Genomic DNA, 144,179 nt, shown 5'->3' with positions numbered 1-144,179 from the left:
CAAATAGAATTCAAATAGATTCTATTTGAATAAGACCTTCTGATGATCCGTTAGGTGAAACAATTTGTAAAGGCTTCAGATAGTAATAACTACATTTGATTTAATTCGCTCTGCTTTGCCTTTTTGCTTGGCATTGAGCACTTTTTGTAGTATTAATAGTTTTCATTGTTTTTTTTATATATATTATTATATATATATCATATCGCTATATCTCATACTAGGCCTATAAACTTTAAAAGAAATTGGCCTTTCAGCAACAAAAGTGCCTTTTCTTCATAATCTCCCTTCCCCCAGTCAAAAATCGTTCCGGCGCCCCTCTGTCTCAGGTTTGTAAACTGCCTACAACGATTTTTAATGAGACACTGAAAATAAGCTTAAAGTGCCTCTGACAGGAAAATAAATTCGCTAAATTTACCTAAGATACCAAAGTGATGACACTAACAAACTTCCCTGACCAGCCAATCGTAAATATCAACAGGCTACTAAGTTACACGCTTGTAAACTTTCGTTCACTTTCGGCGAATCCGGTACTAATTCAATTGCAAAAATAAAAACGGAAACACCGCTGTGACGTCACCATGGGTGGGAAGGATACATTCTTTCTCTGTGGTGACTTGGATAGGTGTAGTACGAGTACGACTACTGCAAAACGTCAATGTGTGGGGCTCTGTTGGTCTACACCAACCTAACACCACCAACCCGATTTGGATCTTCCCAGCAATGAGTGGCGTGCTAGGAACTCTAGGTGGTGCGTTTGCCACAAGTGCGAGTCTATGCCCAAGCAATGTGTAGCCTATGTTTCCATGAAGTGCCACAGACGAAACAACTTTTGAAGAAAGACAAGAAAGACGCATCTAGCTGTGTTACCAATTTGACCGATTTTGAGGCACACTTACATCCTGCAGTTCTGGGTATTTTTTTATGAGGAGCAGGAAGAACTGGAGAAAAAGCAATAAACCGAAAGGAGAAAACGGAGACCTATCAAAACAGTAAGGATGTTACATTAGGCTAAAAATACCCTAAACGCTAAAGAATGCACACTAAAAGAAGTGATTTTATTTCCTTGCAGGCAGTATCAGTAATTAGTCGCTTACAGGCATGTATTGAAGTGGATACTACAAGATGATGCTCTCGGAAGCAACAATCGGATTGTGCTGCCGTCATGCATTGTTTGGCGAATCCGAAACAATTTTCCAAGTCCAGATGGCCGTTACACCGGATTTTAATGGCCAACTGAAGGCACATTATGAGAGAGAGAGAGAGAACTTTTATTTATTTATGAATAGTGATGAATGATGATGAATTAAATATGAATGATAATTCGTACGATTTCTTCATTTTTCACTTCAAGTATATTTTAGGTTTTGTAGGAACGTATCCAGTACAGTTTTATTAAACTGCAAAAAACAATAAATCTTTGAAAAAAGCAACCGCTTGTACCAACTCCGACCAAACTGTGATCCACCACTTACATCTAGAAAGCATTTGCTTTATCGGTCGCTAACGACGCCCACCCAGGATGACGTAACAACACCAAAGTCGTCCCAGAGCAGTGAAATATGGAGTTTCGCCAGTGGTGGCGCTGCGAAGCAGTCGTTTTGTATAAATTTCGCCCTAACCAGTCGAGCTTCGAGGTTAAGATTAAAAAGTTCGCTAAGCATAATTCTTCGCTAGGAAATGCTTAGAAAAGTTACTATACTTGGGTCCAACCTGTCAGGGGCACTTTAAATGATAGTTCCAACGATCATGAAACAGAAGTTGCATAGGCTACGTGAAGGAAGATTATTGTCTTGATTTTTCATAGTAGGCTATTCTGTGAAAACTTGAAATATAGCCAAGCCAAACAAAATATTCCAAAGGAGCTCAAAAACCGCCACTCGCCTCGCCAAACCCAAACCGTACAATAATAGCCTACCATAGATACGCTAGCCAAGCTGGCAACCTTGATTGTGTTCGTAAAGTTAGTCGAGCGTGACAATATTTCCACGATTGCTGAGTTGCATATCTATTAGTTAGTCATCTATGGTATCATCATGGACTGCCCAGAAGGATCTGTTTGGACTTAGAATTCATTTCTGAACTTCAAGTTTTTTTCACACGGGTTGGGGTGTTTTGATTTCAATTTAATTTTAAGAATTCGACGGGGAAATAGGTTAAAAATCGTTTTTTTTTTCAGGATTTTTGGGGCATTGTGACGTCATGTAACGTTAAATTACATCACAATTGCACGAGTTAATTCGTTTATGGCCCCAGAACTGTTAATTATTTAAATTTTGGGAAAAAGATTATTAATATGCAAATATGTTAAGAATTAAGATTAATGCGTTTTGGAAATACTCCAATGAATCACTTGTTTTTAATATTAACAAAATCATTACAACATTCTTTTAATGCAATTTAATCGCCAATCTCTTTATTACCGGAAGCATCAACTACATGTTGTCAAAACGTATCCTTTCGTATCAATTTCCATAAAGATTTATTTTGCATGAGGTAATTCTCTTAAGCTTTCTCATCTAGCAGAGAATGCGGTTGAAATAGCAAAATTAAATTAATGCAGCTGCACAATGCGTAAAAAATCTATTTTTTAATGACAGGCAACGACTCAAACTTTAACAAGACTTGTGTTAATTTTAAATTTCTTTTTTTTATATTCTTTTTTGGAATCTCCGAAAGACCAAGGGAAAGATCGTGCTGCAAGATTGTAAGGGGACAGCAAGAAAAACTCATTCATAATTCATAATCATGCCTTGTCTACTAATCAATCATACCTACAAACGAATAGGCTTTGCTTTGAATTATGGCAAATTTTGTGTTTGGTTAATTGGACAGTAGGGTGGGCCGTCAATGCACTTTTTTTGTCAAATCACTTAGCAACTCGGCTCAGATAGGAGGCTTAGGTCACAAACAATTAATCTAAAAATTTTTTTTAGATCGGGCGGCGGGAAGACGCCGCACAAAAAAATCAATATCACCTAAATACAATAAAAAACGTTTTTTTTTCCAAAAAAAAATAAAAAGTGCGGTAATTAAAAAAGTAAAAAATACACAAAACGACGTAAACACAGTCAAAAACAATCACAGAACGTAATCTTTCTTTGACTCAAAACGTGAACGCTGTGAGCGAGCAGCAGTTCGCGTCAGAATGAGTTCATGTCTGCGGTCATGGCCGATGACTTCATCGCTCACTTCGGTGACGAGTTTGATTGCGCGCTCAACTGCTTGTGTGCAGCACGGAAAACTGTCAATCGATGTAGGAAAATCGGTCTCGACGAAAAGCTTTGTGAGCTGTTGGATGCTGAAATCGCGTAAAATTGGTGGCTCAGTGAGCTTCTGCTCGCTCCACCGGAGCAACGAGTTTGTTGTCAAGTCTGTGTACTCAAAGTTTATTTTGGGAATTTCGAAACGACGTATCCCACCCGTGTAATCGTCCCTTGCTTTCTGGATCCGATGAACTGCGAGCTTACGCATTGGCTTAGACTCGTCATGCAGAAGAGCCAACACTACATTCTCCGGATGCGCAGCGAAGGCGTTTGTCTGTAGGCAACTGTCGACGACTTTTTTTAATTGGCCTGTCAGATAGCGAGTCAGCTTAACCAACCGAAGGAAAGACCGAGCAGCGAAGTGAATCTTATTGTTTCGCTTGATAGTAAACCACATGGGAGCGTAAACTTTAACGATGTACTTCGTCATTTCTATCAGCGCCTCTGTTGGTTCTGGCTCCGAGATATAAAGTCGGCATATCCTTGAAGCGAGAGTAAGCCATCGTGCATGACCCTGTTTTCCTGGATCACGGAATCGAATGCTTTCTGGAGGCAGACTTCCCTCGATGACCAACACGATATCGAGCAGATACTTTTGATCGCCGCTAATATCCATCACCTCATCGACTTCTGTCAGGTTGGATTTTATCTTCTCGAACTCGACGACTGCAAATTCTCCCATTTTGTACTTATCATTAGCGACGACACGGCCGATAAATCCTTTGAAGGTTTGCGGTCCTGATGATTTCCCGTCCAACTCGCCGAAGAGATGCCGAAGCGGGAGTTCGTTGAGGTGAAACTGGCAAATCGACCATTGTACCGCACTCCCGATATGTTGCTCAATGCTGGTGATGGCTCCTGTGTGCTTACCTGTATTGACGGCAGTTCCGTCGCAGCCAACGACCTGAATGCCTTTCACGTCAATTCCCTTGACTTCAAGAGCAGCCAACATCGTTTTGGCAATGTTGTTTCCAGTTGAACGCCCTTGAATGGAAACGTGGTCGATATATTCACCTCCTGGGTATTTCAGCATCACGTAGTGGTCTTCGATTGATTTTTGACGATAGCCAGTTATGCCATTCAATGTAAGGGCTTTATCCTTTCTGCCGTCAAAGTAAAGGCCTTCAACTATTGTGCCGAGCGAAATTGAAGCAAAGTGATTCATCTCTAAACGAAGCCGTTTTCGTGCACGAACGAGCTTGTTTTTATCCACTACCATCATCCGATTGAAATCATCTTTTGTGTCCAGTAATGTTGCGGTGGCGAGGGCAGCTGCTGCTCTACTCGAAATTCCATACCTTTCCGCCTCACGCGCAACTGTACGAAGATCGAAAGTACATCGCTCCTGCTCTTCTTCGATTTCTTCTCTGCCGATCGAGCACTCTGAAGAGAAGCGCCTTCTAGGAGTTTCTTCTGTATTGTCGTCATCCGAGTCTTGAGTACATTCTTCGCGTTCTTCCCGCTCTTTTTCTCGCTTCTCTCTCAAAAGCAATTGCTCCTTCCGCTCGTCCCTCTTCTTCTCAGATTTTTCCGCCTTCCAATCGACGTTTCCAATGAAACCAATGCGTGCTCCGCGTTGGTCTTTAACAAAATCAACCTCGCGTGAATGCAGCGATTTGTCGTCAACGACGTCGAAAAGAGTGTCGAGGCAAAGACTGGCCTTCATTGAAGCTTTCCATTCAGCCGTCTTTCTCGCCGTGGGGATTTTATTCTTCATCTTAACCATGGCCCATTGCTTCAGAATCTTCTTGATCACTCCCTCACGCGTAATGATCGCCACTGTGGCGAAATTGTAGATGCTTGTTATCTTAGTCGCCACTGCTTCCGCCATTTCGCGCAGCCCCATTTCCTTCTTGCAATCTCCGGTGTCCTTCTTCTTCATGATTTTGTATTGTTCTTTCACTTGGGCGCAATATCGGAGAACGTCACCACTGGTGGGAAGAACCAGTTCATTCATTTCTTTGGCAAAGCCGAACACCGGATCAGCAGATCGAGTATATGCGGCCATGTTATAACTATTGCAGACCAATTAACTGCAATTAATTGGTAAACTGCCACCGGTAGCCTACTGATTACTTGTATTCAATCAATCAATGTAAAATTCGACGTAGGCTACCGCCACCACTACGAATTACTGTACTGAATACCTGTAATAAATTGCGAATTTTGTTTTAAATTTCCCTCCACTATTGTGAATAAACTTTTCACTGAAACAGAACCCAATTATACTTGCTTCAGTCAGTAGGCCAATACCCTACCTGTTTGCCTTCTCTGAGCACTAATATATACCTGATACCTGAGTACTGTGAGTAGTCCATATTACCTTGCCTTCACTTTTATATCTACCTTACCTGCAATGCTCATACCATGCCTTCACCTTTTATATAGGCTACCAAGTAGCCTACTTACTTGCATACCCTGCCATCACCTTTTATGTAGGCTACCAAGTACTTAGGCTACTTGTATACGCCTTCATCATCTTAGGCTATCGTACTTGTATACGCCTTCATCATCACCAAGTAGCCTACTTACTTGCATACCAAACCTTCACCTTTTATATAGGCTACCAAGAAGCCTACTTACTTGTATACCCTGCCATCACCTTTTATATAGGCTACCAAGTACTTAGGCTACTTGTATACCCTGCCTTCACCATTTATATAGGCTACCAAGTAGCCTACTTGCATGTTTAACTGTATGATGATTGATGAATCAACCATGTTTGATGGGTGTGCGGCACACAAACTCTGAATATACGCCACTGCAATATCTAGGGTTGCCATCGACATGAACCCCAAAATAAGGACAACAGAAAAATTAAATTTTCATACAAAGTAAAACAAACGTTTTTGAACAAACCTCAGCATTTATACGAGCCATTATATATCACATGCCATATTGTTTGCCAGAAACAATGTGTTCCAGCAACTCATTGTTCGTAAAAAAATACTTTGTGCATCTCAAGACAACTCAGGTCTAGGTTTACTTTTACTGTAGTAGGGATTTGGCTGTCATTCCACTAAGTTTATTCACTAATTGTTGAAAATAAGACAAAATAAGGACTCAAGTCAAAAAGTAGGACATTTCCTAGCAATAAGGACAGTAATATTTTCTAAGATAGAGTTCTTCAAAATAAGGACAAATCTTAGAAATAAGGACGTTATGGCAACCCTGTCAATATCCCTGGAATGGGGTGATTTACCGATTAGGTCCTAGTTGTGCGCCGTCTTCCTGGCGTTCAATTAAAAAATGGTTTTCGATTTCGCCATTTACTCGACAAACCTCCTAAGAAACTCGAGTTGCTAAGCGATCTGTTTCCGACGTCCCACCCTATTGGACAGTCTCTTCTTGAAATGATGATGAGATGTCCGAGTAAAAACTTTGATTTCTGTCCTCTAGACTTTGGAAAAATACAGTCTAGCTTCATGAATCAAACTTTCATTATACAAAATTGTAGTGGCTACTGAAACCAAAAACACCTTACACTGAATCAAATTGCAAAAACACTTCAATAATAAAAAAAATTAACAGAGCTAAGAAAAAGTTAGTCAGCAATAAACTTACAAGTAAACGGTAGCATAACTTGCATTATTGTTCACAAACATCGGGCGGTTTAGGCCGCATTAATGAGAACCCTTTCTCATTCGTGCGATGATTAACTACTGTAACTTCCGGAGAAACAGAATTTCAAACAATAGACTTTGGTCAATTGATTTGTTTTATAGAAATGGCAAAAAAAAAGTTACTTTGGTCAAAACAGTTTCGGTCATGTGCCAGGACATTATAAATATTAGCAACATCTCAAATTCAATCAAAGGTTTAACTCTTCCTGAGTGAAAAGATTTTGAGAACGTAACGCGTAGTTGTATGACATTATTTTTATTGACTTAAAAAAAATTAAAATAGTTTGTAATAAATTGCTAGTCTAAACATTGAAAAATTTGTCTTCAAACGTTTCAACCAGAAAATTAATTTAGAACAACGCGTGGAAGCATATTGAAACTTAATCTTTTCTCGTTTTCTGTTTGTAGAATGCTTCAAAAAATTGTTAATTTTTTCTTAAATGCCTTCTCCTAACAGTAGTGCATGCTTGTGGATGATTTAAACTACAAAAGCAGGTTTGCTAATGGTAACGTTTCCACTTGCTTTTGCAGTGACATTATTAAACTTGTAAATTTACACAATAGCTTACTATACAGTACGTTTCGACTACGGTAAATGAAAACTTTACTTGACAGTGGACTGGTGTTATTAAAATTCGTAAAACAATATTTAAATTGTGGTTGCTTGATCTTGCTATATACCGAACTTGTTTACGGGGTCGACATTTTGTTGACAATGCTATCGCGATAAAAGGGCATCTAAACAATTTTGGGTAGATTGAAAAGTGATAACAATTTTTAAGTTTGATTCGATTGCTCTACGATCACGTTGAATTGATTAGTTGATCAAATGTAGAAATGTTTATATTCGGATTTGAAAATACCTTTGGGTGTTTAATGAAAGCAGTTTTGTGCAAGTGGAAGATTTAAACCACTGACGCTGAAGCAAGTAGCTATAAAGGAAGAGATTTCGACAAAACACATTTATGTGTAGGTCTACGTTAAATCGGACCTTGCAAATACACCATGAATACATTTACTTGTCTTTGAAAATTTAGTCGAAGCAGTTTTGTACTTCCAGAGGATTTAAGCCATTGACGCAGACGTGGTCAAGGAGGTTGACAGATTAAAGTCTCCGCATGGTGATATTTCTAATGAATCATAACGCATTTTGAAGCGTGTAAGTTTAAAAGTGGTCTTTATCCAAATGCCAACTTAACTCACGTACACAGCCAACATAAAAACTCACGCACAAGTATGACATTGGTCATGATTTTTTTACATTGTAAGAAATGATTGGTTATTCTACAAATAATGAACCAACTGTACCAATATATAGGCTCATTTTATAAGGAAGCTTCTGCAAAGAATTAATGCCGCGATAATATTCGCCAACTAAATAAAAAGCAGACCAAAGAAATTAACCTATGTAAAGCAATTTTATTTCACTTTAAACTTTGTTAATTCGTTTTGTATAAAATGTATAGCTTCTAACAAGCATTTTCCTTGAAGTATTTTTTGATAAAAAATAAAAATGTAGTTTATTTTGCATAGACACAACTAGGCACAGGTATATGATTTAGGACAAGGTTTTTTCAGCTAGCTTTTGTTTAGACAATTTTTGAAACAAACAAGCAAGCAACATGTCAAAGTTAACCTTCCTTTTGGTCATCGTTCTTTTGCTATGCTTGTTGTCTTCATCTACAGCTTGGTAAGTTAATCTATTTCAATAAAACTAAATATCAGATAAACTATACGGAATCTCTTGGTTGTCTACAATGAGTAAATTTTACAAGCTTTAATATGTGAAACTAATCTAAAAAATATTGTACAGTGTGCTTCAGTAACATGATTTACCAAAGACTTTGATAAATTTAAAATTTAAGCTATTAAGGAAATAAATTTGGAATTTATTTTCAATACAGTGTAATATATCTAGTTATATTTCATAATTTGCTAGACTATTCAACCTAAAAGCTCAAACCGGTAAGCCTACTTTAAGTCAATCCAACAAAGTTTTGAGCACGCAATTTATCTCTTTAAGAATAAATTATTTACACACGGCTACAGATTTGCAAACAAATGTTTTAATTTCAGAGCTATTTCTTTTAAAAAACATCAGCCACTTTTCGGCTAAACATATCACCAGTATTTTTGATATTGTCGTGCTTGAGTTACAACATAGAAAAGTGACGTAGACACAGAGACTTTGCTCAACAGATTCTATAACTTTGGATGAACATTTGCACCAGGTCTTTCATAATAATATAACTCACTTCAAAAGACACAAGACACCGAGACTATCAAACGTCAGTGCCTGTTCTGTATCTCATACGTGGGATATTATTACTTCAGACGACGTTTTGATTTAAGATTTGTTCAACAAAGACCAGGCAGCCCGGGCTGGTAAAGGGATAGAAGCAATGAACAAGCACATTGTTCGCTAAAAGTTATTTATTTTTCACGCAAATAATGCTACACATTGCTTTTAGAAACAATTATTTAGAAATTTTATTTTTTTTGTTCGATTCTACTTGAAGGAGGCGAAGAAGGAGACGTAGACGACGTGCGTGTTCAGCTTCCAACTGTCAATGGGCTGCTTGGGGAGGTTTCGGATCATGCACTGCTTCCTGCGGTCCGGGAACGCAAACCAGGAGTAGGGGGATTGCTAGACATGCAAGTTGTGGAGGCGCAGGTTGCTCCGGCCCATCAAGTTCTTCCCAAGCATGTAACCTACGTTGCTGTCCAGTCAATTGTCAGCTGGGATCTTGGGAAGCAATTGGTGGCTGTTCTCAAACTTGCGGTGGTGGAATGCAAAGCAGAATGAGAGAGGTTGTTGTTCCACATAAATGTGGAGGAACTCCCTGTTCTGATGACGACAGATTTGGTACAATTCCTTGTAACACAGATTGCTGCATTATCGACTGTCAATGGGGTTCATGGACTAACTACAATCCATGCCCGGTTACGTGCGGTGGAGGCAGTCAATTTAGAAAAAGACAAATTGAGCAGCAAGCGGTTTGCGGTGGCGCCCCTTGCATGGGCTCAACCACTGACGAGCAAAAATGCAACACAGAATGCTGTCCAGTAGATTGTCACTGGACAGCTTGGAATGAATATGATGAATGTTCTGTATCTTGTGGTGGAGGAACCCAGACTAGAGAGCGAATTGTGGATGTTGAACAAAGCTGCGGAGGTGCTGCATGCTCCGGAGTAGATAGTGAAACAAAACCATGCAATCCTGAATGTTGTAAAGTTGACTGTTCATGGGGTTCATGGAGTGAATATGGACCTTGTACTCGTACATGTGGAGCAGGAACCGAAAATCGGACACGATCTATTGCCGTCTACGAAGAATGTGGAGGAGATCCGTGTCCCGGATTTTCATTTGATTCACGTGATTGCAATGCTGGATGTTGTCCTGTCGATTGTCGCTGGGGATCTTGGAGTGACTTTACATCTTGCTCTGCATCTTGTGGAGGTGGAACAAAGGAAAGGACTAGGAGCATAAATTCCAATGCAGTTTGCGGCGGATCTGAATGCCTTGGAGAAAGCAAAGAAGCAGAAAAATGCAACGAACATAACTGTCCCATTGATTGTTTGTGGTCGGATTGGAACGAATGGGGAGAGTGTACTGTGACTTGCGGTGGAGGAACAGAAATGCGAACAAGAAGCATTGATGTTATGGAACAATACGGTGGAGAAAAGTGCCAAGGAGATGACATCCAAACAAGGTGATGCAAATATTTTGTTCTTATTATCTTGAATTTTTAAATATGCTGAGTAAAAATAGGTTTGCCGCTGTACCAGAAGGTTAGTTTTAATTTTAAATATCATTGAATGTTTCTGGAGTATAAACACTTTCGAAAGATATTTTAAAATTAGTTCAATGAAAAAAAAGCTTGATAAACGTTATATCTTTATGGAATTTGTACTGTAAATATTTTTTTTTATAATCTGAGCTGCTTTAAACTGTTGCAAAAACAATAGAGTAATTTTACAGAGTTTTCTACTCAAATTTTCTAATTTTCAGAAATTGCAATGAGAACTGCTGTGCCGTGGATTGTATTTGGGATGACTGGAGTTTGTGGACGGCTTGCACGAAATCCTGTGAGAAAGGTCCGATCATTTAAATAATTGAGTATTTTACTAAATAACCTAACTTTTTGTCACCTAACATTTTTAAATTTGCTGCGACAATTTTTCAACAAATCTTAAATAGAGCGTTTTTTAAACGATTACAAAACATTAGTATTTTATTGATACACATTTGATGCACTTCGCAAACAAATAAATTCCCGACTTAAAAACCTCAAATTTGATTTGTCACCAGGCTCACAAACTCGTGAAAGGGAAATTTTTACTCCTCAAACATGCGGTGGAAAATTATGCAGTGGCAACTTCGCAGAGGAAAGAATTTGCAATGATGTTTGTTGTCCTGTAGACTGTGGATATTCAGAATGGTCGGATTGGGAAAGGTAAGAACAAAGCCTTTTTATGGTATTCAATCTTTAATTCCACTGCATCATTTTTAACTGGATGTGTAAACTTGTAAGTTCAAACTTTGTCAAAGAGTATCTTGTGTACAAATTCCACTAAGGAACGACGAAACGTAGCTGACACTTGTTTTACAATTTTATTTGCATAGCTGTAGCGAAACATGCGGAATCGGAATTCAAAGCAAAAGCCGTACGGTTGTAAGAGAACCTTTGTGTGGAGGGAACAATTGTGGAGCAGACCTCGTAGAAGAACGGATATGCAATGATGGCTGCTGTCCAGGTTTGTCAACAACATAAATTGCAAATAAATGAAGAAAATATAAAATATAATTTCTAACACATGAGCCGATGGTATTTGGCCACTGACATTAGATTCTTATCTGCGTGCGATAGTTATTGCTATTTTTATTGCATGTTTATTTCATATTGAGTTATACTGAAAAAGAAAATATAAATGAAAGTTTTGGGTTTCATGTAGTCTACAAAAGGCACATGATCACTTCCTTCTAACATACTGTAAAAAGTTGGAAATACGGTATTGGTTTTTATTTTACAAATAAATTGAATAGAATTATAAACTATGGAGCAAGCAAGTTCTTTAATACCAAAATTTAAAAATAAAAAAATTGAAAAATACAAAAGATGTTCTAAATATAGCCTACAACGCTTTGAATGATTTATGCTTTTACATTTTAGCAAAAACGATTTTTGCTTTTCTGTCTAGTCTATCACAACACTTAGCTAAAATTTTTACAAGCAAATAGACTCAAAGCTTAAACGTGACTTTCATATCATTTCATATTTCAGTGAGCTGCGAAATGACCAAGTGGGGAGATTGGGCTAAATGTTCTTCAAGTTGTGGTTCTGATGGCGTTCAAAAGCGCACACGTTCTGTTGCTATTCGTCCACAATGCAACGGAACTCCATGTCCAGAAAACACTGAGGAAATACAACCCTGTAATAGAATTTGCTTAAATGGAGGCAAATTGGACAGAGACAAAGGTTGCATGTGTAGTTCCAGATGGTCAGGAACATGTTGTGAAGAAGGTAAACTTTTGCAAGAGAAAGATTCATAAAGTTAAAGCAATATTTACACAACAAAAAACGCGTCAATGGGACAGAAACCCAGATTATTATGTTGTTTTTGTCATCTATAAAGTGTATGATCAAATCCACGAATTGTGCTAAAACAACATAGGAACTTATCTAAACGTGAGTTTATTTACAGCCTTACAAATTTTAAAACGAATGCAGTATATTGCAATTGCACCCGGTTTTCCGCCAAATCACAAAAATCCAGTTTTGAAAAAAAAAAACGCATCGCTGTCTGCACTGTTGAACTAATTGTGACCCGACTAAAGTGCAAATTCACACTACGTACAGTTTCAGAAGTGTTTGATTTAAACAAGTTAGTTTCTTGCAGCATAACAGAACAAACGCGCGAAGAAATCTGATGCCAAATGCTGACTTGTTAATTTTTAGTGTAAACATGCTACATACAAGCGGAACTTCCGCGTTTAGTTTGAATCAGTCCTGCACTGTCTGTCACGATGAATGGGACACGAAAGTGACACATCGTATGATAGTATCACGAATAACATTATGAAAGCTAAACTGGAAAATCATCAACAATGCGAATGCACGTCCGCAGGATGTCCTTCCAATCAATTACGTATATTTCCATGCATTGAAACAGAATGGATTCTCTAACATCATGTTATTAACTACCTCACACGGGCTCAATGTTACTTGCAGCTAAATTTAATGGTGTATTTTTGTCACAAATTCTTTTCCGTGGCGTATTTTTCTCAAGTGAATCATTTAAAACAAAACGATCAACTTAAACTAAAGCAAAACTATCTCGACACGTGATATGAGATGCAAGACTAGATATATCCAACGGTAACGAATCTCTTACACACTTCCGAATTGACTTTATATATATTTTTGCAACAATTCACATTTCCTCGGTCTACTGTAGGCTATGCTTCTTCAAATAAATTGTGTAATATCAAAAGTGTAATCTTAACTAATACTTTATGTGTTTCATGAAATGAACAGGTGACCTCAGTGTATCCAAAGTAAATTGAAAAATCTTACAATGGATCAACTAACCGGATTCAAAACTTTGTTTTTATTTTTTTAGCAAACTCCCACCGACATAACGTTGATATGTATTTTTGCCTCAGATAAAGACGAATGCGAAAGTAACACACATGATTGCCACGAGTATTCTGACTGTGTTAACGAGTCTGGAGGTTACGGTTGCGTGTGTAAAGAAGGTTATTATGGAGATGGGTTCTTCTGTGAAGGTGCATTGCAATTTTTTTGTTGTATTTAAGTTTTGTTTAAACTGTCATTTATTCATAGCAAATTAAAAAATTATCAGGTTGCAAAAGCGGAAGAATTTTGTTGGTAAAAGCTGATGGATCTGCATTGCTACTGAATAGCTTTGTTTGTTGCTGAATGACAATCTTAAAAATCTTAGATCTTTTATCATACAGTATGATTAACAAATGAATGCAAAATCATACTGAAAACTTACTGTAATAACACAATGAAGTATTTTTTCCATTTAAAAACCTAAGTTGTATAAACACTTGCAGATATAAATGAATGTGAGGCTGATGATAATGTCTGCAGTGCTCCATTCATGGCTTGCGAAAATACTCCGGGAAGTTTTATTTGTTTCTGCCAAGAATCTCGTGTGCTGGTTGATGGAAGTTGCTTAGGTGCAGATGTGGTGCTTAGATTTATTAAATGTGGAATCTTATTTTAATATTTTTAAATAAGTTGCAACTTCTTTAATTTAAATCAGAATTGACGTTTTCATTTACTTAATTATTTTGACTTCTAGATTGACTGATTGAAACTTCATAATCGCAAATAAAAAAATAAATGGAGCCGAGATAGAAGTAAGGATTTATTAAAATAAATAAAAGGCCAATTGAGAATGTGTTTTCAATACAGTAATTCAGAAATAGCGACCAAAAGTAGCTGTATTAGTAAAATGTTGATTTGATACTAACGTAGAAAACGTGCATGGTTGCTTAAAAATATTATTCGCGTCGAGCGTGAGTGGATAAACCATGCAATTGTTAGAAATAGTGTTGTTTATACAGTAGATCAGAGTGTATGTTAATACTCTCTTGTTATTTCTACAGAAACCGACCTATGTGAAAAAGGAATGGATAATTGCCACGAAATGGCAAGTTGTAAAAGTACACTTGGAAGTTATCGTTGTACTTGCATGGAAGGTTTCACCGGTGATGGGGTTGCTTGCGAAGGTATACTTGCTGCAAAAAGATAATGCACTCCTGTGCTTATTTGTTATTGATTTTGTTTGCAAATAACACAATTATCAATACATCAAAAATACAATAGCAATTGTCAAGCAGAAACATTTACATTTTGGCCACATAGTGAGAAACAGATCACAGGAAAACGATATCATTCTTGGTTTGGTCAGTGGAGGAAATGGCCGTCACAAAACGATATTGCTCAACACTGTAATCACTGACAGAGGGGTGTTCATGGAAAACTGAAGAAGGTTGTGAAGAAAAGAGAGCTACGAAGAAGAGTGATTTGAGTGACAAAGAGTCGAGGAAAGAATAAAGAACAAGAGGAAACAATATAATTTGTGGAGTTTTTTACTCTGAAAAAGTGACAATGTATTACAGTTTAACAGAAACAACCTTAAAATGCTTAACTCTCGAATGACTGAAATATGGGTTGAAGTGACTTGGCGGACTCTTTCTGTTTTAATAACTTTGACCATGTAACAACTTTTTCATGGTGTATCGATTTACTAGCTATTTTACAACTAGCAACTTTTACAACTTACAACTACAACTTGAAATAATGTGTTATTTTAGTACCTCATGAATGAGTTTGTTTATAATATAAGTTTACGGTACCACTTTGGTTCTATTTATCGGTAAAAATATTGAAAAAAAAACTATTTTTTTACAGACATAGACGAGTGTGAGAGCGGACAGTATTGCAATGGACCGTTCATGGGCTGTGAAAACACTTACGGAGGCCATGTTTGCTATTGTCAACAGTCACTGACACTGGTTGATGGACAATGCATAGGCAAGTAACTATTGAACATGATTGGAGTTTTTCTGTATATCAGAAGATGACAATAGTGTACTTTTATTCTATACCTATATAGTTCACATCAGTCGTAAGATCGCAGATCACGAAAGTATGTAAAGAGCTGTTTTAATATCATTTCATCTTTAAGTGTGTGATGTTTTGTAAAGCAGAACTTGCAAGCGAGCAGTCAAAGTCAATGCATCATTGTTTAGGTAGCAAGGGTTTTTGTCTCATACTGTACGTTCAAGCAAAAGTTATGACTAATGTTTTAAAAATGCTGCAACTCACCAAAAAGCCTTACCTATTTATGCAGCGGAAAAAGTTTATTTGTGTAAAAATATAAAAACTGTATTATTGAAAACTGATCAGCTTTTATTCTGTACCTTAGGTTAAGATTTTTTAAATGAAAATAAAATTTTATAGCATGCTCTACTTTGTTTTGATAAAATAACAACTACGCCCTTACAGATCCAAATGAATGTGAGGAAGGTACTGACACTTGTCACGAGATGGCGCAGTGTATCAACGAGCCAGGACAGTACAGCTGCAAATGCAATGAAGGATACACCGGTGACGGCCACACATGCAAAGGTGAAACCAATTCTAGCAAGACCTTGGTCATATTTTTTTGGTTATGCTTGGTTGAATTCATTGTTAAAACAATTCTAACATAAGTGGATTTTATATACATTTGGTAAGGCACATGTTAACGCAGACGCTATTTTGCACCCAATTGGTGTAAAATAAATTATTATCAGTATTATCACGAAAAGGTATTACCTTAAGAAATAAATTGTCTTCACTGGTAAGTAAAAACGTAACTTACACTTATGAGTGATTTGAGCAACTGTTGACAATAAAGTCTACCACAGCGACAACGTAAGGCTACATTTGTTGAAAAAGAATCAGATTCTATTAAAGATAATTAAATCTATAAAAGTGCTATGTGTGGTATAATAACGTATTAGTGATGACTAATATTAATCGCAATGCAGATATTGACGAATGTGCTACTGGATTATACTGCACTGGTTTATTCATGGGCTGTGAGAATACTGAAGGAAGTTATGTATGCTATTGTATGCAGTCCCTAAAACTGGTAAATGGGCAATGCATTGGTAAGTATACAATATGCATGGAACAATAGAAGAGCAAATAATAAATGTGTTTTATGCCACAACCCGCCTGACAACTTTGTCTCGCATTACAGACGCAACCAAGTGCACATTATGATTTGCGTGGTAATGTAATTGTTTCATGCGCAATAGGCTAGACGGTGAAAAAGTTACTAAGCAAAAATATTTTTATTTGCAATATGTCTACCTGTACATTATGTACAATTTACCATTAATTAGATCTACATGTTTTTTAGTAATAATATCGATCTATAGCACCGCATCATCATATACAAGCTGTATGCTCACTTTTGTTGCACTTTTAATTTAATTTTTTTTGTGCCTAATAGTTTGTGGTTTATTTACGATTGTTCTATTTATCTTAGTTTTTAATTAATACCTAACAAAAACACATATTATTTAAACTTATTTGAATTTTTAAAATGCTATTTTTAAACAATCTTTTAGAACCCGTGGAACAAACTCCATGATCCCGTTTTCCCACATCATTATCGGAATAATCACAGAAGGATTGTTGTATAACATTATCGCATTGTTGTATAACAAAGCATTGCTGTACAGTATAATGTATTTCTCTAACATCAATTGTTGATTCTGCTTGATTGCATGGTATTTATTTCAAATCATCAATAAAAAGACTACACCATAATTATGAATTAATTATTGCTGCTTAAACTGAAGACTGGCTGCTCTCTAGCAGCCTTCCAGTGTAGTCCGGGAACATCGTGAATCTGGGGTGGTAAAAGGATAGACCCTCGGCCCCAGAAACTCAGACGACGACGACGACGAATTAATTATTGCTGCTTAACATAATATCTACAATAGCTAAACACGGAATAAAATTGTTCACCGGGCGTTTGATAAATAAAGTGACCTGCGTTCTTCTGGTGAGTATAGGTTGCTAGGTCACCTCCTGATATTTACGATGATGCCTAGTTTTTATTACCGACATTTCGTCAGCCAGCACGACTGACTTTATCAAGGGGTCTAAATCAGGTAAACACAACCAAGTACTGCAACAAATGGCACAACACCAAATCATACCGACGAAATGAAATAAGTAGCAAGAATCAGAGTCAACAAAACGCAGTAAGATTACCGCTTAGTTGAATGATGACGCAGTGATGCCTAAAAACAGTAGGCTATTATCCGCCAGCGTAAAATTATCTATCTTTTTAAGGCAACGTCAACAAGACGTTGCCCTTATAGGTAAACATCGTTGAAACGTCAACAGACGTTGAAACGTCAAAAAACGTTGAAAAATGGTGGAAAAATGTTGAAAAATGGTCAACAACCATTTATTATATGCAGAGAAGACTTTTTTCTCTCTACATTGAGAAATTCCAAGTCTGACTACTTAGATTGCTGGAAGATGGAGACTTCCGTTTCTTCGATTTGTTGTTTTTCTTTAGTCATTGCAAACAAACTGTATTTATTCCGAAATGTCTGCAAATAAGCAGGCACTAACCGATCAATGCAATAAACAAAGAAAAACGAAACACATGATCATACACTGCTTCAAAGCGTGACGAAACTTACCAGAAATTACCATCAGGCATTGGAGCGTGCAAAGCAATGTTGCAGAACGAGTTTTCGAATACTAAATTCTCATCAGTGCAACTACATTTATGAACACAATAACAACGGTTAAATTTAAACTCAATACAATACATTACAAAGATTATAAGAACATATTGTCAGCGTTCAATTGAATATTAATAAATCCATAGACATCAGAAAATCACTTCCAGCATGCAATTCCAGATCGACATTACACGCTTAAGGTTTTTTTTGTTGACAGACTTAATGTTCAAAGCAAAAAAAGCCATCACAATGAACATCTACCGAAGTATAACTAATTTACAGTACTTAGATAAGCAATGAAAATTAATAGACGGTATTGTTATTAGTATTCATTCAATATGATTTCAGTGATTATAATACAATGTAATATAGTAGGTTGAAATAAAATCTTTAAACAACATTTATTTCAGAGAATTGTAATACGTGCTATCCATTATGTAATATTATTTCACCGGAAATATAAAAATAAACATTTGGTGGCATGAAGCTTCTAACCAAATGCCAACGACGACAAATGCGACGTTGGCCCAGCATTCGCTCAACGTTGTGTCAACAACCAATATGTTTACAATACATATTTGGAGAAAAAAATTTATTATGTGGTTTATATCACTAAACTATAACATGTTTTACACTTTTTTATTAATTGTTTGTTCAGCTAAAGAAATAATGTTAGTTGACAAATAGTTGTTTTGCGACGAAATGCCGACCGCGACGTTCGCGACCGTTCTTCAACGATCAGCCGACATTCTTTGCTGTGAGGGAAGTCAGCAGCAAAACTATTTATTTAGTCAAGTGAAGTATTTTATTAATAATGTGGGTGTCAAAGAAAAACAAAGAATTTATTCTATTTAGGGGAAAAGGTATTTTTGCAAAAAAAAACATGGCAAATTACAATGTATGCTGTGCTTGCAGCTTACGTCCATTCCGAAGGAGTTCAATTTAAAAGAGTTTGCACCGAAAATGTGTTCCATGTTGGATTGTAGCCTACATAGGCTATATACAATTGCAAAAGCAATTTTCTCACTTATGAAGCGACTGAAAACCGAAACGCTGACACACAATGGATGATGAAATCCTAGATGCTTATACTTACGTTGGTCGACTAGAATACAGAATTTAGCAGAGAATGAGATCATAACTAAAAGCAAGAACCATAAACTTAGTTTGTGACTTAAAAATCACCATTTTTGAGTCACAGACAAGCTGAAAATCATTTTTTCATGCGTCCGTAAAATTTTCTTCAAACCTTAATGCGGCCCTTCATGATCCCAATCTTGGACCACTATGTTGTAGTTCAGGGATGGCGAACCTTTTTTAGTGCATGGGTCACAAAAGAGACTTTAATCCTTGAAAAAGCAAAAGTGGGTCATACATTTAATTACATGTTGATGCGAAACTTGCTGCTGCATCTTCTCTGCAAGTCTTATTATCCTTGGTTGGTAATCGGTAGTTTTTAGCTTCACACATGCAGCACTTATATCTGAGCTGAAACGATTCCGTGTGCTTGATTGTATAGAATTCATGTGCGAAAATAAAGTTTCGCACGAAGATGAAGAACCAAACAACATTAACAGAGCTACCGCAAATCTATTCATAGTTTCAAACGAATTTGGCAGGGAGTTCCACTTTGTAAGAATTATATTTTCAGCATGGTTTTCAACAGCAGGAAAGTCACAACCATCCATATCCGTTTTTCATTTCAATTTTTTGTAGGAGATGATTTAACCCTATCTTAATACGACACGGGGTCAAATGAGGACGCCCCACTCTAATAGTGAAATATTTCACAGAAGAAAATATGCTAGAAATGTGAAATTTCTTGACTTTTAGTTTTTATTCTTTGCGAATTTTTTAAACCTAACCTGGTCTTTTTTCTACCTTCCTGCCCTTCACAATAAGCATTTTGTCCCAGGTGGCTAGACATTTTCATGAAACTGCCTACATTACAGCAGTTAATTGTCGTGGGAAGTTTTTCTCCCGCTGTGTGATCCAATTATCCAATATTTCGTTTTAGGACATTCGTTCTAATCCTACCCCGAGGCGTTGCTTTGCCGCAAAAGCGTAAAATAGGATTGTGGAGTTTTAATTACAATGTTGTGTGTGTTCGAACAATGCCCTTAGAATTGCGACTGCTTTCCACATTTCGCTGCTTTCCAGATAGAATAAACAAGTTTTATTCCGTTACAGAAAGTCTGTCCCTGATATTTCGTCGATGCATTTCTACGTTGAATCAACGTAAAATGCTTGATGATTATTGTAACAATATGTTGCTTACTTTAATTGTAGCCTATCGCACAAACTACAAATCAAACATTACGATTTTTTCTTTTTATGTGTTCTACCCTTGTTCGACGACATTGCCAAATTCATAAATACGCTTGTTTCTTAGAAGATGCTGAAGCCCAAATTTAATTATTTTTGATTTGATGCTTTTTGATGCATGTTGTATTCCCATAATTATAACAAAATTGCTCGATTATTGATTTCACAACGCCTTATCGTACCTTAGATTCTTGTAAGTATATTCACTTATATTTATCTCGTAGAGCGTCGATACAATATAATGTAACACCTGTCATGCTACATACATAACGGGTTTTGTCAGCACCACGGTGTAATGAATTCTAGGTCATTGATTTTTGTTATGAGTTCATAGCGTCCCTACAATGAAGAATGAGAGGTACTTCAAGCGGTCCCACCATTGCTAAAAATCATTATACGTTTCACATATTTGTGTGATCGGTTGTAACCGTCAAATTATGCCAATTTACTGTCATTTAACCTATTAGACAAATATAGATGAGTTTATATCGGACAGAAAACAAAGTATCCTGGCTCATTTTATTTTCTTTGCGCAAAACGTATAAACTTTACAGCTATTCTACGTCATTTTGACGTCTCATGGCACTTTGTTGTTTATGAGATGAAGAATACTTTGAATAAGACACAAAGCATTCCTGATTATTGCGGCAAACTCTTGAATTATGTAAAATCGTAATGATGAATTCCTCTAAAGGTGCGATATAGATTATCTGCAACACGTTTGCAGTATATTTAGCTCTGGCAGTACTATGAGCAACTGTCCAAATAAAACGACATCTACTTTATGTTAGTATGCTAAATACCAACGTTGCGTACAGGAGTAATGTAGAAATACACATAATATCATGGCGATATTACAAGTCAGGTTACATCATTGGGCTATATGAAAAAAATATGTTTTATGGCCCAATTAATTTGATATTGAAAAGGCCAGAAGTAAAGTAATAAACTTCGGAGCATAACTGTAGAATTTAGAGGAAATTCGGACTATGAATATCAAAGCTAACACATTAGCGAACATTTTATTCAAACGTTTCGAAAACTTCTGTTTTCATCGTCAGTCAAAAGTAAGAATGAAGCTATGTTTTTACAATGGCAAAATCGAGCGAAAAATGCGATACAGTAGTTGAGTCACCTCGGTTATCAAAATCAGTCACTCAACAACGATTCAACATCTGTCAACGTTGAATCAATGCAAATGGCTGACTCTGCCAGCAAGGGATAGTATAGCATATGAATAATAATTGTAACGAATGTCTGCTCTTTCCTCCAATTATTGTATTATTAAATTTAACTTCTTAATTGCTCAAAACACGAACAGTTGAAGAAAAAAATCTTCTCACACTCTATGTTGGATTTATTTTTCTTGCAAAATGAAGTCATTTTGTTTCAGCAAGTGGCCCGTGTGTACCTTATACCACAGTTCAAAATCATGGTTTCGATTGTGTATTATGATGCAAGGCAAACGGCAGATTTATTAGCAACCGAAGATGAAAGAGATGCAAATTTTTCGGATAGTGATGTTGATTTGCCTTTGTCTGATGGTGAAGGTGGTCAGCTAACATCTGACAAGAGTAACGAAGATGAGGTCGTGACCGTCAGACATAGGCAGTCCCAATGTCGTAGGAGCCATGCCGTCAATTCATTAGATAGCGCCTTGGATGAGGAAAATTACCATACATTGCCTGACCAGGAAGAGGAGCGAATGTCGGTGGTTGTTGACCAAAGAAGTAGAGTGAAAGTTGTTTGGAGTACCAAGGAACCACCAATAAGAGGAAGACAAAACTCTGCTAATGTGGTGCACAGTTTACCAGGAGTAAAGCGCGATTATCAATATGCAACGACGTCGTATGATGCATGGCATTTCTTATTTACAGCAGAGATGATCTACATCATTGTTTCAAGCACCAGCACATGTATACGAGAGAGGCTATCGCGAATATCGGCGGCTCAACGAACATCTTGGCATGCTTCACATTTTCAGCAAACTGATGCCACGGAACTAGAAGCATTCATTGGATTGTAGTATATTAGAGGACTACTCAAGCAAACATTTCACCGAATTAACATTGCTTTTCCCATGTATATGGACATCCTATATTTAGTGCGACAATGTCGTTGAACCGATTCAAATTTCTGTCTGCAAATATTCGTTTTGATGATAAAAGCACAAGGGCCAATCGCTGACAAAGTGACCGATTTACAGCAATCAGAGAACTTTTCCAATATTTTACTGGAAATTGTGAAAAGATTTTAATACTGCAAGACTTCCTTTCACTGGATGAGACTTTGTTTCCATCCCGCGTTGGTGTGTCCTTCAGGCAATAAGCTTCAGGCAAAAAATAAGCCTGCTAAATATGATTTGTTACTAAGAAGCATAAATAGTGCACGTATGTCATTCACCTATACCACCATAGCTTATGCGGGTAAGCCAGTAGGTGTACCAGGACCACACTATCTGACTTCCACTATGGAGTATGTGGAAACGTTGGTACACAATTTGGACAGAGTTTCTTCGCTTCAATGACGAAACATATCCCTTGATCGCTTTTACACTTCACTTGATTAGGCAGAATGGCTTTGGAACAAAAACATAACTTTAGTTGGAAAATGGCAAAGCAATAGAAAAGGGGTTAGCGAGTTAAAATCTCTCACTGATTGGGAAGCCTTCAGTACCAAAATTTACTGAGAGGAGTCGAGAAACCACATTACCGTTACGTCGTACGCAGTCAAACCAAAATCTACCGGTAAACACAATGTTCTGGTCTTATCAACTATGCAGCCAATCCTTGGAGTAACCAAAGATGACGGAAAGAAAATACATGCAATAATCAAGCTCTACGAATTTACCAAGGGTGGGACTGATGTCGTCGACCAGAAGATGGCATATTATAGCGTCAAGCCGAAGTCGGCAAAATGGACTGTGTCTGCATTTTCTTACATTTTAGACGTTGCGCGGGTCAATGCGATGACCATTAGTTACTTGAACCGCGAGTTGTCCTTTTCACAAGCCAAGGGAGATGAAAGTTTTGTAGAGGGGTGGCAGCTAGCCATGTCATTAGTCAAACTACACATGTCTAGACGAGGATGATGTACCTATTCTAGGTGGGTCACTCCGCCATACAATGTCAACATTTTTGTGACGAAACCATAGATTAACAGCAAACTCAAATTTGCTATTACCAGTGATTTTCATAATGAAATAGCGGGCTATCACAAGATTTGTTCTTATCATGTTATCGTTGATTATGGGATTAGATATTTTAATCACAGTATTTGGTCATAACCGTTTTATTCAAAAGCGGGGTATTTTTCTATCTATAAATTGATCGAAATATTACTTATAAATCTGTGCGGTTCAATTTCATTGCCATTATACTTGACGATGCTAATTTACTACACTTGCAATACGGTCTGTTTTGTACAATATTTCGCACAAGTTATATTTTTTTTGTGACTGGAATTTCTTGTCTTCGAAGAATTTTGATAAGTCAGTTTTTCTCAATGCAATGACGAGCTGCATGTCTTCATTTTCAATAAACAGTGCCTGGATGACATTATGTGTTTCCATTTTCGCTGATAGGCATTACTTTCACAGATCAAATGTTTGTACTGTTTCAACGTCTGACGACGGTGAACCGCTGTAAAGCGGCCGATATTTCCTGCGAAAGTTTTGCGTAACAAAAAAGCATTCATTCAAGAGGAATGCAATTTGAAACAAACTCATGATTTTCTTAGGTTGTATCGCAGCACCGCTGAACGTTGTATCGACATAAGCAAAGTATCTATTAGCTGTTAGCACTCGCAATGACACGATAGGACATATCAAGCTGTGCTTATTTCTCTAGGATGAGAATTGGGTCAGGACAAGAGCGGTAAACCAGAGTTGACCTTTCGCTGCTTGATATTTGAGCAAACAAATTATATGGTAGATTATAAATATTAGTTCAATTTCTTTGTAACGTAAAAACGCCCAAAAATGCCTTGTATTTATGAAGAAAAGTAAATTTTTGTTTAGTTTAGCATTACTCCATGTTATAATTTAAAAATATGCGTTCGAACGGTCAATTTTGAAGCTATTTTCGGGAAATTAGAATAAAAACCGACTTTCTATCGTTTTTTCATCTCAAACACTTTATTTCAATAATGTTGTGGGGTAAAATTTTAATTTCTATACGCACAATACACATGGCTATTATCTTGCAAAATATTTTGGCTCTGTGATTTTCATAGCTCCCGTCATTAGCGATTAATTAGCACGGGGCTAAAATAGCCCGTGTCGAACTTTCCGCGTACGAAAACAGCTCGTATTAAGATAGGGTTAAGTCTACAAATTTTGTTTTCCAAACTGTGCTTTCTTGAAAAGTCTATCATTTCCATTTCCAAGTTGTAAAGACGAAGCCATTCGAAGTTTGATAATTCAAGATTTTCAAATTGAATTGCATGCGGGAAAAGAATGAACTGCAATGTAGTATCTAGCTTTCGGAACTGGGTAAACCTTTCCGACATTACATTTTTGGCCTCTTTCGTCAGTAAAATATACTTGTTGAGTGCAGTTTGCTTTTGTTCATAAGTTTAATTGGTGCTGGTAAAGTGCTTCAACAACTGAGGAAAATATTTCAGCTGACCTTGTTCAAGGTCTACAGAAAAAATAGAGAGTTTCTTCTCAAATGCTTTAATATGCCCAAACATGGATAATACAATATTTCCACAGCCTTGCAATTTAGTATTTAACTTATTGTAATGCATTGTGAAATCAGCGAAAAAATGTAAATCATTCAACCACGTACTTTCGCTTAACTCTGGATATTTTTGATTTTTTTCAGCTAAAAAAGTTGTAGGCTACTTCTTCCAACAATTCAACAAATCGCTGTAAAACATTACCACAACTTAAGTTGTGTCAGACTGCTATATGGCAATTCGGTACGGTACTAGATTAAAATAGGGTGGGGCCTTATTACAAATATTTAGTGAAACATTTATTCTTTGCTGAAATATTTGTTTAAATTTCATTATTTTAAAAAAGACAACTGGGTCACTGAAAATCTGTGATGGGTCACTTCGTGACCCGTGGGTCAGTGGTTCGCCATCCCTGTTGTAGTTGATTATTACAGATGCTTTTTGCATTAGAGTGTTACGTAGTACATCAAGTAGGCTGAACAAATTGATTTCCTTGTGGCGTCAATGAGAGTCACGATGTGGGGATGGGGATAGTACCATTACCATGTTATTGGATTGTCAGTGGTTACAAGAGTAGGTACTCACTGCTTTCCTACAATCCCTCCTCTGTCTGCCTCAACCATACTTGCAATTGTTTCCTGTTGTTTTTTGATTTATTGAGTTAATGAGTTTGGATATAAACCTGATTTTATATAAACTTATAATGGCTTTAACAAGGATAACTTAAATCCGTGATACACATGGGCATCCCTCTAGCTTGCTATTTCAACTGCTTTAAGAAAGGGTTGATAAGAGCTGGTTAGTGATTTTAAAGCGGCACATACAAGAAAATAAGTTCAAATATTGCTGTTTCAGAGGTATTGCACAACTTATGCAGTCCCGCTACCAGCATATGGCCGGCGTTTTGTCATTTTTGGATTAGTAAATTCCTTGAATATGACACACATTACAAAAAAAGCAGTTACGACTAAGTACGCGAGAAGCACGAAGCTTTCCCTCATTTTCATTACTGCAAGAAAAAATTCGTAGCCTGTTCACCATAAGCTACATTACAATTTTTTTTTCCTTTTATGTTTTTAGATTAAGCTTAGTTGCATGGTATATCAACTTTTAGACATCAATGCAATTTATGATGATTTATTATGGAATGATAAAAAGAAAATCAGTGCGGTGCAGAAAATAGCCTAAAGAAAAAACATGAAATTTAAATGTTTTTAGTCAATAATATCTTGCATTAAAACAAAGTTTGTTACCAAAAACACTGTTTCCATCAACGTATCAATTATGCACTATGAGCACATAAAAATATGGAATGGAGTAACTAAGAAACGTTTCTCAACGTTTTCTTAACAAACATAGCAAAGATGTCAACAAACGTAATGTTAACGTCACCACAGTTTATTTGGATTGACAACAGTTAGTCGTAAAACAACCCAGGTCTATTGACATATCTTCACGGCATCTTTATGTCATATATACAATGAGATTAATGTTATATTAATTAATATGAGCTTATTATCATTCGATTTTGGTATATCAAATATAGTTATTACTTTCCAAAACCTTTACAGCCTGTTTCACTGTAAAAAGGGAGCATCAGAAGGTCCTTATACAAATAGAAAACTGTTCTATTTGAATAAGGACCTTATCTCCTTTTAGTGTGAAACAGGCTGTAAAGGTTTTCATCATCATCATTATGGTCCTTCCTCGTATTGAGGGTTGGATACAATGCGCCATTGTTCTTGACCATGAGCTGTTCGTACTGCATTTTCATAACTTGATTTTGTCCATTTAGTGATGTTTGACGTTCAAATCATTCTTGGTCTGCCTTTGTTTCTTTTACCGTTTATCTTCCCTTCTGTTAATGATCTTTGTAACGAGTTTTGCTTTATTGTGTGTCCAAAATACTTTCATTTTCTTCTTTTGACTATTTGTAAGCGAATTTTGCTTGAATTAAATTTGGATAATACTTCATCTTTAGTGATTTTTTGTTTCCGTGAATTTTTAACATTTGCCTGTATGACCAGAGCTCGAAGGCATCCATCTGTGTTTCCATTTTTTTGACACAGTCCAAGTTTCAGAGTTGTATAAAAGGGTTGACCAGACATAGCATTTTAATATCCTTTGACGAATTTATAAATTTAAACTTTGATTGATTAAAATGTACCTTCTCAAGGTTTTAGAAGGTACAATAACAACTATATTATATGTAATTTGTTCTGCTTGACTTTTTACTGGGCATTGAACACTTTTTGTAGTATTAATAGTAATTGTTGTTTCAGTATATTAAGTACAGATACTGTATTTCTAACAAAAAGTTGAAAGACAGAAAAATTACAGTAAACTTTACGACTTTCCAAATCTATACTGAACCAATACGCATGATGAATGATTTGAATTTCTTTGAATTAGACAAATCATCAATGTCTTGTATATACAAATATACCGCCAGGATTTATTGGTGATCAAAGCAAAGTCACGAATATCTGTCAAATGATTATTGGTTTCAATGATTGCATGAATTTATAGCAAAACATCCCAGCTCTTTTTCTGAGAAAAATGTTCATAGTTTGTTCACTTCAGCTGAAAAAAAAGTGGAAGTAAAGTGGCATCCGATTACTTCAAATTATTTTCATTTCTGGCCATCAAAGCAAAAACATTCATTTTTCATTACATTCATAGTCTAGAAATGGTGAAAAATACAAAATGCAAAAGTAAAAGCGATCTTCAGACAGAAATGATATACCAAATAAAAGTTGCGTTACGTTGATATGACAATTGTTTTTTGAAAATCAGATAAATTCAAATATTGTATTGTTTAATTAACATTTCATAGCAAATAATAGAATAATTTATAATTCCTTATTAATATTAATTATTTATTTTGATTATCAACCTTGTGAGGATCCCCAATTAGGGTGAAACAGGCCGTAAACGCTGTTAGATGACTGATAACTAGGTTATATACAGTAAGATGATTAATTTCGCTCTGCTTGGCTTTTCTGTTTGGCATTGAGCACTTTTTGTAATATTGATAATATTTTTTGTTTAATTAAAAAATGCAGTTGATGGTTACTTTCTAATGGAAACAGAAAGAATGAGTTAAAAAGTATTTTATTTGATGCAGTAACTGGTATTTATTTTGTGTCAACCAATTACTGTAGTTGTAGTCCTGTAAAATAAAACTTTCACATATTTTCTTTGTGTCTTTTCGACTAATAGATAAAAATAAATTACCTTGTTTTACCCCTACACTGTTGTGTTGTATTATCCCAAGTTGTTTCCGCACCACAGGCACACTCGTAACTTCCAATAGTGTTTCTGCATATCATAAAAAATCCAGTACAGCTGTGTTGATTTTCACATTCGTCGATATCTGCGTATTTTTATAAGAAAGTAACATTTATTAGCGAACATTGTTTAGTTTATGTTTTGATAATAATTAAGACGATTTTTAAGTAAATGCAAATTAAATTTTCTTTACTGGATTCACTTCAATCTTACACAGCTAAAACCCTTTACGCTCCACATGACAGATCATTTTTGATTAAAGTGGCTACCGATCAAAGTCATGTTATAAATATCCTGTTCAGAGTTGCCAGTTCCACGGTTTTCCCGCAGAATTAGACTAGTTTTATTTTGGAGTCATGGTAAAATTTTAACAGTCGCGGAAAGCTTTGACAGTTGCTTTTTTTTGGTTTCGTTCCATTTTCACCAAAATGTCTTCGATTTTTACTATATTTTGCGTATATTTGTCGTATTTTAGGCTACTTTTGAGCTTGTTTCATCACTTCTGAGAATTGGGCTACTTTTGGACTACTTTTCATTCGCAATTTGGCTGAAAATGTTAAAAACATCTGGCATCCTTGATCATTTTATATGACAGCCGCTACTGATGAAAGATAATTATTTAATACTGATAAAAAAATATAAGCCGCCTCCGAATTTAAACCGCACGAATGATGAAAAATAAAAAGTACATAACGCACGGTTTACAATCGAGCAAATATTGTAGCCCACAGTATGTGTCATCAAACGAACACTAACATTGGTGTTAGTTGCTTAGGCTAGTTTCATTGGTCAAATTTCTTTCTTATAACTTTTCTGTAGCCTACACAAAATTGCATGATTTAAGTTTTTGTCAACGATTATATTCGACTTTAAAGCTTTCATAATAACCTATTGTGGTGAAACAAATTGTTGGAAAACGAAGGTAAGTTGGCTCGTCTTTATCAGGCATGCAAAATCATTATGACTGTGAAATATTTGTATCTTACTAGCAACATTGAACCAGTCAAAACTTTTCGAAAAAAGAGTTTGAGATAAAAAAAATCCTGTTTTTTATCAACGTTTCCTGAAATCAATATGACAGCTCAGAGCCATCCATTTGTAACTGAGCTTCTGTTTCTTCCTTGCTGAAATAAAAAGTCTCATTTGACTCATTGCAAAGCGCTTAGCTATAAAAATGTGAATCACACGTTAGATCACCAGAAAACATGATAATATTTTGCGAAAACACGATGTTTCACTGACTGTACGGTTCTGATATATGCCAACCAATCATGCCAAAATGGCTGCTAAATAAACATAATGGTTTGCTGGCAGTTAGGCTTATATGCAAATGTTCTTCCGGGTTTGTTGGGAATCTTAGAAAAAAGTTAATGAAGTTAACTAAATATATAACTTAATAAAACGTTTCATAATTACAGCTGTATAACATAATGCTATACATAGGCTATATAACATATAAAGCTGTTTGCTGTAAACGTTGATAAGTCACATTTTGGCATTTCGAGAAAAAGACGTTTGAAGTGTTCAAATATATGCTAAAAAATTAAAACATTAAAATATTTTATTGAGGGTATGTGCGTTTGACTGAGATTTTGGATACATTTTAGGCCTGGTAAGTTTGAGCTGACTTTTTCTATATTTTCGAATAAAATGTGGACTTATCAACTTTTCCCTCTAATTTGTGAATTATCAACTTTTTGGGCGAAATTCCACATCTCAACTTTGTACCTAATAGTTTTTGTGCAAAAGTTGGTATGCACACTGTTCAAAACAATTTTCTTTGAACCATTTAAAATGTACAGAAAACGGTATGAGAAGGATTTTTAGCTATTTTATTTTTCCCAAAAAACGAAAGTGTCTGTTTAAGATCATAATATTTGCTGATGACGTGTGGTTGTACGTTTTTGTCACAGATCATGGTGCAGCATAATCAGTTCAATGTTATTATCAGGTGTGACACGAAGCAACTGCAATGATTTGAAAGGCATGTTTTGCCTATTTCCAACGTATCCTTCTAAAATGTAAATATCTAATTGCCTCTCAAGCTAAGATTAAAATTTTATTTGTTTTTTGGCAGTTTTCACAACTTGTTTTCACTTATAACGTACGTATGACTATATACGTATATAATATATGACTATATTATATACGGAACGTAATTTAACAAATCACAACTTAGTGAAATTAGAATATAGGTCACGCCAATATAGATTTAAATAAGAAAGGGGGTAAAAACTTGTCAAATAAAGTAAACAATATCACACCAATTCAGAAGAATCCATTTATTAAAATATAGAGCTTTCGCCTCACATGTGTGGTTTCTTCAGTATAATCTTATTCAAATAGAATAATTCTATTGATTCTATTATGATTCTATTTGAATAAGATTTAAATAAAACCACTTTGACATTCATTGTTATCTACAAATTACTGTTTCAATCATGTTGCCATAGCCTGCACTGTGTATTTAATGCAGAAAAATAGAGAAAACATCGGCTGGTTTAGAAATTAACTGAAGCTTTCCATTTTTTAGACTATGTATAACAGTAGCCTTCTGTCATTAAACGAGCATTTTTATTAAAACGAACAATTAGCAACACTTTACCTTCTTCGCAGCATTCTCCAGACCATCCCGAATCACATTGACACTGAGTACCGTTTAACACTCCTTCATTGTGACAAATTCTGTTACAAGGTCTTTCTTCTTCAATATTATTTGGGCAAAGTGCTCCGTTACATTGGGGGGACACAACGATGGAGCGCGATCGTGTCTCGATGCCATTTGGTCCACAGCTTGATGAACAATTAGACCATTCCGTCCATTGAGTCATTTCGCAATCGACTAAATAAGATGTTTTTTTGTTATTATAATGTTAAATGTAGTGTTGTTGCTGGGTTATGTCTGTTTATGGTTTAAATATCTTACAATTATCTCAACAACAAACATTTGGTTTAGAAACACCAGTCGCTCTTCTGGTGAAAATTGAGCTAAACTATCACAGAGTGTTTCATGTGATACTTTATAACCTGCATTTATTCCGACGTATCGCCAATGATACAGGACTGAGTTCTTCAGGGGGCTAAATCAGATAATGGCTACCAGTCTAGCATGGCACCGATTCATTTATGCCTCGAACATCGAATTAAGTTGTTATAAATAAACTAAACATTCTGCATGGTCGTGTTTGCAGATTATCACCTGAAACACTTTATGATAGTTTAACTTAGTTTACACCAGAAGAGCGTTTCATGTTATTGAAATAAATGCTTGGTGAAAAGACTAATTGAACTTTTAACAAAATTTTTCTTTCTATTGATGTGAATCTTCGCAAACATCTAGTAGAACACTTTATTGGAGGAGCTAGTGATCATTTAACTAAAGCCTTTAAGCTAAAGCAAATAAAAAAAAAAAAAACTAATATTGTAAAAACAGAGAGAGACTGTTCACCAGGCATTTGGTAATAAAATTGATTTGCGTTCTTCTGGTGACTATTTACTAGGTTACCTCGTGATGTTCAAGATGATAACTAGCTTTTGTATTTCCGACGTTTCGTCAGTCAGCACGACTGACTTTTTCAAGGTTGCTAAAACAGGTTAACACAACCTGTTCAGCAACGATGGCACAACACAAAAACATACTGATAAAATGAATAGAGTAAAGCAGCAAGAATCAGAATTAAAACACGCCACAAGATACCTAGAGGTTAAACTTATTCACCGCAAATTCACCGCATTTAGTTTAACCTCTAGGTATCTTGTGGCGTGTTTTAATTCTGATTCTTGCTGCTTTACTCTATTCATTTTATCAGTATGTTTTTGTGTTGTGCCATCGTTGCTGAACAGGTTGTGTTAACCTGTTTTAGCCACCTTGATAAAGTCAGTCGTGCTGACTGACGAAACGTCGGAAATACAAAAGCTAGTTATCATCTTGAACATCACGAGGTAACCTAGTAAATAGTCACCAGAAGAACGCAAATCAATTTTATTAAACTAATATTGCTTAATGACCTGGACAGCATTGTGGGTTACAGGATCGAGATGACGTAGAAGAACCACTGCATCTTCCTCCACATCTTGGTGAAACGCGGTGACTTCGTGATCTAGTTTGCCGCCCCCCACCACAGGTAGTCGAACATGATCCATAGCTACTCCATGGATTCCAAACGCAATTTACAGGGCAGCAGTGATTGTTACATGACCGAGATGAACTAGAAGAACCACTGCATCTTCCTCCACATCTTGGTGAAACGCGGTGACTTCGTGATCTAGTTTGCCGCCCCCCACCACAGGTAGTCGAACATGATCCATAGCTACTCCATGGATTCCAAACGCAATTTACAGGGCAGCAGTGATTGTTACATGACCGAGATGAAGTAGATGGCCCGGAACATCCAGAACCAAAGCAACTTGCTTGTCTTGCTACTGATCGTGATCTTGATTGTGTTCCTCCTCCACATCTAGCTGAACAAGAACCGTAGCCGCTCCAACCACCCCACCGACAATCTACTGTAGATTGGAGACTGTAATTGTATAAATAAAAGCATTATTTTGCTGAGTTTACAAAGCTGAGAATTGCGAGAGTCTGAACGACGGTGGAGACGATGTTGCCATAACATCGTTTCAAATCACGCGTTTTGTACTGGCAAGAGACTTAATGGTATGCCAAAATTAATAGGACCTGCCGACGCTATGAATTTATCCATTTGCTGTTTCCGTTGTGTTGAATTTATAATTCGCAACATAATGTGTTATCACAATGACATCATAAAAAATGGCGATTGGTTTTTGTTGTTGCTCGAAAAATAGGTAGTCAAGTTATTTTGGTGCCCTAACGCATTGAATTTTTTCTTGTATTAAATGGTATATTAAAATGATTATATCGAATGTAGTTACTATTTTCTAAAACTGTTCTATAGTAGTTATTTTCTCTGTTTCATGAAACAGGCTGTAGAGATTTTAGTGAATAGTAACTACATTTGATGTAATTCGCTCTGCTTGGCTATTTTCTTGACATTGAACACTTTGTGTGATATTAATAGTATTTATTGTTTAAAATGATTATATAACTTATAATGTATCATAGTTTTCAAACTTATTGTTAAATCTGTTAATTACTGTTTGTTAGATACCGCTTGTGGCCTTTGCATAATAGAAAAATTGCGTTTAGAAGTGCAAACTAATGGGGTTGTGCGATCCACTCGGTGGCGCTACAACTGGGTTCTAGCAACACGCTCGCAGTGATTGCTTCAAGCTTTAGCACCCTTTGCGTAACGCGCGTAGGCCTACAGCTGATATGGGTGGGATGGGAGTGCAGTTTTGTGTTGATGTGAGGGTAAGAAGGTGCATATTACAAAGCTTGATACATTGTAGGCTTGATTTAACGTTGCTGTGGCTATAAAAGCAAATAAGTAAACAGGCGTTTTCGAACACATTGCATGACAACACATTGCTTGAAAGCAAACAGTGTGCCATCAGTGTTCACTTTCAAACCAACACTTGCTACCTCAGGAAGAGGAGCGTGTTTGAAACGAAGATTAGAAAAACTTTGTAACATTGAAGATTGGCAGCATGAAGAAGAGGTTGTTGATCATGCTGAATGTACAACAGAACCTCATTGCAAGAGAAGGAAAGCGACTTCAGTTGCAATTCAGTGCAGCCTGGATAGCAACGACAATATCGGAGGAAGCGCTTTAACTGGAATGAAAATTGAATATTACAATGAAAATAAGCAAGTCATAAACTACTACACTGGTTTCGATGATTATGATAACTTTATGTTATTCTTGCGTTGCTTGGGGCCAGCTGCATATGACTTGAACTATACCAGCAACAAACTTGACCCACCAAACCAGCTCTTTCTTACTCTAATGAAGCTAAGACAATCAAAGGAAACTAAAGAGCTGAGTTTTCTCTTTCACATTAGTGAAAGCACAGTTTCATTAATTTTCAGGGTATGGATCAACTTTATGTATTTTCAGCTGAAGGAACTTAATATTTGGCCATCTCGAGCTGTTGTGGATGAACACATGCCCACACAATTTCAAAATTCATTCCCCACAACACGTGTCATTTTAGATGCAACTGAAATACCAATCAATAAGCCAAGAAAAGTTGATGGTCAAAGCATGACGTTCTCCACTTACAAGAATAAGAACACACTAAAAATTATGATTGGCATCACCCCAATGGGCTGGTATCGTACGTAGGCCCATCAACAGGTGGATGTTCAAGTGATCGCCAACTTATCGAGCAAAGTGCTCTCTACAAACAAGCTAATGAACACTTTTCACAAGGGGATAGCATCATGGCTGACAGAGGTATTCTTGTGCAGGATCGTTTCGCACCTTATGATGTTGCAGTCAACACGCCTACCATGCTGAAAGGGAAGCACCAACTTGATGCAGATGTGGTTGTCTCGGATAGACGCATTGTATCATCACGCATACATGTCGAGCGTGTTATTGGACTGAGCAAGACATATAAAATTTTGACTAACCCACTGCCTTACCAGAATGTCCCAATGGCATCACGTATCGTGTTTGTATGTTTTATGCTGTGTAACTTTCGTAAACCTATTGTTAGTTGATTTTGTGATTACTTTCTTTCTTAGCAAAATCTCTTCGGGAGGTTTTCTTTGCCTACCGGCTTTCTCTTTTTTTATACTACCGCAGCAGCGTTCCTCCTCACATAACGTAGCTGGCCTTGCACCATTGCTGGTGATGCGGCCATGTGTTTTTATAATTATTTTTTCTGACTGTAAGCTGTTTTATAATGCATGTTAGCCTATAACGCTAGCTCGTTTTGCCGCATCTTCCCTTTTCCGTTCTCGAGTTGCGCTGCTCGAGTTAAAGTGAAAATTATCTTTTGCTTATGGCTTAAATGTAGCCAAATTGTGGACTTAAATTAATTTTTGTTATTTATTGTATAACCAGCATGTCGTACTCGATAACGGGAATAAAACAAGCAACAACAAATATGAAACAAGTGTTAGTGCAAACTTAAATAACAAACGAAATTTATTGCGACAACAAATTGATCGTAGTTTCCCGTCTTACTATGATGACTGGGTAGATGCAAGGCTACAGTTAGGTCATGGTAGCTACAACATCGCCAGTTTATGGGTCAACATGTGTACACTATGGTATTCAAAACATGTGTTGTGCGGAAACTGACTCCACAACTTTAACCTGTAAGCTGTGTCAACCTTCTACTGTACACTTAGTTAATTACAAGTACTTTTGCAACTTTATGAGAATTCTGTAACTTTATGAGATGTTTTTCTTATTTTTGTATCACTCTGCTTTCCAACCTTCTAAAAACAAACATGTTTTGATAACTACAATGCATATCCGAATCATATTTTAAGTTATTCTTTCGCCCACGCATAACCAAGCGCTGTACAACGCATCGTCTATATGCTGCGCAAGGCTAGTTCTCGTCTAGAAGGACCCAGTTGTACCGCTGCTAGTGGTTTCGTGGTATCCTGTCACACAACCCCATTGCTTTCGACACAAACACTTTGCATTTATTTTTGAACAGTTTGTGGTGACTTGATAGTTGGACATACGCCTAATAAGAAAGGACAAATTTTTGCGTTTGAACTAAGCAATGTATTTTAAGAAAAATTGTACAATTCTTCTTTGTTTAATGTCTGATAATAGTTGTAAAACAAAATAATCTACATACGTATTTAAAACAATTTGTGCAACAACATTTTTTGGAAATTTGTGAGGAAAAGGCAAAAACGGTTTACTTTTGATTGAAACTATTTACCGATTTACTAACTTGCTAAGTTACCTAATATGTATCCATAAGCTTTCAGCTGGGTATACAAAAAGAACCAGCGTCCGCTGTCCGTATGCGGTCTCGAAATGTGGTCGCAATGATGATTTTATGTGGCAGCGATATAATTTTGTTTAACATTAAAACTAAATTATTTCGATGTTAAACATAAAACTATCAAAGGTTATAGTGACTTTTTGGTAATACAATTTTATTATGTCGGTAAATGTTTTTAAATTGTTACAGAGTGACATAGCTACTGCGTTTACAGTAAAAGTCATTTGGCATGGGATTGAACCTTGATTAGTTGAAACGTGCAAACTGCATCTCGAAAGATACAAAACATTCGTGGTGAAAGTAAAGTAAAAGGTTGGCCAAGCTCATATGTGTTATGAAAAGTAGGCCAAATAAAATATATAGATAGAGCAGCAAAGAAAAAAATAACCTTGATTTGTTGTTATGACTCTTGCCATAGTGAATAAAAATTGTTAAAGTGTAGTTGCGACAAAAAAAATTAGTGTTTCTTTAGTGGTGTAAGATGCCAAGCTACCCGCTCTCAGTGGATTAATTAAATAAAAGTGTCACCAGACGTTTTTCCATTATCCTGCAGAAATGTTATCTTTGGGTAGCTCAAAAGTAGACCAACGCGAAACTACTCTATTGTAAAATTGGAGAAACCACACAAACTTATACGACTTTGTGTTATCTTACCTAAAAACTACATAACCTATAGATAAAAATAACATCAAAAATAAACTATTATGTCACCCTATTTAAATTAGACAATTTTCGTCATGTCTTCTACGTCGCATTAGAAATTTTACAGGCGCAGCAATATTGTTTCATCGTTTACACATCCGCATTCCGCAACAGTGAATAAATTTCCCATCCCTGCTTTAAGATACCAGTGATAAGATATAAAACTTGAAAACGATGGGTTTCTTTTAAGCAAATAAATTTAAATTATTTTTTATACTTAACCAAATATAAGGGATATACTTTTAAATGATTATTATGAGCTCGCTTTAATTAATTTATGTGTGCAAATATTCGCAAAATATTCAAGCTAAAGAAAAATTTGTCTAAAATTGTTTTGCCAGCTTGGGAAACTTTTGAACTGTTATGCGATAGCTCTTTAAACTCCAATTCTATCGCTGATTTGCAGCATTTGAATTAGAAAGTTTATCATCTTTTTAAAATCGTATTTGTTTATCATGTATACTTTTCATCTAGGTATATATGGCCAAGAGTTTACTATAGTAATTCTGCCAGTCCTGATCTACAGTGCCCCACCATTTTGGCTGCTTCGGGTTAATCCTCAGCATTACTAGTTTCACCGCGTAGGGACGATGGTGTTGGACTTTGGGCTTAACTTACTTGTACCAACAAACCGACAAAACCAACACCAACATACACCTAATACACACAGCAAACAACAGAGAATCTTGGAAACGTTTCATACACGAGGCAGTCTATATGCTTGGAATCAAGTGCGACAATAAAAAAAAGAAGATTTGTTTATCTGACAAAATATAATCTAATAATATTGATTACTAAAATTGTTATGTATTATTATTTTTTGTTTATTTACCAGAGTAGTGCAAGCAAAGGATTTCCTCGAATCACATCACAATATGAAGCCGAGGAAAAGGAAATTGAACAAACAAGAAAAAGCAGCAACACCAACTTCATATTGTAGGCTACTTTGAATTTTCAGAAATAAAGATATCGACTCAAGCCTATATTGCTGCTGGTTTCTACTTATCTAAAACATATATTTCTTATAGTTTATTATTTTCATAATTATACATTGCATAGCAACGAAATGAGGCTAAGAATAATGTATTGAAGCACACATATGAGTTCATAATGCCCTGCATATCTATAAGGTTCGCCTACAAGATTTACGTTCGTGAATGGTAAAACCAAATTAAATATTGACCTTATATAAATTAATATAATAATGCAAATAGGTATGTACGTTGCCTAATTGCTTGTTTAAAAACATCTGCACGAGAATAAATACATATTAAATCTAACCACTATAAAAAAAACTTTGAAACCTTTATGAAGGTGTGCAATTGAGGTTTTATATTTTCTCCTTATTGAGATTAAAAAAGTTTGTAGTTTTATATTTTGGTTTTATCATGACGTTCAAGTTTATTAATATGTTATCATCTTACTGTATACTAGCCTATTATTAATTATACTATTATTGAAATACTGCTTGCTTTTATTTGTATGAGCATTTATCCTAAAAATATATTTTGTTGCCAAACAATGTAAACCGGTAAATTGTCTGTTGTAATGAACAAAGCATTAATAAAACCTAACTTGAAAAAACATCATTCTGTTTATTATTACTGAAATGTTCAAATAAAATGTAAGACCGTTTACATTTAACAGCACCAATCAAAGCTTTAACACCTTATGCTTTCATGCGTCTCTAACAATTGTTCCAAAATTATGCTAAAGACAGCTTAGCTTCTTAGTTTGGCCCAAGCTTCCTCTTTCATCATCATATATACTCGCAAAATGTTTTGGTGTATTTCCAAGGTAATCGCATTGATAAAAACAAAACAATTTATTATTTCATTTTCAGAAACACTAACGCTTATTTGACAACAGGAAAATCGTGATTGTTTCATGGCACGAATATTCTTCAACTCAAGTTTCGTTTTGCTTTTGCTACATATTGACATGAAAAGTACAAAGCAATTATTGTTTTGCACACAACGATTCGACGCAAGTACTTTTTGTGAGATTAAATACATTAAATCGCACAAACTGTGGTACTCTGATTACGGCTAGTGTATGAGTGGGTAAGTTGCTCGGTACAGGTCCAACAAAACTATATACTTATAAGAGTCAATGTACTCAACGTATCCGACTATGTCACATTTTGCTATTTAACTACTCATCCCGTTTTCAACTACATGGTTTCGTAAAGCAGGATTTATTGCGATGACTAGCCTACATTAAAAACGAGACATCACAAACGATTGGAAATAGATCATAACATGCGGTTAAGCTTATGCAAAGTCAAGCCGTGGCTTTAAAACTTGTGGGCAGTACAAAAGCAGCAACCCTTGCATTAATGAATTAAATTAAATATCGAATCAAATTGCCAATTTTATGTTCCGGAAATCAAAATCACGTGTCAAAGAAAGCATCTTAAAAACAATCATTCTGGAATACATGTGTAGCCACAGTTTTCTGTATTTATCTATTATCTGCGCATACTCACTTATGTTATTTATTTTTTGCTTCAGCTTACTTGAATTATTCTTCTCCATACCGAACAACAAAACGGTGTCTCACACAAACGCTAATTTCATTTTCTTTTAAATTAGGGTCGCTTCAGAAATTAGGGACCACTGCTGAAAATAAAAGAATGATTTATTTAAAGAGATACGTTTTATGTAAAGAACATTGTAAAGTTGTTTTCTTGCTCGAAAACAGGTCTCGACAAGGAAGTGCAGTGACATTCAAACTATTTAAATTCATATGTGACTTTTAACAATTGAAATAAAGTTACTTTCTGTGCCAAAAAATATTTGACATTGATGCATCTGTCGTGAATGCATCGAAATCTTTGCACGTTTTAACATTGTAATTAAATTGATCTGCCAAATGTTCTGGCAGCCAACTTATTTACATACACGTAATTTGTGTCTAGCTGTTCTATCCAATTGTCACACGATTTGACCTGGCATTAATTACGCGTTTCCTATATACATACCTGTTAAAGTTTTCTTCCTTGACTAATGTTAGCCTATCCATCAGACGTTGTTGGGGCTTCAATTAGCAAGCTCATTATAATTGCAAGATCGAAGCTTGCATATAAAAAAAAAACTTAAGAGTAAACAGTGCTGCCAAATGCTGACTTGTTAATTTTTGGTTAAAAATTGATACATTCAAGCAGAACTTCGGCGTTTGGTTTAAAACACTCGCGCACTGTAACGGTACATGAGATTGGAAAGCGATACATTGAAATTTCATATCAAAAATAACATCATGAAAGTTAAACAAGCAAATCTTCAACACTGTGATTGCACGTCCGCACGATGTCCTTCCAATCAATTACGTATATTTCCATGTATTGAAACACAATGGATATATTTCCTAAGATCCTTTTGTTAAACACCTTCATATTGGCTCGTTGATAAGTATCACTATTTTTTGCAACCCTCTCTTTACCGCGGCGCAATTTCCTCAAATAAATAATTTCGAAATCAAACAATCAATCTGAATTGATGCAAAAGTATCCTATATCCAACCAATACAAAGTTTGCTACACATCTCCGATTTGACTTGGTGTATAGTTGGGCTACTATTGCTTATTTTTACGCAACAAAATATTTCAGATCTTGATAAAATAAACAAGTGGCCGCAGTGTGTTTAAATTCAACATACAAGCTTGCTAGAAATCAACTCAACAGATCCATATTTTGTTTTTGCTCTTTCGCATTTTCGCAACAAGTCGAATTACCTCGCTCTATTCTTCCTTTAATTAAATTGTGTAAAATGAGATGTGAAATCTTAATTTACACCTCAGTGTATCCAAAATAGATCGAAATATCTTACAACGGATCAACTAAAAAGTATTATAATATTTTTTTTGAGCAAGCCCTCACACACATACAGTTGATACGCATTTCTATTCCTGCCTTGGTTAGCTTGCTTGAATTATTTTTCTCCATACCAACAACAAAACGGTGTCGCAACTAAGCGCTAATTTTATTTTATTTTAAATTGGGGTCGCTTCTTAAAAAAATTAGGGACCACTGCTAAAAACAAAAGAATGATTTATTTAAAGAGATTTGTTTTTGAAAAGAACATTCTAAAGTTTATTTTTTGCGCGAGAACAAATTTCGACCAGGAAGTGCATTGACATTCAGATTAATTAAATTCATATGCAATTTTTAAAAATTGAAATAAAGTTACTTTCTGTGCCAAAAAATATTTGACATTGATGCATCTGTCGTGAATGCATCGAAACCTTTTTGCATTTTAAGATTACAATTAAATTGGTCTGCCAAATGTTCTGGCAGCCAACTTATTTACATACACGTAATTTATGTCTAGCCGTTCTATTCAATTTCCACACGATTTTCCCAAGCATTAATTACGCGTTTCCTATACCTGTTAAAGTTTTCTTTCTTGACTATTGCTTACCATCAGACGTTGTCGGGGATTCAATTGTCATGTTCATTATAATGACATGATCGAAACTTGCATTGAGAAATGAATCTGATATAATCAGTTCAGCTCAACAGGCCACAGCCCTGTGCCACAGTTCGATAGGCCACATCACGGCGAGCTATAATAGAGGCCACCGCATCGTGCACGCACGAGATCTGACTGACGGCCTATATGCTTTGTGTAAAAAAACACAATTTTGTCACTTTCCTGAAACGTTATTGATAGTTAGGTGATGTTTCGTCAAAATTTATTAATTATTGTAATTAATATACAAACAATATCACATGGATATAAGTTGATCGTCATATGTTTTGCTGTATTACAAATAGCATTTAGTAATAACAGCAGTTTTAGTAGTTTAGGTAAGCAAATGACAGTGGAATCGCTGCATAATGTTGATAGACCACAATTTCTACGAATCAGTTTTCTGCATTTCCCCTATTGACTTTAAACAGTACGTACTGTAATTCAAAAAATTTAAGTAGCCTACTGGATGCATAAAATACTGTATAAAACCATTAACAGTACAAAAGCACAGAAAAATTTAAACATGGTAGAAATAAAGTACTGAGCATCATACATATCTGCAACTAATTTCCATGCAACATTAATAGCAATTTAAACAAAATCGTGCTGATCAATAGTTTTCAATTGAATCATGCCTTCACAGTATAATGCAGGTGAGCCGGAGGTTGCTCAAACTATACCGTTCGTTAGATCGCGCTGCAAAAGATCTTATGCGTTGGCCTTCTAGACAGATATTACATCCAACTCTCCTATACAATCAGAAAATACAGTGAGATTAGAGCAGTAGAAACTAGTAAAAAAAAATATGCCTGCTGCTAATTTTATCCAAGAATAGTTTTGACTTTAGACATATACACAAAACAATAAGCATGTAAGCAGTTCTGGTCACATCAAAATGAGTCAGTGTTCACCCTCTGAATCTGATACATGGTTATCTCTGAGTCATCAGTTGATGGAGGGAGAAGCACCTGGTGTTGGTTGATCAGGATCAGCGTTGATCTCTGTAGTTCATACCATTGATAGTGCGATGTTCTTCTGCCATATACTCACTTATAAATGGTGAAATTCTGTTTTCATATTCATCTGACAGACAGAGCTATACTTCAAAACTTTAAGCTCAACTCTTCAAATATCAACAGTCAATAAATTAATCAATGAAGCCAGTCTGCCTGGCCCTAGAGTGATTGCCTAAAATTCAAAAACAATAAGGTTAAATAGAATATAAAGCTGTAATTTTACAAAATGAACGAGTAGGACAGAAAGTCAAATGAGTCACAATTATATTGTGATTTACTGCAATAGAACTATAGAAGTGGTTAATTTTAGATGGTGAATGATTACTACTGATAAATGCAGCCATATAACGAAGTAGAAAATACTTACTAATTAGATACAGTAGAAATGTTGTTTAAAAGCATTAAAAGTTGCATGGAAAGTAAAAGCTTACCTGCAAAAATATAAAAATAAACTACAAGGCATTTTTACAACATCAGATCAGCTAAATAAAGATTGAAAGAAGCATTATGCCTTTAGCTATCAACATGTATTGTATCTAGACTATATTCTATGAAAGTTTTAGCACTTTTAATGCACTTTCTTTTGAGCATCTGGGAGACTGCAACAGGGCATAGTTCTTTAAAAAATACATTAGCCAATGTGCGACAATGAGACAATGTCATGAAAAAGCAATGTCGTTCAGATATGGATAGAAAGTTACAGGAAATAAATTTTTGACACATTTCACCAACAACACTAGTAAAAAGATGTAACAAACTACACACCACTGTACAACACTATCCTTCGGACGTGTCAGACCACCTCGATTTAATTTATCAACATATGAACCAAATATTTTATAATAGAAGTATGTGTCTTCTGCAATAACACATCCATTCTTTAACTCAACATACCCAGCAATATAAACCATTGCAATTAAAACCTCTTCTGAAACTTTTCCTTTCAGCTCACTTTCTACAAGATCACGATTACAAGCGGCACAAGCATGACCTTCGACAACATCAAACTTTAAATCTAATTGCAGTGAGAGCTTCGAGTGTTGAATTCTTACCTTTTCCAAAACTGACTGCTGAGCAGTAATGAAATAGTTACCTCCAGACCCTTGCCGAAGCTTACTGAAGCACTTTTCTAATGGGTCAGTTGTAAACCAGCCAAAGATTACAAAATCATTTCCACATGAAAGTAAATACTTTGCTAGATCTACAAAACCACATGGCATATATGACACAAGAAGTTTATATGGACACAACAATCCCAGTAGACTTATAATTTAAATTGCAGTTTGGTACGCAACACCTTAAAGGCATTTTTTAAAACGGAGGAATTAGCTTTCATCCAAATTAATCAGATTAGTAAATCTAAATAATATCAAACCATGCATGTTAACTACTTTGTACTGACATGCAGATCATGAATTCTCAAGATGTATGTTATTGCAAAAATCAAAACATCTCGAGAAATAAATCAAAGCATAACAAATAAAGATCCCCCATCATGCATGTATTAAATAAAGATGCTACAAAACTAAACGGTTGTTGAAACTGGGCAGTCAATCTATTAAAAATTGTTGTAGGCCTACTACCAGTATAGCCTATTGAAAGTTAATATTTAAGTTAGTTAAGATTTGTTAGTCATCTATACAGTAAGTAATCCACACAAATTAATAACATTACATTCTACAAAGATTAGCTTTGGTACTGGTTAGCTTTGGTACACCTCCCTCGTGGTTAGCTTTGGTACACCTCCCTCGCCATTCACTTCGACGGCCATCCCAGTGTACCCCCACCCCTGCCTCTATGCTGGCGATTTTAATTGCCAGCACGTCGACTGGGGATACCGCATCACCAGCCCTTCTGGTGCATGTCTGGCTAACTGGGCATCAAATAACAACTATGCCCCACTGTACAACCCCAAAGATGAAGCCAGCTTTACATCCGGGCGATGGGGCACTGGAACAAACCCAGACATGGCCTGGCATGCTCTACTTTGTTTTGATAAAATAACAACTACGCCCTTACAGATCCAAATGAATGTGAGGAAGGTACTGACACTTGTCACGAGATGGCGCAGTGTATCAACGAGCCAGGACAGTACAGCTGCAAATGCAATGAAGGATACACCGGTGACGGCCACACATGCAAAGGTGAAACCAATTCTAGCAAGACCTTGATCATATTTTTTTGGTTATGCTTGGTTGAACTTATTGTTAAAACAATTCTAACATAAGTGGATTTTATATACATTTGGTAAGGCACATGTTAACGCAGACGCTATTTTGCACCCAATTGGTGTAAAATAAATTATTATCAGTATTATCACGAAAAGGTATTACCTTAAGAAATAAATTGTCTTCACTGGTAAGTAAAAACGTAACTTACACTTATGAGTGATTTGAGCAACTGTTGACAATAAAGTCTACCACAGCGACAACGTAAGGCTACATTTGTTGAAAAAGAATCAGATTCTATTAAAGTATAATTAAATCTATAAAAGTGCTATGTGTGGTATAATAACGTATTAGTAATGACTAATATTAATCGCAATGCAGATATTGACGAATGTGCTACTGGATTATACTGCACTGGTTTATTCATGGGCTGTGAGAATACTGAAGGAAGTTATGTATGCTATTGTATGCAGTCCCTAAAACTGGTAAATGGGCAATGCATTGGTAAGTATACAATATGCATGGAAAAATAGAAGAGCAAATAATAAATCTGTTTTATGCCACAACCCGCCTGACAACTTTGTCTCGCATCCCAGACGCAACCAAGTGCACATTATGATTTGCGTGGTAATGTAATTGTTTCAAGCGCAATAGGCTAGACGGTGAAAAAGTTACTAAGCAAAAATATTTTTATTTGCAATATGTCTACCTGTGCATTATGTACTGTACAACTTACCATTAATTAGATCTACATGTTTTTTAGTAATAATATCGATCTATAGCACGGCATCATCACATACAAGCCGTATGCTCACTTTTGTTGCACTTTTAATTTAATTTTTTTTGTGCCTAATATTTTGTGATTTATTTTCAATTGTTGTATTTATCTTAGTTTTCAATTAATACTTAACAAAAACACATATTATTTAAATTTATTTGAATTTTTAAAATGCGATTTTTAAACAATCTTTTAGAACCCGTGGAACAAACTCCATGATCCCGTTTTCCCACATCGTTATCGGAATAATCACAGAAGGATTGTTGTATAACATTATCGCATTGTTGTATAACAAAGCATTGCTGTACAGTATAATGCATTTCTCTAACATCAATTGTTGATTCTGCTTGATTGCATGGTATTTATTTCAAATCATCAATAAAAAGACTACACCATAATTATGAATTAATTATTGCTGCTTAACATAATATCTACAATAGCTAAACACGGAATAAAATTGTTCACCGGGCATTTGATAAATAAAGTGACCTGCGTTCTTCTGGTGAGTATAGGTTGCTAGGTAACCTCCTGATGTTTACGATGATGCCTAGTTTTTATTACCGACGTTTCGTCAGCCAGCACGACTGACTTTATCAAGGGGTCTAAATTAGGTAAACACAACCAAGTACTGCAACAAATGGCACAACACCAAATCATACTGACAAAATGAATAAAGTAGCAAGAATCAGAGTGAACAAAACGCAGTAAGATTACCGCTTAGTTGAATGATGACGCAGTGATGCCTAAAAACAGTAGGCTATTATCCGCCAGCGTAAAATTATCTATCTTTTTAAGGCAACGTCAACAATAGGCAAAACTTATAGGCAAACATCGTTGAAACGTCAACAGACGTTGAAACGTCAAGAAACGTTGAAAAATGGTGGAAAAATGTTGAAAAATGGTCAACAACCATTTATTATAAGCAGAGAAGACTTTTTTCTCTCTACATTGAGAAATTCCAAGTCTGACTACTTAGATTGCTGGAAGATGGAGACTTCCGTTTCTTCGACTTGTTGTTTTTCTTTAGTCATTGCAAACAAACTGTATTTATTCAGAAATGTCTGCAAATAAGCAGGCACTAACCGATCAATGCAATAAACAAAGAAAAACGAAACACATGATCATACACTGCTTCAAAGCGTGACGAAACTTACCAGAAATTACCATCAGGCATTGGAGCGTGCAAAGCAATGTTGCAGAACGAGTTTTCGAATATTAAATTCTCATCAGTGCAACTACATTTATGAACACAATAACAACGGTTAAATTTAAACTCAATACAATACATTACAAAGATTATAAGGACATATTCTCAGCGTTCAATTGAATATTAATAAATCCATAGACATCAGAAAATCACTTCCAGCATGCAATTCCAGACCGACATTACACGCTTAAGGTTTTTTTTGTTGACAGACTTAATGTTCAAAGCAAAAAACAGCCATCACAATGAACATCTACCGAAGTATAACTAATTTACAGTACTTAGATAAGCAATGAAAATTAATAGACGGTATTGTTATTAGTATTAATTCAATATGATTTCAGTGATTATAATACAATGTAATATAGTAGGCTGAAATAAAATCTTTAAACAACATTTATTTCAGAAAATTGTAATACGTGCTATCCATTATGTAATATTATTTCACCGGAAATATAAAAATAAACATTTGGTGGCAAGAAGCTTCTAACCAAATGCCAACGACGACAAATGCGACGTTGGCCCAGCATTCGCTCAACGTTGTGTCAACAACCAATATGTTTACAATACATATTTGGAGAAAAAAATCTATTATGTGGTTTATATCACTAAACTATAACATGTTTTACACTTTTTTATTAATTGTTTGTTCAGCTAAAGAAATAATGTTAGTTGGCAAATAGTTGTTTTGCGACGAAATGCCGACCGCGACGTTCGCGACCGTTCTGCAACGATCAGCCGACATTCTTTGCTGTGAGGGAAGTCAGCAGCAAAACTATTCATTTAGTCAAGTGAAGTATTTTATTAATAATGTGAGTGTCAAAGAAAAACAAAGAATTTATTCTATTTAGGGAAAAGGTATTTTTGCAAAAAAAACATGGCAAATTACAATGTATGCTGTGCTTGCAGCTTACGTCCATTCCGAAGGAGTTCAATTTAAAAGACTTTGCACCGAAAATGTGTTCCATGTTGGATTGTAGCCTACATAGGCTATATACAATTGCAAAAGCAATTTTCTCACTTATGAAGCGACTGAAAACCGAAAAGCTGACACACAATGGATGATGAAATCCTAGATGCTTATACTTACGTTGGTCGACTAGAATACAGAATTTAGCAGAGAATGAAATCATAACTAAAAGCAAGAACCATAAACTTAGTTTGTGACTTAAAAATCACCATTTTTGAGTCACAGACAAGCTGAAAATCATTTTTTCATGCGTCCGTAAAATTTTCTTCAAACCTTAATGCGGCCCTTCATGATCCCAATCTTGGACCACTATATTGTAGTTCAGGGATGGCGAACCTTTTTTAGTGCATGGGTCACAAAAGAGACCTTAATCCTTGAAAAAGCAAAAGTGGGTCATACATTTAATTACATGTTAATGCGAAACTTGCTGCTGCATCTTCTCTGCAAGTCTTATTTTCCTTGGTTGGTAATCCGTACAGTAGTTTTTAGCTTCACACATGCAGCACTCATATCTGAGCTGAAACGATTCCGTGTGCTTGATTGTATAGAATTCATGTGCGAAAATAAAGTTTCGCACGAATATGAAGAACCAAACAACATTAACAGAGCTACCGCAAATCTATTCATAGTTTCAAACGAATTTGGCTGGGAGTTCCACTTTGTAAGAATTATATTTTCAGCATGGTTTTCAACAGCAGGAAAGTCACAACCATCCATATCCGCTTTCATTTCAATTTTTTGTAGGAGATGATTTAAGTCTACAAATTTTGTTTTCCAAACTGTGCTTTCTTGAAAAGTCTATCATTTTCATTTCCAAGTTGTAAAGACGAAGCCATTCGAAGTTTGATAATTCAAGATTTTCAAATTGAATTGCATGCGGGAAAAGAATGAACTGCAATGTAGTATCTAGTCTTCGGAACTGGGTAAACCCTTCCGACATTACATTTTTGGCCTCTTTCGTCAGTAAAACATACTTGTTGAGTGCAGTTTGCTTTTGTTCATAAGTTTAATTGGTGCTGGTAAAGTGCTTCAACAACTAAGGAAAATATTTCAGCTGACCTTGTTCAAGGTCTACAGAAAAAATAGAGAGTTTCTTCTCAAATGCTTTAATATGCCCAAACATGGATAATACAATATTTCCACAGCCTTGCAATTTAGTATTTAACTTATTGTAATGCATTGTGAAATCAGCGAAAAAATGTAAATCATTCAACCACGTACTTTCGCTTAACTCTGGACATTTTTGATTTTTTTCAGCTAAAAAAGTTGTAGGCTACTTCTTCCAACAATTCAACAAATCGCTGTAAAAAATTACCACAACTTAAGTTGTGTCAGACTGCTATATGGCAATTCGGTACGGTACTAGATTAAAATAGGGTGGGGCCTTATTACAAATATTTAGTGAAACATTTATTCGTTGCTGAAATATTTGTTTAAATTTCATTATTTAAAAAAAGACAACTGGGTCACTGAAAATCTGTGATGGGTCACTTCGTGACCCGTGGGTCAGTGGTTCGCCATCCCTGTTGTAGTTGATTATTACAGATGCTTTTTGCATCAGAGTGTTACGTAGTACATCAAGTAGGCTGAACAAAGTGATTTCCTTGTGGCGCCAATGAGAGTCACGATGTGGGGATGGGGATAGTACCATTACCATGTTATTGGATTGTCAGTGGTTACAAGAGTAGGTACTCACTGCTTTCCTACAATCCCTCCTCTGTCTGCCTCAACCATACTTGCAATTGTTTCCTGTTGTTTTTTGATTTATTGAGTTAATGAGTTTGGATATAAACCTGATTTTATATAAACTTATAATGGCTTTAACAAGGATAACTTAAATCCGTGATACATATGGGCATCCCTCTAGCTTGCTATTTAAACTGCTTTAAGAAAGGGTTGATAAGAGCTGGTTAGTGATTTTAAAGCGGCACATACAAGAAAATAAGTTCAAATATTGCTGTTTCAGAGGTATTGCACAACTTATGCAGTCCCGCTGCCAGCATATGGCCGGCGTTTTGTCATTTTTGGATTAGTAAATTCCTTGAATATGACACACATTACAAAGCAAGCAGTTACGACAAAGTACGCGAGAAGCACGAAGCTTTTCCTCATTTCCATTACTGCAAGAAAAAATTCGTAGCCTGTTCACCATAAGCTACATTACAAATTTTTTTTTCCTTTCATGTTTTTAGATTAAGCTTAGTTGCATGGTATATCAACTTTTAGACATCAATGCAATTTATGATGATTTATTATGGAATGATAAAAAGAAAATCAGTGCGGTGCAGAAAATAGCCTAAAGAAAAAACATGAAATTTAAATGTTTTTAGTCAATAATATCTTGCATTAAAACAAAGTTTGTTACCAAAAACACTGTTTCCATCAACGTATCAATTATGCACTATGAGCACATAAAAATATGGAATGGAGTAATTAAGAAACGTTTCTCAACGTTTTCTTAACAAACATAGCAAAGATGTCAACAAACGTAATGTTAACGTCACCACAGTTTATTTGGATTGACAACAGTTAGTCGTAAAACAACTCAGGTCTATTGACATATCTTCACGGCATCTTTATGTCATATATACAATGAGATTAATGTTATATTAATTAATATGAGCTTATTATCATTCGATTTTGGTATATCAAATATAGTTATTACTTTCCAAAACTTTTACAGCCTGTTTCACTGTAAAAAGGGAGCATCAGAAGGTCCTTATACAAATAGAAAACTGTTCTATTTGAATATGGACCTTATCTCCTTTTAGTGTGAAACAGGCTGTAAAGGTTTTCATCATCATCATTATGGTCCTTCCTCGTATTGAGGGTTGGATACAATGCGCCATTGTTCTTGACCATGAGCTGTTCGTACTGCATTTTCATAACTTGATTTTGTCCATTTAGTGATGTTTGACGTCCAAATCATTCTTGGTCTGCCTTTGTTTCTTTTACCGTTTATCTTCCCTTCTGTTAATGATCTTTGTAACGAGTTTTGCTTTATTGTGTGTCCAAAATACTTTCATTTTCTTCTTTTGACTATTTGTAAGCGAATTTTGCTTGAATTAAATTTGGATAATACTTCATCTTTAGTGATCTTTTGTTTCCGTGAATTTTTAACATTTGCCTGTATGACCAGAGCTCGAAGGCATCCACCTGTGTTTCCATTTTTTTTGACACAGTCCAAGTTTCAGAGTTGTATAAAAGGGTTGACCAGACATAGCATTTTAATATCCTTTGACGAATTGATAAATTTAAACTTTGATTGATTAAAATGTACCTTCTAAAGGTTTTAGAAGGTACAATAACAACTATATTATATGTAATTTGTTCTGCTTGACTTTTTACTGGGCATTGAACACTTTTTGTAGTATTAATAGTAATTGTTGTTTCAGTATATTAAGTACTTGTACAGATACTGTATTTCTAACAAAAAGTTGAAAGACAGAAAAATTACAGTAAACTTTACGATTTTCCAAATCTATACTGAACCAATACGCATGATGAATGATTTGAATTTCTTTGAATTAGACAAATCATCAATGTCTTGTATATACAAATATACCGCCAGGATTTATTGGTGATCAAAGCAAAGTCACGAATATCTGTCAAATGATTATTGGTTTCAATGATTGCATGAATTTATAGCAAAACATCCCAGCTCTTTTTCTGAGAAAAATGTTCATAGTTTGTTCACTTCACCTGAAAAAAAAAGTGGAAGTAAAGTGGCATCCGATTACTTCAAATTATTTTCATTTCTGGCCATCAAAGCAAAAACATTCATTTTTCATTACATTCAGGAGTCTAGAAATGGTGAAAAATACAAAATGCAAAAGTAAAAGCGATCTTCAGACAGAAATGATATACCAAATAAAAGTTGCGTTACGTTGATATGACAATTGTTTTTTGAAAATCAGATAAATTCAAACATTGTATTGATTAATTAACATTTCATAGCAAATAATAGAATAATTTATAATTCCTTATTAATATTAATTATTTATTTTGATTATCAACCTTGTGAGGATCCCCAATTAGGGTGAAACAGGCCGTAAACGCTGTTAGATGACTAATAACTAGGTTATATACAGTAAGATGATTAATTTCGCTCAGCTTGGCTTTTCTGTTTGGCATTGGGCACTTTTTGTAATATTGATAATATTTTTTGTTTAATTAAAAAATGCAGTTGGTTACTTTCTAATGGAAACAGAAAGAATGAGTTAAAAAGTATTTTATTTGATGCAGTAACTGGTATTTATTTCGTGTAAACCAATTACTGTAGTTGTAGTCCTGTAAAATAAAACTTTCACATATTTTCTTTGTGTCTTTTCGACTAATAGATAAAAATAAATTACCTTGTTTTATCCCATACACAGTTGTGTTGTATTATCCCAAGTTGTGTTCCCACCACAGGCACACTCGTAACTTCCAATAGTGTTTCTGCATATCATAAAAAATCCAGTACAGCTGTGTTGTCCACTTTCACATTCGTCGATATCTGCGTATTTTTGTAAGAAAGTAACATTTATTAGCGAACACTGTTTAGTTTATGTTTTGATAATAATTAAGACGATTTTTAAGTAAATGCAAATTAAATTTTCTTTACTGGATTCGCTTCAATCTTACACAGCTAAAACCCTTTACGCTCCACATGACAGATCATTTTTGATTAAAGTGGCTACCGATCAAAGTCATGTTATAAATATCCTGTTCAGAGTTGCCAGTTCCACGGTTTTCCCGCAGAATTGGACTAGTTTTATTTTGGAGTCATGGTAAAATTTTAACAGTCGCGGAAAGCTTTGACAGTTGCTTTTTTTTGGTTTCGTTCCATTTTCACCAAAATGTCTTCGATTTTTACTATATTTTGCGTATATTTGTCGTATTTTAGGCTACTTTTGAGCTTGTTTCATCACTTCTGAGAATTGGGCTACTTTTGGACTACTTTTCATTCGCAATTTGGCTGAAAATGTTAAAAACATCTGGCATCCTTGATCATTTTATATGACAGCCGCTACTGATGAAAGATAATTATTTAATATTGATAAAAAAATATAAGTCGCCTCCGAATTTAAACCGAACGAATGATGAAAAATAAAAAGTACATAACGCACGGTTTACAATTGAGTAAATATTGTAGCCCACAGTATGTGTCATCAAACGAACACTAACATTGGTGTTAGTTGCTTAGGCTAGTTTCATTGGTCAAATTTCTTTCTTATAACTTTTCTGTAGCCTACACAAAATTGCATGATTTAAGTTTTTGTCAACGATTATATTCGACTTTAAAGCTTTCATAATAAACTATTGTGGTGAAAAAAATTGTTGGAAAACGAAGGTAAGTTGGCTCGTCTTTATCAGCCATGCAAAATCATTATGACTGTGAAATATTTGTATCTTACTAGCAACATTGAACCAGTCAAAACTTTTCGAAAAAAGAGTTCGAGATAAAAAAAATCCTGTTTTAGCAACGTTTCCTGAACTCAATATGACAGCTCAGAGCCATCCATTTGAACTGAGCTTCTGTTTCTTCCTTGCTTGAAATAAAAAGTCTCATTTGACTCATTGCAAAGCGCTTAGCTATAAAAATGAGAATCACACGTTAGATCACCAGAAAACATGATAATATTTTGCGAAAACACGATGTTTCACTGACTGTAAGGTTCTGATATATTTCCAACCAATCATGCCAAAATGGCTGCTAAATAAACATAATGGTTTGCTGGCAGTTAGGCTTATATGCAAATGTTCTTCCAGGTTTGTTGGGAATCTTAGAAAAAAGTTAATGAAGTTAACTAAATATATAACTTAATAAAACGTTTCATAAATACAGCTGTATAACATAATGCTATACATAGGCTATATAACATATGAAGCTGTTTGCTGTAAACGTTGATAAGTCACATTTTGGCATTTCGAGAAAAAGACGTTTGAAGTGTTCAAATATATGCTAAAGAATGAAAACATTAAAATATTTTATTGAGGGTATGTGCGTTTGACTGAGATTTTGGATACATTTTAGGCCTGGTAAGTTTGAGTTGACTTTTTCTATATTTTCGAATAAAATGTGGACTTATCAACTTTTCCCTCTAATTTGTGAATTATCAACTTTTTGGGCGAAATTCCACATCTCAACTTTGTACCTAATAGTTTTTGTGCAAAAGTTGGTATGCACATTGTTCAAAACAATTTTCTTTGAACCATTTAAAATGTACAGAAAATGGTATGAGAAGGATTTTTAGCTATTTTATTTTTCCCAAAAAACGAAAGTGTCTGTTTAAGATCATAATATTTGCTGATGACGTGTGGTTGTACGTTTTTGTCACAGGTCATGGTACAGCATAATGAGTTCAATGTTATTATCAGGTGTGACACGAAGCAACTGCAATGATTTGAAAGGCATGTTTTGCCTATTTCCAACGTATCCTTCTAAAATGTAAATATCTAATTGCCTCGCGAGCTAAGATTAAAATTTTATTTGTTTTTTGGCAGTTTTCACAATTTGTTTTCACTTATAACGTATGTATGACTATATACGTATATAATATATGTCTATATTATATACGGAACGTAATTTAACAAATCACAACTTAGTGAAATTAGAATATAGGTCACGCCAATATAGATTTAAATAAGAAAGGGGGTAAAAAATTGTCAAATAAAGTAAACAATATCACACCAATTCAGAAGAATCCATTTATTAAAATATAGAGCTTTCGCCTCACATGTGTGGTTTCTTCAGTATAATCTTATTCAAATAGAATAATTCTATTTGATTCTATTATGATTCTATTTGAATAAAAGTTGAATAAAACCACTTTGACATTCATTGTTATCTACAAATTACTGTTTCAATCATGTTGCCATAGCCTGCACTGTGTATTTAATGCAGAAAAATAGAGAAAACATCGGCTGGTTTAGAAATTAACTGAAGCTTTCCATTTTTTAGACTATGTATAACAGTAGCCTTCTGTCATTAAACGAGCATTTTTATTAAATCGAACAATTAGCAACACTTTACCTTCTTCGCAGCATTCTCCAGACCATCCCGAATCACATTGACACTGAGTACCGTTTAACACTCCTTCATTGTGACAAATTCTGTTACAAGGTCTTTCTTCTTCAATATTATTTGGGCAAAGTGCTCCGTTACATTGGGGGGACACAACGATGGAGCGCGATCGTGTCTCGATGCCATTTGGTCCACAGCTTGATGAACAATTAGACCATTCCGTCCATTGAGTCATTTCGCAATCGACTAAATAAGATGTTTTTTTGTTATTATAATGTTAAATGTAGTGTTGTTGCTGGGTTATGTCTGTTTATGGTTTAAATATCTTACAATTATCTCAACAACAAACATTTGGTTTAGAAACACCAGTCGCTCTTCTGGTGAAAATTGAGCTAAACTATCACAGAGTGTTTCATGTGATAGTTTATAACCTGCATTTATTCCGACGTATCGCCAATGATACAAGACTGAGTTCTTCAGGGGGCTAGATCAGATAATGGCTACCAGTCTAGCATGGCACCGATTCATTTATGCCTCGAACATCGAATTAAGTTGTTATAAATAAACTAAACATTCTGCATGGTCGTGTTTGCAGATTATCACCTGAAACACTTTATGATAGTTTAACTTAGTTTACACCAGAAGAGCGTTTCATGTTATTGAAATAAATGCTTGGTGAAAAGACTAATTGAACTTTTAACAAAATTTTTCTTTCTATTGATGTGAATCTTCGCAAACATCTAGTAGAACACTTTGTTGGAGGAGCTAGTGATCATTTAACTAAAGCCTTTAAGCTAAAGCAAATAAAAAAAAAAACTAATATTGCTTAATGACCTGGACAGCATTGTGGGTTACAGGATCGAGATGACGTAGAAGAACCACTGCATCTTCCTCCACATCTTGGTGAAACGCGGTGACTTCGTGATCTAGTTTGCCGCCCCCCACCACAGGTAGTCGAACATGATCCATAGCTACTCCATGGATTCCAAACGCAATTTACAGGGCAGCAGTGATTGTTACATGACCGAGATAAACTAGAAGAACCACTGCATGAACCTCCACATTTTGGTGAAACGCGGTGACTTCGTGATCTAGTTTGCCGCCCCCCACCACAGGTAGTCGAACATGATCCATAGCTACTCCATGAATTCCAAACGCAATTTACAGGGCAGCAGTGATTGTTACATGACCGAGATGAAGTAGATGGCCCGGAACATCCAGAACCAAAGCAACTTGCTTGTCTTGCTACTGATCGTGATCTTGATTGTGTTCCTCCTCCACATCTAGCTGAACAAGAACCGTAGCCGCTCCAACCACCCCACCGACAATCTTCTATACATGGGAGACTGTAATTGCATAAATAAAAGCATTATTTTGCTGAGTTTACAAAGCTGAGAATTGCGAGAGTCTGAACGACGGTGGAGACGATGTTGCCATAACATCGTTTCAAATCACGCGTTTTGTACTGGCAAGAGACTTAATGGTATGCCAAAATTAATAGGACCTGCCGACGCTATGAATTTATCCATTTGCTGTTTCCGTTGTGTTGAATTTATAATTCGCAACATAATGTGTTATCACAATGACATCATAATAAAATGGCGATTGGTTTTTGTTGTTGCTCGAAAAATAGGTAGTCAAGTTATTTTGGTGCCCTAACGCATTGAATTTTTTCTTGTATTAAATGGTATATTAAAATGATTATATCGAATGTAGTTACTATTTTCTAAAACTATTCTATAGTAGTTATTTTCTCTGTTTCATGAAACAGGCTGTAGAGATTTGAGTGAATAGTAACTACATTTGATGTAATTCGCTCTGCTTGGCTATTTGCTTGACATTGAACACTTTGTGTGATATTAATAGTATTTATTGTTTAAAATGATTATATAACTTATAATGTATCATAGTTTTCAAACTTATTGGTAAATCTGTTAATTACTGTTTGTTAGATACCGCTTGTGGCCTTTGCATAATAGAAAAATTGCGTTTAGAAGTGCAAACTAAAGCGGATGTGCGATCCACTCGGTGGCGCTACAACTGGGTTCTAGCAACACGCTCGCAGTGATTGCTTCAAGCTTTAGCACGCTTTGCGTAACGCGCGTAGGCCTACAGCTGATATGGGTGGGATGGGAGTGCAGTTTTGTGTTGATGTGAGGGTAAGAAGGTGCATATTACAAAGCTTGATACATTGTAGGCTTGATTTAACGTTGCTGTGGCTATAAAAGCAAATAAGTAAACAGGCGATTTCGAACACATTGCATGACAACACATTGCTTGAAAGCAAACAGTGTGCCATCAGTGTTCACTTTCAAACCAACACTTGCTACCTCAGGAAGAGGAGCGTGTTTGAAACGAAGATTAGAAAAGCTTTGTAACATTGAAGATTGGCAGCATGAAGAAGAGGTTGTTGATCATGCTGAATGTACAACGGAACCTCATTGCAAGAGAAGGAAAGCGACTTCAGTTGCAATTCAGTGCAGCCTGGATAGCAACGACAATATCGGAGGAAGCGCTTTAACTGGAATGAAAATTGAACATTACAATGAAAATAAGCAAGTCATAAACTACTACACTGGTTTCGATGATTATGATAACTTTATGTTATTCTTGCGTTGCTTGGGGCCAGCTGCATATGACTTGAACTATACCAGCAGCAAACTTGACCCACCAAACCAGCTCTTTCTTACTCTAATGAAGCTAAGACAATCAAAGGAAACTAAAGAGCTGAGTTTTCTCTTTCACATTAGTGAAAGCACAGTTTCATTAATTTTCAGGGTATGGATCAACTTTATGTATTTTCAGCTGAAGGAACTTAATATTTGGCCATCTCGAGCTGTTGTGGATGAACACATGCCCACACAATTTCAAAATTCATTCCCTACAACACGTGTCATTTTAGATGCAACTGAAATACCAATCAATAAGCCAAGAAAAGTTGATGGTCAAAGCATGACGTTCTCCACTTACAAGAATAAGAACACACTAAAAATTATGATTGGCATCACCCCAATGGGCTGGTATCGTACGTAGGCCCATCAACAGGTGGATGTTCAAGTGATCGCCAACTTATCGAGCAAAGTGCTCTCTACAAACAAGCTAATGAACACTTTTCACAAGGGGATAGCATCATGGCTGACAGAGGTATTCTTGTGCAGGATCGTTTCGCACCTTATGATGTTGCAGTCAACACGCCTACCATGCTGAAAGGGAAGCACCAACTTGATGCAGATGTGGTTGTCTCGGATAGACGCATTGCATCATCACGCATACATGTCGAGCGTGTTATTGGACTGAGCAAGACATATAAAATTTTGACTAACCCACTGCCTTACCAGTATGTCCCAATGGCATCACTTATCGTGTTTGTATGTTTTATGCTGTGTAACTTTCGTAAACCTATTGTTAGTTGATTTTGTGATTACTTTCTTTCTTAGCAAAATCTCTTCGGGAGGTTTTCTTTGCCTACCGGCTTTCTCTTTTTTTATACTACCGCAGCAGCGTTCCTCCTCACATAACGTAGCTGGCCTTGCACCATTGCTGGTGATGCGGCCATGTGTTTTTATAATTATTTATTCTGACCTAAAGCTGTTTTATAATGCATGTTATAACGCTAGCTCGTTTTGCCGCATCTTCCCTTTTCCGTTCTCGAGTTGCGCTGCTCGAGTTAAAGTGAAAATTATCTTTTGCTTATGGCTTAAATGTAGCCAAATTGTGGACTTAAATTAATTTTTGTTATTTATTGTATAACCAGCATGTCGTACTCGATAACGGGAATAAAACAAGCAACAACAAATATGAAACAAGTGTTAGTGCAAACTTAAATAACAAACGAAATTTATTGCGACAACAAATTGATCGTAGTTTCCCGTCTTACTATGATGACTGGGTAGATGCAAGGCTACAGTTAGGTCATGGTAGCTACAACATCGCCAGTTTATGGGTCAACATGTGTACACTATGGTATTCAAAACATGTGTTGTGCGGAAACTGACTCCACAACTTTAACCTGTAAGCTGTGTCAACCTTCTACTGTACACTTAGTTAATTACAAGCACTTTTGCAACTTTATGATAATTCTGTAACTTTATGAGATGTTTTTCTTATTTTTGTATCACTCTGCTTTCCAACCTTCTAAAAACAAACATGTTTTGATAACTACAATGCATATCCGAATCATATTTTAAGTTATTCTTTCGCCCACGCATAACCAAGCGCTGTACAACGCATCGTCTATATGCTGCGCAAGGCTAGTTCTCGTCTAGAAGGACCCAGTTGTACCGCTGCTAGTGGTTTCGTGGTATCCTGTCGCACAACCCCATTGCTTTCGACACAAACACTTTGCATTTATTTTTGAACAGTTTGTGGTGACTTGATAGTTGGACATACGCCTAATAAGAAAGGACAAATTTTTGCGTTTGAACTAAGCAATGTATTTTAAGAAAAATTGTACAATTCTTCTTTGTTTAATGTCTGATAATAGTTGTAAAACAAAATAATCTACATACGTATTTAAAACAATTTGTGCAACAATATTTTTTGGAAATTTGTGAGGAAAAGGCAAAAACGGTTTACTTTTGATTGAAACTATTTACCGATTTACTAACTTGCTAAGTTACCTAATATGTATCCATAAGCTTTCAGCTGGGTATACAAAAAGAACCAGCGTCCGCTGTCCGTATGCGGTCTCGAAATGTGGTCGCAATGATGATTTTATGTGGCAGCGATATAATTTTGTTTAACATTAAAACTAAATTATTTCGATGTTAAACATAAAACTATCAAAGGTTATAGTGACTTTTTGGTAATACAATTTTATTATGTCGGTAAATGTTTTTAAATTGTTACAGAGTGACATAGCTACTGCGTTTACAGTAAAAGTCATTTGGCATGGGATTGAACCTTGATTAGTTGAAACGTGCAAACTGCATCTCGAAAGATACAAAACATTCGTGGTGAAAGTAAAGTAAAAGGTTGGCCAAGCTCATATGTGTTATGAAAAGTAGGCCAAATAAAATATATAGATAGAGCAGCAAAGAAAAAAATAACCTTGATTTGTTGTTATGACTCTTGCCATAGTGAATAAAAATTGTTAAAGTGTAGTTGCGACAAAAAAAATTAGTGTTTCTTTAGTGGTGTAAGATGCCAAGCTACCCGCTCTCAGTGGATTAATTAAATAAAAGTGTCACCAGACGTTTTTCCATTATCCTGCAGAAATGTTATCTTTGGGTAGCTCAAAAGTAGACCAACGCGAAACTACTCTATTGTAAAATTGGAGAAACCACACAAACTTATACGACTTTGTGTTATCTTACCTAAAAACTACATAACCTATAGATAAAAATAACATCAAAAATAAACTATTATGTCACCCTATTTAAATTAGACAATTTTCGTCATGTCTTCTACGTCGCATTAGAAATTTTACAGGCGCAGCAATATTGTTTCATCGTTTACACATCCGCATTCCGCAACAGTGAATAAATTTCCCATCCCTGCTTTAAGATACCAGTGATAAGATATAAAACTTGAAAACAATGGGTTTCTTTTAAGCAAATAAATTTAAATTATTTTTTATACTTAACCAAATATAAGGGATATACTTTTAAATGATTATTATGAGCTCGCTTTAATTAATTTATGTGTGCAAATATTCGCAAAATATTCAGGCTAAAGAAAAATTTGTCTAAAATTGTTTTGCCAGCTTGGGAAACTTTTGAACTGTTATGCGATAGCTCTTTAAACTCCAATTCTATCGCTGATTTGCAGCATTTGAATTAGAAAGTTTATCATCTTTTTAAAATCGTATTTGTTTATCATGTATACTTTTCATCTAGGTATATATGGCCAAGAGTTTACTATAGTAATTCTGCCAGTCCTGATCTACAGTGCCCCACCATTTTGGCTGCTTCGGGTTAATCCTCAGCATTACTAGTTTCACCGCGTAGGGACGATGGTGTTGGACTTTGGGCTTAACTTACTTGTACCAACAAACCGACAAAACCAACACCAACATACACTTAATACACACAGCAAACAACAGAGAATCTTGGAAACGTTTCATACACGAGGCAGTCTATATGCTTGGAATCAAGTGCGACAATAAAAAAAGAAGATTTGTTTATCTGACAAAATATAATCTAATAATATTGATTACTAAAATTGTTATGTATTATTATTTTTTGTTTATTTACCAGAGTAGTGCAAGCAAAGGATTTCCTCGAATCACATCACAAAATAAAGCCGAGGAAAAGGAAATTGAACAAACAAGAAAAAGCAGCAACACCAACTTCATATTGTAGGCTACTTTGAATTTTCAGAAATAAAGATATCGACTCAAGCCTATATTGCTGCTGGTTTCTACTTATCTAAAACATATATTTCTTATAGTTTATTATTTTCATAATTATACATTGCATAGCAACGAAATGAGGCTAAGAATAATGTATTGAAGCACACATATGAGTTCATAATGCCCTGCATATCTATAAGGTTCGCCTACAAGATTTACGTTCGTGAATGGTAAAACCAAATTAAATATTGACCTTATATAAATTAATATAAAAATGCAAATAGGTATGTACGTTGCCTAATTGCTTGTTTAAAAACATCTGCACGAGAATAAATACATATTAAATCTAACCACTATAAAAAAAACTTTGAAACCTTTATGAAGGTGTGCAATTGAGGTTTTATATTTTCTCCTTATTGAGATTAAAAAAGTTTGTAGTTTTATATTTTGGTTTTATCATGACGTTCAAGTTTATTAATATGTTATCATCTTACTGTATACTAGCCTATTATTAATTATACTATTATTGAAATACTGCTTGCTTTTATTTGTATGAGCATTTATCCTAAAAATATATTTTGTTGCCAAACAATGTAAACCGGTAAATTGTCTGTTGTAATGAACAAAGCATTAATAAAACCTAACTTGAAAAAACATCATTCTGTTTATTATTACTGAAATGTTCAAATAAAATGTAAGACCGTTTACATTTAACAGCACCAATCAAAGCTTTAACACCTTATGCTTTCATGCGTCTCTAACAATTGTTCCAAAATTATGCTAAAGACAGCTTAGCTTCTTAGTTTGGCCCAAGCTTCCTCTTTCATCATCATATATACTCGCAAAATGTTTTGGTGTATTTCCAAGGTAATCGCATTGATAAAAACAAAACAATTTATTATTTCATTTTCAGAAACACTAACGCTTATTTGACAACAGGAAAATCGTGATTGTTTCATGGCACGAATATTCTTCAACTCAAGTTTCGTTTTGCTTTTGCTACATATTGACATGAAAAGTACAAAGCAATTATTGTTTTGCACACAACGATTCGACGCAAGTACTTTTTGTGAGATTAAATACATTAAATCGCACAAACTGTGGTACTCTGATTACGGCTAGTGTATGAGTGGGTAAGTTGCTCGGTACAGGTCCAACAAAACTATATACTTATAAGAGTCAATGTACTCAACGTATCCGACTATGTCACATTTTGCTATTTAACTACTCATCCCGTTTTCAACTACATGGTTTCGTAAAGCAGGATTTATTGCGATGACTAGCCTACATTAAAAACGAGACATCACAAACGATTGGAAATAGATCATAACATGCGGTTAAGCTTATGCAAAGTCAAGCCGTGGCTTTAAAACTTGTGGGCAGTACAAAAGCAGCAACCCTTGCATTAATGAATTAAATTAAATATCGAATCAAATTGCCAATTTTATGTTCCGGAAATCAAAATCACGTGTCAAAGAAAGCATCTTAAAAACAATCATTCTGGAATACATGTGTAGCCACAGTTTTCTGTATTTATCTATTATCTGCGCATACTCACTTATGTTATTTATTTTTTGCTTCAGCTTACTTGAATTATTCTTCTCCATACCGAACAACAAAACGGTGTCTCACACAAACGCTAATTTCATTTTCTTTTAAATTAGGGTCGCTTCAGAAATTAGGGACCACTGCTGAAAATAAAAGAATGATTTATTTAAAGAGATACGTTTTATGTAAAGAACATTGTAAAGTTGTTTTCTTGCTCGAAAACAGGTCTCGACAAGGAAGTGCAGTGACATTCAAACTATTTAAATTCATATGTGACTTTTAACAATTGAAATAAAGTTACTTTCTGTGCCAAAAAATATTTGACATTGATGCATCTGTCGTGAATGCATCGAAATCTTTGCACGTTTTAACATTGTAATTAAATTGATCTGCCAAATGTTCTGGCAGCCAACTTATTTACATACACGTAATTTGTGTCTAGCTGTTCTATCCAATTGTCACACGATTTGACCTGGCATTAATTACGCGTTTCCTATATACATACCTGTTAAAGTTTTCTTCCTTGACTAATGTTAGCCTATCCATCAGACGTTGTTGGGGCTTCAATTAGCAAGCTCATTATAATTGCAAGATCGAAGCTTGCATATAAAAAAAAAACTTAAGAGTAAACAGTGCTGCCAAATGCTGACTTGTTAATTTTTGGTTAAAAATTGATACATTCAAGCAGAACTTCGGCGTTTGGTTTAAAACACTCGCGCACTGTAACGGTACATGAGATTGGAAAGCGATACATTGAAATTTCATATCAAAAATAACATCATGAAAGTTAAACAAGCAAATCTTCAACACTGTGATTGCACGTCCGCACGATGTCCTTCCAATCAATTACGTATATTTCCATGTATTGAAACACAATGGATATATTTCCTAAGATCCTTTTGTTAAACACCTTCATATTGGCTCGTTGATAAGTATCACTATTTTTTGCAACCCTCTCTTTACCGCGGCGCAATTTCCTCAAATAAATAATTTCGAAATCAAACAATCAATCTGAATTGATGCAAAAGTATCCTATATCCAACCAATACAAAGTTTGCTACACATCTCCGATTTGACTTGGTGTATAGTTGGGCTACTATTGCTTATTTTTACGCAACAAAATATTTCAGATCTTGATAAAATAAACAAGTGGCCGCAGTGTGTTTAAATTCAACATACAAGCTTGCTAGAAATCAACTCAACAGATCCATATTTTGTTTTTGCTCTTTCGCATTTTCGCAACAAGTCGAATTACCTCGCTCAATTCTTCCTTTAATTAAATTGTGTAAAATGAGATGTGAAATCTTAATTTACACCTCAGTGTATCCAAAATAGATCGAAATATCTTACAACGGATCAACTAAAAAGTATTATAATATTTTTTTTGAGCAAGCCCTCACACACATACAGTTGATACGCATTTCTATTCCTGCCTTGGTTAGCTTGCTTGAATTATTTTTCTCCATACCAACAACAAAACGGTGTCGCAACTAAGCGCTAATTTTATTTTATTTTAAATTGGGGTCGCTTCTTAAAAAAATTAGGGACCACTGCTAAAAACAAAAGAATGATTTATTTAAAGAGATTTGTTTTTGAAAAGAACATTCTAAAGTTTATTTTTTGCGCGAGAACAAATTTCGACCAGGAAGTGCATTGACATTCAGATTAATTAAATTCATATGCAATTTTTAAAAATTGAAATAAAGTTACTTTCTGTGCCAAAAAATATTTGACATTGATGCATCTGTCGTGAATGCATCGAAACCTTTTTGCATTTTAAGATTACAATTAAATTGGTCTGCCAAATGTTCTGGCAGCCAACTTATTTACATACACGTAATTTATGTCTAGCCGTTCTATTCAATTTCCACACGATTTTCCCAAGCATTAATTACGCGTTTCCTATACCTGTTAAAGTTTTCTTTCTTGACTATTGCTTACCATCAGACGTTGTCGGGGATTCAATTGTCATGTTCATTATAATGACATGATCGAAACTTGCATTGAGAAATGAATCTGATATAATCAGTTCAGCTCAACAGGCCACAGCCCTGTGCCACAGTTCGATAGGCCACATCACGGCGAGCTATAATAGAGGCCACCGCATCGTGCACGCACGAGATCTGACTGACGGCCTATATGCTTTGTGTAAAAAAACACAATTTTGTCACTTTCCTGAAACGTTATTGATAGTTAGGTGATGTTTCGTCAAAATTTATTAATTATTGTAATTAATATACAAACAATATCACATGGATATAAGTTGATCGTCATATGTTTTGCTGTATTACAAATAGCATTTAGTAATAACAGCAGTTTTAGTAGTTTAGGTAAGCAAATGACAGTGGAATCGCTGCATAATGTTGATAGACCACAATTTCTACGAATCAGTTTTCTGCATTTCCCCTATTGACTTTAAACAGTACGTACTGTAATTCAAAAAATTTAAGTAGCCTACTGGATGCATAAAATACTGTATAAAACCATTAACAGTACAAAAGCACAGAAAAATTTAAACATGGTAGAAATAAAGTACTGAGCATCATACATATCTGCAACTAATTTCCATGCAACATTAATAGCAATTTAAACAAAATCGTGCTGATCAATAGTTTTCAATTGAATCATGCCTTCACAGTATAATGCAGGTGAGCCGGAGGTTGCTCAAACTATACCGTTCGTTAGATCGCGCTGCAAAAGATCTTATGCGTTGGCCTTCTAGACAGATATTACATCCAACTCTCCTATACAATCAGAAAATACAGTGAGATTAGAGCAGTAGAAACTAGTAAAAAAAAATATGCCTGCTGCTAATTTTATCCAAGAATAGTTTTGACTTTAGACATATACACAAAACAATAAGCATGTAAGCAGTTCTGGTCACATCAAAATGAGTCAGTGTTCACCCTCTGAATCTGATACATGGTTATCTCTGAGTCATCAGTTGATGGAGGGAGAAGCACCTGGTGTTGGTTGATCAGGATCAGCGTTGATCTCTGTAGTTCATACCATTGATAGTGCGATGTTCTTCTGCCATATACTCACTTATAAATGGTGAAATTCTGTTTTCATATTCATCTGACAGACAGAGCTATACTTCAAAACTTTAAGCTCAACTCTTCAAATATCAACAGTCAATAAATTAATCAATGAAGCCAGTCTGCCTGGCCCTAGAGTGATTGCCTAAAATTCAAAAACAATAAGGTTAAATAGAATATAAAGCTGTAATTTTACAAAATGAACGAGTAGGACAGAAAGTCAAATGAGTCACAATTATATTGTGATTTACTGCAATAGAACTATAGAAGTGGTTAATTTTAGATGGTGAATGATTACTACTGATAAATGCAGCCATATAACGAAGTAGAAAATACTTACTAATTAGATACAGTAGAAATGTTGTTTAAAAGCATTAAAAGTTGCATGGAAAGTAAAAGCTTACCTGCAAAAATATAAAAATAAACTACAAGGCATTTTTACAACATCAGATCAGCTAAATAAAGATTGAAAGAAGCATTATGCCTTTAGCTATCAACATGTATTGTATCTAGACTATATTCTATGAAAGTTTTAGCACTTTTAATGCACTTTCTTTTGAGCATCTGGGAGACTGCAACAGGGCATAGTTCTTTAAAAAATACATTAGCCAATGTGCGACAATGAGACAATGTCATGAAAAAGCAATGTCGTTCAGATATGGATAGAAAGTTACAGGAAATAAATTTTTGACACATTTCACCAACAACACTAGTAAAAAGATGTAACAAACTACACACCACTGTACAACACTATCCTTCGGACGTGTCAGACCACCTCGATTTAATTTATCAACATATGAACCAAATATTTTATAATAGAAGTATGTGTCTTCTGCAATAACACATCCATTCTTTAACTCAACATACCCAGCAATATAAACCATTGCAATTAAAACCTCTTCTGAAACTTTTCCTTTCAGCTCACTTTCTACAAGATCACGATTACAAGCGGCACAAGCATGACCTTCGACAACATCAAACTTTAAATCTAATTGCAGTGAGAGCTTCGAGTGTTGAATTCTTACCTTTTCCAAAACTGACTGCTGAGCAGTAATGAAATAGTTACCTCCAGACCCTTGCCGAAGCTTACTGAAGCACTTTTCTAATGGGTCAGTTGTAAACCAGCCAAAGATTACAAAATCATTTCCACATGAAAGTAAATACTTTGCTAGATCTACAAAACCACATGGCATATATGACACAAGAAGTTTATATGGACACAACAATCCCAGTAGACTTATAATTTAAATTGCAGTTTGGTACGCAACACCTTAAAGGCATTTTTTAAAACGGAGGAATTAGCTTTCATCCAAATTAATCAGATTAGTAAATCTAAATAATATCAAACCATGCATGTTAACTACTTTGTACTGACATGCAGATCATGAATTCTCAAGATGTATGTTATTGCAAAAATCAAAACATCTCGAGAAATAAATCAAAGCATAACAAATAAAGATCCCCCATCATGCATGTATTAAATAAAGATGCTACAAAACTAAACGGTTGTTGAAACTGGGCAGTCAATCTATTAAAAATTGTTGTAGGCCTACTACCAGTATAGCCTATTGAAAGTTAATATTTAAGTTAGTTAAGATTTGTTAGTCATCTATACAGTAAGTAATCCACACAAATTAATAACATTACATTCTACAAAGATTAGCTTTGGTACTGGTTAGCTTTGGTACACCTCCCTCGTGGTTAGCTTTGGTACACCTCCCTCGCCATTCACTTCGACGGCCATCCCAGTGTACCCCCACCCCTGCCTCTATGCTGGCGATTTTAATTGCCAGCACGTCGACTGGGGATACCGCATCACCAGCCCTTCTGGTGCATGTCTGGCTAACTGGGCATCAAATAACAACTATGCCCCACTGTACAACCCCAAAGATGAAGCCAGCTTTACATCCGGGCGATGGGGCACTGGAACAAGCCCAGACATGGCCTGGCATGCTCTACTTTGTTTTGATAAAATAACAACTACGCCCTTACAGATCCAAATGAATGTGAGGAAGGTACTGACACTTGTCACGAGATGGCGCAGTGTATCAACGAGCCAGGACAGTACAGCTGCAAATGCAATGAAGGATACACCGGTGACGGCCACACATGCAAAGGTGAAACCAATTCTAGCAAGACCTTGATCATATTTTTTTGGTTATGCTTGGTTGAACTTATTGTTAAAACAATTCTAACATAAGTGGATTTTATATACATTTGGTAAGGCACATGTTAACGCAGACGCTATTTTGCACCCAATTGGTGTAAAATAAATTATTATCAGTATTATCACGAAAAGGTATTACCTTAAGAAATAAATTGTCTTCACTGGTAAGTAAAAACGTAACTTACACTTATGAGTGATTTGAGCAACTGTTGACAATAAAGTCTACCACAGCGACAACGTAAGGCTACATTTGTTGAAAAAGAATCAGATTCTATTAAAGTATAATTAAATCTATAAAAGTGCTATGTGTGGTATAATAACGTATTAGTAATGACTAATATTAATCGCAATGCAGATATTGACGAATGTGCTACTGGATTATACTGCACTGGTTTATTCATGGGCTGTGAGAATACTGAAGGAAGTTATGTATGCTATTGTATGCAGTCCCTAAAACTGGTAAATGGGCAATGCATTGGTAAGTATACAATATGCATGGAAAAATAGAAGAGCAAATAATAAATCTGTTTTATGCCACAACCCGCCTGACAACTTTGTCTCGCATCCCAGACGCAACCAAGTGCACATTATGATTTGCGTGGTAATGTAATTGTTTCAAGCGCAATAGGCTAGACGGTGAAAAAGTTACTAAGCAAAAATATTTTTATTTGCAATATGTCTACCTGTGCATTATGTACTGTACAACTTACCATTAATTAGATCTACATGTTTTTTAGTAATAATATCGATCTATAGCACGGCATCATCACATACAAGCCGTATGCTCACTTTTGTTGCACTTTTAATTTAATTTTTTTTGTGCCTAATATTTTGTGATTTATTTTCAATTGTTGTATTTATCTTAGTTTTCAATTAATACTTAACAAAAACACATATTATTTAAATTTATTTGAATTTTTAAAATGCGATTTTTAAACAATCTTTTAGAACCCGTGGAACAAACTCCATGATCCCGTTTTCCCACATCGTTATCGGAATAATCACAGAAGGATTGTTGTATAACATTATCGCATTGTTGTATAACAAAGCATTGCTGTACAGTATAATGCATTTCTCTAACATCAATTGTTGATTCTGCTTGATTGCATGGTATTTATTTCAAATCATCAATAAAAAGACTACACCATAATTATGAATTAATTATTGCTGCTTAACATAATATCTACAATAGCTAAACACGGAATAAAATTGTTCACCGGGCATTTGATAAATAAAGTGACCTGCGTTCTTCTGGTGAGTATAGGTTGCTAGGTAACCTCCTGATGTTTACGATGATGCCTAGTTTTTATTACCGACGTTTCGTCAGCCAGCACGACTGACTTTATCAAGGGGTCTAAATTAGGTAAACACAACCAAGTACTGCAACAAATGGCACAACACCAAATCATACTGACAAAATGAATAAAGTAGCAAGAATCAGAGTGAACAAAACGCAGTAAGATTACCGCTTAGTTGAATGATGACGCAGTGATGCCTAAAAACAGTAGGCTATTATCCGCCAGCGTAAAATTATCTATCTTTTTAAGGCAACGTCAACAATAGGCAAAACTTATAGGCAAACATCGTTGAAACGTCAACAGACGTTGAAACGTCAAGAAACGTTGAAAAATGGTGGAAAAATGTTGAAAAATGGTCAACAACCATTTATTATAAGCAGAGAAGACTTTTTTCTCTCTACATTGAGAAATTCCAAGTCTGACTACTTAGATTGCTGGAAGATGGAGACTTCCGTTTCTTCGACTTGTTGTTTTTCTTTAGTCATTGCAAACAAACTGTATTTATTCAGAAATGTCTGCAAATAAGCAGGCACTAACCGATCAATGCAATAAACAAAGAAAAACGAAACACATGATCATACACTGCTTCAAAGCGTGACGAAACTTACCAGAAATTACCATCAGGCATTGGAGCGTGCAAAGCAATGTTGCAGAACGAGTTTTCGAATATTAAATTCTCATCAGTGCAACTACATTTATGAACACAATAACAACGGTTAAATTTAAACTCAATACAATACATTACAAAGATTATAAGGACATATTCTCAGCGTTCAATTGAATATTAATAAATCCATAGACATCAGAAAATCACTTCCAGCATGCAATTCCAGACCGACATTACACGCTTAAGGTTTTTTTTGTTGACAGACTTAATGTTCAAAGCAAAAAACAGCCATCACAATGAACATCTACCGAAGTATAACTAATTTACAGTACTTAGATAAGCAATGAAAATTAATAGACGGTATTGTTATTAGTATTAATTCAATATGATTTCAGTGATTATAATACAATGTAATATAGTAGGCTGAAATAAAATCTTTAAACAACATTTATTTCAGAAAATTGTAATACGTGCTATCCATTATGTAATATTATTTCACCGGAAATATAAAAATAAACATTTGGTGGCAAGAAGCTTCTAACCAAATGCCAACGACGACAAATGCGACGTTGGCCCAGCATTCGCTCAACGTTGTGTCAACAACCAATATGTTTACAATACATATTTGGAGAAAAAAATCTATTATGTGGTTTATATCACTAAACTATAACATGTTTTACACTTTTTTATTAATTGTTTGTTCAGCTAAAGAAATAATGTTAGTTGGCAAATAGTTGTTTTGCGACGAAATGCCGACCGCGACGTTCGCGACCGTTCTGCAACGATCAGCCGACATTCTTTGCTGTGAGGGAAGTCAGCAGCAAAACTATTCATTTAGTCAAGTGAAGTATTTTATTAATAATGTGAGTGTCAAAGAAAAACAAAGAATTTATTCTATTTAGGGAAAAGGTATTTTTGCAAAAAAAACATGGCAAATTACAATGTATGCTGTGCTTGCAGCTTACGTCCATTCCGAAGGAGTTCAATTTAAAAGACTTTGCACCGAAAATGTGTTCCATGTTGGATTGTAGCCTACATAGGCTATATACAATTGCAAAAGCAATTTTCTCACTTATGAAGCGACTGAAAACCGAAAAGCTGACACACAATGGATGATGAAATCCTAGATGCTTATACTTACGTTGGTCGACTAGAATACAGAATTTAGCAGAGAATGAAATCATAACTAAAAGCAAGAACCATAAACTTAGTTTGTGACTTAAAAATCACCATTTTTGAGTCACAGACAAGCTGAAAATCATTTTTTCATGCGTCCGTAAAATTTTCTTCAAACCTTAATGCGGCCCTTCATGATCCCAATCTTGGACCACTATATTGTAGTTCAGGGATGGCGAACCTTTTTTAGTGCATGGGTCACAAAAGAGACCTTAATCCTTGAAAAAGCAAAAGTGGGTCATACATTTAATTACATGTTAATGCGAAACTTGCTGCTGCATCTTCTCTGCAAGTCTTATTTTCCTTGGTTGGTAATCCGTACAGTAGTTTTTAGCTTCACACATGCAGCACTCATATCTGAGCTGAAACGATTCCGTGTGCTTGATTGTATAGAATTCATGTGCGAAAATAAAGTTTCGCACGAATATGAAGAACCAAACAACATTAACAGAGCTACCGCAAATCTATTCATAGTTTCAAACGAATTTGGCTGGGAGTTCCACTTTGTAAGAATTATATTTTCAGCATGGTTTTCAACAGCAGGAAAGTCACAACCATCCATATCCGCTTTCATTTCAATTTTTTGTAGGAGATGATTTAAGTCTACAAATTTTGTTTTCCAAACTGTGCTTTCTTGAAAAGTCTATCATTTTCATTTCCAAGTTGTAAAGACGAAGCCATTCGAAGTTTGATAATTCAAGATTTTCAAATTGAATTGCATGCGGGAAAAGAATGAACTGCAATGTAGTATCTAGTCTTCGGAACTGGGTAAACCCTTCCGACATTACATTTTTGGCCTCTTTCGTCAGTAAAACATACTTGTTGAGTGCAGTTTGCTTTTGTTCATAAGTTTAATTGGTGCTGGTAAAGTGCTTCAACAACTAAGGAAAATATTTCAGCTGACCTTGTTCAAGGTCTACAGAAAAAATAGAGAGTTTCTTCTCAAATGCTTTAATATGCCCAAACATGGATAATACAATATTTCCACAGCCTTGCAATTTAGTATTTAACTTATTGTAATGCATTGTGAAATCAGCGAAAAAATGTAAATCATTCAACCACGTACTTTCGCTTAACTCTGGACATTTTTGATTTTTTTCAGCTAAAAAAGTTGTAGGCTACTTCTTCCAACAATTCAACAAATCGCTGTAAAAAATTACCACAACTTAAGTTGTGTCAGACTGCTATATGGCAATTCCGTACGGTACTAGATTAAAATAGGGTGGGGCCTTATTACAAATATTTAGTGAAACATTTATTCGTTGCTGAAATATTTGTTTAAATTTCATTATTTAAAAAAAGACAACTGGGTCACTGAAAATCTGTGATGGGTCACTTCGTGACCCGTGGGTCAGTGGTTCGCCATCCCTGTTGTAGTTGATTATTACAGATGCTTTTTGCATCAGAGTGTTACGTAGTACATCAAGTAGGCTGAACAAAGTGATTTCCTTGTGGCGCCAATGAGAGTCACGATGTGGGGATGGGGATAGTACCATTACCATGTTATTGGATTGTCAGTGGTTACAAGAGTAGGTACTCACTGCTTTCCTACAATCCCTCCTCTGTCTGCCTCAACCATACTTGCAATTGTTTCCTGTTGTTTTTTGATTTATTGAGTTAATGAGTTTGGATATAAACCTGATTTTATATAAACTTATAATGGCTTTAACAAGGATAACTTAAATCCGTGATACATATGGGCATCCCTCTAGCTTGCTATTTAAACTGCTTTAAGAAAGGGTTGATAAGAGCTGGTTAGTGATTTTAAAGCGGCACATACAAGAAAATAAGTTCAAATATTGCTGTTTCAGAGGTATTGCACAACTTATGCAGTCCCGCTGCCAGCATATGGCCGGCGTTTTGTCATTTTTGGATTAGTAAATTCCTTGAATATGACACACATTACAAAGCAAGCAGTTACGACAAAGTACGCGAGAAGCACGAAGCTTTTCCTCATTTCCATTACTGCAAGAAAAAATTCGTAGCCTGTTCACCATAAGCTACATTACAAATTTTTTTTTCCTTTCATGTTTTTAGATTAAGCTTAGTTGCATGGTATATCAACTTTTAGACATCAATGCAATTTATGATGATTTATTATGGAATGATAAAAAGAAAATCAGTGCGGTGCAGAAAATAGCCTAAAGAAAAAACATGAAATTTAAATGTTTTTAGTCAATAATATCTTGCATTAAAACAAAGTTTGTTACCAAAAACACTGTTTCCATCAACGTATCAATTATGCACTATGAGCACATAAAAATATGGAATGGAGTAATTAAGAAACGTTTCTCAACGTTTTCTTAACAAACATAGCAAAGATGTCAACAAACGTAATGTTAACGTCACCACAGTTTATTTGGATTGACAACAGTTAGTCGTAAAACAACTCAGGTCTATTGACATATCTTCACGGCATCTTTATGTCATATATACAATGAGATTAATGTTATATTAATTAATATGAGCTTATTATCATTCGATTTTGGTATATCAAATATAGTTATTACTTTCCAAAACTTTTACAGCCTGTTTCACTGTAAAAAGGGAGCATCAGAAGGTCCTTATACAAATAGAAAACTGTTCTATTTGAATATGGACCTTATCTCCTTTTAGTGTGAAACAGGCTGTAAAGGTTTTCATCATCATCATTATGGTCCTTCCTCGTATTGAGGGTTGGATACAATGCGCCATTGTTCTTGACCATGAGCTGTTCGTACTGCATTTTCATAACTTGATTTTGTCCATTTAGTGATGTTTGACGTCCAAATCATTCTTGGTCTGCCTTTGTTTCTTTTACCGTTTATCTTCCCTTCTGTTAATGATCTTTGTAACGAGTTTTGCTTTATTGTGTGTCCAAAATACTTTCATTTTCTTCTTTTGACTATTTGTAAGCGAATTTTGCTTGAATTAAATTTGGATAATACTTCATCTTTAGTGATCTTTTGTTTCCGTGAATTTTTAACATTTGCCTGTATGACCAGAGCTCGAAGGCATCCACCTGTGTTTCCATTTTTTTGACACAGTCCAAGTTTCAGAGTTGTATAAAAGGGTTGACCAGACATAGCATTTTAATATCCTTTGACGAATTGATAAATTTAAACTTTGATTGATTAAAATGTACCTTCTAAAGGTTTTAGAAGGTACAATAACAACTATATTATATGTAATTTGTTCTGCTTGACTTTTTACTGGGCATTGAACACTTTTTGTAGTATTAATAGTAATTGTTGTTTCAGTATATCAAGTACTTGTACAGATACTGTATTTCTAACAAAAAGTTGAAAGACAGAAAAATTACAGTAAACTTTACGATTTTCCAAATCTATACTGAACCAATACGCATGATGAATGATTTGAATTTCTTTGAATTAGACAAATCATCAATGTCTTGTATATACAAATATACCGCCAGGATTTATTGGTGATCAAAGCAAAGTCACGAATATCTGTCAAATGATTATTGGTTTCAATGATTGCATGAATTTATAGCAAAACATCCCAGCTCTTTTTCTGAGAAAAATGTTCATAGTTTGTTCACTTCACCTGAAAAAAAAAGTGGAAGTAAAGTGGCATCCGATTACTTCAAATTATTTTCATTTCTGGCCATCAAAGCAAAAACATTCATTTTTCATTACATTCAGGAGTCTAGAAATGGTGAAAAATACAAAATGCAAAAGTAAAAGCGATCTTCAGACAGAAATGATATACCAAATAAAAGTTGCGTTACGTTGATATGACAATTGTTTTTTGAAAATCAGATAAATTCAAACATTGTATTGATTAATTAACATTTCATAGCAAATAATAGAATAATTTATAATTCCTTATTAATATTAATTATTTATTTTGATTATCAACCTTGTGAGGATCCCCAATTAGGGTGAAACAGGCCGTAAACGCTGTTAGATGACTAATAACTAGGTTATATACAGTAAGATGATTAATTTCGCTCAGCTTGGCTTTTCTGTTTGGCATTGGGCACTTTTTGTAATATTGATAATATTTTTTGTTTAATTAAAAAATGCAGTTGGTTACTTTCTAATGGAAACAGAAAGAATGAGTTAAAAAGTATTTTATTTGATGCAGTAACTGGTATTTATTTCGTGTAAACCAATTACTGTAGTTGTAGTCCTGTAAAATAAAACTTTCACATATTTTCTTTGTGTCTTTTCGACTAATAGATAAAAATAAATTACCTTGTTTTATCCCATACACAGTTGTGTTGTATTATCCCAAGTTGTGTTCCCACCACAGGCACACTCGTAACTTCCAATAGTGTTTCTGCATATCATAAAAAATCCAGTACAGCTGTGTTGTCCACTTTCACATTCGTCGATATCTGCGTATTTTTGTAAGAAAGTAACATTTATTAGCGAACACTGTTTAGTTTATGTTTTGATAATAATTAAGACGATTTTTAAGTAAATGCAAATTAAATTTTCTTTACTGGATTCGCTTCAATCTTACACAGCTAAAACCCTTTACGCTCCACATGACAGATCATTTTTGATTAAAGTGGCTACCGATCAAAGTCATGTTATAAATATCCTGTTCAGAGTTGCCAGTTCCACGGTTTTCCCGCAGAATTGGACTAGTTTTATTTTGGAGTCATGGTAAAATTTTAACAGTCGCGGAAAGCTTTGACAGTTGCTTTTTTTTGGTTTCGTTCCATTTTCACCAAAATGTCTTCGATTTTTACTATATTTTGCGTATATTTGTCGTATTTTAGGCTACTTTTGAGCTTGTTTCATCACTTCTGAGAATTGGGCTACTTTTGGACTACTTTTCATTCGCAATTTGGCTGAAAATGTTAAAAACATCTGGCATCCTTGATCATTTTATATGACAGCCGCTACTGATGAAAGATAATTATTTAATATTGATAAAAAAATATAAGTCGCCTCCGAATTTAAACCGAACGAATGATGAAAAATAAAAAGTACATAACGCACGGTTTACAATTGAGTAAATATTGTAGCCCACAGTATGTGTCATCAAACGAACACTAACATTGGTGTTAGTTGCTTAGGCTAGTTTCATTGGTCAAATTTCTTTCTTATAACTTTTCTGTAGCCTACACAAAATTGCATGATTTAAGTTTTTGTCAACGATTATATTCGACTTTAAAGCTTTCATAATAAACTATTGTGGTGAAAAAAATTGTTGGAAAACGAAGGTAAGTTGGCTCGTCTTTATCAGCCATGCAAAATCATTATGACTGTGAAATATTTGTATCTTACTAGCAACATTGAACCAGTCAAAACTTTTCGAAAAAAGAGTTCGAGATAAAAAAAATCCTGTTTTAGCAACGTTTCCTGAACTCAATATGACAGCTCAGAGCCATCCATTTGAACTGAGCTTCTGTTTCTTCCTTGCTTGAAATAAAAAGTCTCATTTGACTCATTGCAAAGCGCTTAGCTATAAAAATGAGAATCACACGTTAGATCACCAGAAAACATGATAATATTTTGCGAAAACACGATGTTTCACTGACTGTAAGGTTCTGATATATTTCCAACCAATCATGCCAAAATGGCTGCTAAATAAACATAATGGTTTGCTGGCAGTTAGGCTTATATGCAAATGTTCTTCCAGGTTTGTTGGGAATCTTAGAAAAAAGTTAATGAAGTTAACTAAATATATAACTTAATAAAACGTTTCATAAATACAGCTGTATAACATAATGCTATACATAGGCTATATAACATATGAAGCTGTTTGCTGTAAACGTTGATAAGTCACATTTTGGCATTTCGAGAAAAAGACGTTTGAAGTGTTCAAATATATGCTAAAGAATGAAAACATTAAAATATTTTATTGAGGGTATGTGCGTTTGACTGAGATTTTGGATACATTTTAGGCCTGGTAAGTTTGAGTTGACTTTTTCTATATTTTCGAATAAAATGTGGACTTATCAACTTTTCCCTCTAATTTGTGAATTATCAACTTTTTGGGCGAAATTCCACATCTCAACTTTGTACCTAATAGTTTTTGTGCAAAAGTTGGTATGCACATTGTTCAAAACAATTTTCTTTGAACCATTTAAAATGTACAGAAAATGGTATGAGAAGGATTTTTAGCTATTTTATTTTTCCCAAAAAACGAAAGTGTCTGTTTAAGATCATAATATTTGCTGATGACGTGTGGTTGTACGTTTTTGTCACAGGTCATGGTACAGCATAATGAGTTCAATGTTATTATCAGGTGTGACACGAAGCAACTGCAATGATTTGAAAGGCATGTTTTGCCTATTTCCAACGTATCCTTCTAAAATGTAAATATCTAATTGCCTCGCGAGCTAAGATTAAAATTTTATTTGTTTTTTGGCAGTTTTCACAATTTGTTTTCACTTATAACGTATGTATGACTATATACGTATATAATATATGTCTATATTATATACGGAACGTAATTTAACAAATCACAACTTAGTGAAATTAGAATATAGGTCACGCCAATATAGATTTAAATAAGAAAGGGGGTAAAAAATTGTCAAATAAAGTAAACAATATCACACCAATTCAGAAGAATCCATTTATTAAAATATAGAGCTTTCGCCTCACATGTGTGGTTTCTTCAGTATAATCTTATTCAAATAGAATAATTCTATTTGATTCTATTATGATTCTATTTGAATAAAAGTTGAATAAAACCACTTTGACATTCATTGTTATCTACAAATTACTGTTTCAATCATGTTGCCATAGCCTGCACTGTGTATTTAATGCAGAAAAATAGAGAAAACATCGGCTGGTTTAGAAATTAACTGAAGCTTTCCATTTTTTAGACTATGTATAACAGTAGCCTTCTGTCATTAAACGAGCATTTTTATTAAATCGAACAATTAGCAACACTTTACCTTCTTCGCAGCATTCTCCAGACCATCCCGAATCACATTGACACTGAGTACCGTTTAACACTCCTTCATTGTGACAAATTCTGTTACAAGGTCTTTCTTCTTCAATATTATTTGGGCAAAGTGCTCCGTTACATTGGGGGGACACAACGATGGAGCGCGATCGTGTCTCGATGCCATTTGGTCCACAGCTTGATGAACAATTAGACCATTCCGTCCATTGAGTCATTTCGCAATCGACTAAATAAGATGTTTTTTTGTTATTATAATGTTAAATGTAGTGTTGTTGCTGGGTTATGTCTGTTTATGGTTTAAATATCTTACAATTATCTCAACAACAAACATTTGGTTTAGAAACACCAGTCGCTCTTCTGGTGAAAATTGAGCTAAACTATCACAGAGTGTTTCATGTGATAGTTTATAACCTGCATTTATTCCGACGTATCGCCAATGATACAAGACTGAGTTCTTCAGGGGGCTAGATCAGATAATGGCTACCAGTCTAGCATGGCACCGATTCATTTATGCCTCGAACATCGAATTAAGTTGTTATAAATAAACTAAACATTCTGCATGGTCGTGTTTGCAGATTATCACCTGAAACACTTTATGATAGTTTAACTTAGTTTACACCAGAAGAGCGTTTCATGTTATTGAAATAAATGCTTGGTGAAAAGACTAATTGAACTTTTAACAAAATTTTTCTTTCTATTGATGTGAATCTTCGCAAACATCTAGTAGAACACTTTGTTGGAGGAGCTAGTGATCATTTAACTAAAGCCTTTAAGCTAAAGCAAATAAAAAAAAAAACTAATATTGCTTAATGACCTGGACAGCATTGTGGGTTACAGGATCGAGATGACGTAGAAGAACCACTGCATCTTCCTCCACATCTTGGTGAAACGCGGTGACTTCGTGATCTAGTTTGCCGCCCCCCACCACAGGTAGTCGAACATGATCCATAGCTACTCCATGGATTCCAAACGCAATTTACAGGGCAGCAGTGATTGTTACATGACCGAGATAAACTAGAAGAACCACTGCATGAACCTCCACATTTTGGTGAAACGCGGTGACTTCGTGATCTAGTTTGCCGCCCCCCACCACAGGTAGTCGAACATGATCCATAGCTACTCCATGAATTCCAAACGCAATTTACAGGGCAGCAGTGATTGTTACATGACCGAGATGAAGTAGATGGCCCGGAACATCCAGAACCAAAGCAACTTGCTTGTCTTGCTACTGATCGTGATCTTGATTGTGTTCCTCCTCCACATCTAGCTGAACAAGAACCGTAGCCGCTCCAACCACCCCACCGACAATCTTCTATACATGGGAGACTGTAATTGCATAAATAAAAGCATTATTTTGCTGAGTTTACAAAGCTGAGAATTGCGAGAGTCTGAACGACGGTGGAGACGATGTTGCCATAACATCGTTTCAAATCACGCGTTTTGTACTGGCAAGAGACTTAATGGTATGCCAAAATTAATAGGACCTGCCGACGCTATGAATTTATCCATTTGCTGTTTCCGTTGTGTTGAATTTATAATTCGCAACATAATGTGTTATCACAATGACATCATAATAAAATGGCGATTGGTTTTTGTTGTTGCTCGAAAAATAGGTAGTCAAGTTATTTTGGTGCCCTAACGCATTGAATTTTTTCTTGTATTAAATGGTATATTAAAATGATTATATCGAATGTAGTTACTATTTTCTAAAACTATTCTATAGTAGTTATTTTCTCTGTTTCATGAAACAGGCTGTAGAGATTTGAGTGAATAGTAACTACATTTGATGTAATTCGCTCTGCTTGGCTATTTGCTTGACATTGAACACTTTGTGTGATATTAATAGTATTTATTGTTTAAAATGATTATATAACTTATAATGTATCATAGTTTTCAAACTTATTGGTAAATCTGTTAATTACTGTTTGTTAGATACCGCTTGTGGCCTTTGCATAATAGAAAAATTGCGTTTAGAAGTGCAAACTAAAGCGGATGTGCGATCCACTCGGTGGCGCTACAACTGGGTTCTAGCAACACGCTCGCAGTGATTGCTTCAAGCTTTAGCACGCTTTGCGTAACGCGCGTAGGCCTACAGCTGATATGGGTGGGATGGGAGTGCAGTTTTGTGTTGATGTGAGGGTAAGAAGGTGCATATTACAAAGCTTGATACATTGTAGGCTTGATTTAACGTTGCTGTGGCTATAAAAGCAAATAAGTAAACAGGCGATTTCGAACACATTGCATGACAACACATTGCTTGAAAGCAAACAGTGTGCCATCAGTGTTCACTTTCAAACCAACACTTGCTACCTCAGGAAGAGGAGCGTGTTTGAAACGAAGATTAGAAAAGCTTTGTAACATTGAAGATTGGCAGCATGAAGAAGAGGTTGTTGATCATGCTGAATGTACAACGGAACCTCATTGCAAGAGAAGGAAAGCGACTTCAGTTGCAATTCAGTGCAGCCTGGATAGCAACGACAATATCGGAGGAAGCGCTTTAACTGGAATGAAAATTGAACATTACAATGAAAATAAGCAAGTCATAAACTACTACACTGGTTTCGATGATTATGATAACTTTATGTTATTCTTGCGTTGCTTGGGGCCAGCTGCATATGACTTGAACTATACCAGCAGCAAACTTGACCCACCAAACCAGCTCTTTCTTACTCTAATGAAGCTAAGACAATCAAAGGAAACTAAAGAGCTGAGTTTTCTCTTTCACATTAGTGAAAGCACAGTTTCATTAATTTTCAGGGTATGGATCAACTTTATGTATTTTCAGCTGAAGGAACTTAATATTTGGCCATCTCGAGCTGTTGTGGATGAACACATGCCCACACAATTTCAAAATTCATTCCCTACAACACGTGTCATTTTAGATGCAACTGAAATACCAATCAATAAGCCAAGAAAAGTTGATGGTCAAAGCATGACGTTCTCCACTTACAAGAATAAGAACACACTAAAAATTATGATTGGCATCACCCCAATGGGCTGGTATCGTACGTAGGCCCATCAACAGGTGGATGTTCAAGTGATCGCCAACTTATCGAGCAAAGTGCTCTCTACAAACAAGCTAATGAACACTTTTCACAAGGGGATAGCATCATGGCTGACAGAGGTATTCTTGTGCAGGATCGTTTCGCACCTTATGATGTTGCAGTCAACACGCCTACCATGCTGAAAGGGAAGCACCAACTTGATGCAGATGTGGTTGTCTCGGATAGACGCATTGCATCATCACGCATACATGTCGAGCGTGTTATTGGACTGAGCAAGACATATAAAATTTTGACTAACCCACTGCCTTACCAGTATGTCCCAATGGCATCACTTATCGTGTTTGTATGTTTTATGCTGTGTAACTTTCGTAAACCTATTGTTAGTTGATTTTGTGATTACTTTCTTTCTTAGCAAAATCTCTTCGGGAGGTTTTCTTTGCCTACCGGCTTTCTCTTTTTTTATACTACCGCAGCAGCGTTCCTCCTCACATAACGTAGCTGGCCTTGCACCATTGCTGGTGATGCGGCCATGTGTTTTTATAATTATTTATTCTGACCTAAAGCTGTTTTATAATGCATGTTATAACGCTAGCTCGTTTTGCCGCATCTTCCCTTTTCCGTTCTCGAGTTGCGCTGCTCGAGTTAAAGTGAAAATTATCTTTTGCTTATGGCTTAAATGTAGCCAAATTGTGGACTTAAATTAATTTTTGTTATTTATTGTATAACCAGCATGTCGTACTCGATAACGGGAATAAAACAAGCAACAACAAATATGAAACAAGTGTTAGTGCAAACTTAAATAACAAACGAAATTTATTGCGACAACAAATTGATCGTAGTTTCCCGTCTTACTATGATGACTGGGTAGATGCAAGGCTACAGTTAGGTCATGGTAGCTACAACATCGCCAGTTTATGGGTCAACATGTGTACACTATGGTATTCAAAACATGTGTTGTGCGGAAACTGACTCCACAACTTTAACCTGTAAGCTGTGTCAACCTTCTACTGTACACTTAGTTAATTACAAGCACTTTTGCAACTTTATGATAATTCTGTAACTTTATGAGATGTTTTTCTTATTTTTGTATCACTCTGCTTTCCAACCTTCTAAAAACAAACATGTTTTGATAACTACAATGCATATCCGAATCATATTTTAAGTTATTCTTTCGCCCACGCATAACCAAGCGCTGTACAACGCATCGTCTATATGCTGCGCAAGGCTAGTTCTCGTCTAGAAGGACCCAGTTGTACCGCTGCTAGTGGTTTCGTGGTATCCTGTCGCACAACCCCATTGCTTTCGACACAAACACTTTGCATTTATTTTTGAACAGTTTGTGGTGACTTGATAGTTGGACATACGCCTAATAAGAAAGGACAAATTTTTGCGTTTGAACTAAGCAATGTATTTTAAGAAAAATTGTACAATTCTTCTTTGTTTAATGTCTGATAATAGTTGTAAAACAAAATAATCTACATACGTATTTAAAACAATTTGTGCAACAATATTTTTTGGAAATTTGTGAGGAAAAGGCAAAAACGGTTTACTTTTGATTGAAACTATTTACCGATTTACTAACTTGCTAAGTTACCTAATATGTATCCATAAGCTTTCAGCTGGGTATACAAAAAGAACCAGCGTCCGCTGTCCGTATGCGGTCTCGAAATGTGGTCGCAATGATGATTTTATGTGGCAGCGATATAATTTTGTTTAACATTAAAACTAAATTATTTCGATGTTAAACATAAAACTATCAAAGGTTATAGTGACTTTTTGGTAATACAATTTTATTATGTCGGTAAATGTTTTTAAATTGTTACAGAGTGACATAGCTACTGCGTTTACAGTAAAAGTCATTTGGCATGGGATTGAACCTTGATTAGTTGAAACGTGCAAACTGCATCTCGAAAGATACAAAACATTCGTGGTGAAAGTAAAGTAAAAGGTTGGCCAAGCTCATATGTGTTATGAAAAGTAGGCCAAATAAAATATATAGATAGAGCAGCAAAGAAAAAAATAACCTTGATTTGTTGTTATGACTCTTGCCATAGTGAATAAAAATTGTTAAAGTGTAGTTGCGACAAAAAAAATTAGTGTTTCTTTAGTGGTGTAAGATGCCAAGCTACCCGCTCTCAGTGGATTAATTAAATAAAAGTGTCACCAGACGTTTTTCCATTATCCTGCAGAAATGTTATCTTTGGGTAGCTCAAAAGTAGACCAACGCGAAACTACTCTATTGTAAAATTGGAGAAACCACACAAACTTATACGACTTTGTGTTATCTTACCTAAAAACTACATAACCTATAGATAAAAATAACATCAAAAATAAACTATTATGTCACCCTATTTAAATTAGACAATTTTCGTCATGTCTTCTACGTCGCATTAGAAATTTTACAGGCGCAGCAATATTGTTTCATCGTTTACACATCCGCATTCCGCAACAGTGAATAAATTTCCCATCCCTGCTTTAAGATACCAGTGATAAGATATAAAACTTGAAAACAATGGGTTTCTTTTAAGCAAATAAATTTAAATTATTTTTTATACTTAACCAAATATAAGGGATATACTTTTAAATGATTATTATGAGCTCGCTTTAATTAATTTATGTGTGCAAATATTCGCAAAATATTCAGGCTAAAGAAAAATTTGTCTAAAATTGTTTTGCCAGCTTGGGAAACTTTTGAACTGTTATGCGATAGCTCTTTAAACTCCAATTCTATCGCTGATTTGCAGCATTTGAATTAGAAAGTTTATCATCTTTTTAAAATCGTATTTGTTTATCATGTATACTTTTCATCTAGGTATATATGGCCAAGAGTTTACTATAGTAATTCTGCCAGTCCTGATCTACAGTGCCCCACCATTTTGGCTGCTTCGGGTTAATCCTCAGCATTACTAGTTTCACCGCGTAGGGACGATGGTGTTGGACTTTGGGCTTAACTTACTTGTACCAACAAACCGACAAAACCAACACCAACATACACTTAATACACACAGCAAACAACAGAGAATCTTGGAAACGTTTCATACACGAGGCAGTCTATATGCTTGGAATCAAGTGCGACAATAAAAAAAGAAGATTTGTTTATCTGACAAAATATAATCTAATAATATTGATTACTAAAATTGTTATGTATTATTATTTTTTGTTTATTTACCAGAGTAGTGCAAGCAAAGGATTTCCTCGAATCACATCACAAAATAAAGCCGAGGAAAAGGAAATTGAACAAACAAGAAAAAGCAGCAACACCAACTTCATATTGTAGGCTACTTTGAATTTTCAGAAATAAAGATATCGACTCAAGCCTATATTGCTGCTGGTTTCTACTTATCTAAAACATATATTTCTTATAGTTTATTATTTTCATAATTATACATTGCATAGCAACGAAATGAGGCTAAGAATAATGTATTGAAGCACACATATGAGTTCATAATGCCCTGCATATCTATAAGGTTCGCCTACAAGATTTACGTTCGTGAATGGTAAAACCAAATTAAATATTGACCTTATATAAATTAATATAAAAATGCAAATAGGTATGTACGTTGCCTAATTGCTTGTTTAAAAACATCTGCACGAGAATAAATACATATTAAATCTAACCACTATAAAAAAAACTTTGAAACCTTTATGAAGGTGTGCAATTGAGGTTTTATATTTTCTCCTTATTGAGATTAAAAAAGTTTGTAGTTTTATATTTTGGTTTTATCATGACGTTCAAGTTTATTAATATGTTATCATCTTACTGTATACTAGCCTATTATTAATTATACTATTATTGAAATACTGCTTGCTTTTATTTGTATGAGCATTTATCCTAAAAATATATTTTGTTGCCAAACAATGTAAACCGGTAAATTGTCTGTTGTAATGAACAAAGCATTAATAAAACCTAACTTGAAAAAACATCATTCTGTTTATTATTACTGAAATGTTCAAATAAAATGTAAGACCGTTTACATTTAACAGCACCAATCAAAGCTTTAACACCTTATGCTTTCATGCGTCTCTAACAATTGTTCCAAAATTATGCTAAAGACAGCTTAGCTTCTTAGTTTGGCCCAAGCTTCCTCTTTCATCATCATATATACTCGCAAAATGTTTTGGTGTATTTCCAAGGTAATCGCATTGATAAAAACAAAACAATTTATTATTTCATTTTCAGAAACACTAACGCTTATTTGACAACAGGAAAATCGTGATTGTTTCATGGCACGAATATTCTTCAACTCAAGTTTCGTTTTGCTTTTGCTACATATTGACATGAAAAGTACAAAGCAATTATTGTTTTGCACACAACGATTCGACGCAAGTACTTTTTGTGAGATTAAATACATTAAATCGCACAAACTGTGGTACTCTGATTACGGCTAGTGTATGAGTGGGTAAGTTGCTCGGTACAGGTCCAACAAAACTATATACTTATAAGAGTCAATGTACTCAACGTATCCGACTATGTCACATTTTGCTATTTAACTACTCATCCCGTTTTCAACTACATGGTTTCGTAAAGCAGGATTTATTGCGATGACTAGCCTACATTAAAAACGAGACATCACAAACGATTGGAAATAGATCATAACATGCGGTTAAGCTTATGCAAAGTCAAGCCGTGGCTTTAAAACTTGTGGGCAGTACAAAAGCAGCAACCCTTGCATTAATGAATTAAATTAAATATCGAATCAAATTGCCAATTTTATGTTCCGGAAATCAAAATCACGTGTCAAAGAAAGCATCTTAAAAACAATCATTCTGGAATACATGTGTAGCCACAGTTTTCTGTATTTATCTATTATCTGCGCATACTCACTTATGTTATTTATTTTTTGCTTCAGCTTACTTGAATTATTCTTCTCCATACCGAACAACAAAACGGTGTCTCACACAAACGCTAATTTCATTTTCTTTTAAATTAGGGTCGCTTCAGAAATTAGGGACCACTGCTGAAAATAAAAGAATGATTTATTTAAAGAGATACGTTTTATGTAAAGAACATTGTAAAGTTGTTTTCTTGCTCGAAAACAGGTCTCGACAAGGAAGTGCAGTGACATTCAAACTATTTAAATTCATATGTGACTTTTAACAATTGAAATAAAGTTACTTTCTGTGCCAAAAAATATTTGACATTGATGCATCTGTCGTGAATGCATCGAAATCTTTGCACGTTTTAACATTGTAATTAAATTGATCTGCCAAATGTTCTGGCAGCCAACTTATTTACATACACGTAATTTGTGTCTAGCTGTTCTATCCAATTGTCACACGATTTGACCTGGCATTAATTACGCGTTTCCTATATACATACCTGTTAAAGTTTTCTTCCTTGACTAATGTTAGCCTATCCATCAGACGTTGTTGGGGCTTCAATTAGCAAGCTCATTATAATTGCAAGATCGAAGCTTGCATATAAAAAAAAAACTTAAGAGTAAACAGTGCTGCCAAATGCTGACTTGTTAATTTTTGGTTAAAAATTGATACATTCAAGCAGAACTTCGGCGTTTGGTTTAAAACACTCGCGCACTGTAACGGTACATGAGATTGGAAAGCGATACATTGAAATTTCATATCAAAAATAACATCATGAAAGTTAAACAAGCAAATCTTCAACACTGTGATTGCACGTCCGCACGATGTCCTTCCAATCAATTACGTATATTTCCATGTATTGAAACACAATGGATATATTTCCTAAGATCCTTTTGTTAAACACCTTCATATTGGCTCGTTGATAAGTATCACTATTTTTTGCAACCCTCTCTTTACCGCGGCGCAATTTCCTCAAATAAATAATTTCGAAATCAAACAATCAATCTGAATTGATGCAAAAGTATCCTATATCCAACCAATACAAAGTTTGCTACACATCTCCGATTTGACTTGGTGTATAGTTGGGCTACTATTGCTTATTTTTACGCAACAAAATATTTCAGATCTTGATAAAATAAACAAGTGGCCGCAGTGTGTTTAAATTCAACATACAAGCTTGCTAGAAATCAACTCAACAGATCCATATTTTGTTTTTGCTCTTTCGCATTTTCGCAACAAGTCGAATTACCTCGCTCTATTCTTCCTTTAATTAAATTGTGTAAAATGAGATGTGAAATCTTAATTTACACCTCAGTGTATCCAAAATAGATCGAAATATCTTACAACGGATCAACTAAAAAGTATTATAATATTTTTTTTGAGCAAGCCCTCACACACATACAGTTGATACGCATTTCTATTCCTGCCTTGGTTAGCTTGCTTGAATTATTTTTCTCCATACCAACAACAAAACGGTGTCGCAACTAAGCGCTAATTTTATTTTATTTTAAATTGGGGTCGCTTCTTAAAAAAATTAGGGACCACTGCTAAAAACAAAAGAATGATTTATTTAAAGAGATTTGTTTTTGAAAAGAACATTCTAAAGTTTATTTTTTGCGCGAGAACAAATTTCGACCAGGAAGTGCATTGACATTCAGATTAATTAAATTCATATGCAATTTTTAAAAATTGAAATAAAGTTACTTTCTGTGCCAAAAAATATTTGACATTGATGCATCTGTCGTGAATGCATCGAAACCTTTTTGCATTTTAAGATTACAATTAAATTGGTCTGCCAAATGTTCTGGCAGCCAACTTATTTACATACACGTAATTTATGTCTAGCCGTTCTATTCAATTTCCACACGATTTTCCCAAGCATTAATTACGCGTTTCCTATACCTGTTAAAGTTTTCTTTCTTGACTATTGCTTACCATCAGACGTTGTCGGGGATTCAATTGTCATGTTCATTATAATGACATGATCGAAACTTGCATTGAGAAATGAATCTGATATAATCAGTTCAGCTCAACAGGCCACAGCCCTGTGCCACAGTTCGATAGGCCACATCACGGCGAGCTATAATAGAGGCCACCGCATCGTGCACGCACGAGATCTGACTGACGGCCTATATGCTTTGTGTAAAAAAACACAATTTTGTCACTTTCCTGAAACGTTATTGATAGTTAGGTGATGTTTCGTCAAAATTTATTAATTATTGTAATTAATATACAAACAATATCACATGGATATAAGTTGATCGTCATATGTTTTGCTGTATTACAAATAGCATTTAGTAATAACAGCAGTTTTAGTAGTTTAGGTAAGCAAATGACAGTGGAATCGCTGCATAATGTTGATAGACCACAATTTCTACGAATCAGTTTTCTGCATTTCCCCTATTGACTTTAAACAGTACGTACTGTAATTCAAAAAATTTAAGTAGCCTACTGGATGCATAAAATACTGTATAAAACCATTAACAGTACAAAAGCACAGAAAAATTTAAACATGGTAGAAATAAAGTACTGAGCATCATACATATCTGCAACTAATTTCCATGCAACATTAATAGCAATTTAAACAAAATCGTGCTGATCAATAGTTTTCAATTGAATCATGCCTTCACAGTATAATGCAGGTGAGCCGGAGGTTGCTCAAACTATACCGTTCGTTAGATCGCGCTGCAAAAGATCTTATGCGTTGGCCTTCTAGACAGATATTACATCCAACTCTCCTATACAATCAGAAAATACAGTGAGATTAGAGCAGTAGAAACTAGTAAAAAAAAATATGCCTGCTGCTAATTTTATCCAAGAATAGTTTTGACTTTAGACATATACACAAAACAATAAGCATGTAAGCAGTTCTGGTCACATCAAAATGAGTCAGTGTTCACCCTCTGAATCTGATACATGGTTATCTCTGAGTCATCAGTTGATGGAGGGAGAAGCACCTGGTGTTGGTTGATCAGGATCAGCGTTGATCTCTGTAGTTCATACCATTGATAGTGCGATGTTCTTCTGCCATATACTCACTTATAAATGGTGAAATTCTGTTTTCATATTCATCTGACAGACAGAGCTATACTTCAAAACTTTAAGCTCAACTCTTCAAATATCAACAGTCAATAAATTAATCAATGAAGCCAGTCTGCCTGGCCCTAGAGTGATTGCCTAAAATTCAAAAACAATAAGGTTAAATAGAATATAAAGCTGTAATTTTACAAAATGAACGAGTAGGACAGAAAGTCAAATGAGTCACAATTATATTGTGATTTACTGCAATAGAACTATAGAAGTGGTTAATTTTAGATGGTGAATGATTACTACTGATAAATGCAGCCATATAACGAAGTAGAAAATACTTACTAATTAGATACAGTAGAAATGTTGTTTAAAAGCATTAAAAGTTGCATGGAAAGTAAAAGCTTACCTGCAAAAATATAAAAATAAACTACAAGGCATTTTTACAACATCAGATCAGCTAAATAAAGATTGAAAGAAGCATTATGCCTTTAGCTATCAACATGTATTGTATCTAGACTATATTCTATGAAAGTTTTAGCACTTTTAATGCACTTTCTTTTGAGCATCTGGGAGACTGCAACAGGGCATAGTTCTTTAAAAAATACATTAGCCAATGTGCGACAATGAGACAATGTCATGAAAAAGCAATGTCGTTCAGATATGGATAGAAAGTTACAGGAAATAAATTTTTGACACATTTCACCAACAACACTAGTAAAAAGATGTAACAAACTACACACCACTGTACAACACTATCCTTCGGACGTGTCAGACCACCTCGATTTAATTTATCAACATATGAACCAAATATTTTATAATAGAAGTATGTGTCTTCTGCAATAACACATCCATTCTTTAACTCAACATACCCAGCAATATAAACCATTGCAATTAAAACCTCTTCTGAAACTTTTCCTTTCAGCTCACTTTCTACAAGATCACGATTACAAGCGGCACAAGCATGACCTTCGACAACATCAAACTTTAAATCTAATTGCAGTGAGAGCTTCGAGTGTTGAATTCTTACCTTTTCCAAAACTGACTGCTGAGCAGTAATGAAATAGTTACCTCCAGACCCTTGCCGAAGCTTACTGAAGCACTTTTCTAATGGGTCAGTTGTAAACCAGCCAAAGATTACAAAATCATTTCCACATGAAAGTAAATACTTTGCTAGATCTACAAAACCACATGGCATATATGACACAAGAAGTTTATATGGACACAACAATCCCAGTAGACTTATAATTTAAATTGCAGTTTGGTACGCAACACCTTAAAGGCATTTTTTAAAACGGAGGAATTAGCTTTCATCCAAATTAATCAGATTAGTAAATCTAAATAATATCAAACCATGCATGTTAACTACTTTGTACTGACATGCAGATCATGAATTCTCAAGATGTATGTTATTGCAAAAATCAAAACATCTCGAGAAATAAATCAAAGCATAACAAATAAAGATCCCCCATCATGCATGTATTAAATAAAGATGCTACAAAACTAAACGGTTGTTGAAACTGGGCAGTCAATCTATTAAAAATTGTTGTAGGCCTACTACCAGTATAGCCTATTGAAAGTTAATATTTAAGTTAGTTAAGATTTGTTAGTCATCTATACAGTAAGTAATCCACACAAATTAATAACATTACATTCTACAAAGATTAGCTTTGGTACTGGTTAGCTTTGGTACACCTCCCTCGTGGTTAGCTTTGGTACACCTCCCTCGCCATTCACTTCGACGGCCATCCCAGTGTACCCCCACCCCTGCCTCTATGCTGGCGATTTTAATTGCCAGCACGTCGACTGGGGATACCGCATCACCAGCCCTTCTGGTGCATGTCTGGCTAACTGGGCATCAAATAACAACTATGCCCCACTGTACAACCCCAAAGATGAAGCCAGCTTTACATCCGGGCGATGGGGCACTGGAACAAACCCAGACATGGCCTGGCATGCTCTACTTTGTTTTGATAAAATAACAACTACGCCCTTACAGATCCAAATGAATGTGAGGAAGGTACTGACACTTGTCACGAGATGGCGCAGTGTATCAACGAGCCAGGACAGTACAGCTGCAAATGCAATGAAGGATACACCGGTGACGGCCACACATGCAAAGGTGAAACCAATTCTAGCAAGACCTTGATCATATTTTTTTGGTTATGCTTGGTTGAACTTATTGTTAAAACAATTCTAACATAAGTGGATTTTATATACATTTGGTAAGGCACATGTTAACGCAGACGCTATTTTGCACCCAATTGGTGTAAAATAAATTATTATCAGTATTATCACGAAAAGGTATTACCTTAAGAAATAAATTGTCTTCACTGGTAAGTAAAAACGTAACTTACACTTATGAGTGATTTGAGCAACTGTTGACAATAAAGTCTACCACAGCGACAACGTAAGGCTACATTTGTTGAAAAAGAATCAGATTCTATTAAAGTATAATTAAATCTATAAAAGTGCTATGTGTGGTATAATAACGTATTAGTAATGACTAATATTAATCGCAATGCAGATATTGACGAATGTGCTACTGGATTATACTGCACTGGTTTATTCATGGGCTGTGAGAATACTGAAGGAAGTTATGTATGCTATTGTATGCAGTCCCTAAAACTGGTAAATGGGCAATGCATTGGTAAGTATACAATATGCATGGAAAAATAGAAGAGCAAATAATAAATCTGTTTTATGCCACAACCCGCCTGACAACTTTGTCTCGCATCCCAGACGCAACCAAGTGCACATTATGATTTGCGTGGTAATGTAATTGTTTCAAGCGCAATAGGCTAGACGGTGAAAAAGTTACTAAGCAAAAATATTTTTATTTGCAATATGTCTACCTGTGCATTATGTACTGTACAACTTACCATTAATTAGATCTACATGTTTTTTAGTAATAATATCGATCTATAGCACGGCATCATCACATACAAGCCGTATGCTCACTTTTGTTGCACTTTTAATTTAATTTTTTTTGTGCCTAATATTTTGTGATTTATTTTCAATTGTTGTATTTATCTTAGTTTTCAATTAATACTTAACAAAAACACATATTATTTAAATTTATTTGAATTTTTAAAATGCGATTTTTAAACAATCTTTTAGAACCCGTGGAACAAACTCCATGATCCCGTTTTCCCACATCGTTATCGGAATAATCACAGAAGGATTGTTGTATAACATTATCGCATTGTTGTATAACAAAGCATTGCTGTACAGTATAATGCATTTCTCTAACATCAATTGTTGATTCTGCTTGATTGCATGGTATTTATTTCAAATCATCAATAAAAAGACTACACCATAATTATGAATTAATTATTGCTGCTTAACATAATATCTACAATAGCTAAACACGGAATAAAATTGTTCACCGGGCATTTGATAAATAAAGTGACCTGCGTTCTTCTGGTGAGTATAGGTTGCTAGGTAACCTCCTGATGTTTACGATGATGCCTAGTTTTTATTACCGACGTTTCGTCAGCCAGCACGACTGACTTTATCAAGGGGTCTAAATTAGGTAAACACAACCAAGTACTGCAACAAATGGCACAACACCAAATCATACTGACAAAATGAATAAAGTAGCAAGAATCAGAGTGAACAAAACGCAGTAAGATTACCGCTTAGTTGAATGATGACGCAGTGATGCCTAAAAACAGTAGGCTATTATCCGCCAGCGTAAAATTATCTATCTTTTTAAGGCAACGTCAACAATAGGCAAAACTTATAGGCAAACATCGTTGAAACGTCAACAGACGTTGAAACGTCAAGAAACGTTGAAAAATGGTGGAAAAATGTTGAAAAATGGTCAACAACCATTTATTATAAGCAGAGAAGACTTTTTTCTCTCTACATTGAGAAATTCCAAGTCTGACTACTTAGATTGCTGGAAGATGGAGACTTCCGTTTCTTCGACTTGTTGTTTTTCTTTAGTCATTGCAAACAAACTGTATTTATTCAGAAATGTCTGCAAATAAGCAGGCACTAACCGATCAATGCAATAAACAAAGAAAAACGAAACACATGATCATACACTGCTTCAAAGCGTGACGAAACTTACCAGAAATTACCATCAGGCATTGGAGCGTGCAAAGCAATGTTGCAGAACGAGTTTTCGAATATTAAATTCTCATCAGTGCAACTACATTTATGAACACAATAACAACGGTTAAATTTAAACTCAATACAATACATTACAAAGATTATAAGGACATATTCTCAGCGTTCAATTGAATATTAATAAATCCATAGACATCAGAAAATCACTTCCAGCATGCAATTCCAGACCGACATTACACGCTTAAGGTTTTTTTTGTTGACAGACTTAATGTTCAAAGCAAAAAACAGCCATCACAATGAACATCTACCGAAGTATAACTAATTTACAGTACTTAGATAAGCAATGAAAATTAATAGACGGTATTGTTATTAGTATTAATTCAATATGATTTCAGTGATTATAATACAATGTAATATAGTAGGCTGAAATAAAATCTTTAAACAACATTTATTTCAGAAAATTGTAATACGTGCTATCCATTATGTAATATTATTTCACCGGAAATATAAAAATAAACATTTGGTGGCAAGAAGCTTCTAACCAAATGCCAACGACGACAAATGCGACGTTGGCCCAGCATTCGCTCAACGTTGTGTCAACAACCAATATGTTTACAATACATATTTGGAGAAAAAAATCTATTATGTGGTTTATATCACTAAACTATAACATGTTTTACACTTTTTTATTAATTGTTTGTTCAGCTAAAGAAATAATGTTAGTTGGCAAATAGTTGTTTTGCGACGAAATGCCGACCGCGACGTTCGCGACCGTTCTGCAACGATCAGCCGACATTCTTTGCTGTGAGGGAAGTCAGCAGCAAAACTATTCATTTAGTCAAGTGAAGTATTTTATTAATAATGTGAGTGTCAAAGAAAAACAAAGAATTTATTCTATTTAGGGAAAAGGTATTTTTGCAAAAAAAACATGGCAAATTACAATGTATGCTGTGCTTGCAGCTTACGTCCATTCCGAAGGAGTTCAATTTAAAAGACTTTGCACCGAAAATGTGTTCCATGTTGGATTGTAGCCTACATAGGCTATATACAATTGCAAAAGCAATTTTCTCACTTATGAAGCGACTGAAAACCGAAAAGCTGACACACAATGGATGATGAAATCCTAGATGCTTATACTTACGTTGGTCGACTAGAATACAGAATTTAGCAGAGAATGAAATCATAACTAAAAGCAAGAACCATAAACTTAGTTTGTGACTTAAAAATCACCATTTTTGAGTCACAGACAAGCTGAAAATCATTTTTTCATGCGTCCGTAAAATTTTCTTCAAACCTTAATGCGGCCCTTCATGATCCCAATCTTGGACCACTATATTGTAGTTCAGGGATGGCGAACCTTTTTTAGTGCATGGGTCACAAAAGAGACCTTAATCCTTGAAAAAGCAAAAGTGGGTCATACATTTAATTACATGTTAATGCGAAACTTGCTGCTGCATCTTCTCTGCAAGTCTTATTTTCCTTGGTTGGTAATCCGTACAGTAGTTTTTAGCTTCACACATGCAGCACTCATATCTGAGCTGAAACGATTCCGTGTGCTTGATTGTATAGAATTCATGTGCGAAAATAAAGTTTCGCACGAATATGAAGAACCAAACAACATTAACAGAGCTACCGCAAATCTATTCATAGTTTCAAACGAATTTGGCTGGGAGTTCCACTTTGTAAGAATTATATTTTCAGCATGGTTTTCAACAGCAGGAAAGTCACAACCATCCATATCCGCTTTCATTTCAATTTTTTGTAGGAGATGATTTAAGTCTACAAATTTTGTTTTCCAAACTGTGCTTTCTTGAAAAGTCTATCATTTTCATTTCCAAGTTGTAAAGACGAAGCCATTCGAAGTTTGATAATTCAAGATTTTCAAATTGAATTGCATGCGGGAAAAGAATGAACTGCAATGTAGTATCTAGTCTTCGGAACTGGGTAAACCCTTCCGACATTACATTTTTGGCCTCTTTCGTCAGTAAAACATACTTGTTGAGTGCAGTTTGCTTTTGTTCATAAGTTTAATTGGTGCTGGTAAAGTGCTTCAACAACTAAGGAAAATATTTCAGCTGACCTTGTTCAAGGTCTACAGAAAAAATAGAGAGTTTCTTCTCAAATGCTTTAATATGCCCAAACATGGATAATACAATATTTCCACAGCCTTGCAATTTAGTATTTAACTTATTGTAATGCATTGTGAAATCAGCGAAAAAATGTAAATCATTCAACCACGTACTTTCGCTTAACTCTGGACATTTTTGATTTTTTTCAGCTAAAAAAGTTGTAGGCTACTTCTTCCAACAATTCAACAAATCGCTGTAAAAAATTACCACAACTTAAGTTGTGTCAGACTGCTATATGGCAATTCGGTACGGTACTAGATTAAAATAGGGTGGGGCCTTATTACAAATATTTAGTGAAACATTTATTCGTTGCTGAAATATTTGTTTAAATTTCATTATTTAAAAAAAGACAACTGGGTCACTGAAAATCTGTGATGGGTCACTTCGTGACCCGTGGGTCAGTGGTTCGCCATCCCTGTTGTAGTTGATTATTACAGATGCTTTTTGCATCAGAGTGTTACGTAGTACATCAAGTAGGCTGAACAAAGTGATTTCCTTGTGGCGCCAATGAGAGTCACGATGTGGGGATGGGGATAGTACCATTACCATGTTATTGGATTGTCAGTGGTTACAAGAGTAGGTACTCACTGCTTTCCTACAATCCCTCCTCTGTCTGCCTCAACCATACTTGCAATTGTTTCCTGTTGTTTTTTGATTTATTGAGTTAATGAGTTTGGATATAAACCTGATTTTATATAAACTTATAATGGCTTTAACAAGGATAACTTAAATCCGTGATACATATGGGCATCCCTCTAGCTTGCTATTTAAACTGCTTTAAGAAAGGGTTGATAAGAGCTGGTTAGTGATTTTAAAGCGGCACATACAAGAAAATAAGTTCAAATATTGCTGTTTCAGAGGTATTGCACAACTTATGCAGTCCCGCTGCCAGCATATGGCCGGCGTTTTGTCATTTTTGGATTAGTAAATTCCTTGAATATGACACACATTACAAAGCAAGCAGTTACGACAAAGTACGCGAGAAGCACGAAGCTTTTCCTCATTTCCATTACTGCAAGAAAAAATTCGTAGCCTGTTCACCATAAGCTACATTACAAATTTTTTTTTCCTTTCATGTTTTTAGATTAAGCTTAGTTGCATGGTATATCAACTTTTAGACATCAATGCAATTTATGATGATTTATTATGGAATGATAAAAAGAAAATCAGTGCGGTGCAGAAAATAGCCTAAAGAAAAAACATGAAATTTAAATGTTTTTAGTCAATAATATCTTGCATTAAAACAAAGTTTGTTACCAAAAACACTGTTTCCATCAACGTATCAATTATGCACTATGAGCACATAAAAATATGGAATGGAGTAATTAAGAAACGTTTCTCAACGTTTTCTTAACAAACATAGCAAAGATGTCAACAAACGTAATGTTAACGTCACCACAGTTTATTTGGATTGACAACAGTTAGTCGTAAAACAACTCAGGTCTATTGACATATCTTCACGGCATCTTTATGTCATATATACAATGAGATTAATGTTATATTAATTAATATGAGCTTATTATCATTCGATTTTGGTATATCAAATATAGTTATTACTTTCCAAAACTTTTACAGCCTGTTTCACTGTAAAAAGGGAGCATCAGAAGGTCCTTATACAAATAGAAAACTGTTCTATTTGAATATGGACCTTATCTCCTTTTAGTGTGAAACAGGCTGTAAAGGTTTTCATCATCATCATTATGGTCCTTCCTCGTATTGAGGGTTGGATACAATGCGCCATTGTTCTTGACCATGAGCTGTTCGTACTGCATTTTCATAACTTGATTTTGTCCATTTAGTGATGTTTGACGTCCAAATCATTCTTGGTCTGCCTTTGTTTCTTTTACCGTTTATCTTCCCTTCTGTTAATGATCTTTGTAACGAGTTTTGCTTTATTGTGTGTCCAAAATACTTTCATTTTCTTCTTTTGACTATTTGTAAGCGAATTTTGCTTGAATTAAATTTGGATAATACTTCATCTTTAGTGATCTTTTGTTTCCGTGAATTTTTAACATTTGCCTGTATGACCAGAGCTCGAAGGCATCCACCTGTGTTTCCATTTTTTTTGACACAGTCCAAGTTTCAGAGTTGTATAAAAGGGTTGACCAGACATAGCATTTTAATATCCTTTGACGAATTGATAAATTTAAACTTTGATTGATTAAAATGTACCTTCTAAAGGTTTTAGAAGGTACAATAACAACTATATTATATGTAATTTGTTCTGCTTGACTTTTTACTGGGCATTGAACACTTTTTGTAGTATTAATAGTAATTGTTGTTTCAGTATATTAAGTACTTGTACAGATACTGTATTTCTAACAAAAAGTTGAAAGACAGAAAAATTACAGTAAACTTTACGATTTTCCAAATCTATACTGAACCAATACGCATGATGAATGATTTGAATTTCTTTGAATTAGACAAATCATCAATGTCTTGTATATACAAATATACCGCCAGGATTTATTGGTGATCAAAGCAAAGTCACGAATATCTGTCAAATGATTATTGGTTTCAATGATTGCATGAATTTATAGCAAAACATCCCAGCTCTTTTTCTGAGAAAAATGTTCATAGTTTGTTCACTTCACCTGAAAAAAAAAGTGGAAGTAAAGTGGCATCCGATTACTTCAAATTATTTTCATTTCTGGCCATCAAAGCAAAAACATTCATTTTTCATTACATTCAGGAGTCTAGAAATGGTGAAAAATACAAAATGCAAAAGTAAAAGCGATCTTCAGACAGAAATGATATACCAAATAAAAGTTGCGTTACGTTGATATGACAATTGTTTTTTGAAAATCAGATAAATTCAAACATTGTATTGATTAATTAACATTTCATAGCAAATAATAGAATAATTTATAATTCCTTATTAATATTAATTATTTATTTTGATTATCAACCTTGTGAGGATCCCCAATTAGGGTGAAACAGGCCGTAAACGCTGTTAGATGACTAATAACTAGGTTATATACAGTAAGATGATTAATTTCGCTCAGCTTGGCTTTTCTGTTTGGCATTGGGCACTTTTTGTAATATTGATAATATTTTTTGTTTAATTAAAAAATGCAGTTGGTTACTTTCTAATGGAAACAGAAAGAATGAGTTAAAAAGTATTTTATTTGATGCAGTAACTGGTATTTATTTCGTGTAAACCAATTACTGTAGTTGTAGTCCTGTAAAATAAAACTTTCACATATTTTCTTTGTGTCTTTTCGACTAATAGATAAAAATAAATTACCTTGTTTTATCCCATACACAGTTGTGTTGTATTATCCCAAGTTGTGTTCCCACCACAGGCACACTCGTAACTTCCAATAGTGTTTCTGCATATCATAAAAAATCCAGTACAGCTGTGTTGTCCACTTTCACATTCGTCGATATCTGCGTATTTTTGTAAGAAAGTAACATTTATTAGCGAACACTGTTTAGTTTATGTTTTGATAATAATTAAGACGATTTTTAAGTAAATGCAAATTAAATTTTCTTTACTGGATTCGCTTCAATCTTACACAGCTAAAACCCTTTACGCTCCACATGACAGATCATTTTTGATTAAAGTGGCTACCGATCAAAGTCATGTTATAAATATCCTGTTCAGAGTTGCCAGTTCCACGGTTTTCCCGCAGAATTGGACTAGTTTTATTTTGGAGTCATGGTAAAATTTTAACAGTCGCGGAAAGCTTTGACAGTTGCTTTTTTTTGGTTTCGTTCCATTTTCACCAAAATGTCTTCGATTTTTACTATATTTTGCGTATATTTGTCGTATTTTAGGCTACTTTTGAGCTTGTTTCATCACTTCTGAGAATTGGGCTACTTTTGGACTACTTTTCATTCGCAATTTGGCTGAAAATGTTAAAAACATCTGGCATCCTTGATCATTTTATATGACAGCCGCTACTGATGAAAGATAATTATTTAATATTGATAAAAAAATATAAGTCGCCTCCGAATTTAAACCGAACGAATGATGAAAAATAAAAAGTACATAACGCACGGTTTACAATTGAGTAAATATTGTAGCCCACAGTATGTGTCATCAAACGAACACTAACATTGGTGTTAGTTGCTTAGGCTAGTTTCATTGGTCAAATTTCTTTCTTATAACTTTTCTGTAGCCTACACAAAATTGCATGATTTAAGTTTTTGTCAACGATTATATTCGACTTTAAAGCTTTCATAATAAACTATTGTGGTGAAAAAAATTGTTGGAAAACGAAGGTAAGTTGGCTCGTCTTTATCAGCCATGCAAAATCATTATGACTGTGAAATATTTGTATCTTACTAGCAACATTGAACCAGTCAAAACTTTTCGAAAAAAGAGTTCGAGATAAAAAAAATCCTGTTTTAGCAACGTTTCCTGAACTCAATATGACAGCTCAGAGCCATCCATTTGAACTGAGCTTCTGTTTCTTCCTTGCTTGAAATAAAAAGTCTCATTTGACTCATTGCAAAGCGCTTAGCTATAAAAATGAGAATCACACGTTAGATCACCAGAAAACATGATAATATTTTGCGAAAACACGATGTTTCACTGACTGTAAGGTTCTGATATATTTCCAACCAATCATGCCAAAATGGCTGCTAAATAAACATAATGGTTTGCTGGCAGTTAGGCTTATATGCAAATGTTCTTCCAGGTTTGTTGGGAATCTTAGAAAAAAGTTAATGAAGTTAACTAAATATATAACTTAATAAAACGTTTCATAAATACAGCTGTATAACATAATGCTATACATAGGCTATATAACATATGAAGCTGTTTGCTGTAAACGTTGATAAGTCACATTTTGGCATTTCGAGAAAAAGACGTTTGAAGTGTTCAAATATATGCTAAAGAATGAAAACATTAAAATATTTTATTGAGGGTATGTGCGTTTGACTGAGATTTTGGATACATTTTAGGCCTGGTAAGTTTGAGTTGACTTTTTCTATATTTTCGAATAAAATGTGGACTTATCAACTTTTCCCTCTAATTTGTGAATTATCAACTTTTTGGGCGAAATTCCACATCTCAACTTTGTACCTAATAGTTTTTGTGCAAAAGTTGGTATGCACATTGTTCAAAACAATTTTCTTTGAACCATTTAAAATGTACAGAAAATGGTATGAGAAGGATTTTTAGCTATTTTATTTTTCCCAAAAAACGAAAGTGTCTGTTTAAGATCATAATATTTGCTGATGACGTGTGGTTGTACGTTTTTGTCACAGGTCATGGTACAGCATAATGAGTTCAATGTTATTATCAGGTGTGACACGAAGCAACTGCAATGATTTGAAAGGCATGTTTTGCCTATTTCCAACGTATCCTTCTAAAATGTAAATATCTAATTGCCTCGCGAGCTAAGATTAAAATTTTATTTGTTTTTTGGCAGTTTTCACAATTTGTTTTCACTTATAACGTATGTATGACTATATACGTATATAATATATGTCTATATTATATACGGAACGTAATTTAACAAATCACAACTTAGTGAAATTAGAATATAGGTCACGCCAATATAGATTTAAATAAGAAAGGGGGTAAAAAATTGTCAAATAAAGTAAACAATATCACACCAATTCAGAAGAATCCATTTATTAAAATATAGAGCTTTCGCCTCACATGTGTGGTTTCTTCAGTATAATCTTATTCAAATAGAATAATTCTATTTGATTCTATTATGATTCTATTTGAATAAAAGTTGAATAAAACCACTTTGACATTCATTGTTATCTACAAATTACTGTTTCAATCATGTTGCCATAGCCTGCACTGTGTATTTAATGCAGAAAAATAGAGAAAACATCGGCTGGTTTAGAAATTAACTGAAGCTTTCCATTTTTTAGACTATGTATAACAGTAGCCTTCTGTCATTAAACGAGCATTTTTATTAAATCGAACAATTAGCAACACTTTACCTTCTTCGCAGCATTCTCCAGACCATCCCGAATCACATTGACACTGAGTACCGTTTAACACTCCTTCATTGTGACAAATTCTGTTACAAGGTCTTTCTTCTTCAATATTATTTGGGCAAAGTGCTCCGTTACATTGGGGGGACACAACGATGGAGCGCGATCGTGTCTCGATGCCATTTGGTCCACAGCTTGATGAACAATTAGACCATTCCGTCCATTGAGTCATTTCGCAATCGACTAAATAAGATGTTTTTTTGTTATTATAATGTTAAATGTAGTGTTGTTGCTGGGTTATGTCTGTTTATGGTTTAAATATCTTACAATTATCTCAACAACAAACATTTGGTTTAGAAACACCAGTCGCTCTTCTGGTGAAAATTGAGCTAAACTATCACAGAGTGTTTCATGTGATAGTTTATAACCTGCATTTATTCCGACGTATCGCCAATGATACAAGACTGAGTTCTTCAGGGGGCTAGATCAGATAATGGCTACCAGTCTAGCATGGCACCGATTCATTTATGCCTCGAACATCGAATTAAGTTGTTATAAATAAACTAAACATTCTGCATGGTCGTGTTTGCAGATTATCACCTGAAACACTTTATGATAGTTTAACTTAGTTTACACCAGAAGAGCGTTTCATGTTATTGAAATAAATGCTTGGTGAAAAGACTAATTGAACTTTTAACAAAATTTTTCTTTCTATTGATGTGAATCTTCGCAAACATCTAGTAGAACACTTTGTTGGAGGAGCTAGTGATCATTTAACTAAAGCCTTTAAGCTAAAGCAAATAAAAAAAAAAACTAATATTGCTTAATGACCTGGACAGCATTGTGGGTTACAGGATCGAGATGACGTAGAAGAACCACTGCATCTTCCTCCACATCTTGGTGAAACGCGGTGACTTCGTGATCTAGTTTGCCGCCCCCCACCACAGGTAGTCGAACATGATCCATAGCTACTCCATGGATTCCAAACGCAATTTACAGGGCAGCAGTGATTGTTACATGACCGAGATAAACTAGAAGAACCACTGCATGAACCTCCACATTTTGGTGAAACGCGGTGACTTCGTGATCTAGTTTGCCGCCCCCCACCACAGGTAGTCGAACATGATCCATAGCTACTCCATGAATTCCAAACGCAATTTACAGGGCAGCAGTGATTGTTACATGACCGAGATGAAGTAGATGGCCCGGAACATCCAGAACCAAAGCAACTTGCTTGTCTTGCTACTGATCGTGATCTTGATTGTGTTCCTCCTCCACATCTAGCTGAACAAGAACCGTAGCCGCTCCAACCACCCCACCGACAATCTTCTATACATGGGAGACTGTAATTGCATAAATAAAAGCATTATTTTGCTGAGTTTACAAAGCTGAGAATTGCGAGAGTCTGAACGACGGTGGAGACGATGTTGCCATAACATCGTTTCAAATCACGCGTTTTGTACTGGCAAGAGACTTAATGGTATGCCAAAATTAATAGGACCTGCCGACGCTATGAATTTATCCATTTGCTGTTTCCGTTGTGTTGAATTTATAATTCGCAACATAATGTGTTATCACAATGACATCATAATAAAATGGCGATTGGTTTTTGTTGTTGCTCGAAAAATAGGTAGTCAAGTTATTTTGGTGCCCTAACGCATTGAATTTTTTCTTGTATTAAATGGTATATTAAAATGATTATATCGAATGTAGTTACTATTTTCTAAAACTATTCTATAGTAGTTATTTTCTCTGTTTCATGAAACAGGCTGTAGAGATTTGAGTGAATAGTAACTACATTTGATGTAATTCGCTCTGCTTGGCTATTTGCTTGACATTGAACACTTTGTGTGATATTAATAGTATTTATTGTTTAAAATGATTATATAACTTATAATGTATCATAGTTTTCAAACTTATTGGTAAATCTGTTAATTACTGTTTGTTAGATACCGCTTGTGGCCTTTGCATAATAGAAAAATTGCGTTTAGAAGTGCAAACTAAAGCGGATGTGCGATCCACTCGGTGGCGCTACAACTGGGTTCTAGCAACACGCTCGCAGTGATTGCTTCAAGCTTTAGCACGCTTTGCGTAACGCGCGTAGGCCTACAGCTGATATGGGTGGGATGGGAGTGCAGTTTTGTGTTGATGTGAGGGTAAGAAGGTGCATATTACAAAGCTTGATACATTGTAGGCTTGATTTAACGTTGCTGTGGCTATAAAAGCAAATAAGTAAACAGGCGATTTCGAACACATTGCATGACAACACATTGCTTGAAAGCAAACAGTGTGCCATCAGTGTTCACTTTCAAACCAACACTTGCTACCTCAGGAAGAGGAGCGTGTTTGAAACGAAGATTAGAAAAGCTTTGTAACATTGAAGATTGGCAGCATGAAGAAGAGGTTGTTGATCATGCTGAATGTACAACGGAACCTCATTGCAAGAGAAGGAAAGCGACTTCAGTTGCAATTCAGTGCAGCCTGGATAGCAACGACAATATCGGAGGAAGCGCTTTAACTGGAATGAAAATTGAACATTACAATGAAAATAAGCAAGTCATAAACTACTACACTGGTTTCGATGATTATGATAACTTTATGTTATTCTTGCGTTGCTTGGGGCCAGCTGCATATGACTTGAACTATACCAGCAGCAAACTTGACCCACCAAACCAGCTCTTTCTTACTCTAATGAAGCTAAGACAATCAAAGGAAACTAAAGAGCTGAGTTTTCTCTTTCACATTAGTGAAAGCACAGTTTCATTAATTTTCAGGGTATGGATCAACTTTATGTATTTTCAGCTGAAGGAACTTAATATTTGGCCATCTCGAGCTGTTGTGGATGAACACATGCCCACACAATTTCAAAATTCATTCCCTACAACACGTGTCATTTTAGATGCAACTGAAATACCAATCAATAAGCCAAGAAAAGTTGATGGTCAAAGCATGACGTTCTCCACTTACAAGAATAAGAACACACTAAAAATTATGATTGGCATCACCCCAATGGGCTGGTATCGTACGTAGGCCCATCAACAGGTGGATGTTCAAGTGATCGCCAACTTATCGAGCAAAGTGCTCTCTACAAACAAGCTAATGAACACTTTTCACAAGGGGATAGCATCATGGCTGACAGAGGTATTCTTGTGCAGGATCGTTTCGCACCTTATGATGTTGCAGTCAACACGCCTACCATGCTGAAAGGGAAGCACCAACTTGATGCAGATGTGGTTGTCTCGGATAGACGCATTGCATCATCACGCATACATGTCGAGCGTGTTATTGGACTGAGCAAGACATATAAAATTTTGACTAACCCACTGCCTTACCAGTATGTCCCAATGGCATCACTTATCGTGTTTGTATGTTTTATGCTGTGTAACTTTCGTAAACCTATTGTTAGTTGATTTTGTGATTACTTTCTTTCTTAGCAAAATCTCTTCGGGAGGTTTTCTTTGCCTACCGGCTTTCTCTTTTTTTATACTACCGCAGCAGCGTTCCTCCTCACATAACGTAGCTGGCCTTGCACCATTGCTGGTGATGCGGCCATGTGTTTTTATAATTATTTATTCTGACCTAAAGCTGTTTTATAATGCATGTTATAACGCTAGCTCGTTTTGCCGCATCTTCCCTTTTCCGTTCTCGAGTTGCGCTGCTCGAGTTAAAGTGAAAATTATCTTTTGCTTATGGCTTAAATGTAGCCAAATTGTGGACTTAAATTAATTTTTGTTATTTATTGTATAACCAGCATGTCGTACTCGATAACGGGAATAAAACAAGCAACAACAAATATGAAACAAGTGTTAGTGCAAACTTAAATAACAAACGAAATTTATTGCGACAACAAATTGATCGTAGTTTCCCGTCTTACTATGATGACTGGGTAGATGCAAGGCTACAGTTAGGTCATGGTAGCTACAACATCGCCAGTTTATGGGTCAACATGTGTACACTATGGTATTCAAAACATGTGTTGTGCGGAAACTGACTCCACAACTTTAACCTGTAAGCTGTGTCAACCTTCTACTGTACACTTAGTTAATTACAAGCACTTTTGCAACTTTATGATAATTCTGTAACTTTATGAGATGTTTTTCTTATTTTTGTATCACTCTGCTTTCCAACCTTCTAAAAACAAACATGTTTTGATAACTACAATGCATATCCGAATCATATTTTAAGTTATTCTTTCGCCCACGCATAACCAAGCGCTGTACAACGCATCGTCTATATGCTGCGCAAGGCTAGTTCTCGTCTAGAAGGACCCAGTTGTACCGCTGCTAGTGGTTTCGTGGTATCCTGTCGCACAACCCCATTGCTTTCGACACAAACACTTTGCATTTATTTTTGAACAGTTTGTGGTGACTTGATAGTTGGACATACGCCTAATAAGAAAGGACAAATTTTTGCGTTTGAACTAAGCAATGTATTTTAAGAAAAATTGTACAATTCTTCTTTGTTTAATGTCTGATAATAGTTGTAAAACAAAATAATCTACATACGTATTTAAAACAATTTGTGCAACAATATTTTTTGGAAATTTGTGAGGAAAAGGCAAAAACGGTTTACTTTTGATTGAAACTATTTACCGATTTACTAACTTGCTAAGTTACCTAATATGTATCCATAAGCTTTCAGCTGGGTATACAAAAAGAACCAGCGTCCGCTGTCCGTATGCGGTCTCGAAATGTGGTCGCAATGATGATTTTATGTGGCAGCGATATAATTTTGTTTAACATTAAAACTAAATTATTTCGATGTTAAACATAAAACTATCAAAGGTTATAGTGACTTTTTGGTAATACAATTTTATTATGTCGGTAAATGTTTTTAAATTGTTACAGAGTGACATAGCTACTGCGTTTACAGTAAAAGTCATTTGGCATGGGATTGAACCTTGATTAGTTGAAACGTGCAAACTGCATCTCGAAAGATACAAAACATTCGTGGTGAAAGTAAAGTAAAAGGTTGGCCAAGCTCATATGTGTTATGAAAAGTAGGCCAAATAAAATATATAGATAGAGCAGCAAAGAAAAAAATAACCTTGATTTGTTGTTATGACTCTTGCCATAGTGAATAAAAATTGTTAAAGTGTAGTTGCGACAAAAAAAATTAGTGTTTCTTTAGTGGTGTAAGATGCCAAGCTACCCGCTCTCAGTGGATTAATTAAATAAAAGTGTCACCAGACGTTTTTCCATTATCCTGCAGAAATGTTATCTTTGGGTAGCTCAAAAGTAGACCAACGCGAAACTACTCTATTGTAAAATTGGAGAAACCACACAAACTTATACGACTTTGTGTTATCTTACCTAAAAACTACATAACCTATAGATAAAAATAACATCAAAAATAAACTATTATGTCACCCTATTTAAATTAGACAATTTTCGTCATGTCTTCTACGTCGCATTAGAAATTTTACAGGCGCAGCAATATTGTTTCATCGTTTACACATCCGCATTCCGCAACAGTGAATAAATTTCCCATCCCTGCTTTAAGATACCAGTGATAAGATATAAAACTTGAAAACAATGGGTTTCTTTTAAGCAAATAAATTTAAATTATTTTTTATACTTAACCAAATATAAGGGATATACTTTTAAATGATTATTATGAGCTCGCTTTAATTAATTTATGTGTGCAAATATTCGCAAAATATTCAGGCTAAAGAAAAATTTGTCTAAAATTGTTTTGCCAGCTTGGGAAACTTTTGAACTGTTATGCGATAGCTCTTTAAACTCCAATTCTATCGCTGATTTGCAGCATTTGAATTAGAAAGTTTATCATCTTTTTAAAATCGTATTTGTTTATCATGTATACTTTTCATCTAGGTATATATGGCCAAGAGTTTACTATAGTAATTCTGCCAGTCCTGATCTACAGTGCCCCACCATTTTGGCTGCTTCGGGTTAATCCTCAGCATTACTAGTTTCACCGCGTAGGGACGATGGTGTTGGACTTTGGGCTTAACTTACTTGTACCAACAAACCGACAAAACCAACACCAACATACACTTAATACACACAGCAAACAACAGAGAATCTTGGAAACGTTTCATACACGAGGCAGTCTATATGCTTGGAATCAAGTGCGACAATAAAAAAAGAAGATTTGTTTATCTGACAAAATATAATCTAATAATATTGATTACTAAAATTGTTATGTATTATTATTTTTTGTTTATTTACCAGAGTAGTGCAAGCAAAGGATTTCCTCGAATCACATCACAAAATAAAGCCGAGGAAAAGGAAATTGAACAAACAAGAAAAAGCAGCAACACCAACTTCATATTGTAGGCTACTTTGAATTTTCAGAAATAAAGATATCGACTCAAGCCTATATTGCTGCTGGTTTCTACTTATCTAAAACATATATTTCTTATAGTTTATTATTTTCATAATTATACATTGCATAGCAACGAAATGAGGCTAAGAATAATGTATTGAAGCACACATATGAGTTCATAATGCCCTGCATATCTATAAGGTTCGCCTACAAGATTTACGTTCGTGAATGGTAAAACCAAATTAAATATTGACCTTATATAAATTAATATAATAATGCAAATAGGTATGTACGTTGCCTAATTGCTTGTTTAAAAACATCTGCACGAGAATAAATACATATTAAATCTAACCACTATAAAAAAAACTTTGAAACCTTTATGAAGGTGTGCAATTGAGGTTTTATATTTTCTCCTTATTGAGATTAAAAAAGTTTGTAGTTTTATATTTTGGTTTTATCATGACGTTCAAGTTTATTAATATGTTATCATCTTACTGTATACTAGCCTATTATTAATTATACTATTATTGAAATACTGCTTGCTTTTATTTGTATGAGCATTTATCCTAAAAATATATTTTGTTGCCAAACAATGTAAACCGGTAAATTGTCTGTTGTAATGAACAAAGCATTAATAAAACCTAACTTGAAAAAACATCATTCTGTTTATTATTACTGAAATGTTCAAATAAAATGTAAGACCGTTTACATTTAACAGCACCAATCAAAGCTTTAACACCTTATGCTTTCATGCGTCTCTAACAATTGTTCCAAAATTATGCTAAAGACAGCTTAGCTTCTTAGTTTGGCCCAAGCTTCCTCTTTCATCATCATATATACTCGCAAAATGTTTTGGTGTATTTCCAAGGTAATCGCATTGATAAAAACAAAACAATTTATTATTTCATTTTCAGAAACACTAACGCTTATTTGACAACAGGAAAATCGTGATTGTTTCATGGCACGAATATTCTTCAACTCAAGTTTCGTTTTGCTTTTGCTACATATTGACATGAAAAGTACAAAGCAATTATTGTTTTGCACACAACGATTCGACGCAAGTACTTTTTGTGAGATTAAATACATTAAATCGCACAAACTGTGGTACTCTGATTACGGCTAGTGTATGAGTGGGTAAGTTGCTCGGTACAGGTCCAACAAAACTATATACTTATAAGAGTCAATGTACTCAACGTATCCGACTATGTCACATTTTGCTATTTAACTACTCATCCCGTTTTCAACTACATGGTTTCGTAAAGCAGGATTTATTGCGATGACTAGCCTACATTAAAAACGAGACATCACAAACGATTGGAAATAGATCATAACATGCGGTTAAGCTTATGCAAAGTCAAGCCGTGGCTTTAAAACTTGTGGGCAGTACAAAAGCAGCAACCCTTGCATTAATGAATTAAATTAAATATCGAATCAAATTGCCAATTTTATGTTCCGGAAATCAAAATCACGTGTCAAAGAAAGCATCTTAAAAACAATCATTCTGGAATACATGTGTAGCCACAGTTTTCTGTATTTATCTATTATCTGCGCATACTCACTTATGTTATTTATTTTTTGCTTCAGCTTACTTGAATTATTCTTCTCCATACCGAACAACAAAACGGTGTCTCACACAAACGCTAATTTCATTTTCTTTTAAATTAGGGTCGCTTCAGAAATTAGGGACCACTGCTGAAAATAAAAGAATGATTTATTTAAAGAGATACGTTTTATGTAAAGAACATTGTAAAGTTGTTTTCTTGCTCGAAAACAGGTCTCGACAAGGAAGTGCAGTGACATTCAAACTATTTAAATTCATATGTGACTTTTAACAATTGAAATAAAATTACTTTCTGTGCCAAAAAATATTTGACATTGATGCATCTGTCGTGAATGCATCGAAATCTTTGCACGTTTTAACATTGTAATTAAATTGATCTGCCAAATGTTCTGGCAGCCAACTTATTTACATACACGTAATTTGTGTCTAGCTGTTCTATCCAATTGTCACACGATTTGACCTGGCATTAATTACGCGTTTCCTATATACATACCTGTTAAAGTTTTCTTCCTTGACTAATGTTAGCCTATCCATCAGACGTTGTTGGGGCTTCAATTAGCAAGCTCATTATAATTGCAAGATCGAAGCTTGCATATAAAAAAAAAACTTAAGAGTAAACAGTGCTGCCAAATGCTGACTTGTTAATTTTTGGTTAAAAATTGATACATTCAAGCAGAACTTCGGCGTTTGGTTTAAAACACTCGCGCACTGTAACGGTACATGAGATTGGAAAGCGATACATTGAAATTTCATATCAAAAATAACATCATGAAAGTTAAACAAGCAAATCTTCAACACTGTGATTGCACGTCCGCACGATGTCCTTCCAATCAATTACGTATATTTCCATGTATTGAAACACAATGGATATATTTCCTAAGATCCTTTTGTTAAACACCTTCATATTGGCTCGTTGATAAGTATCACTATTTTTTGCAACCCTCTCTTTACCGCGGCGCAATTTCCTCAAATAAATAATTTCGAAATCAAACAATCAATCTGAATTGATGCAAAAGTATCCTATATCCAACCAATACAAAGTTTGCTACACATCTCCGATTTGACTTGGTGTATAGTTGGGCTACTATTGCTTATTTTTACGCAACAAAATATTTCAGATCTTGATAAAATAAACAAGTGGCCGCAGTGTGTTTAAATTCAACATACAAGCTTGCTAGAAATCAACTCAACAGATCCATATTTTGTTTTTGCTCTTTCGCATTTTCGCAACAAGTCGAATTACCTCGCTCTATTCTTCCTTTAATTAAATTGTGTAAAATGAGATGTGAAATCTTAATTTACACCTCAGTGTATCCAAAATAGATCGAAATATCTTACAACGGATCAACTAAAAAGTATTATAATATTTTTTTTGAGCAAGCCCTCACACACATACAGTTGATACGCATTTCTATTCCTGCCTTGGTTAGCTTGCTTGAATTATTTTTCTCCATACCAACAACAAAACGGTGTCGCAACTAAGCGCTAATTTTATTTTATTTTAAATTGGGGTCGCTTCTTAAAAAAATTAGGGACCACTGCTAAAAACAAAAGAATGATTTATTTAAAGAGATTTGTTTTTGAAAAGAACATTCTAAAGTTTATTTTTTGCGCGAGAACAAATTTCGACCAGGAAGTGCATTGACATTCAGATTAATTAAATTCATATGCAATTTTTAAAAATTGAAATAAAGTTACTTTCTGTGCCAAAAAATATTTGACATTGATGCATCTGTCGTGAATGCATCGAAACCTTTTTGCATTTTAAGATTACAATTAAATTGGTCTGCCAAATGTTCTGGCAGCCAACTTATTTACATACACGTAATTTATGTCTAGCCGTTCTATTCAATTTCCACACGATTTTCCCAAGCATTAATTACGCGTTTCCTATACCTGTTAAAGTTTTCTTTCTTGACTATTGCTTACCATCAGACGTTGTCGGGGATTCAATTGTCATGTTCATTATAATGACATGATCGAAACTTGCATTGAGAAATGAATCTGATATAATCAGTTCAGCTCAACAGGCCACAGCCCTGTGCCACAGTTCGATAGGCCACATCACGGCGAGCTATAATAGAGGCCACCGCATCGTGCACGCACGAGATCTGACTGACGGCCTATATGCTTTGTGTAAAAAAACACAATTTTGTCACTTTCCTGAAACGTTATTGATAGTTAGGTGATGTTTCGTCAAAATTTATTAATTATTGTAATTAATATACAAACAATATCACATGGATATAAGTTGATCGTCATATGTTTTGCTGTATTACAAATAGCATTTAGTAATAACAGCAGTTTTAGTAGTTTAGGTAAGCAAATGACAGTGGAATCGCTGCATAATGTTGATAGACCACAATTTCTACGAATCAGTTTTCTGCATTTCCCCTATTGACTTTAAACAGTACGTACTGTAATTCAAAAAATTTAAGTAGCCTACTGGATGCATAAAATACTGTATAAAACCATTAACAGTACAAAAGCACAGAAAAATTTAAACATGGTAGAAATAAAGTACTGAGCATCATACATATCTGCAACTAATTTCCATGCAACATTAATAGCAATTTAAACAAAATCGTGCTGATCAATAGTTTTCAATTGAATCATGCCTTCACAGTATAATGCAGGTGAGCCGGAGGTTGCTCAAACTATACCGTTCGTTAGATCGCGCTGCAAAAGATCTTATGCGTTGGCCTTCTAGACAGATATTACATCCAACTCTCCTATACAATCAGAAAATACAGTGAGATTAGAGCAGTAGAAACTAGTAAAAAAAAATATGCCTGCTGCTAATTTTATCCAAGAATAGTTTTGACTTTAGACATATACACAAAACAATAAGCATGTAAGCAGTTCTGGTCACATCAAAATGAGTCAGTGTTCACCCTCTGAATCTGATACATGGTTATCTCTGAGTCATCAGTTGATGGAGGGAGAAGCACCTGGTGTTGGTTGATCAGGATCAGCGTTGATCTCTGTAGTTCATACCATTGATAGTGCGATGTTCTTCTGCCATATACTCACTTATAAATGGTGAAATTCTGTTTTCATATTCATCTGACAGACAGAGCTATACTTCAAAACTTTAAGCTCAACTCTTCAAATATCAACAGTCAATAAATTAATCAATGAAGCCAGTCTGCCTGGCCCTAGAGTGATTGCCTAAAATTCAAAAACAATAAGGTTAAATAGAATATAAAGCTGTAATTTTACAAAATGAACGAGTAGGACAGAAAGTCAAATGAGTCACAATTATATTGTGATTTACTGCAATAGAACTATAGAAGTGGTTAATTTTAGATGGTGAATGATTACTACTGATAAATGCAGCCATATAACGAAGTAGAAAATACTTACTAATTAGATACAGTAGAAATGTTGTTTAAAAGCATTAAAAGTTGCATGGAAAGTAAAAGCTTACCTGCAAAAATATAAAAATAAACTACAAGGCATTTTTACAACATCAGATCAGCTAAATAAAGATTGAAAGAAGCATTATGCCTTTAGCTATCAACATGTATTGTATCTAGACTATATTCTATGAAAGTTTTAGCACTTTTAATGCACTTTCTTTTGAGCATCTGGGAGACTGCAACAGGGCATAGTTCTTTAAAAAATACATTAGCCAATGTGCGACAATGAGACAATGTCATGAAAAAGCAATGTCGTTCAGATATGGATAGAAAGTTACAGGAAATAAATTTTTGACACATTTCACCAACAACACTAGTAAAAAGATGTAACAAACTACACACCACTGTACAACACTATCCTTCGGACGTGTCAGACCACCTCGATTTAATTTATCAACATATGAACCAAATATTTTATAATAGAAGTATGTGTCTTCTGCAATAACACATCCATTCTTTAACTCAACATACCCAGCAATATAAACCATTGCAATTAAAACCTCTTCTGAAACTTTTCCTTTCAGCTCACTTTCTACAAGATCACGATTACAAGCGGCACAAGCATGACCTTCGACAACATCAAACTTTAAATCTAATTGCAGTGAGAGCTTCGAGTGTTGAATTCTTACCTTTTCCAAAACTGACTGCTGAGCAGTAATGAAATAGTTACCTCCAGACCCTTGCCGAAGCTTACTGAAGCACTTTTCTAATGGGTCAGTTGTAAACCAGCCAAAGATTACAAAATCATTTCCACATGAAAGTAAATACTTTGCTAGATCTACAAAACCACATGGCATATATGACACAAGAAGTTTATATGGACACAACAATCCCAGTAGACTTATAATTTAAATTGCAGTTTGGTACGCAACACCTTAAAGGCATTTTTTAAAACGGAGGAATTAGCTTTCATCCAAATTAATCAGATTAGTAAATCTAAATAATATCAAACCATGCATGTTAACTACTTTGTACTGACATGCAGATCATGAATTCTCAAGATGTATGTTATTGCAAAAATCAAAACATCTCGAGAAATAAATCAAAGCATAACAAATAAAGATCCCCCATCATGCATGTATTAAATAAAGATGCTACAAAACTAAACGGTTGTTGAAACTGGGCAGTCAATCTATTAAAAATTGTTGTAGGCCTACTACCAGTATAGCCTATTGAAAGTTAATATTTAAGTTAGTTAAGATTTGTTAGTCATCTATACAGTAAGTAATCCACACAAATTAATAACATTACATTCTACAAAGATTAGCTTTGGTACTGGTTAGCTTTGGTACACCTCCCTCGTGGTTAGCTTTGGTACACCTCCCTCGCCATTCACTTCGACGGCCATCCCAGTGTACCCCCACCCCTGCCTCTATGCTGGCGATTTTAATTGCCAGCACGTCGACTGGGGATACCGCATCACCAGCCCTTCTGGTGCATGTCTGGCTAACTGGGCATCAAATAACAACTATGCCCCACTGTACAACCCCAAAGATGAAGCCAGCTTTACATCCGGGCGATGGGGCACTGGAACAAACCCAGACATGGCCTGGCATGCTCTACTTTGTTTTGATAAAATAACAACTACGCCCTTACAGATCCAAATGAATGTGAGGAAGGTACTGACACTTGTCACGAGATGGCGCAGTGTATCAACGAGCCAGGACAGTACAGCTGCAAATGCAATGAAGGATACACCGGTGACGGCCACACATGCAAAGGTGAAACCAATTCTAGCAAGACCTTGATCATATTTTTTTGGTTATGCTTGGTTGAACTTATTGTTAAAACAATTCTAACATAAGTGGATTTTATATACATTTGGTAAGGCACATGTTAACGCAGACGCTATTTTGCACCCAATTGGTGTAAAATAAATTATTATCAGTATTATCACGAAAAGGTATTACCTTAAGAAATAAATTGTCTTCACTGGTAAGTAAAAACGTAACTTACACTTATGAGTGATTTGAGCAACTGTTGACAATAAAGTCTACCACAGCGACAACGTAAGGCTACATTTGTTGAAAAAGAATCAGATTCTATTAAAGTATAATTAAATCTATAAAAGTGCTATGTGTGGTATAATAACGTATTAGTAATGACTAATATTAATCGCAATGCAGATATTGACGAATGTGCTACTGGATTATACTGCACTGGTTTATTCATGGGCTGTGAGAATACTGAAGGAAGTTATGTATGCTATTGTATGCAGTCCCTAAAACTGGTAAATGGGCAATGCATTGGTAAGTATACAATATGCATGGAACAATAGAAGAGCAAATAATAAATCTGTTTTATGCCACAACCCGCCTGACAACTTTGTCTCGCATCCCAGACGCAACCAAGTGCACATTATGATTTGCGTGGTAATGTAATTGTTTCAAGCGCAATAGGCTAGACGGTGAAAAAGTTACTAAGCAAAAATATTTTTATTTGCAATATGTCTACCTGTGCATTATGTACTGTACAACTTACCATTAATTAGATCTACATGTTTTTTAGTAATAATATCGATCTATAGCACGGCATCATCACATACAAGCCGTATGCTCACTTTTGTTGCACTTTTAATTTAATTTTTTTTGTGCCTAATATTTTGTGATTTATTTTCAATTGTTGTATTTATCTTAGTTTTCAATTAATACTTAACAAAAACACATATTATTTAAATTTATTTGAATTTTTAAAATGCGATTTTTAAACAATCTTTTAGAACCCGTGGAACAAACTCCATGATCCCGTTTTCCCACATCGTTATCGGAATAATCACAGAAGGATTGTTGTATAACATTATCGCATTGTTGTATAACAAAGCATTGCTGTACAGTATAATGCATTTCTCTAACATCAATTGTTGATTCTGCTTGATTGCATGGTATTTATTTCAAATCATCAATAAAAAGACTACACCATAATTATGAATTAATTATTGCTGCTTAACATAATATCTACAATAGCTAAACACGGAATAAAATTGTTCACCGGGCATTTGATAAATAAAGTGACCTGCGTTCTTCTGGTGAGTATAGGTTGCTAGGTAACCTCCTGATGTTTACGATGATGCCTAGTTTTTATTACCGACGTTTCGTCAGCCAGCACGACTGACTTTATCAAGGGGTCTAAATTAGGTAAACACAACCAAGTACTGCAACAAATGGCACAACACCAAATCATACTGACAAAATGAATAAAGTAGCAAGAATCAGAGTGAACAAAACGCAGTAAGATTACCGCTTAGTTGAATGATGACGCAGTGATGCCTAAAAACAGTAGGCTATTATCCGCCAGCGTAAAATTATCTATCTTTTTAAGGCAACGTCAACAATAGGCAAAACTTATAGGCAAACATCGTTGAAACGTCAACAGACGTTGAAACGTCAAGAAACGTTGAAAAATGGTGGAAAAATGTTGAAAAATGGTCAACAACCATTTATTATAAGCAGAGAAGACTTTTTTCTCTCTACATTGAGAAATTCCAAGTCTGACTACTTAGATTGCTGGAAGATGGAGACTTCCGTTTCTTCGACTTGTTGTTTTTCTTTAGTCATTGCAAACAAACTGTATTTATTCAGAAATGTCTGCAAATAAGCAGGCACTAACCGATCAATGCAATAAACAAAGAAAAACGAAACACATGATCATACACTGCTTCAAAGCGTGACGAAACTTACCAGAAATTACCATCAGGCATTGGAGCGTGCAAAGCAATGTTGCAGAACGAGTTTTCGAATATTAAATTCTCATCAGTGCAACTACATTTATGAACACAATAACAACGGTTAAATTTAAACTCAATACAATACATTACAAAGATTATAAGGACATATTCTCAGCGTTCAATTGAATATTAATAAATCCATAGACATCAGAAAATCACTTCCAGCATGCAATTCCAGACCGACATTACACGCTTAAGGTTTTTTTTGTTGACAGACTTAATGTTCAAAGCAAAAAACAGCCATCACAATGAACATCTACCGAAGTATAACTAATTTACAGTACTTAGATAAGCAATGAAAATTAATAGACGGTATTGTTATTAGTATTAATTCAATATGATTTCAGTGATTATAATACAATGTAATATAGTAGGCTGAAATAAAATCTTTAAACAACATTTATTTCAGAAAATTGTAATACGTGCTATCCATTATGTAATATTATTTCACCGGAAATATAAAAATAAACATTTGGTGGCAAGAAGCTTCTAACCAAATGCCAACGACGACAAATGCGACGTTGGCCCAGCATTCGCTCAACGTTGTGTCAACAACCAATATGTTTACAATACATATTTGGAGAAAAAAATCTATTATGTGGTTTATATCACTAAACTATAACATGTTTTACACTTTTTTATTAATTGTTTGTTCAGCTAAAGAAATAATGTTAGTTGGCAAATAGTTGTTTTGCGACGAAATGCCGACCGCGACGTTCGCGACCGTTCTGCAACGATCAGCCGACATTTTTTGCTGTGAGGGAAGTCAGCAGCAAAACTATTCATTTAGTCAAGTGAAGTATTTTATTAATAATGTGAGTGTCAAAGAAAAACAAAGAATTTATTCTATTTAGGGAAAAGGTATTTTTGCAAAAAAAACATGGCAAATTACAATGTATGCTGTGCTTGCAGCTTACGTCCATTCCGAAGGAGTTCAATTTAAAAGACTTTGCACCGAAAATGTGTTCCATGTTGGATTGTAGCCTACATAGGCTATATACAATTGCAAAAGCAATTTTCTCACTTATGAAGCGACTGAAAACCGAAAAGCTGACACACAATGGATGATGAAATCCTAGATGCTTATACTTACGTTGGTCGACTAGAATACAGAATTTAGCAGAGAATGAAATCATAACTAAAAGCAAGAACCATAAACTTAGTTTGTGACTTAAAAATCACCATTTTTGAGTCACAGACAAGCTGAAAATCATTTTTTCATGCGTCCGTAAAATTTTCTTCAAACCTTAATGCGGCCCTTCATGATCCCAATCTTGGACCACTATATTGTAGTTCAGGGATGGCGAACCTTTTTTAGTGCATGGGTCACAAAAGAGACCTTAATCCTTGAAAAAGCAAAAGTGGGTCATACATTTAATTACATGTTAATGCGAAACTTGCTGCTGCATCTTCTCTGCAAGTCTTATTTTCCTTGGTTGGTAATCCGTACAGTAGTTTTTAGCTTCACACATGCAGCACTCATATCTGAGCTGAAACGATTCCGTGTGCTTGATTGTATAGAATTCATGTGCGAAAATAAAGTTTCGCACGAATATGAAGAACCAAACAACATTAACAGAGCTACCGCAAATCTATTCATAGTTTCAAACGAATTTGGCTGGGAGTTCCACTTTGTAAGAATTATATTTTCAGCATGGTTTTCAACAGCAGGAAAGTCACAACCATCCATATCCGCTTTCATTTCAATTTTTTGTAGGAGATGATTTAAGTCTACAAATTTTGTTTTCCAAACTGTGCTTTCTTGAAAAGTCTATCATTTTCATTTCCAAGTTGTAAAGACGAAGCCATTCGAAGTTTGATAATTCAAGATTTTCAAATTGAATTGCATGCGGGAAAAGAATGAACTGCAATGTAGTATCTAGTCTTCGGAACTGGGTAAACCCTTCCGACATTACATTTTTGGCCTCTTTCGTCAGTAAAACATACTTGTTGAGTGCAGTTTGCTTTTGTTCATAAGTTTAATTGGTGCTGGTAAAGTGCTTCAACAACTAAGGAAAATATTTCAGCTGACCTTGTTCAAGGTCTACAGAAAAAATAGAGAGTTTCTTCTCAAATGCTTTAATATGCCCAAACATGGATAATACAATATTTCCACAGCCTTGCAATTTAGTATTTAACTTATTGTAATGCATTGTGAAATCAGCGAAAAAATGTAAATCATTCAACCACGTACTTTCGCTTAACTCTGGACATTTTTGATTTTTTTCAGCTAAAAAAGTTGTAGGCTACTTCTTCCAACAATTCAACAAATCGCTGTAAAAAATTACCACAACTTAAGTTGTGTCAGACTGCTATATGGCAATTCGGTACGGTACTAGATTAAAATAGGGTGGGGCCTTATTACAAATATTTAGTGAAACATTTATTCGTTGCTGAAATATTTGTTTAAATTTCATTATTTAAAAAAAGACAACTGGGTCACTGAAAATCTGTGATGGGTCACTTCGTGACCCGTGGGTCAGTGGTTCGCCATCCCTGTTGTAGTTGATTATTACAGATGCTTTTTGCATCAGAGTGTTACGTAGTACATCAAGTAGGCTGAACAAAGTGATTTCCTTGTGGCGCCAATGAGAGTCACGATGTGGGGATGGGGATAGTACCATTACCATGTTATTGGATTGTCAGTGGTTACAAGAGTAGGTACTCACTGCTTTCCTACAATCCCTCCTCTGTCTGCCTCAACCATACTTGCAATTGTTTCCTGTTGTTTTTTGATTTATTGAGTTAATGAGTTTGGATATAAACCTGATTTTATATAAACTTATAATGGCTTTAACAAGGATAACTTAAATCCGTGATACATATGGGGCATCCCTCTAGCTTGCTATTTAAACTGCTTTAAGAAAGGGTTGATAAGAGCTGGTTAGTGATTTTAAAGCGGCACATACAAGAAAATAAGTTCAAATATTGCTGTTTCAGAGGTATTGCACAACTTATGCAGTCCCGCTGCCAGCATATGGCCGGCGTTTTGTCATTTTTGGATTAGTAAATTCCTTGAATATGACACACATTACAAAGCAAGCAGTTACGACAAAGTACGCGAGAAGCACGAAGCTTTTCCTCATTTCCATTACTGCAAGAAAAAATTCGTAGCCTGTTCACCATAAGCTACATTACAAATTTTTTTTTCCTTTCATGTTTTTAGATTAAGCTTAGTTGCATGGTACATCAACTTTTAGACATCAATGCAATTTATGATGATTTATTATGGAATGATAAAAAGAAAATCAGTGCGGTGCAGAAAATAGCCTAAAGAAAAAACATGAAATTTAAATGTTTTTAGTCAATAATATCTTGCATTAAAACAAAGTTTGTTACCAAAAACACTGTTTCCATCAACGTATCAATTATGCACTATGAGCACATAAAAATATGGAATGGAGTAATTAAGAAACGTTTCTCAACGTTTTCTTAACAAACATAGCAAAGATGTCAACAAACGTAATGTTAACGTCACCACAGTTTATTTGGATTGACAACAGTTAGTCGTAAAACAACTCAGGTCTATTGACATATCTTCACGGCATCTTTATGTCATATATACAATGAGATTAATGTTATATTAATTAATATGAGCTTATTATCATTCGATTTTGGTATATCAAATATAGTTATTACTTTCCAAAACTTTTACAGCCTGTTTCACTGTAAAAAGGGAGCATCAGAAGGTCCTTATACAAATAGAAAACTGTTCTATTTGAATATGGACCTTATCTCCTTTTAGTGTGAAACAGGCTGTAAAGGTTTTCATCATCATCATTATGGTCCTTCCTCGTATTGAGGGTTGGATACAATGCGCCATTGTTCTTGACCATGAGCTGTTCGTACTGCATTTTCATAACTTGATTTTGTCCATTTAGTGATGTTTGACGTCCAAATCATTCTTGGTCTGCCTTTGTTTCTTTTACCGTTTATCTTCCCTTCTGTTAATGATCTTTGTAACGAGTTTTGCTTTATTGTGTGTCCAAAATACTTTCATTTTCTTCTTTTGACTATTTGTAAGCGAATTTTGCTTGAATTAAATTTGGATAATACTTCATCTTTAGTGATCTTTTGTTTCCGTGAATTTTTAACATTTGCCTGTATGACCAGAGCTCGAAGGCATCCACCTGTGTTTCCATTTTTTTTGACACAGTCCAAGTTTCAGAGTTGTATAAAAGGGTTGACCAGACATAGCATTTTAATATCCTTTGACGAATTGATAAATTTAAACTTTGATTGATTAAAATGTACCTTCTAAAGGTTTTAGAAGGTACAATAACAACTATATTATATGTAATTTGTTCTGCTTGACTTTTTACTGGGCATTGAACACTTTTTGTAGTATTAATAGTAATTGTTGTTTCAGTATATCAAGTACTTGTACAGATACTGTATTTCTAACAAAAAGTTGAAAGACAGAAAAATTACAGTAAACTTTACGATTTTCCAAATCTATACTGAACCAATACGCATGATGAATGATTTGAATTTCTTTGAATTAGACAAATCATCAATGTCTTGTATATACAAATATACCGCCAGGATTTATTGGTGATCAAAGCAAAGTCACGAATATCTGTCAAATGATTATTGGTTTCAATGATTGCATGAATTTATAGCAAAACATCCCAGCTCTTTTTCTGAGAAAAATGTTCATAGTTTGTTCACTTCACCTGAAAAAAAAAGTGGAAGTAAAGTGGCATCCGATTACTTCAAATTATTTTCATTTCTGGCCATCAAAGCAAAAACATTCATTTTTCATTACATTCAGGAGTCTAGAAATGGTGAAAAATACAAAATGCAAAAGTAAAAGCGATCTTCAGACAGAAATGATATACCAAATAAAAGTTGCGTTACGTTGATATGACAATTGTTTTTTGAAAATCAGATAAATTCAAACATTGTATTGATTAATTAACATTTCATAGCAAATAATAGAATAATTTATAATTCCTTATTAATATTAATTATTTATTTTGATTATCAACCTTGTGAGGATCCCCAATTAGGGTGAAACAGGCCGTAAACGCTGTTAGATGACTAATAACTAGGTTATATACAGTAAGATGATTAATTTCGCTCAGCTTGGCTTTTCTGTTTGGCATTGGGCACTTTTTGTAATATTGATAATATTTTTTGTTTAATTAAAAAATGCAGTTGGTTACTTTCTAATGGAAACAGAAAGAATGAGTTAAAAAGTATTTTATTTGATGCAGTAACTGGTATTTATTTCGTGTAAACCAATTACTGTAGTTGTAGTCCTGTAAAATAAAACTTTCACATATTTTCTTTGTGTCTTTTCGACTAATAGATAAAAATAAATTACCTTGTTTTATCCCATACACAGTTGTGTTGTATTATCCCAAGTTGTGTTCCCACCACAGGCACACTCGTAACTTCCAATAGTGTTTCTGCATATCATAAAAAATCCAGTACAGCTGTGTTGTCCACTTTCACATTCGTCGATATCTGCGTATTTTTGTAAGAAAGTAACATTTATTAGCGAACACTGTTTAGTTTATGTTTTGATAATAATTAAGACGATTTTTAAGTAAATGCAAATTAAATTTTCTTTACTGGATTCGCTTCAATCTTACACAGCTAAAACCCTTTACGCTCCACATGACAGATCATTTTTGATTAAAGTGGCTACCGATCAAAGTCATGTTATAAATATCCTGTTCAGAGTTGCCAGTTCCACGGTTTTCCCGCAGAATTGGACTAGTTTTATTTTGGAGTCATGGTAAAATTTTAACAGTCGCGGAAAGCTTTGACAGTTGCTTTTTTTTGGTTTCGTTCCATTTTCACCAAAATGTCTTCGATTTTTACTATATTTTGCGTATATTTGTCGTATTTTAGGCTACTTTTGAGCTTGTTTCATCACTTCTGAGAATTGGGCTACTTTTGGACTACTTTTCATTCGCAATTTGGCTGAAAATGTTAAAAACATCTGGCATCCTTGATCATTTTATATGACAGCCGCTACTGATGAAAGATAATTATTTAATATTGATAAAAAAATATAAGTCGCCTCCGAATTTAAACCGAACGAATGATGAAAAATAAAAAGTACATAACGCACGGTTTACAATTGAGTAAATATTGTAGCCCACAGTATGTGTCATCAAACGAACACTAACATTGGTGTTAGTTGCTTAGGCTAGTTTCATTGGTCAAATTTCTTTCTTATAACTTTTCTGTAGCCTACACAAAATTGCATGATTTAAGTTTTTGTCAACGATTATATTCGACTTTAAAGCTTTCATAATAAACTATTGTGGTGAAAAAAATTGTTGGAAAACGAAGGTAAGTTGGCTCGTCTTTATCAGCCATGCAAAATCATTATGACTGTGAAATATTTGTATCTTACTAGCAACATTGAACCAGTCAAAACTTTTCGAAAAAAGAGTTCGAGATAAAAAAAATCCTGTTTTAGCAACGTTTCCTGAACTCAATATGACAGCTCAGAGCCATCCATTTGAACTGAGCTTCTGTTTCTTCCTTGCTTGAAATAAAAAGTCTCATTTGACTCATTGCAAAGCGCTTAGCTATAAAAATGAGAATCACACGTTAGATCACCAGAAAACATGATAATATTTTGCGAAAACACGATGTTTCACTGACTGTAAGGTTCTGATATATTTCCAACCAATCATGCCAAAATGGCTGCTAAATAAACATAATGGTTTGCTGGCAGTTAGGCTTATATGCAAATGTTCTTCCAGGTTTGTTGGGAATCTTAGAAAAAAGTTAATGAAGTTAACTAAATATATAACTTAATAAAACGTTTCATAAATACAGCTGTATAACATAATGCTATACATAGGCTATATAACATATGAAGCTGTTTGCTGTAAACGTTGATAAGTCACATTTTGGCATTTCGAGAAAAAGACGTTTGAAGTGTTCAAATATATGCTAAAGAATGAAAACATTAAAATATTTTATTGAGGGTATGTGCGTTTGACTGAGATTTTGGATACATTTTAGGCCTGGTAAGTTTGAGTTGACTTTTTCTATATTTTCGAATAAAATGTGGACTTATCAACTTTTCCCTCTAATTTGTGAATTATCAACTTTTTGGGCGAAATTCCACATCTCAACTTTGTACCTAATAGTTTTTGTGCAAAAGTTGGTATGCACATTGTTCAAAACAATTTTCTTTGAACCATTTAAAATGTACAGAAAATGGTATGAGAAGGATTTTTAGCTATTTTATTTTTCCCAAAAAACGAAAGTGTCTGTTTAAGATCATAATATTTGCTGATGACGTGTGGTTGTACGTTTTTGTCACAGGTCATGGTACAGCATAATGAGTTCAATGTTATTATCAGGTGTGACACGAAGCAACTGCAATGATTTGAAAGGCATGTTTTGCCTATTTCCAACGTATCCTTCTAAAATGTAAATATCTAATTGCCTCGCAAGCTAAGATTAAAATTTTATTTGTTTTTTGGCAGTTTTCACAATTTGTTTTCACTTATAACGTATGTATGACTATATACGTATATAATATATGTCTATATTATATACGGAACGTAATTTAACAAATCACAACTTAGTGAAATTAGAATATAGGTCACGCCAATATAGATTTAAATAAGAAAGGGGGTAAAAAATTGTCAAATAAAGTAAACAATATCACACCAATTCAGAAGAATCCATTTATTAAAATATAGAGCTTTCGCCTCACATGTGTGGTTTCTTCAGTATAATCTTATTCAAATAGAATAATTCTATTTGATTCTATTATGATTCTATTTGAATAAAAGTTGAATAAAACCACTTTGACATTCATTGTTATCTACAAATTACTGTTTCAATCATGTTGCCATAGCCTGCACTGTGTATTTAATGCAGAAAAATAGAGAAAACATCGGCTGGTTTAGAAATTAACTGAAGCTTTCCATTTTTTAGACTATGTATAACAGTAGCCTTCTGTCATTAAACGAGCATTTTTATTAAATCGAACAATTAGCAACACTTTACCTTCTTCGCAGCATTCTCCAGACCATCCCGAATCACATTGACACTGAGTACCGTTTAACACTCCTTCATTGTGACAAATTCTGTTACAAGGTCTTTCTTCTTCAATATTATTTGGGCAAAGTGCTCCGTTACATTGGGGGGACACAACGATGGAGCGCGATCGTGTCTCGATGCCATTTGGTCCACAGCTTGATGAACAATTAGACCATTCCGTCCATTGAGTCATTTCGCAATCGACTAAATAAGATGTTTTTTTGTTATTATAATGTTAAATGTAGTGTTGTTGCTGGGTTATGTCTGTTTATGGTTTAAATATCTTACAATTATCTCAACAACAAACATTTGGTTTAGAAACACCAGTCGCTCTTCTGGTGAAAATTGAGCTAAACTATCACAGAGTGTTTCATGTGATAGTTTATAACCTGCATTTATTCCGACGTATCGCCAATGATACAAGACTGAGTTCTTCAGGGGGCTAGATCAGATAATGGCTACCAGTCTAGCATGGCACCGATTCATTTATGCCTCGAACATCGAATTAAGTTGTTATAAATAAACTAAACATTCTGCATGGTCGTGTTTGCAGATTATCACCTGAAACACTTTATGATAGTTTAACTTAGTTTACACCAGAAGAGCGTTTCATGTTATTGAAATAAATGCTTGGTGAAAAGACTAATTGAACTTTTAACAAAATTTTTCTTTCTATTGATGTGAATCTTCGCAAACATCTAGTAGAACACTTTGTTGGAGGAGCTAGTGATCATTTAACTAAAGCCTTTAAGCTAAAGCAAATAAAAAAAAAAACTAATATTGCTTAATGACCTGGACAGCATTGTGGGTTACAGGATCGAGATGACGTAGAAGAACCACTGCATCTTCCTCCACATCTTGGTGAAACGCGGTGACTTCGTGATCTAGTTTGCCGCCCCCCACCACAGGTAGTCGAACATGATCCATAGCTACTCCATGGATTCCAAACGCAATTTACAGGGCAGCAGTGATTGTTACATGACCGAGATAAACTAGAAGAACCACTGCATGAACCTCCACATTTTGGTGAAACGCGGTGACTTCGTGATCTAGTTTGCCGCCCCCCACCACAGGTAGTCGAACATGATCCATAGCTACTCCATGAATTCCAAACGCAATTTACAGGGCAGCAGTGATTGTTACATGACCGAGATGAAGTAGATGGCCCGGAACATCCAGAACCAAAGCAACTTGCTTGTCTTGCTACTGATCGTGATCTTGATTGTGTTCCTCCTCCACATCTAGCTGAACAAGAACCGTAGCCGCTCCAACCACCCCACCGACAATCTTCTATACATGGGAGACTGTAATTGCATAAATAAAAGCATTATTTTGCTGAGTTTACAAAGCTGAGAATTGCGAGAGTCTGAACGACGGTGGAGACGATGTTGCCATAACATCGTTTCAAATCACGCGTTTTGTACTGGCAAGAGACTTAATGGTATGCCAAAATTAATAGGACCTGCCGACGCTATGAATTTATCCATTTGCTGTTTCCGTTGTGTTGAATTTATAATTCGCAACATAATGTGTTATCACAATGACATCATAATAAAATGGCGATTGGTTTTTGTTGTTGCTCGAAAAATAGGTAGTCAAGTTATTTTGGTGCCCTAACGCATTGAATTTTTTCTTGTATTAAATGGTATATTAAAATGATTATATCGAATGTAGTTACTATTTTCTAAAACTATTCTATAGTAGTTATTTTCTCTGTTTCATGAAACAGGCTGTAGAGATTTGAGTGAATAGTAACTACATTTGATGTAATTCGCTCTGCTTGGCTATTTGCTTGACATTGAACACTTTGTGTGATATTAATAGTATTTATTGTTTAAAATGATTATATAACTTATAATGTATCATAGTTTTCAAACTTATTGGTAAATCTGTTAATTACTGTTTGTTAGATACCGCTTGTGGCCTTTGCATAATAGAAAAATTGCGTTTAGAAGTGCAAACTAAAGCGGATGTGCGATCCACTCGGTGGCGCTACAACTGGGTTCTAGCAACACGCTCGCAGTGATTGCTTCAAGCTTTAGCACGCTTTGCGTAACGCGCGTAGGCCTACAGCTGATATGGGTGGGATGGGAGTGCAGTTTTGTGTTGATGTGAGGGTAAGAAGGTGCATATTACAAAGCTTGATACATTGTAGGCTTGATTTAACGTTGCTGTGGCTATAAAAGCAAATAAGTAAACAGGCGATTTCGAACACATTGCATGACAACACATTGCTTGAAAGCAAACAGTGTGCCATCAGTGTTCACTTTCAAACCAACACTTGCTACCTCAGGAAGAGGAGCGTGTTTGAAACAAAGATTAGAAAAGCTTTGTAACATTGAAGATTGGCAGCATGAAGAAGAGGTTGTTGATCATGCTGAATGTACAACGGAACCTCATTGCAAGAGAAGGAAAGCGACTTCAGTTGCAATTCAGTGCAGCCTGGATAGCAACGACAATATCGGAGGAAGCGCTTTAACTGGAATGAAAATTGAACATTACAATGAAAATAAGCAAGTCATAAACTACTACACTGGTTTCGATGATTATGATAACTTTATGTTATTCTTGCGTTGCTTGGGGCCAGCTGCATATGACTTGAACTATACCAGCAGCAAACTTGACCCACCAAACCAGCTCTTTCTTACTCTAATGAAGCTAAGACAATCAAAGGAAACTAAAGAGCTGAGTTTTCTCTTTCACATTAGTGAAAGCACAGTTTCATTAATTTTCAGGGTATGGATCAACTTTATGTATTTTCAGCTGAAGGAACTTAATATTTGGCCATCTCGAGCTGTTGTGGATGAACACATGCCCACACAATTTCAAAATTCATTCCCTACAACACGTGTCATTTTAGATGCAACTGAAATACCAATCAATAAGCCAAGAAAAGTTGATGGTCAAAGCATGACGTTCTCCACTTACAAGAATAAGAACACACTAAAAATTATGATTGGCATCACCCCAATGGGCTGGTATCGTACGTAGGCCCATCAACAGGTGGATGTTCAAGTGATCGCCAACTTATCGAGCAAAGTGCTCTCTACAAACAAGCTAATGAACACTTTTCACAAGGGGATAGCATCATGGCTGACAGAGGTATTCTTGTGCAGGATCGTTTCGCACCTTATGATGTTGCAGTCAACACGCCTACCATGCTGAAAGGGAAGCACCAACTTGATGCAGATGTGGTTGTCTCGGATAGACGCATTGCATCATCACGCATACATGTCGAGCGTGTTATTGGACTGAGCAAGACATATAAAATTTTGACTAACCCACTGCCTTACCAGTATGTCCCAATGGCATCACTTATCGTGTTTGTATGTTTTATGCTGTGTAACTTTCGTAAACCTATTGTTAGTTGATTTTGTGATTACTTTCTTTCTTAGCAAAATCTCTTCGGGAGGTTTTCTTTGCCTACCGGCTTTCTCTTTTTTTATACTACCGCAGCAGCGTTCCTCCTCACATAACGTAGCTGGCCTTGCACCATTGCTGGTGATGCGGCCATGTGTTTTTATAATTATTTATTCTGACCTAAAGCTGTTTTATAATGCATGTTATAACGCTAGCTCGTTTTGCCGCATCTTCCCTTTTCCGTTCTCGAGTTGCGCTGCTCGAGTTAAAGTGAAAATTATCTTTTGCTTATGGCTTAAATGTAGCCAAATTGTGGACTTAAATTAATTTTTGTTATTTATTGTATAACCAGCATGTCGTACTCGATAACGGGAATAAAACAAGCAACAACAAATATGAAACAAGTGTTAGTGCAAACTTAAATAACAAACGAAATTTATTGCGACAACAAATTGATCGTAGTTTCCCGTCTTACTATGATGACTGGGTAGATGCAAGGCTACAGTTAGGTCATGGTAGCTACAACATCGCCAGTTTATGGGTCAACATGTGTACACTATGGTATTCAAAACATGTGTTGTGCGGAAACTGACTCCACAACTTTAACCTGTAAGCTGTGTCAACCTTCTACTGTACACTTAGTTAATTACAAGCACTTTTGCAACTTTATGATAATTCTGTAACTTTATGAGATGTTTTTCTTATTTTTGTATCACTCTGCTTTCCAACCTTCTAAAAACAAACATGTTTTGATAACTACAATGCATATCCGAATCATATTTTAAGTTATTCTTTCGCCCACGCATAACCAAGCGCTGTACAACGCATCGTCTATATGCTGCGCAAGGCTAGTTCTCGTCTAGAAGGACCCAGTTGTACCGCTGCTAGTGGTTTCGTGGTATCCTGTCGCACAACCCCATTGCTTTCGACACAAACACTTTGCATTTATTTTTGAACAGTTTGTGGTGACTTGATAGTTGGACATACGCCTAATAAGAAAGGACAAATTTTTGCGTTTGAACTAAGCAATGTATTTTAAGAAAAATTGTACAATTCTTCTTTGTTTAATGTCTGATAATAGTTGTAAAACAAAATAATCTACATACGTATTTAAAACAATTTGTGCAACAATATTTTTTGGAAATTTGTGAGGAAAAGGCAAAAACGGTTTACTTTTGATTGAAACTATTTACCGATTTACTAACTTGCTAAGTTACCTAATATGTATCCATAAGCTTTCAGCTGGGTATACAAAAAGAACCAGCGTCCGCTGTCCGTATGCGGTCTCGAAATGTGGTCGCAATGATGATTTTATGTGGCAGCGATATAATTTTGTTTAACATTAAAACTAAATTATTTCGATGTTAAACATAAAACTATCAAAGGTTATAGTGACTTTTTGGTAATACAATTTTATTATGTCGGTAAATGTTTTTAAATTGTTACAGAGTGACATAGCTACTGCGTTTACAGTAAAAGTCATTTGGCATGGGATTGAACCTTGATTAGTTGAAACGTGCAAACTGCATCTCGAAAGATACAAAACATTCGTGGTGAAAGTAAAGTAAAAGGTTGGCCAAGCTCATATGTGTTATGAAAAGTAGGCCAAATAAAATATATAGATAGAGCAGCAAAGAAAAAAATAACCTTGATTTGTTGTTATGACTCTTGCCATAGTGAATAAAAATTGTTAAAGTGTAGTTGCGACAAAAAAAATTAGTGTTTCTTTAGTGGTGTAAGATGCCAAGCTACCCGCTCTCAGTGGATTAATTAAATAAAAGTGTCACCAGACGTTTTTCCATTATCCTGCAGAAATGTTATCTTTGGGTAGCTCAAAAGTAGACCAACGCGAAACTACTCTATTGTAAAATTGGAGAAACCACACAAACTTATACGACTTTGTGTTATCTTACCTAAAAACTACATAACCTATAGATAAAAATAACATCAAAAATAAACTATTATGTCACCCTATTTAAATTAGACAATTTTCGTCATGTCTTCTACGTCGCATTAGAAATTTTACAGGCGCAGCAATATTGTTTCATCGTTTACACATCCGCATTCCGCAACAGTGAATAAATTTCCCATCCCTGCTTTAAGATACCAGTGATAAGATATAAAACTTGAAAACAATGGGTTTCTTTTAAGCAAATAAATTTAAATTATTTTTTATACTTAACCAAATATAAGGGATATACTTTTAAATGATTATTATGAGCTCGCTTTAATTAATTTATGTGTGCAAATATTCGCAAAATATTCAGGCTAAAGAAAAATTTGTCTAAAATTGTTTTGCCAGCTTGGGAAACTTTTGAACTGTTATGCGATAGCTCTTTAAACTCCAATTCTATCGCTGATTTGCAGCATTTGAATTAGAAAGTTTATCATCTTTTTAAAATCGTATTTGTTTATCATGTATACTTTTCATCTAGGTATATATGGCCAAGAGTTTACTATAGTAATTCTGCCAGTCCTGATCTACAGTGCCCCACCATTTTGGCTGCTTCGGGTTAATCCTCAGCATTACTAGTTTCACCGCGTAGGGACGATGGTGTTGGACTTTGGGCTTAACTTACTTGTACCAACAAACCGACAAAACCAACACCAACATACACTTAATACACACAGCAAACAACAGAGAATCTTGGAAACGTTTCATACACGAGGCAGTCTATATGCTTGGAATCAAGTGCGACAATAAAAAAAGAAGATTTGTTTATCTGACAAAATATAATCTAATAATATTGATTACTAAAATTGTTATGTATTATTATTTTTTGTTTATTTACCAGAGTAGTGCAAGCAAAGGATTTCCTCGAATCACATCACAAAATAAAGCCGAGGAAAAGGAAATTGAACAAACAAGAAAAAGCAGCAACACCAACTTCATATTGTAGGCTACTTTGAATTTTCAGAAATAAAGATATCGACTCAAGCCTATATTGCTGCTGGTTTCTACTTATCTAAAACATATATTTCTTATAGTTTATTATTTTCATAATTATACATTGCATAGCAACGAAATGAGGCTAAGAATAATGTATTGAAGCACACATATGAGTTCATAATGCCCTGCATATCTATAAGGTTCGCCTACAAGATTTACGTTCGTGAATGGTAAAACCAAATTAAATATTGACCTTATATAAATTAATATAATAATGCAAATAGGTATGTACGTTGCCTAATTGCTTGTTTAAAAACATCTGCACGAGAATAAATACATATTAAATCTAACCACTATAAAAAAAACTTTGAAACCTTTATGAAGGTGTGCAATTGAGGTTTTATATTTTCTCCTTATTGAGATTAAAAAAGTTTGTAGTTTTATATTTTGGTTTTATCATGACGTTCAAGTTTATTAATATGTTATCATCTTACTGTATACTAGCCTATTATTAATTATACTATTATTGAAATACTGCTTGCTTTTATTTGTATGAGCATTTATCCTAAAAATATATTTTGTTGCCAAACAATGTAAACCGGTAAATTGTCTGTTGTAATGAACAAAGCATTAATAAAACCTAACTTGAAAAAACATCATTCTGTTTATTATTACTGAAATGTTCAAATAAAATGTAAGACCGTTTACATTTAACAGCACCAATCAAAGCTTTAACACCTTATGCTTTCATGCGTCTCTAACAATTGTTCCAAAATTATGCTAAAGACAGCTTAGCTTCTTAGTTTGGCCCAAGCTTCCTCTTTCATCATCATATATACTCGCAAAATGTTTTGGTGTATTTCCAAGGTAATCGCATTGATAAAAACAAAACAATTTATTATTTCATTTTCAGAAACACTAACGCTTATTTGACAACAGGAAAATCGTGATTGTTTCATGGCACGAATATTCTTCAACTCAAGTTTCGTTTTGCTTTTGCTACATATTGACATGAAAAGTACAAAGCAATTATTGTTTTGCACACAACGATTCGACGCAAGTACTTTTTGTGAGATTAAATACATTAAATCGCACAAACTGTGGTACTCTGATTACGGCTAGTGTATGAGTGGGTAAGTTGCTCGGTACAGGTCCAACAAAACTATATACTTATAAGAGTCAATGTACTCAACGTATCCGACTATGTCACATTTTGCTATTTAACTACTCATCCCGTTTTCAACTACATGGTTTCGTAAAGCAGGATTTATTGCGATGACTAGCCTACATTAAAAACGAGACATCACAAACGATTGGAAATAGATCATAACATGCGGTTAAGCTTATGCAAAGTCAAGCCGTGGCTTTAAAACTTGTGGGCAGTACAAAAGCAGCAACCCTTGCATTAATGAATTAAATTAAATATCGAATCAAATTGCCAATTTTATGTTCCGGAAATCAAAATCACGTGTCAAAGAAAGCATCTTAAAAACAATCATTCTGGAATACATGTGTAGCCACAGTTTTCTGTATTTATCTATTATCTGCGCATACTCACTTATGTTATTTATTTTTTGCTTCAGCTTACTTGAATTATTCTTCTCCATACCGAACAACAAAACGGTGTCTCACACAAACGCTAATTTCATTTTCTTTTAAATTAGGGTCGCTTCAGAAATTAGGGACCACTGCTGAAAATAAAAGAATGATTTATTTAAAGAGATACGTTTTATGTAAAGAACATTGTAAAGTTGTTTTCTTGCTCGAAAACAGGTCTCGACAAGGAAGTGCAGTGACATTCAAACTATTTAAATTCATATGTGACTTTTAACAATTGAAATAAAGTTACTTTCTGTGCCAAAAAATATTTGACATTGATGCATCTGTCGTGAATGCATCGAAATCTTTGCACGTTTTAACATTGTAATTAAATTGATCTGCCAAATGTTCTGGCAGCCAACTTATTTACATACACGTAATTTGTGTCTAGCTGTTCTATCCAATTGTCACACGATTTGACCTGGCATTAATTACGCGTTTCCTATATACATACCTGTTAAAGTTTTCTTCCTTGACTAATGTTAGCCTATCCATCAGACGTTGTTGGGGCTTCAATTAGCAAGCTCATTATAATTGCAAGATCGAAGCTTGCATATAAAAAAAAAACTTAAGAGTAAACAGTGCTGCCAAATGCTGACTTGTTAATTTTTGGTTAAAAATTGATACATTCAAGCAGAACTTCGGCGTTTGGTTTAAAACACTCGCGCACTGTAACGGTACATGAGATTGGAAAGCGATACATTGAAATTTCATATCAAAAATAACATCATGAAAGTTAAACAAGCAAATCTTCAACACTGTGATTGCACGTCCGCACGATGTCCTTCCAATCAATTACGTATATTTCCATGTATTGAAACACAATGGATATATTTCCTAAGATCCTTTTGTTAAACACCTTCATATTGGCTCGTTGATAAGTATCACTATTTTTTGCAACCCTCTCTTTACCGCGGCGCAATTTCCTCAAATAAATAATTTCGAAATCAAACAATCAATCTGAATTGATGCAAAAGTATCCTATATCCAACCAATACAAAGTTTGCTACACATCTCCGATTTGACTTGGTGTATAGTTGGGCTACTATTGCTTATTTTTACGCAACAAAATATTTCAGATCTTGATAAAATAAACAAGTGGCCGCAGTGTGTTTAAATTCAACATACAAGCTTGCTAGAAATCAACTCAACAGATCCATATTTTGTTTTTGCTCTTTCGCATTTTCGCAACAAGTCGAATTACCTCGCTCTATTCTTCCTTTAATTAAATTGTGTAAAATGAGATGTGAAATCTTAATTTACACCTCAGTGTATCCAAAATAGATCGAAATATCTTACAACGGATCAACTAAAAAGTATTATAATATTTTTTTTGAGCAAGCCCTCACACACATACAGTTGATACGCATTTCTATTCCTGCCTTGGTTAGCTTGCTTGAATTATTTTTCTCCATACCAACAACAAAACGGTGTCGCAACTAAGCGCTAATTTTATTTTATTTTAAATTGGGGTCGCTTCTTAAAAAAATTAGGGACCACTGCTAAAAACAAAAGAATGATTTATTTAAAGAGATTTGTTTTTGAAAAGAACATTCTAAAGTTTATTTTTTGCGCGAGAACAAATTTCGACCAGGAAGTGCATTGACATTCAGATTAATTAAATTCATATGCAATTTTTAAAAATTGAAATAAAGTTACTTTCTGTGCCAAAAAATATTTGACATTGATGCATCTGTCGTGAATGCATCGAAACCTTTTTGCATTTTAAGATTACAATTAAATTGGTCTGCCAAATGTTCTGGCAGCCAACTTATTTACATACACGTAATTTATGTCTAGCCGTTCTATTCAATTTCCACACGATTTTCCCAAGCATTAATTACGCGTTTCCTATACCTGTTAAAGTTTTCTTTCTTGACTATTGCTTACCATCAGACGTTGTCGGGGATTCAATTGTCATGTTCATTATAATGACATGATCGAAACTTGCATTGAGAAATGAATCTGATATAATCAGTTCAGCTCAACAGGCCACAGCCCTGTGCCACAGTTCGATAGGCCACATCACGGCGAGCTATAATAGAGGCCACCGCATCGTGCACGCACGAGATCTGACTGACGGCCTATATGCTTTGTGTAAAAAAACACAATTTTGTCACTTTCCTGAAACGTTATTGATAGTTAGGTGATGTTTCGTCAAAATTTATTAATTATTGTAATTAATATACAAACAATATCACATGGATATAAGTTGATCGTCATATGTTTTGCTGTATTACAAATAGCATTTAGTAATAACAGCAGTTTTAGTAGTTTAGGTAAGCAAATGACAGTGGAATCGCTGCATAATGTTGATAGACCACAATTTCTACGAATCAGTTTTCTGCATTTCCCCTATTGACTTTAAACAGTACGTACTGTAATTCAAAAAATTTAAGTAGCCTACTGGATGCATAAAATACTGTATAAAACCATTAACAGTACAAAAGCACAGAAAAATTTAAACATGGTAGAAATAAAGTACTGAGCATCATACATATCTGCAACTAATTTCCATGCAACATTAATAGCAATTTAAACAAAATCGTGCTGATCAATAGTTTTCAATTGAATCATGCCTTCACAGTATAATGCAGGTGAGCCGGAGGTTGCTCAAACTATACCGTTCGTTAGATCGCGCTGCAAAAGATCTTATGCGTTGGCCTTCTAGACAGATATTACATCCAACTCTCCTATACAATCAGAAAATACAGTGAGATTAGAGCAGTAGAAACTAGTAAAAAAAAATATGCCTGCTGCTAATTTTATCCAAGAATAGTTTTGACTTTAGACATATACACAAAACAATAAGCATGTAAGCAGTTCTGGTCACATCAAAATGAGTCAGTGTTCACCCTCTGAATCTGATACATGGTTATCTCTGAGTCATCAGTTGATGGAGGGAGAAGCACCTGGTGTTGGTTGATCAGGATCAGCGTTGATCTCTGTAGTTCATACCATTGATAGTGCGATGTTCTTCTGCCATATACTCACTTATAAATGGTGAAATTCTGTTTTCATATTCATCTGACAGACAGAGCTATACTTCAAAACTTTAAGCTCAACTCTTCAAATATTCAATTCAATTCAATTCAATTTCAATTCAATTTATTTTTCTTTGTCAGAATGCAAAAGAAATGATATTGAGAAAAAGAAATACAGTAACAAAACTAACAAAAGGAAAAGGTGGCAAAACCTTAATGGTTTAAGACGTGCGTGAAAGGATCTAATATTGCGGTATATGCATCAATAAATATAGTTAAGCACGGCCACCAAACCTGATACTTTAAAATAAGTTGATGAATTAGTTAAGAATCAGTCGCCTCCTCGTTCCTGGAACAACTGGAGCGCCAATTCTTAAAGCAATGAGAACACGACTGAACCCAACATCACAAAAACAAACTAATATACACAGTTACACACACATATTGAAATTACGTAACGGACTATCAAAACAAGGACTATTTACAGATTTCATACAGAAATAAAGTGTTCGCAGCAACGATATTAAGTAGCCTATATATTGTAGAACAAATACATAATATGGCAGCTCATTATCAAGATAAAATAGTTAAAAAAGCTTTGTTTTTTAAATTAATTTCCTGCGCATGTAAGAGCATAACAAGCATGATGATATAGCAGCGTGTTTTTGGTATTTCTAATAAGAGTTGAATCATCTTTGATAGCGTCAGTGAGGGATGGAGTGTTTTTGGTATCGCTAATGAGAGGTGGAGACTCTTTGGTAGCGCCGATGAAGGATGTAGTGTCTGAGTTGTTTCATGCATCTTTTCCAAACCAACCTAAATAATAATCTTACGAAAAGTCAAGCGATCCTCTGAACGAACATAATAGCTTATAATAATCAGGGGAGTAGTTAGATGCAAGCTGGTAGTAACTTAGTGATATATTCTTATCTGGCAAATATTAAATTATGCAATACGGTATAGTAGCTTATTCATGAAAGAGTAAAGATAGTAATCATCATCCTTATCCGGTCGGGTGTAATATATAAGATATACGTATAGTAAGATATGTTAATGTATAATATAGTAATATATGATATGTAGGATAAATTTACAAAAGTGGCATTTGGAAAGGCATGCTATACCAGGATATGGTGCAACAATCAATAATACAGTCAGATAATTAAAGAGTTACAGCATAGGTTGTTAGAGGTTAATTTTCAAAACGCAAGTGCTTTTTCAGGTTACTGCAAAATATTGAAAAGGTTTCAATTTCAGTGATGGTTTTCGGGAGATGGTTCCACACTTTAACTCCACTAAACTGAATGGATTGTTGAGTCAAGCTTTTGGAGAAGTAGGGGAGGAAAAAGTGATTGTTGCTTCTGGTTGATATTGAGTGCAAATTGTTATTAAGTTGAAATAGAGAATTAAAGCATTGGGGTAAGTGATTGTGTTTGAGTTTGAACATAAATTTTGCAGTTTCTATTGTGTATAGTTCGTCAATTGTGAAGAAATTATGGGATTCAGAGTGATTTGATTCATGTTTTGCAATCATTTTTATAAATTTGTCGCAAATCTTTTGAAGCTTTTTTAAAACAGTTACATGACCATCAACAGTCAATAAATTAATCAATGAAGCCAGTCTGCCTGGCCCTAGAGTGATTGCCTAAAATTCAAAAACAATAAGGTTAAATAGAATATAAAGCTGTAATTTTACAAAATGAACGAGTAGGACAGAAAGTCAAATGAGTCACAATTATATTGTGATTTACTGCAATAGAACTATAGAAGTGGTTAATTTTAGATGGTGAATGATTACTACTGATAAATGCAGCCATATAACGAAGTAGAAAATACTTACTAATTAGATACAGTAGAAATGTTGTTTAAAAGCATTAAAAGTTGCATGGAAAGTAAAAGCTTACCTGCAAAAATATAAAAATAAACTACAAGGCATTTTTACAACATCAGATCAGCTAAATAAAGATTGAAAGAAGCATTATGCCTTTAGCTATCAACATGTATTGTATCTAGACTATATTCTATGAAAGTTTTAGCACTTTTAATGCACTTTCTTTTGAGCATCTGGGAGACTGCAACAGGGCATAGTTCTTTAAAAAATACATTAGCCAATGTGCGACAATGAGACAATGTCATGAAAAAGCAATGTCGTTCAGATATGGATAGAAAGTTACAGGAAATAAATTTTTGACACATTTCACCAACAACACTAGTAAAAAGATGTAACAAACTACACACCACTGTACAACACTATCCTTCGGACGTGTCAGACCACCTCGATTTAATTTATCAACATATGAACCAAATATTTTATAATAGAAGTATGTGTCTTCTGCAATAACACATCCATTCTTTAACTCAACATACCCAGCAATATAAACCATTGCAATTAAAACCTCTTCTGAAACTTTTCCTTTCAGCTCACTTTCTACAAGATCACGATTACAAGCGGCACAAGCATGACCTTCGACAACATCAAACTTTAAATCTAATTGCAGTGAGAGCTTCGAGTGTTGAATTCTTACCTTTTCCAAAACTGACTGCTGAGCAGTAATGAAATAGTTACCTCCAGACCCTTGCCGAAGCTTACTGAAGCACTTTTCTAATGGGTCAGTTGTAAACCAGCCAAAGATTACAAAATCATTTCCACATGAAAGTAAATACTTTGCTAGATCTACAAAACCACATGGCATATATGACACAAGAAGTTTATATGGACACAACAATCCCAGTAGACTTATAATTTAAATTGCAGTTTGGTACGCAACACCTTAAAGGCATTTTTTAAAACGGAGGAATTAGCTTTCATCCAAATTAATCAGATTAGTAAATCTAAATAATATCAAACCATGCATGTTAACTACTTTGTACTGACATGCAGATCATGAATTCTCAAGATGTATGTTATTGCAAAAATCAAAACATCTCGAGAAATAAATCAAAGCATAACAAATAAAGATCCCCCATCATGCATGTATTAAATAAAGATGCTACAAAACTAAACGGTTGTTGAAACTGGGCAGTCAATCTATTAAAAATTGTTGTAGGCCTACTACCAGTATAGCCTATTGAAAGTTAATATTTAAGTTAGTTAAGATTTGTTAGTCATCTATACAGTAAGTAATCCACACAAATTAATAACATTACATTCTACAAAGATTAGCTTTGGTACTGGTTAGCTTTGGTACACCTCCCTCGTGGTTAGCTTTGGTACACCTCCCTCGCCATTCACTTCGACGGCCATCCCAGTGTACCCCCACCCCTGCCTCTATGCTGGCGATTTTAATTGCCAGCACGTCGACTGGGGATACCGCATCACCAGCCCTTCTGGTGCATGTCTGGCTAACTGGGCATCAAATAACAACTATGCCCCACTGTACAACCCCAAAGATGAAGCCAGCTTTACATCCGGGCGATGGGGCACTGGAACAAACCCAGACATGGCCTTTGCTAGCACTGGCAACGACAATCAGCTTCCGGACAGACGTGTGCTACAGAAGTTCCCTCGGTCCCAACACCGACCTTCTCTCATTACCGCAATACCGCTCAAGACACCAATTCCGAGTGAACCAGTCAAGCGGTGGAACTTCCGTAAAGCCGACTGGAATCGCTTTAGCCTCCTTACCAACAAGTTCACAAATGAGTTACCTCCACCTAACTGTCACAATGTGGACGAGGCCTACCAGGACTTTTGCAACACCATCTTAACATGTGCCAAACAAGCCATCCCTCGAGGTCGTAGAAGTAACTACACTCCATGCTGGGATGCAGAGTGCGAGCGCCTCTACCAATCTTTTGTTAGCTCTTCAGATGGTCAAACAACACCTTCAGCCGCCAAGGCTCTTCTGGAAAGACTCGATGCAAAAAGAAAAGAACGCTGGACAGAGACTATCCAATCTATCGACCTCTCGCACTCACGCCGTACAGCGTGGAGCACACTCAATAACCTTACGGGACGATCAAGACAATCACCCCGACAATGTCCCATTCCTGCTAATAAGATCGCATCGCAGGTAATAAAAAATGGGATATATAAGCCGTGTGATCGTATCTCCGATCGGTTTGTTACCAAAGAAGTGAAAAAGCTATGGAAGATCAACACACCCGACCAGGAGAGCATTTCTAGCTCCTTCTCACGGAGCGAATTTAATGCTGCCCTCAAGCACCTAAAACCTGGTAAGGCCCCTGGTCCAGATAGGATATGTCCAGAGCGTATCATGCACGCTGGTTATGTTCTAAAGTCCTGGTTATGCGATTTCCTGTCGTCCTGCCTGCGCCGCCTCAAGATTCCTAAAGTATGGAGAAGATCTCTGGTCGTCGCGATCCCTAAGCCAAACAAACCACTAGACGATGCAAAGAGCTATCGCCCCATCTCCTTGCTCTGCATCCCTTTCAAGATCCTTGAGAGACTGATCTACGCTCGTGTCGAACCAATAATTGACCCACTGCTTCCCAAAGAACAAGCTGGATTCCGACACGAGAGGTCAACTGTAGACCAAGTCACACTACTAACTCAGGATATTGAGGAGAGTTTCTCGGCAAAAAAGAAAGCGGGGGCTGTCTTTATCGACCTAACAGCAGCCTATGACACTGTTTGGCACCGTGGCCTAGTCTACAAACTACTCCGCCTACTCCCTGACAGGCACATGGTCAAAATGATCATGGAACTCATCCACAACAGGAGTTTTACCCTTACCACCGGAAGCGGAAAGCCAAGTAGACTGCGGCGACTCAAAAACGATGTCCCACAGGGATCAGTCTTGGCTCCCCTCCTTTTCAATGTCTATATGCATGACCTACCATCAACAACATCTGACAAATATGCATATGCTGATGAATTGGCCATCTTGCACTCTGCGAAAGACTGGCAATCATTAGAAATGACGTTGAGCCAAGACATGACGACCATATCTGGATACCTTCACCAATGGAAACTGAAGCTCAGCGAAAGTAAAACTGTGACGGCAGCCTTCCATCTCAACAACAGGGAGGCAAAACGTGACCTGAAAGTGACCGTTAACGGCAAAATTTTGCCGCCCTGCCCAGAACCTACATGCCTTGGGGTTACACTTGACAGGTCACTCACATACCGTCACCATTTACAGTCACTACGCAAAAAGCTGACATCTTGCGTCGCCCTGCTGAGACGTTTGGCAGGCACAACTTGGGGTGCAGGTGCTGACACCTTGCGCACTGCAACTCTGGCGTTGGTCCACTCCACTGCTGAATACTGCGCCCGCCCCTGCCTGGTGCCGCAGTGCCCACACCCGTCTCATCGACAGCCCAATCAACGACGCATTGCGAACTGTAACTGGATGCCTGCGCCCAACTCCAACAGAGTATTTACCAATCCTCGCAGGCATCCAACCTGCTGAGCTCTGCCGAAAGGGAGCCCTTATACACCTGGCTCGCCAGGCGGGGGATTCTAACCACTTGCTTCACGCAAAACTCAACATCCCATCTCAGGAATCTCCCCGGCAATTAAAGTCAAGACACCCCTTTGTGCCAGCTGCTGTTGAATTACTACATCCATTCAGCGATCATGCCATCAGCGCAGCACACTTCATGGAAGACAATTGGAATGCAGCGTGGTGTGCCACCGACACGAAACTACATCGTTTTATACCTCACCCGGTGGCGCGCCCCCCTGGTATGGACCTGCCTCGGCCGACTTGGGTCAAGCTCAACAGAATCCGAACCGGAGTCGGTCGCTTCCATTCCAACATGCACAAGTGGGGTTTGGCTCCCTCACCGGCCTGCGAATGCGGCGCGGAGGAACAAACTGCTGACCATGTCGTTCTCGAATGTCCGATCTATAAGGCACCAAATGGAACGCATGGTATAGCAACGCTGGACGAAGCTACACTCACCTGGCTCTCCATCGCCTGCCCTGAAATTTGATTTGATCTGGTCTCAAACGGAAGACGAAGAAGTAAGATTGCAGACCACCAAAGTATTCTGCCGTCTCAAGGTAAAGCGACGTAACTAAAGATTTTTGATTTTCCCACTTTTTATTGTTAAACGCATCGCAAAGACTATATTTTTCTTCCAGCAATGACTCAACAGCGTAACTGCAGTAGTTTGCGAGATATTTGTTGGTAAAGCGACGTAACTACATGTAAAAATGATATATGCAAAGCCAAAACGACGTAACCTGGCAATTACGTCGTTTTACAATTGAGTCTAGAGCAAATAATCCCAGTTACGTCGAATTGCAGTAGAGTCTAGAGTTAATCCCAAATTCTCAATGGGGTGTCAGTCTCTGCCAAACAAGGCCAATTGTTTCGCTCGTTTTCTATTGGTAAATGAGGTTAATCTTTTGTTAATGGGTTGGCTTTGCAGCCTCTGTGCTCAAACAGTAAACACTCTTCATAAAGCGCCTTGTAGCATCATTTTAGTGAACAGAATCAGCAGTTTGTGGATGGTTCTCATAGAGCCCAACTCTCCAAAGCAGTCCCGCGTGTTAAGCTTGCTGATATGAGTGCCGTGCTGTTCCAGAAAGGATCGAGGTCGATTAAGTACAAAACTTCCCACAGCATCAATGCTGACTACCAATCCCTTGATCTCTTGAAGAAGAGGTTCAAAGTCGACAGTGTTCCATCATGTCGTTCAGCACCGCGTGGTGTGCCAGCATCAAAACGCGGGACATACTAAGCAAGCTATGCCCGCTTATGCCGGCAAATCGACGTCAATTTTGGGAACAGCTACCCACCAATAACAACTCACTTGACTTCATGGATGTTGACTAAAGATACTGCATTGTATTTGAACAATATTACAAATTTTGTGTGTGAATCTAATGCATTGTTTGAGAAATGCTGGTTTGCCTTTGCAGCACAGTCAGCAACACAATCAGGTTAACAAAGGTAAAGCGACGTATCTACACTAATTATCTTAATTAGCGAAATTTAGGACAGCAATCAACGTTTTTGTTCTCATTCAAACAAAATGTAGGCAAGTTCTTTTAGTTAGAGGCATCAAATGTAGAATTGCGATTAAAATGTCGTTATGGTTTACGATTAACTTTAAAGCGCTTTTTCTCGGTTTTAACTTTTCTGTAGTTACGTCGCTTTACCTTGGGACGGCAGTATTATGTAAAGAGTTGTTGTAATATCATTTCATCTTTAAGTGTGTGATGTTTTGTAAAGCAGAACTTGCAAGCGAGCAGTCAAAGTCAATGCATCAGTGTTTAGGTAGCAAGGGTTTTTGTCTCATACTGTACGTTCAAGCAAAAGTTATGACTAATGTTTTAAAATGCTGCAACTCACCAAAAAGCCTTATCTATTTATGCAGCGGAAAAAGTTTATTTGTGTAAAAATATAAAAACTGTATTATTGAAAACTGATCAGCTTTTATTCTCTACCTTAGGTTAAGATTTTTTAAATGAAAATAAAATTTTACAGCATGCTCTACTTTGTTTTGATAAAATAACAACTACGCCCTTACAGATCCAAATGAATGTGAGGAAGGTACTGACACTTGTCACGAGATGGCGCAGTGTATCAACGAGCCAGGACAGTACAGCTGCAAATGCAATGAAGGATACACCGGTGACGGCCACACATGCAAAGGTGAAACCAATTCTAGCAAGACCTTGATCATATTTTTTTGGTTATGCTTGGTTGAACTTATTGTTAAAACAATTCTAACATAAGTGGATTTTATATACATTTGGTAAGGCACATGTTAACGCAGACGCTATTTTGCACCCAATTGGTGTAAAATAAATTATTATCAGTATTATCACGAAAAGGTATTACCTTAAGAAATAAATTGTCTTCACTGGTAAGTAAAAACGTAACTTACACTTATGAGTGATTTGAGCAACTGTTGACAATAAAGTCTACCACAGCGACAACGTAAGGCTACATTTGTTGAAAAAGAATCAGATTCTATTAAAGTATAATTAAATCTATAAAAGTGCTATGTGTGGTATAATAACGTATTAGTAATGACTAATATTAATCGCAATGCAGATATTGACGAATGTGCTACTGGATTATACTGCACTGGTTTATTCATGGGCTGTGAGAATACTGAAGGAAGTTATGTATGCTATTGTATGCAGTCCCTAAAACTGGTAAATGGGCAATGCATTGGTAAGTATACAATATGCATGGAACAATAGAAGAGCAAATAATAAATCTGTTTTATGCCACAACCCGCCTGACAACTTTGTCTCGCATCCCAGACGCAACCAAGTGCACATTATGATTTGCGTGGTAATGTAATTGTTTCAAGCGCAATAGGCTAGACGGTGAAAAAGTTACTAAGCAAAAATATTTTTATTTGCAATATGTCTACCTGTGCATTATGTACTGTACAACTTACCATTAATTAGATCTACATGTTTTTTAGTAATAATATCGATCTATAGCACGGCATCATCACATACAAGCCGTATGCTCACTTTTGTTGCACTTTTAATTTAATTTTTTTTGTGCCTAATATTTTGTGATTTATTTTCAATTGTTGTATTTATCTTAGTTTTCAATTAATACTTAACAAAAACACATATTATTTAAATTTATTTGAATTTTTAAAATGCGATTTTTAAACAATCTTTTAGAACCCGTGGAACAAACTCCATGATCCCGTTTTCCCACATCGTTATCGGAATAATCACAGAAGGATTGTTGTATAACATTATCGCATTGTTGTATAACAAAGCATTGCTGTACAGTATAATGCATTTCTCTAACATCAATTGTTGATTCTGCTTGATTGCATGGTATTTATTTCAAATCATCAATAAAAAGACTACACCATAATTATGAATTAATTATTGCTGCTTAACATAATATCTACAATAGCTAAACACGGAATAAAATTGTTCACCGGGCATTTGATAAATAAAGTGACCTGCGTTCTTCTGGTGAGTATAGGTTGCTAGGTAACCTCCTGATGTTTACGATGATGCCTAGTTTTTATTACCGAAGTTTCGTCAGCCAGCACGACTGACTTTATCAAGGGGTCTAAATCAGGTAAACACAACCAAGTACTGCAACAAATGGCACAACACCAAATCATACCGACGAAATGAATAAAGTAGCAAGAATCAGAGTCAACAAAACGCAGTAAGATTACCGCTTAGTTGAATGATGACGCAGTGATGCCTAAAAACAGTAGGCTATTATCCGCCAGCGTAAAATTATCTATCTTTTTAAGGCAACGTCAACAAGACATCGTTGGGCAAACATCACTGAAACGTCAACAGACGTTGAAACGTCAAGAAACGTTGAAAAATGGTGGAAAAATGTTGAAAAATGGTCAACAACCATTTATTATATGCAGAGAAGACTTTTTTCTCTCTACATTGAGAACTTCCAAGTCTGACTACTTAGATTGCTGGAAGATGGAGACTTCCGTTTCTTCGATTTGTTGTTTTTCTTTAGTCATTGCAAACAAACTGTATTTATTCAGAAATGTCTGCAAATAATCAGGCACTAACCGATCAATGCAATAACCAAAGAAAAACGAAACACATGATCATACACTGCTTCAAAGCGTGACGAAACTTACCAGAAATTACCATCAGGCATTGGAGCGTGCAAAGCAATGTTGCAGAACGAGTTTTCGAATACTAAATTCTCATCAGTTCAACTACATTTATGAACACAATAACAAAGGTTAAATTTAAACTCAATACAATACATTACAAAGATTATAAGGACATATTCTCAGCGTTCAATTGAATATTAATAAATCCATAGACATCAGAAAA

The 144,179-nt window shown here is 35.2% G+C and overlaps 10 protein-coding genes and 5 pseudogenes across 10 annotated transcripts; 11 read left to right on the top strand and 4 right to left on the bottom strand.

The window, feature by feature from the left end:
- The first annotated feature begins 8,426 nt into the window (after positions 1-8,426).
- Positions 8,427-17,269, top strand: LOC145777620 (SCO-spondin-like). Its single transcript, XM_082589053.1, has 13 exons — positions 8,427-8,576; positions 9,406-10,599; positions 10,899-10,984; positions 11,199-11,343; positions 11,514-11,644; positions 12,172-12,411; positions 13,554-13,676; positions 13,971-14,096; positions 14,529-14,651; positions 15,337-15,459; positions 15,934-16,056; positions 16,461-16,583; positions 17,049-17,269. Exons 1-13 carry the CDS (start codon positions 8,509-8,511, stop codon positions 17,069-17,071), a joined length of 2,628 nt encoding a protein of 875 aa, XP_082445179.1. The 5' UTR covers positions 8,427-8,508; the 3' UTR covers positions 17,072-17,269.
- A 16,647-nt stretch (positions 17,270-33,916) lies between these two features.
- On the top strand, positions 33,917-35,067 carry LOC145776802 (uncharacterized; annotated as a pseudogene).
- A 9,469-nt stretch (positions 35,068-44,536) lies between these two features.
- Positions 44,537-45,701, top strand: LOC145777636 (thrombomodulin-like). Its single transcript, XM_082589069.1, has 3 exons — positions 44,537-44,655; positions 45,061-45,183; positions 45,654-45,701. Exons 1-3 carry the CDS (start codon positions 44,574-44,576, stop codon positions 45,674-45,676), a joined length of 228 nt encoding a protein of 75 aa, XP_082445195.1. The 5' UTR covers positions 44,537-44,573; the 3' UTR covers positions 45,677-45,701.
- A 5,497-nt stretch (positions 45,702-51,198) lies between these two features.
- On the bottom strand, positions 51,199-54,875 carry LOC145776801 (epidermal growth factor-like protein 8). The gene is made up of 3 exons (XM_082588022.1): positions 54,650-54,875; positions 51,987-52,129; positions 51,199-51,333 (listed from the first exon to the last, which is right to left on the bottom strand). The coding sequence occupies exons 1-2, from the start codon at positions 54,873-54,875 to the stop codon at positions 51,993-51,995; spliced, it is 363 nt and encodes a 120-aa protein (XP_082444148.1). The 3' UTR covers positions 51,199-51,333; positions 51,987-51,992.
- A 2,027-nt stretch (positions 54,876-56,902) lies between these two features.
- LOC145776799 (uncharacterized) lies at positions 56,903-58,053 on the top strand (annotated as a pseudogene).
- A 9,463-nt stretch (positions 58,054-67,516) lies between these two features.
- Positions 67,517-68,672, top strand: LOC145777640 (thrombomodulin-like). The gene is made up of 3 exons (XM_082589072.1): positions 67,517-67,635; positions 68,041-68,163; positions 68,634-68,672. The coding sequence occupies exons 1-3, from the start codon at positions 67,554-67,556 to the stop codon at positions 68,654-68,656; spliced, it is 228 nt and encodes a 75-aa protein (XP_082445198.1). The 5' UTR covers positions 67,517-67,553; the 3' UTR covers positions 68,657-68,672.
- Positions 68,673-79,881: 11,209 nt separating this feature from the next.
- On the top strand, positions 79,882-81,032 carry LOC145776798 (uncharacterized; annotated as a pseudogene).
- Positions 81,033-90,495: 9,463 nt separating this feature from the next.
- LOC145777639 (thrombomodulin-like) lies at positions 90,496-91,651 on the top strand. Its single transcript, XM_082589071.1, has 3 exons — positions 90,496-90,614; positions 91,020-91,142; positions 91,613-91,651. Exons 1-3 carry the CDS (start codon positions 90,533-90,535, stop codon positions 91,633-91,635), a joined length of 228 nt encoding a protein of 75 aa, XP_082445197.1. The 5' UTR covers positions 90,496-90,532; the 3' UTR covers positions 91,636-91,651.
- Positions 91,652-97,157: 5,506 nt separating this feature from the next.
- Positions 97,158-100,834, bottom strand: LOC145776797 (epidermal growth factor-like protein 8). The gene is made up of 3 exons (XM_082588021.1): positions 100,609-100,834; positions 97,946-98,088; positions 97,158-97,292 (listed from the first exon to the last, which is right to left on the bottom strand). The coding sequence occupies exons 1-2, from the start codon at positions 100,832-100,834 to the stop codon at positions 97,952-97,954; spliced, it is 363 nt and encodes a 120-aa protein (XP_082444147.1). The 3' UTR covers positions 97,158-97,292; positions 97,946-97,951.
- Positions 100,835-102,861: 2,027 nt separating this feature from the next.
- On the top strand, positions 102,862-104,012 carry LOC145776796 (uncharacterized; annotated as a pseudogene).
- A 9,463-nt stretch (positions 104,013-113,475) lies between these two features.
- On the top strand, positions 113,476-114,631 carry LOC145777637 (thrombomodulin-like). The gene is made up of 3 exons (XM_082589070.1): positions 113,476-113,594; positions 114,000-114,122; positions 114,593-114,631. Exons 1-3 carry the CDS (start codon positions 113,513-113,515, stop codon positions 114,613-114,615), a joined length of 228 nt encoding a protein of 75 aa, XP_082445196.1. The 5' UTR covers positions 113,476-113,512; the 3' UTR covers positions 114,616-114,631.
- A 5,507-nt stretch (positions 114,632-120,138) lies between these two features.
- On the bottom strand, positions 120,139-123,815 carry LOC145776795 (epidermal growth factor-like protein 8). The gene is made up of 3 exons (XM_082588020.1): positions 123,590-123,815; positions 120,927-121,069; positions 120,139-120,273 (listed from the first exon to the last, which is right to left on the bottom strand). Exons 1-2 carry the CDS (start codon positions 123,813-123,815, stop codon positions 120,933-120,935), a joined length of 363 nt encoding a protein of 120 aa, XP_082444146.1. The 3' UTR covers positions 120,139-120,273; positions 120,927-120,932.
- A 591-nt stretch (positions 123,816-124,406) lies between these two features.
- Positions 124,407-125,554, bottom strand: LOC145776794 (adhesion G protein-coupled receptor B3-like). The gene is made up of 2 exons (XM_082588019.1): positions 125,523-125,554; positions 124,407-124,926 (listed from the first exon to the last, which is right to left on the bottom strand). Exons 1-2 carry the CDS (start codon positions 125,552-125,554, stop codon positions 124,407-124,409), a joined length of 552 nt encoding a protein of 183 aa, XP_082444145.1.
- A 288-nt stretch (positions 125,555-125,842) lies between these two features.
- On the top strand, positions 125,843-126,993 carry LOC145776793 (uncharacterized; annotated as a pseudogene).
- A 14,914-nt stretch (positions 126,994-141,907) lies between these two features.
- Positions 141,908-143,063, top strand: LOC145777641 (thrombomodulin-like). Its single transcript, XM_082589073.1, has 3 exons — positions 141,908-142,026; positions 142,432-142,554; positions 143,025-143,063. Exons 1-3 carry the CDS (start codon positions 141,945-141,947, stop codon positions 143,045-143,047), a joined length of 228 nt encoding a protein of 75 aa, XP_082445199.1. The 5' UTR covers positions 141,908-141,944; the 3' UTR covers positions 143,048-143,063.
- The last annotated feature ends 1,116 nt before the right edge of the window (positions 143,064-144,179 follow it).

Source organism: Aplidium turbinatum, chromosome 9 (genome assembly GCF_918807975.1).
Source record: "Aplidium turbinatum chromosome 9, kaAplTurb1.1, whole genome shotgun sequence".
NCBI classification, from domain to species: Eukaryota; Metazoa; Chordata; class Ascidiacea; order Aplousobranchia; family Polyclinidae; genus Aplidium; species Aplidium turbinatum.
This window is presented reverse-complemented; position numbering and strand designations above follow the sequence as displayed.

Excerpts from the sequence above, each read along its gene's own strand:
- LOC145776797 (XM_082588021.1), bottom strand. The coding sequence starts at position 100,834 with ATGACTCAATGGACGGAATGGTCTAATTGTTCATCAAGCTGTGGACCA. Across the intron at positions 98,089-100,608 it reads TGGAGAATGCTGCGAAGAAG|ATATCGACGAATGTGAAAGT; the intron begins GTAAAGTGTTGC and ends AAAAATACGCAG.
- LOC145777640 (XM_082589072.1), top strand. The coding sequence starts at position 67,554 with ATGGCGCAGTGTATCAACGAGCCAGGACAGTACAGCTGCAAATGCAAT. Across the intron at positions 67,636-68,040 it reads TGACGGCCACACATGCAAAG|ATATTGACGAATGTGCTACT; the intron begins GTGAAACCAATT and ends ATCGCAATGCAG. Across the intron at positions 68,164-68,633 it reads GGTAAATGGGCAATGCATTG|AACCCGTGGAACAAACTCCA; the intron begins GTAAGTATACAA and ends ACAATCTTTTAG.
- LOC145776801 (XM_082588022.1), bottom strand. The coding sequence starts at position 54,875 with ATGACTCAATGGACGGAATGGTCTAATTGTTCATCAAGCTGTGGACCA. Across the intron at positions 52,130-54,649 it reads TGGAGAATGCTGCGAAGAAG|ATATCGACGAATGTGAAAGT; the intron begins GTAAAGTGTTGC and ends AAAAATACGCAG.
- LOC145776794 (XM_082588019.1), bottom strand. The coding sequence starts at position 125,554 with ATGCAAAGGCCACAAGCGGTATCTAACAAACA. Across the intron at positions 124,927-125,522 it reads CAAGCGGTATCTAACAAACA|TCTCCCATGTATAGAAGATT; the intron begins GTAATTAACAGA and ends ATGCAATTACAG.
- LOC145777636 (XM_082589069.1), top strand. The coding sequence starts at position 44,574 with ATGGCGCAGTGTATCAACGAGCCAGGACAGTACAGCTGCAAATGCAAT. Across the intron at positions 44,656-45,060 it reads TGACGGCCACACATGCAAAG|ATATTGACGAATGTGCTACT; the intron begins GTGAAACCAATT and ends ATCGCAATGCAG. Across the intron at positions 45,184-45,653 it reads GGTAAATGGGCAATGCATTG|AACCCGTGGAACAAACTCCA; the intron begins GTAAGTATACAA and ends ACAATCTTTTAG.
- LOC145777639 (XM_082589071.1), top strand. The coding sequence starts at position 90,533 with ATGGCGCAGTGTATCAACGAGCCAGGACAGTACAGCTGCAAATGCAAT. Across the intron at positions 90,615-91,019 it reads TGACGGCCACACATGCAAAG|ATATTGACGAATGTGCTACT; the intron begins GTGAAACCAATT and ends ATCGCAATGCAG. Across the intron at positions 91,143-91,612 it reads GGTAAATGGGCAATGCATTG|AACCCGTGGAACAAACTCCA; the intron begins GTAAGTATACAA and ends ACAATCTTTTAG.
- LOC145777641 (XM_082589073.1), top strand. The coding sequence starts at position 141,945 with ATGGCGCAGTGTATCAACGAGCCAGGACAGTACAGCTGCAAATGCAAT. Across the intron at positions 142,027-142,431 it reads TGACGGCCACACATGCAAAG|ATATTGACGAATGTGCTACT; the intron begins GTGAAACCAATT and ends ATCGCAATGCAG. Across the intron at positions 142,555-143,024 it reads GGTAAATGGGCAATGCATTG|AACCCGTGGAACAAACTCCA; the intron begins GTAAGTATACAA and ends ACAATCTTTTAG.
- LOC145776795 (XM_082588020.1), bottom strand. The coding sequence starts at position 123,815 with ATGACTCAATGGACGGAATGGTCTAATTGTTCATCAAGCTGTGGACCA. Across the intron at positions 121,070-123,589 it reads TGGAGAATGCTGCGAAGAAG|ATATCGACGAATGTGAAAGT; the intron begins GTAAAGTGTTGC and ends AAAAATACGCAG.
- LOC145777637 (XM_082589070.1), top strand. The coding sequence starts at position 113,513 with ATGGCGCAGTGTATCAACGAGCCAGGACAGTACAGCTGCAAATGCAAT. Across the intron at positions 113,595-113,999 it reads TGACGGCCACACATGCAAAG|ATATTGACGAATGTGCTACT; the intron begins GTGAAACCAATT and ends ATCGCAATGCAG. Across the intron at positions 114,123-114,592 it reads GGTAAATGGGCAATGCATTG|AACCCGTGGAACAAACTCCA; the intron begins GTAAGTATACAA and ends ACAATCTTTTAG.
- LOC145777620 (XM_082589053.1), top strand. The coding sequence starts at position 8,509 with ATGTCAAAGTTAACCTTCCTTTTGGTCATCGTTCTTTTGCTATGCTTG. Across the intron at positions 8,577-9,405 it reads TTGTCTTCATCTACAGCTTG|GAGGCGAAGAAGGAGACGTA; the intron begins GTAAGTTAATCT and ends TTCTACTTGAAG. Across the intron at positions 10,600-10,898 it reads GGAGATGACATCCAAACAAG|AAATTGCAATGAGAACTGCT; the intron begins GTGATGCAAATA and ends TCTAATTTTCAG.